At 40.3% G+C, this 116,858-nt stretch overlaps 3 protein-coding genes across 12 annotated transcripts; all 3 read right to left on the bottom strand.

Annotated features, from left to right (window-relative positions):
* Positions 1–13,831: 13,831 nt before the first annotated feature.
* On the bottom strand, positions 13,832–16,927 carry FGFBP1 (fibroblast growth factor binding protein 1). 2 transcript variants are annotated; one of them, XM_054203189.1, is made up of 2 exons: positions 16,849–16,897; positions 13,832–15,531 (listed from the first exon to the last, which is right to left on the bottom strand). In XM_054203189.1, the coding sequence occupies exon 2, from the start codon at positions 15,508–15,510 to the stop codon at positions 14,794–14,796; it is 717 nt and encodes a 238-aa protein (XP_054059164.1). In that variant the 5' UTR covers positions 15,511–15,531; positions 16,849–16,897; the 3' UTR covers positions 13,832–14,793. The 2 variants fall into 2 exon arrangements, with proteins under 2 accessions (XP_054059164.1, XP_054059165.1); XM_054203190.1 differs by having other exon boundaries at positions 13,834–15,535; positions 16,849–16,927.
* A 21,582-nt stretch (positions 16,928–38,509) lies between these two features.
* Positions 38,510–43,099, bottom strand: FGFBP2 (fibroblast growth factor binding protein 2). Its single transcript, XM_054203116.1, has one exon. It carries the CDS (start codon positions 39,805–39,807, stop codon positions 39,181–39,183), a length of 627 nt encoding a protein of 208 aa, XP_054059091.1. The 5' UTR covers positions 39,808–43,099; the 3' UTR covers positions 38,510–39,180.
* A 79-nt stretch (positions 43,100–43,178) lies between these two features.
* Positions 43,179–109,914, bottom strand: PROM1 (prominin 1). Of its 9 annotated transcripts, none has more exons than XM_054203527.1 (28): positions 109,644–109,914; positions 101,145–101,558; positions 83,959–84,017; positions 80,800–80,826; positions 79,080–79,285; positions 72,649–72,769; positions 70,165–70,228; positions 67,813–67,902; positions 66,260–66,477; positions 65,771–65,845; positions 64,478–64,541; positions 62,514–62,673; positions 60,349–60,501; positions 59,386–59,509; positions 57,726–57,829; positions 57,216–57,300; positions 55,724–55,870; positions 55,376–55,447; positions 52,580–52,672; positions 51,388–51,441; positions 49,816–49,896; positions 49,669–49,737; positions 49,012–49,104; positions 47,363–47,478; positions 46,636–46,659; positions 46,195–46,263; positions 44,029–44,068; positions 43,713–43,846 (listed from the first exon to the last, which is right to left on the bottom strand). In XM_054203527.1, exons 2-27 carry the CDS (start codon positions 101,362–101,364, stop codon positions 44,050–44,052), a joined length of 2,607 nt encoding a protein of 868 aa, XP_054059502.1. In that variant the 5' UTR covers positions 101,365–101,558; positions 109,644–109,914; the 3' UTR covers positions 43,713–43,846; positions 44,029–44,049. The 9 variants fall into 9 exon arrangements, with proteins under 9 accessions (XP_054059507.1, XP_054059502.1, XP_054059503.1 ...); XM_054203528.1 differs by lacking the exon at positions 109,644–109,914 and adding an exon at positions 108,809–108,870; XM_054203529.1 differs by lacking the exon at positions 109,644–109,914 and adding an exon at positions 108,398–108,504.
* Positions 109,915–116,858: the final 6,944 nt, after the last annotated feature.

Genomic DNA, 116,858 nt, shown 5'->3' with positions numbered 1-116,858 from the left:
CCCGGTACTATTTTCAGGAGCGGGTGAGTTGTACTAAGTACTAATGGCGGCAAAAGTAGAAAGTACCTGGGCTGTCCCACGAGCTGATAGGCACCTACTGGTCAGTAAACCCACAGCAGAGTCTGTTGCAAAACATCCCTAGCCAGAGGTAAGAATGCCTTTATTGTTACCTGAATTCAGTTAAAAGTCTGCTTGGTATCGACAGGGATATTCCAGTTAATCATTACTGAGACAGAACCCAGCCTATTGTGCCGCTTTGTCCCCAGTTCTGGGTCCAACCAGGACGGAGACCAGCTCCCACATGTGTTCATGGAGCAGCATCCCAATGTAGTGACTGTGCCACAGCAGCCTGACCTGTGGCGTACCTGAATTCGTGATGGACACCATTCCTAAGAGTGATGCTGGCAGTGGAAGACTACCCAGAGAAGGAGAGTGTTAGCCATTCCCTGGGCCTGCTCGAGCACCTCAGACCTGAGGAAGCAAAAATAGGAATCACTGCAGGAAAAAAAAAACAGGGGCTGGGCAGGAGCTCTGCCATCAGGGATACAACATTTCCCAGAAGCAAAAAGCTGGAGAAGGAGTGAAGAAATACGATGCATCATTGGTAGCGGTGAATTTTTCTTCCTGGTATGATTGTCAGGATTTTCAGTTACCCTTAGGAATACGGAAGCCTTAGAAAAGGTTAATGCTTGGAAAAAAGCGTGTGATCTCTGTAAGGTTTCACCGGCCACACCGCAGCCGTAACTGCAGTCAGAAGAGAGTGGGATTAGCCACCTTCTCTGACTGCTTTCCTGTTTAACACCCAGCAATGCCCGCCAAACACCCACAGTTTTGTGATGCTCAGCCTACTGGCAGATGCAGGGAATTTAAACCCAAATTCAGTCCTTGAATGAAATCTTACAGATTTATTGGTAATATGCAGTTATTAGTAATTATGTTGACAGAATAGCTTAATCAAGATATAAAGAACTTGTGTTATTGTAATTATAGCTTTCCCTGTCACGGATATATTATCTCAACACGGGTCTCAACAAAACTACCAACTGAAACAGAACAAACTGTTCTCTGACAGAAAACATTGTTTCTTGGGATATTTCTGTCTGTAAAATTCACAAAATAGCCTGAGGTATGGGCTCTTCTCCTGCAAATACTAACAGCAATTTTCTGGCAGTAGTACTAAGCAAGCAAAGGGTGAGTAATGTTGGATTTTGACTTGTCAGCTTCAGCTTTAACTTTTTAATTTTCTGCAGACAGTATCAACATCAGCAGGTTCTATGGACAATATGCTACTTTTAAGCCACAGAGTTATTTCATGTGTTTTGTGTAAGTCTTTCATGGAAATAGCACAGGAATAACAGAAACTCGATCTGTGTCCTATAGGACCTTGTACAATAGCACAGGTGAAAGGTACCTGCCTAAATTGCAGGTAGCACAGGTAAGATTAGCATTGGTGTCAGATTCATGAAGCCACTGCAGGCTTGTCAATGCTCTCTAATAAATAAGTTTCCTCTAATAAAACTACCGTACTTGGCTCTGGCTGCAGATGGCACGTGAAATGACACTAGGACATCCAGAATTTATCAATATACTATGCATGTGCCGTTTTCCTGAGGCTCTGTTTAAACTACTAGATGTCCAAAATCCTAGGTAAATGCCTGAAGCCCTCCAAGAAACCCAGGACAACACTTGATGAGAAAAGAGATGAAGTTCAGGCAAGACCACGCACATTGCTTTTTAGTTTATTTCCCCAAAAGAAAATCAAGCTGCAACAAATTTCTCTTTTCCTCTAACTCTGCATTACTTATCATAACAGATTTCTGCCCTATTACTAGCAAACAAGGTGTTCCCAACTGCTGCAAAGATTTGGTGAGTACGTTACATGCAGTCAAACACGTCCCTCATGTATCCCGAGGCACTTCATCTTTCTTCATTACAGGATGATATATAATGAATGAATAATGAATAATTGTAGGCTTTTGACTAAACTGAAGTCTTAGACATGACTGTCTGAATCTTTCATTCCACATTTGATCCACCTCTCCATATGAGTGGCCATTAAACAAAACGTCTAGCAGCAGGTACCATCACATGATCTTGTTGTTATATTATTACTGCTTTCTGATTTTTACAAAATTTTGGGCAAAGGCTGAATTTTTTATGTGTACACCTTTGTGATAACTGCGGGATATTCCGACAGCACTTAACCTGAATTCATGTCTTCCCTACAGTGGCAAGCACAAGTAAATTTCAGGTACAAGGCATATGAAAGGGGCTCTCCCCCATCTGTGGGAGCTTCCTTGGAGCATGGTGTTTTGTCTCTGAGGCAGGATGGACACTGCAGACCTGCTCAGCTGTCGGCGTAGTCCAGAAGTCTAAAGCAACAGTGGGGCCAAGGAATTTATTTCTTTGGTGCAACATACAGATTTGAGTAATTTAAATGTGGATGTAGAAGACACAAAACTTTTTGAATTGTACAGAAAATTAAAGTCACTGCATGTGAATTTTAAAAGCCTGCACACAATGGTGGCCGGGATTGCCAGCTTGTTTCATTTGCTCCATCCATTTCTCATAGATTTTGAGATGCTGAGCACAAAAGAGGTACATGAATTTTCTTGTGGGTGAAAAAGGATATATTTTGAACTCTTTTCCAAGCTGAATCTTACCTGGCAGCTCACCAGTAATGACGCCTTCATCAGACAGACTTCACTGCATACTGGCATCTCAGTGGGAGGTCTCCTCAAATCTTAGTGGAGCAAGCTGGTTTCTGGAAAAAGCAAGGAAAGCATTGTTTATATGTGCTGCTTGTTGCCAGACAGATGCATATCGAATGTGCAATAAAACAACTTGGTACAAGGGGAGCAGTGGTAATTGCTTTTCTATGATGATTTTCGAAGGAGATTTCTTTTATACCTCCAGTCTGGAGGCCCTGAGGCCCCTGAATGGTCTGCACTGCAATGCACCGCTCAGATTGTGCCCATCATTTGCTGTTTCCTGTGCATTTGTTGTTTCAATACCAGCAGTATGTGTGTTTGGTGATTTAGTACTGTACCATGAAATGGCAGACAGTATAAAGAAAGAGCACTACACATCCTCCATCAGAGCTATGAAGCATGATTCAGCTACCTCTAACTCATCTGATGGATCAAATCCAAAGACTCCCTGATCCCATGAATATATCCTTTCTTATGAGATTCAGAGTTCAGAGGTCAAGTTTTAGACCCTATTGATTGACTTCTAAGGACCAGAGGCATTTGGAAACACTAATCACCCACAAAAAAGGAGAGAAAACAAGACCATGAGATTGTCTAGGCTCAAAGACGTCTCTAACAAACAGCAGATATGTTGTGGTCTCTTGCAGGCCTGCAATTGGTAGATGAAATCTGAGGTGACTATGACGAGCAGTAACTTATCATAGTTGGTTGCAGTAACGAGAACATTTCAACTAGTAGGAACACGCCTAAAGAAAACAAACATTTCAAGTGTTACTACAAACAGTGGTCTGTTTCTTTCTGTACTTAAATTAGGAAGGATATTGTGATACAATAGCAGCCACTGGGTGAGACTATTGCTCACTACCAACGATCAGCATGAGCTCTGCCCTACAAGGGAACGGCACCCTTAAGAACTTCCTATCATCAACAAGAAGCAGGAGCAACCAGCCCAAGAGTGGGAATAATACTCCATGATAACTGGATATCCCAGTCACAGTACCAGCCAGAACGAATACACTAGGCACGCAACCATTTTACATAATGTATATGGTTTAGGTGAGCATATAATTTTTAGTTGCCTTTTTCCATACGTTTCTGTTCACATGTCTGGTTGTATAATCTAATAAAAGCATTTTTAAGATGCCCAAAATTTTAAGTTGATTTCTTTTGCTTACAAATTAAATTCATTCAGTTGATTTGGTGAATAGAGTAGATTGTCCACTAGACTGAGAATTTTAACAGGGAAGTTGGATTAAGTTTATAGACTGGCTTTGCATTACATATCAGTTCTTCCAGAATCTAGAAACTGGTTGGATTCCCACTTCATGATTGTTCATATTCCTTATGTTCAGCCACACACTCACCTAAACACTTCCATTTTCTGGAGGAACTGAGAAGCCGATGCAAGTGTTGACATTTTGAGCTCTTGGAGAATGTAGGTGCAGGTGGACGCCATCAAGGATTTACAAGGAGAGCACTGTTACATTCAGACAGACTAATCAGAAGTTACAGTGAAATTTCTGGCTCCTGGTCACTTGGCATCATGGTGTTCCCAAGTGCCATTCTGTGGTGAGCCAAAGCAGTAGACACTCAATCAGTAAATTGTGAAGTCAAATTAATACTTATTATAAATCTATACATTTGAACATATTTGACCTAGGAACAGATTTAGCTTACAGATTCTAACAGTACATTGACATACAGTCTTAATTATTTCAGTCTTCTCTCTCCATTCTACATATTTGTAAACATGGAGAATGTCTCCTCTGTCTCCATATTTGTAAAAAAGAAACAATCTCAGTAATATGCAAGTAACCATTCATTAATCAGCCCTGCCCTTTGTTCTCCAAAAATGTAAATTCTACCTTCTGAACCATGCAACTACGAAAGCAAGAAAAATCTGTCCCCTGAATAAAAGACTTCTGGCATATAATTTTAACACAATGTGTGACACTGTAAATCTTTAAATTGTGTGATTTTTTTTTTTCCCCTCAACTCTAGCTCCAAGTACATGCAGTCCTGCATGAACACATAAACGCATCTAAACTGCTGCACTTGTAAGAGTCAAAGAAATAGGTGAACTTGTTATTTTTTCTGCCTGTGTAACACAGTACATTAATTTCTACGTTGATTACTGGATTTTGTTAATAATGGGTTTTCATGTCTACACAGAGAATGAGTTCTCATATACCTGACTTAGCGTTCGTGGTGAGTATTTCAATACTTCAGACTTAAAGAAAACTACCCAGAGCAGCTTTTCAATGTCCTCCCAAACAGAAAGCTGCAGAATACAAAAGCAAAAGGCTTTATAACCATAGAATCTTCATTTGGGTTGGAAGGGTCCTTTAAAGGTCACCTAGTCCAACCCCCCTGCAATGAGCAGGGACATCTTCAACTAGACCAGGTTGCTTATTCTGAAGGTCTTAAGGTGGACTCATTGAGCTGGGCCTTTTCTTGTTTCCTTGCACAGAGGTGGATTTATCTCCATATGAATGAAAATCTTTGGTATTTTGTTGTTTCTTTTGCATCCTGATGACCTTGACTAATGGCAGTAATGCAGAAAAAAGATTTAATTACAGCACCTGGCTAGCATTCTGCAGATGTATGAAACATGTCTAGTTTTTGTTTAGCATGTTCTAAGAAAGCAAATCTTCTTGTGACATGTAGCAGAACCTATTTCAGCTCTACAGGAATCATGAAAGGCAATTATCTTCAGAATAGCCAAGGACACTTACTTACAGATACATGATGGCTTCATCTGCTTTCCAGGTTTTTGATCTCATCTGTTGCTTATATCACACCCTGAAGAGCTTTCAACTTTCTTAAAAGTTGTAGGTCCATAATCAGCAGACATAAAAAAGAGGATATTTGTCAGTTCTCGAGTCTGTATGCCCTTCTCCCCTGAAGTCCCCAAACTGTTCCCATTGTCCAAACTTGAACAATAAAGTTATTATTATTCCTGCAGCAATGTCCATTTTCTCTTTCTCCTCTCATCTTGCTATTTGAACTCTTGCTATTTTGAACCTCTACCTTTCTCTAAAATTTCCTGACACATTTATTTCCAGGAAAAGTAACAGTGTGCTATTTATCTGAGCAGATCAAAGCTAGCAACTATACAAATACTATTCTCAATTAATTCCACAAGCTGTCTGGATGAAAAGCTGAGAGTAACTCCTTATGTCACACAACTATCCAACAAGACAATATTAGGAAATCAATATTATGCACTGCATGGACTAGCAATCCTCTCAAACCAGGTATTTTGTGCAAAGATAAGGGAGAAAGGTATGCTCCAAGCCAATCATCATTTGATACCCCATTATGAAAGTAGAAGATGTATTGCCTAGTAGAAGCACTTCTCAATATGCTGGCAGTCACCATGAAGAGACTTGAGCTGCATATTCTTGGAAACTGAAGAACTTTCATATCCATCGTGTCAGATACCTTCCCTCTAGGTATCAGTGGGGTCATATTGACTGGAGTGTTTGCTGAACTCACGTAACAGTTGTGTCTTGTATTCATGAAGAAGCCTAAAAGATATGAACTAAAAGAGTGTGGAAAGAGAGAGCCGCTGATAGACATTGTTTGTGCCTTTGCTACTTTCTCCTTTGGTCCTGTTTTTAGTTGTTCAATTAATTCTCTTTGCAAGCAGTTAATTATTTGGCCACCTCTGACATACTGGTCAATAGTAAATTACAGTAGCTATTTCAAAGAATAAAATTAATCCTAATGATTGATAGGCTATTAGCCAAATTTACTTCTGAGTAGTACTTACGTAAGTCCAGAAGAGCTCCATTATTATCAGACATATGTCCCTGAAAACAGTGCTCTTGCGTAAATGGGTGGATCTCAGGAGGAAAACGCAGGGCCTCTCAAGCAATGCAAATAAAAAGATTTCAAATGCAAAGGAGAAGCCAAATTCAACATTCATTTGGCAAGAGATAGGAAGGGTGATAGGAGGACTGGTGCTCTGTAGGAAGGTGAGTTAGTTTTCATCTCTAAGTAAACCTTGCCCTGCTTCCAAAGACTGAAGCCAATATACTAACAGAAATGTCAGCTCTGCTCTTGCCAGAACTGTCTACAGGTGCAAGCACGGGGCAAATTCAGGTGAACCATGCAGGCATGATCCGGTATCATCAGCTCTTAATAAAAGCTTAAATTCAAGCATTTAGGTGACCTCAGTGCTGCTAAGTGCAAAACCAACCAACCAACCAACCAAAAAATTAGGAAAAAGAAATGCCTACAGTTTTTAAGGGGAAGGGCTCAAAAAGCCAAAAACCACATGTGAGTTCAGGAGTTTATAATGACTCACCGAGCCTCACTAAACCTGCTCTAATACAATTCTGGCTTGGGGTTGGGGCTTTTATTTAATTTTTTTTCATATGCCTCTGACTCATACTTCATCTGTTCTTCTTATAGAGGAAGGAGACATAAATTTGTGTGATGCGCTTCTGGAGTGATCCTGGTTTGTGTACGTCTTCTTCAGTTCTTTCATTGTCACAAAGGGCTATAAAACAAGTTGGTACCTGAATATCCACCCAAAGATAAGGGGTAGGCTTATAATGTCAAGCAAGAAATATTATATATGATAGCAGTGACATCCAGTTAAGCATTGCCAGCTTTTGAAAAGAGAAACTCCACTGGAACTTTGCTTGGAAACGTACTCCAGCTCATTGAGGAAAAACTATATACTCATGTTCTGAGAAGTCTTTTTAATACCACAACAGCTCTTTGTTTTACTTTTGGTAGTAAAATAATTGTATGTTAAAATAGGTCTTTCCTTTTTTTTTTTTTTCTTTTCTCTGCATAATGTAGCAACATACGCTATTCTTCAAAGCCTTTTAATTATGGGGATGGAACTTTTTTTAATATATTTTTATGACTCTCCCCTATACTCTGAATAAAATACATTGAAATCAAAGTAGACGTAAATTACCAGTCTATGTTTTCTGCGAATTATATTTTTATTCATCACTAAACATCACACCTACAGAATTGCATGTGATCATTTCTTAGCATTTCTTTAATGTAGATTTTTATCTCCTTTCAGTTTGAGAAAACAAGTCAACTTTACAAATGTATTCTCTGCTCCCATGTCATTGCCTGGAACCTCTCCCTCCATTTTACCAATTTGAAGCACTCAAAGGTCATGGGTCACCCTTATGAGATTAGGTTAGAATGCAATTTTTAAGGAAGTAAGAAATAGGGGGCTCTTTGTATTTGGCTTTTGAACTGATGATGTGGACTTGTCTATGTTTTTAAGCCTTACTCATACTGTGAGGGCTAAGATACTCATATTTTCAGAGGATTCTGTGGGTTATAGTATAAAAGAAACATCAAGCAGAAGGATGTTCAAGATAAAAACACTGGGTATGAAGGCTTAGATTCTAACTGTTAATAGCAGTTTTCCTGCTTTTGTTTTTACACCCTCACTTTTAATTTTTTTTTTGCCTTCTTTCTAAATTACAGTTGGAAATTGCCTTAACAACTGACCTTCTGTCAGACTTGGGGGACTTCAGTAAATATTCCCCCAGCCCCCTGCCTAAGTAAAATTAGCCACACCGAAATGTTAGCGGTCAGAGCACAATGCAGTTTAAGATGGTGAAGGATGCTGCATCTGATTGACATTCTGAGAAGAGCCTGGGCAGCAGATTGTAATTACCTAGCTGGACATTGGCCAGGACATCATCACCCAACATCCACACTCTTACAACAGTAGTGACCTGGGAGCTCTAATGACCCTGTACAACCAGCAACCTGATCATTAGCCCAAGCAGAGTGTTGTTAGCCCAAACACCCCATCTGCAGCAGCACATGCAACCCCTAATGCTTTGCGTGAGGATTTTTTTGGAGATGAGATTTCATCTGATATCACAACAGCATCCCTGCATCCCTAATGTACCAGCTTTTCTCTGTCCACAAACTGACCTCTTTAGCTCACTTCTGTGTCATTTGCACATATACGTGAGGAAGTCTCAGAGATCAACACTTAACTGGAGTCCTTCCTATAGAACATGAGGGACTATAGACTGCCACACATATAAAGCAAAGACCATGTTCTTGCCTGCAGGCATAAGAGACAAGACACAAAAATTCCCTGGAAGCTTGCACTGGAGGGAAAAACTGCAACCATCCTTTGGAGAGCCCTTTGGAACAAGGAGCAGGAAGAAAGCTGCCATGGCACGTACATCTGTAGGGATTCAGCTGCTGTGGAGCAGCCCAAAAGCAGTCCGAGATTTTCCAGGGAATCACACCACTTCTACAGTGTCTCTAGAAACCATATTACCTTCAGGCAACAGATGAAAAGGTAACTCATATTATTTAAATAATATTCTATTATCTAAGCACACTCATTATATATAATTAGGGCACATAGTATGGATGTATAGAATACATTCCTGTTACATATAATATTGTAGTTCCTGGATTTTAAGATTTATCTTAACATCAAACTTGCCGGCTGACTGGAACAACTCTCCTCTTCCTTGGCATACACAAAGCCCCGCAGAGCCCTTATATGCGCACACTCGCAGACAGTTTTGAACACGTTGCAGGCTCTCATTATATATCAAAGTCCCTTTGACGTGTCTGATTGCTGCCTGGAAATCAGTGTGAGACTTCTATGGTCCACTGGAAGCTTCAGGTTCACTAAGTCTGTCGTTTCACCATGGGGCCTGGTATGATCAGTGACTGAGGCAGCCAGGGAGCAACAACTTGATGGGAAGTCTTCACAGTTCTTCCACCTACTCATTATGGCTTCTTAGTCTTAAAACAGCTGTTTCTAGTGGGATCAGTAAGCAACTTTGGAAAAAGTTCTAGTAGCTGAGAAAAACACATATTTTTACATGGATAGGAGCATGTTTCTAGAGAAACCTGTTACGTGAATCCTTGGTTAAAGAGATAAGCTGGGCCTCAATGCATCGTTTTGTGCTAGTAGTAGCTTTACAAACAAGTAAAAAGCTTTGTGACATGGCCAGTCCCTTCTCTATAAGTGTGATCCTGTATTGTCTCACTACAGTACTGGCAGTGGAAGGAGCAAGCAAGGCACCTGGGTACCATTGTGAAACTTCAAGGTGTTCGGTGTCTAATAACTCTAACCCTGCTAGGATTGTTGCGCTCTGTCTTCTCCTCTCTGGCTCTTTGAAGAGAGGTGAGGCCTGCAGACAGAGTTCAAAATTCCCCTGCTCTCTCAAGGGAGGGAGAGGAAAGCAGCTCAAAGATGTTAGAATACAGGAATACCTACAGTGGCCTTGAGCTCCATGGGATTTGTTACACCATTTATGATGCAGGAGCCATGAATGGCCCAGCCAGGGATGGGATGGTACCACCACCCTAGTGACAAGGTTGCAAAGAACCTCTACAGGCTGGAACCTGTTGAATTTCCCATCCTTGAAGCTGGATTTTTCCATTTGATCAATTCCCAGTGCGGTATCACTCTTGGAAATAACCTAGAGGCACAAACAATACAATATATTGAAATGTAATGAAAACCAGGCAAAGGCACCGGTGAGGTGCAGCAGCTACCAACAGGTATTGAGCTGCCTTGCTCAGGGCACCAACAGAAAAAAAAAATAAGGTAAAGGTGGAAAAAGGAGTGGAATTTATTATCTAGGTTCAGCTATGTCTACATGGATTGAGCAGGGCAGTGTAAAATGTGTCTTGTCTGAGCACTCAGTCTCCCCTTTGGTTGGTCAAATCCAGATGAGGTGATATCAGGCGGTAGGTGCTCATTGGCCCCCTTGGGGGAAGAGGAAGGTAGGGCACTCCTGGAAGCAGGAAGGTTGAGTCACTCGGCTTGATTCTCCTACAAGTAGTCATGTAACATACGAGATTAGATATGTAATCTGTACTGTTGCCAAAATGGTAAATGAATAAAGGAGTTTGCAAAAGGAACGGAAGCTCATTCAGATGAAATTGTGTGTGAAAGCGGGTAGAAAATACACTGCAGAAAACAATAAAAGAATAAAAACTTTAAAATTAAAGGAGCTGAAATTTTACAGATTCTTGAGTAGTTTGCCAGAGCTATTTGCCAGAGCAGTGCCAGCATCGCCAGAGCTATTTCCTGGGCATTAACGATGTCTCCCCATTTCCTAGTGAATGCAAAGATACATCTAAAATTTGCTAGATAAGACTGTCATATATTAGGAGATAACTTTAGAAAAATTCTTAACTTCCAGATTTTTCTCTCCCCCTTTTTAAAAAATCCATCTTTTGTCTCTCCAAAATTTGGTGAGAGTTTGAGAATTTATGGGAGTATATGGGGGTTGGGTCCACCTAAAAAGATCATCCACAGTCTAAACCAGTTACCAAAGGTGTAAGTATTTCATATTGCAAGAGCAGGGAAACTCCCTGAAACTTCCTTGCCTCTGAAGGTAGAACAAATTTCCTATCTTCAAAAGTCCTATCCTTCTTTCCAAATAAATATTCCAGTTACAGTACACAGGGTTGTCTGGAGAAACAAACTATATTGCCTAGAAAGTAAGCTACTTTTTCCCCAAGATATTCCTAATACTTTAAAAATACCTAGAAGTTAGCTGGATATTTTAAAGAACAAATACATTTAGTTCTTGTGCAGGATGATCTAGTCATGAAGCATGAGAAGGGGACCACTGGAACTCTGAAGCCTCTGATTTTCTCCCCATTTCTGTCAAGGCCATCCAGTCTTCCTATACCTCATTTCCCCAGACATAGAATGGGGATGATTTTTCCACAACTCAGGTTAATGCTAAGAAAGCAGAGATCCTTATGTTTTCAATATGGTAGGACAGAGGACTTGGGCTGCACAGGCATAATTTAAATACATTTATTATTTTCCTTCACTGTGTTCCTGCTTGCCCTGCTACAGAAGGTGTTAGAAAAGTCACTGCCACCATTATTCCACGTTATTCAAACATGAAGTTCTGACACAATGACAACCGGTGCACTTGGGGAAAAGAGGCACAGAATAGACCTCAGCTGCCAACTTTTTCATAATGACCACAGATTCTAAGATGAAGAATGCCAGGAAACCTTTTATTTATCTTAACCAGCCTGACTTCAGAAACACCAAAGTTAAACTGACCTAACTGGCTCTGTAAACCCCCAGAAGAAAGCGACTCACATGTAACTGCTGTCGAGTGATTGCTTTGTAGAGGTAGGACTGAAGCACAAGGCTTGGTGAGTGCAATGAGAACTTAGATGCACTTACCCGTAGCTTGTGGTCTGTGCAATCATGGAAAAGGCAGTTCATGAAGTTAGACTGCAGATACATTTGCCTCAGACCCTGCTATTCTGAAATGTGCCCTTCTGAATAGCCAAAACTATGTACCCATGGAAGTTTAAAATCCCATCCTTCGGTTGAGACAGTTTTGAGATCTGCAGTCTCACATTGGCCCACCTTCCAAAGAAAAGCGCTGCACAGGGATCCCCTTTTTTTCCTGATGCTCCGCACTGTCCTTGTAGACAGTCCTTGAAATGCACCCGGGAACTGTTGAGGTCGAGCATGTTTTCCTCCTGTAAAGAGCCACGCATGAAGATAAAAGTCAGTCCTGAAGAAAAGAAGAAGACGAGGCAGCAGAAACACAATGCATCCCTGGCGAGGAGCCATGCAGCTCCAAAACATGGGCCCGGGTGCTGACAGTCCTGCACGCGGAGATGTAACTCACAGCTCTGGAATCCCGGGCTGGAATTTGCTCTGGGATATGTCACTGGCTCGGTGTGCCTGGCTGGCCGGCAGCCACCGGGCGAGCAGTGCCTCCTGGCAACTCAGAGCAGGGCGGATCGCGCCTTGGGCAACAATGTTCTTACAGCAGTAGTCATGGGGGTAACAGCAGCTGCTACGGGCAGTTAGGGTTGGACATTTTCCAAAACATCTGGAGCAACTGAGCCTCTTAAGCCAGCCCTGCCCAGTGCTCTGTGATCTGGGACTGTGCCTGTATACCAGATTAGCTATTCATAATTAATTACTACAGTGCCTGACTGCTTGAGCCAAATGTGCGCTCCTAATCCTTCCTCTGCAGCTTTTGACTTTCATATCTTAATGATCTCCTGATGCCAACACACAGAGCGTCTAGCAGCTGGAACGCACCTGCACGTTTAACACTTATGTATCTGCCTTAATAATAAGGAACTAGTAGCTGGTTTCCCACCCTGCTTGGCACCAGAATGGCTGTGTCTCCCAGCCTCCACAGGAGTTAGTGCTGATGCCCTTTTTTTACAGGAATTTTGCTTTGCTGTGGGCATCAATCCAACAGAATTTATCCTGCACAGCCTGCACAGGGCGTGCAGAGGCTGGAACTTCAGGAAGAAGAACCCGCTTCTTTTTTTGCCGCTCACACTTGGTAAACAATAGCTGAATCCTTCTCAAATACAGTTTGCCTGACTAATAGCAGCATCCCATATTCAAGGTATTAATCAAATAGACATCACAATATTGTAAGTAGCAAAAAAATGTAAATGAATATTACATGAAGTACTTATGAGAGCCTTCAGAATACTGTCCTCTTTAAAATACTGCAGCTAATGCCCGAGCTGATGCTGTGCCTTCTTCCCGACTCTGACAAAATCATTTCAACCCTGTGTAAGAAGGCTTGACCCCTAATAAGAAGCAAAAAAAACCCAAACTATGTGTTTAGTAGCACTTTCCTCTCTTATTGAGGACTTCCCTCTAAAACTAAGTATTTTTGCTAAGTAAATTCTTCATTGCATAGAAAATACTAACTGATACTGAATAATGGCATGGACCTTTATCGCTGTAGCAACAAGACAGAGTAACATTAAAATGCCCTCCCCAGACATGCTCATTGGAGTATATGTGACAACGAATGAAAAGAAGGAAGGAGGTGAGTTACTCATAACTACACATCTTAAAAATGTTCTCTCAAATTTTCTAGCAAGGAGACAATTACTGAAGGAAACAGGCCGTATTTTCTCAAGAAGCAGAAATATTAGTTTAATTTGCTACAAATGCTCAGGGAAATTATATTTCATGAAAGTTCAAGTTTCTATACATGGACCACTGCAGTAGAAGACCATCCTTCTGAGCCTACGGCCACTGTAAAATGTATTACATTTCTTCCAGATGGAGTTTCAAAAATTAGCAAAGGTCAGGTGTCATTAGTTAGCTTTAAATTTCCTAAAAATCTCTATTCTTGTGGAGTTTGGATTTCTCTTTTTTTAAAAAAAAAATACAGGTGAAGATTAATGAACAGAAAAGTATTTATTAGAGTTGTCCATACATAAAGATAACAGAAAATGGAGCTTCAAAAGAACATACAGGCAGTGTTGAGCTGCTTTAGCTGCTTGAGTAAAGGGTCCAGTCCTGGGCCCATGTATGAACTTGTATAAGTCATTTTATCTCTTTGTCTCTGTTTACCTGCCAGAAAATAAGTACAATGGGCTTCATACTATAGGACAAAAGAGAGAACTGAAGTTTGCAAAGTTTTTTCATCCTTTGATGAGATTGGAAAGCTGAAGCTTTGCAAAACTATGGACAAATCTGAAAATCTTGTTGCTCTTCATTATCAAGACGATGAAAAACTAATGATAATGTAGTTCCTTATCAAAATGTTGCTCGCATTGGCTGGGAAAGCTGAAGTCTGCAAAGCTGCAGAAGTATTTTTAAAACTGCTTTATAAGCAACACTTTGCCTAGATCCTGTGAAAGATCAAACTTTGACAAAGGCTTAGCACTTATGGGGAAATTTAGTTAAACACGGAAAGAGAGAATATTTTTAATATATTTTGAAGTTTATTTTTCTTAATAGTTTTTAGGTCAAAAGTATTGTACATAACCAAGAAGTGCATAGCACTGAATTCATCACTTTGGCTAGCACAGCTCAAAGAGGGGCAAGGAGACTGCTTATATACTTCTGTGTAGAGTGTAACATCCATTGGTAACACCTATGTAGCAATCGACGTGTGAATAAATCCTATAACAGCTTCAACTATGTCAAGTGTAGTCTGTTGTGTATATACAAAATCAGAAAAATATATTCCTTTTTTTTCTTATATACACTATATAACACAAGAATAAAATGTGGAATAGTTTGCAGTAACTTAGATGAGATCAGACTTTCATGATACAGGGCTTTAGAAACACTTCCTCAGCATTTTTTGTCTTGGACCATTGTGATAAAAAAGTTGCAGAAAGAAAGCAAGCTTTCTGGACAGTATTCCTCAGCCACCTTTTTCTGATCAATATAATCTATGTCCTCAACACAGTCTTGAGGATGGTGTTCTTGCTTTTTTTCAGTCACAGAGGCAGCTGCTGGAGCCTGAGCAACTTCTTTTGTATGATGAACTGTGTTCCCTTTTGCAGGACCTACGGATGTTAGTAGGCTTGAGCGGGTCAACCTGAAATGGGCGCTTTGCGGGCCTTTCCTACATACTTTAGATTTTAGGACACTTTTGGGGTCTTGACAGATCTCCTTCTGCTTCTTTAGGGATCGGGAGACTTGTTTCCAGTAGGATTTCTGGTTTGCTGCATACTGTGGACAGGTGGAAGGGTGTCCAGAGAATTCACACCAGAACTCGCTGTCACCATGCTTGCACTCTACGTGCAGAGTAGCAGTATTCATGTCGGTCACTGCCCAGGTGCACTCAGCATTTTCTTTGGTTTTAAACTTGCCTTTAGGAGACGCTTTTCCCCCTTTTGACTTCCGCCCTTTTTCATTTTCTCGGTTAGAGTCAGTTTGTTTTTTCCCACCGTCCTCTATGCCTTGCCTCCCCTTTTTTCTTTCCTTCTGTCTCTCACAGTTGGCTAGCAGCATCTGGGAGATCAGAATCAACACACAAAGAAGTCCAAAGCTTTTGATCCTCATGGTCTCTGTTTTGCTTATTATCTGCCTTCAAAACAAACGAAAAAAAACAAACAAAAATATAAAAACATTTTAACTCAATACTGGGGTCCATTTGACAGTTGCAGTATTTCAGACATAGTATTGCACTGCTCTTTGATATCTATTAAAATGATGTTACCAGCAAAATCCTCTGTCCCTGAATAATACCTGGTCTCTAGAACCATTACATATGATCCTTGAGAACTGTAGATGGCTATGGAGAAACTCCTTCTGATCCCATTACTTAATTAGCTATGCAACGTGGAAGAGAAGAAAGTCACTCCCAGGACGTGCTACCGCCCAGTGATTAAGGTACCTTAATTAAAATCTCTTCTGCAGTCACAGAAGGAATTGGAACCTGGGATTTGTCAATCTCAGATGGATATCTTAAGTTATAACATATAAAACAGTTGTCCCCATGATCTCCCATTTTGAAAATGGCACATAAGCAATTTTGACTCCAGCCTCTTCAAAAATATGCCAGATAGAAAGGAAACCATTTGGTTTAAATTGAGCAAAATTATTTCTTAGGCACCTTAAAAATTGTTTTAATTCACTGGTTATGCCAGTATTTCTGTTTTCTGTTGAAAAAAAAAAGACAGTAGTCTTTCCAGACACCAAAAAGTAACTATTGATGCATTCTCTGCCGCCTCGACGGCTAAACAAATAGAACTACTGCTTTGCTTTTGAAGACACCTGCAGTGTGCTGGGTTGTGTCTAAAGCTACCGAATTCAAGGGATAACTATGCAACTTCGGTTTTGAAATGTAGCTAGTTAGCAAATCATTATCAAGCCGATCCCTGAGTCTGCACAGAGCACATTTATTTCTGGAGGTGTTTCTCTTTATGAAGCAGCTTTCAGGATCAGAGCATACCATAATAGCAGAGGGTTTAAATCTGGCATTCAGTTGATTAAATCCCTTAATGTATTTTTCAGATGTTTCCATCATAGCCATTTCTGTAGCCAAGTTTCCATGTTAGAAAGCAGAAATTCCTGTGTAGGCATGCTAATAAGGAACCTGTTTCAACATTTAACCCTCTGCAAATATCTTTAGTTGCATAAATTTAGAATCTAGAATACAGAAGTAGCAGCAGATGTGAGCAGGTCCTACTTTTGCATACTTTTTACTTGGCTTGATTCATGCCTTATACTCTAGACAGGGATTTTTCACTCCATAAAACCCTCTTTAGAGAACATCAAGTAGTATTTACAGTTCTGCTGCAAATGCAGCAACTAATAACATTAAAGTGAATAATGATGTGACAGTAACCTTCTGTTGCAAGTGGAACAGCGCAAAAGTAAGATAACTAAAAGACATACCTTGCACAGGGCTTGGAGACACCCAAACGCAACTCCAGATCTCGCAACTCGTCTCTTTCAAAAGAATCAGAGCTAGTTGTAAAAGCAGCGTGGTATTTATAAAGGCAGAGACACACCTTCAGGTCTCCAGCGAGGCTATTTCAACACAATAGGATACTTCAGTGCCATGTTCATTTACCTCTGACACACCTCCTTGGAAAAGCGCCAGTTCTCATTCCTAGCGCACACCAAAAAAATAAAAACCCAACCACCCAGCTATGGTGGGGTGACAAGGTGTGTTTGCGTAAATTAGGTGTTACTTCAGCCAAGTCCTTCCCTCTTCATGAACAAAGATAAGAAGTTTATTAGATCATGAGCTTCTCTAAAAGAGCTTTTCCCAGCCATTCAATGGCTGTATCCCGCAGCGCCCTCAACAAGTTGCACTACCATTGTGTTTAGCATAATTTGGGTAGCGTTCAGTGATTCTTTGGGAAATGAAAACCATTGCACAAAGCATTTCAAAGTTACCTTTCAGACATTTTGTTACCTCCTGTGACAAAAATAAATCGGAGAACATTTTAAAATCAAAATAAGTAATTATTCTGCATTAAGGACAGCATTCATTATGGTGAGATGGTCATAAGCACAAAGTTCAGGAACAAATACAAGCTCCCTCAGAATTAGTGACTGTATGGGATCTAAGAACGGGGATCAATCGCACAGCACTGAGCTATGCTCCTCCCTCTCTGCCAGCTTTTGTGTATATAAAGAAGGGGGTTACATCAGGAGATTTCCTTATGGGACCACGTCTAATGTACAGTAACCTGAAAAAGATGATGACAGTGAAAGAACAAGCATTAGACATATACAAAAATGCATTCAGAGTTGGGAATAGGCATCCCTTAAGGAATGGATAGAGCAGCTAGTGCCTTTGTAGCTCGGCTGCTTCAGGTGGTTTTACTAGAGAAAAGCAAGTGGCACATTTGTAATATTTGCTTGGGAAATACCAGGATGAAAGGTGAGATGCAAGGAGAGATAAAAGTAGAAATTTTTATAAGATATAGGCAGGTTGTCCTCTTTGAGTCTTTCCCATTAGATATAAATGGAATGTGACAAAGAGACAAAGCTATCAGCAAGGCATTATCTCGACTGGTTTGGCAATGAGGAGACTTTTAACTTTCTTTAAAAAAATCAGAAGCCAAAAAAGGAAGGAAAAGTGTAATTTTGCAATGAGGGCAGGACAGAAATTCGGGGAATGGGATTCATTTATTTGAAATACTAAGGTTCTGATCTGTGTGCTGGGGCTATCCCTAATCTGGGTGTATATGTTCAGCTACCTTTGATGCTTTCTGATCGAATCCAGCCATTAGTTCTGCCTTGTGCACCTTTGATTGGCATGAGTTAGTATGAAACTATTTGCAACACTCAATTAAATGTGAAAGATTTGTGGTTAGCACTGGCAACGGCTAATGAATAGGGGTAAAGATAACTCATGGATCAGAAAAGGTTTTACTGTGTCAGGTTGGATGGGAATCAGAGAATGAGGATAATGTAAGAGATAAGTAAGGGAGAGACTTTCTTGCTCAGGAATCCTAAACCAACACCACACAGTATCCACAGTATCATCTGGAGTATTAGTATTTAGGTTTACAGTATTAGGCAGTAGTATCGGGTTAACGGTTGGACTCGATGATCTTAAAGGTCTTTTCCAGCCTAAGTGATTCTATGATTAATTCCATTTAGCGTGGATCCTCAAAACTGTGCAGCTGCATTAGTGTGGCTATATGCCCTTGATAATGAGCCTCTCATTATTGGCTAGTTACTTTGGGGACAGCATCAAGCCAAAGTGGCTATACTACCTCAGGTTCTGGCACTCATTCAGGTGTGTCTTTATCATGCAGGCCCCATTGCCCTGTGTAAGTATACCATAAATTGGTTTTTGTGTGACAGATTAGGGGTTGGTTCAAGCATATCACCAAAAAACCCCGCCACCAAACCACCAACACACCCCCTACTGTGGCTGAACAGCTACAAAGAGGGAAGAGAGGATGGTTATGAAGAAATACGTAAGGAACCACAAGCAACAGGACCAAGCACAAGGTTTACAGTAATGAACTACACACTCCTGTCCCAGCTCTGCCACAGATTTTCTCAGAGCTATTCACTAGGAGGTGCCAGATACATTCTTTACGTGGGAAGGGAATATAATACTTATTCTTGTAGATAATGTTGCAATGATTTTTTGTTAGTCTTTACAAAATGCCATTTACTGGTGAAACTAATTACTTTGTGCTGAAGATATTTAAGCCCTCCACGATTCATCACTTCCAAAGTTGCCTATTTTGACAGCTTTGACTTGCAAATTAGGTTTCAATGTGAGTCACAGTTCAACTGCCCCTTTGTCGGTGGGACATATCAGTGCAGTCTTCCTACTTGATAAATAACGGGGGACACAGGGAGAGAAAAGGCTGCGCAAGAGAAGATTTACCTTTTTGCTGCTTTGGTATTCCCTGCCTGAGGTCGTGGCAGGCTGGGCACACGTTAGCTCTTCCTGTCTGTGGGGAATTCGGCAGTCGAGTGATTGTTTGCATGGGCAATTTCATCTTTGAGATGATCCGTCTTGACCCAGCTGGACCTCTTTCCTAACCTGTTTAGATGATTTTGAAATCCCAGTAAATCCAGATTTACTTATTTAGGTACATACAATATAGTTTCAATCTACAGAGGCTGGCCTGGATACCCTGCAGTTTTATTGCTGTACTGCCAGAATATCCCTTTGTTTTGTTTTAATTAGACATGAACTGATGTTTTACGGATGCCTTTTACCTAGCTGGGCATATAGTGCATATTCATACTGTACCCCAATAATCCTGCTCGGATCTGCCTCATTACTATCTCCAGGTGATCAGAATATTTGCTTTCTTCAACTTTCACCTTGAAAAGAAAGTACACAAAATTAAAGTAGGACCTCAATTTCTTAGGTGTTTAATTAGCATCTAATTTTCAATGAAAAAACTGTGGCAAAAACTTGTTTATAATATGGTTTCCAAGAAAGTTTGTTTTTTCTTTCTGTCATGCACGTTTTAAAATATACCTTAATCTTGCCTTTTGCTGAGATGAAATGCTGTCTCCTTGTAAACTGCAGGCACAGTTTTGCCACAGAACAAACAGTGCAGATTCGAAAAATAATTTGATCCATGCAACATATGGCAAACCTAAACAGCTAATTTGGCAAGATCAGATTTATGGGGAGCTGTTTAGTTATTAAAATAAAAGGCACAGAAAACATCTGGCAACACTAACAAATAAAAGTAATCATTGGGAATTATTAACAAGGATTACCAAATCCCAGTGTGAGTTTTCTATAGAAAATCTTAATCCAGACGTAGTCCTGCTGCCTTTTGACTGACACCTGGGACAGTTAATCAGCATTTTTAAGTTTTCATTAGAAGTGTTATAATTACACCTATCTGGTGTCTTTCTGCTCTTTAAGTAAAGAGAAAAAGAGGTTTTATCCTTATTCCTAACTATGATTCATTGATGTGGAAGAAGTGCAGTGTTTTCTAAGTCAGTCCTTATTGCTGCTTATGTATTATCCACAAATATATGCATTTTTGTATAGGAAAATACTATAATTTGAACTATTAGTTGCTTTGGTGTGTTATTTGCAAACTGCAACTTGCTTGTGCTGTCACCTATGTGCCATTGTGAGGCTTCTGTTTATTTATAGTTTTTTCCCCCACGGAATAGAAAGTCAATTTTTATGTACAAACAATAAAAAGTTGATTTAATTTACAAATAGTAAATGATCAATGAATTTCCTTGACCATCTACAAATATGGCTCCGTATAAGAATATCAGCTATTTGTCAGTCGTACGTGTAGACATCAGGATGTTGTTCTCTGTGCAAATGCTCAGGCAGAGTGAATTAAAATAGATCCAGCATCAGTGAACAGCTGCTTGCATTTCAAATTAATGTCCGTGAGTATCATTCTGCAACATTCAAGCAATCCTGAAGATGGAGAGTGACTCACTGCATCAGGTAATGTTCCACGGATATAAAAGGAGGACTTGATTTTAATGGGATTCCAGGGACATGCATAGAATCAGTCCTTCTGTCCCAATTTTCCTTTTAGCTTAAACAGTTTGCACACAGGCTTCCTTGAAAAACTGTGCCACCTGGCACAACGTACCTCTGCCACTCTCTAGAGTAAGTTTGCAAACTTTGTTAAAAGAGCAGGGTCAGGCATGTGTATTATAAACCTCAATTTCTACTTTTACATATACACTAGAAGTGAATATATATTTTCTGCAAGACCTGAAAAAAGAATGACATTGTGCACTCTACAGCTAGAGTTCCTTTAAAAACTACCCGCCTGGCTAAAGGGATGATGTTAAGTTGCAGTTACTTTCAGGAGCGGGGAGGTGTGGGGGGTTGTGGGGTTTTTTGTTGTTTTTTATTTGTTTTTAATGTGACTAGCATTCCAGGTGTTCCCTGCAAGTAAATGTATACCATCAATGTATGTAAATCAGACATTTTCAGTGTATAGGTACACGCATTATTCATTACAACAGACTAGCCTGTTCATGTACTGCTTACTAACGAAATATAATCATGTACAGGCTGTAGGTGTACACCATTTTACTGAAAATACCGGCTGAAAGACTAAGTATGTTCACACCCCTTCTTCCCGCCAAGTGCAATACCCTTTCTACGGTGGCGGTGGGTTGCTCTCTGACTCCTCGCTTCCACCCCTGGGTAAAAAGGCTTCAGGCAAGGAACTCATACCTTTATCTCCTTTTTAATTCTGTGAATCTGGTATCTACAAAAGACAGCAAGCTGACAGCCCTAAATTCTGAAGCCCTCTTACATAGCCACAACAAAGGTGTCACACGGGCAGTGGCCACCGATGGCAGCCTTTCTGCATCTCACCGCCTGTGCCCAACACTTCAGAAGAATATTCCATAGCCTACTGCCATTTCTCTGGAATTTAATTCAAAATGTGGCGATGGTTTCAGTGCACTGAGATCTGCTTACTAGCTATTTTACATGGAGGCATAGTCACTGCAAAGGAGGTGAAGGAAACTCATCAGTTAAAAATAATTTTCAGTTACTTCTGTCCTGAGTTAAATAAGTATGAAAAAAGGGCACCGGATTCTCTCTCCGTTGAGTCTTTGACAGCGTCCAATTGTTTCACAAACTAGCCAAAACTGACAAGTGAATTTGGCAGAACAGCATCCACGTGAAAAACAATACCATGAAACCCAAATGAGAAACAAACAAAAACTCACTAATTCAAACAAGTGTTAAGTTTAAGTTGATCACAGAATAACAGAAAATTATGACTGCTGTATATTAATTATAACCTAATAAAAAGAAGGGCACCTTACAAGACTAAATGGTAAAGTTATTTTATAGCAAATTCCAGTTCATGCTGAGGTTCCCAGTTGCAGATGCTCAGGCATTTCCATTAAGAACTAAATTCCTTAAGCACTAGTAAATTAAGTGAACACAGTTCCTTCATACAGTGGTTATCTGTGAGTGAAACTAACAGCTTAATCATTTTATCCGTCATTTGTAGCCCTAGTATTACTGATTACCTTCCTCATCTATGAATTCAGTAGTTCTTACTTGCAGTGTTATTCTTCATTTACTTGCTGCATTACGTTGGCAACATTTTGATTAAAATATCTTGAAATTCATTACTGCCAAGGTGTAGTTTCTCTTCAGCAGAGCTCTAACCCTCTCAGCTCCCAGCTCATACCTGGCAGTCAGCAGTTGTTCATCTATTACTAGCTGCTTATTGAACACACAGTCAGAAAAGGGAGAGTTTGTTTCCAGACCTGCAGAGCGTTACTTTAGCTTGGTAGGCAAGGACAGTCGTGTTTTCAGAAAAACGTAAGTGGTTTTAATTAACCCAAGGAGCTCCAAGCCAGTGATGGAGCACGACCGTTAGGAATGTGTTTCTGAAATGATGAGGAAATCCCTCTTATTTCATTAGGTAATACAGGGCAAAATTCTGTGGACCACATGTATGCAGGAGGCAGAAACATTTGATGCCAAATGGGGTTGACAGTGCTTTGCCTTGGCAGGAGGAGGCTTTCCAAATTCAAACAAGGCTAAGAAAATTTTAGATGCCTCTTCTCCCTCAGTTTTATTGTGAAAGTAAGCTGAACCAACCTTAAAGAAAGTTTGCCTTGATTTTGAGACAAGTCAAGACAAAGAAGTATACATAATTGCCATTGCTAACTAAACATGATTACCCTCTTCTATGCATGATGTTAAATGCTGATACCATGATAAAGATGACTGTTACTATACAAGAGTTAGTGGAAAACATATCCCAATCCAAGCAGATCCGAAGATTTTAATCCCTGCATATTTGCATGTGATAATGTTACAGAATCACCTGAGAAGAGATGGTATTAGACAGACAAAAAAAAAAAAAAAAAAAAAAAATCTGTTTTTTCCTCTTGTTTAGAATTTAGCTTTCACAGAAGACAGAGGCTATATTTTATAAAGAAAAAAATACTTGGAAGAAAAATAATGTGAAATAGATGGATACTACACTGAAATGTGTGTTTCGTACTGATTTTTCGAATATCAGGAAAAACTTAACCTCAAAATCTGAATTTTACATATTTTCATTTTATTTTGGCTCCAATGGAAGTTATCACTTCTCTATCTCAAATCACAGCTAAAGACTCTCCAAGCACAATCATTTCATTGTCCTGTGATTTTATTTGAGCAGGCTGGCTGCTTCATTTATTAGTATAGATTCATTGATTTATTAGCACAGATTCACTATATTCAGGGCATGGTCAAGTTGTTTTGGCAGCCAGGGGCAACAACTATTGACTAATTGCCATCTGAACTATTTAGCCTGCTAAGATTTTTATAGCTTAAAGCAATGCAAGAGCCTGTCTGTCTGGACCAGAACAGCTTCAGAAATACAATCAGACAAAGGATTGCTCTCTTACAGGAAGATAAAATGAGTAAAATAATAAAAAGATGCCATTGTAAATTGCTGCCTGCCATTAGACTTGGAGTTTACTCAGGGTAATGGCAAGTCATGCATATCTATGAGAAGGAAGAACTCAGCACGTTACATGAAATCATCAGACACGTATCACCAGAACACAAGGGACTGTCTTGTGAGCAGCACTGTTTACCGTAAACGCTGAGCTCCAACCAAAACATTCTTTCAGCTGTCACAAATGCCTTATCTCTTGTTAAACATTGCAGTAAAAAATGCCCCATATGCTTATTCAGGTGAAAAAAGCCTTTGCATTAAGGCAATGGTGTCAAAGATAATAAATGAGATTCAGCCCTCTTCTAGTTCTAATCCACCTTCTCATAAGGGTAAGATTATTTTTTTCTTAGCGGGAATTTGAAATGACTTAGGCACTTGTTTCAAGTTCTTTCTGGTGTATACACAGCAGTCTCCACTAAATTAGTTCCTTTACAGGCAGTAAAAATACTACTTGGTCCTGTGTAGGTAAAGGGGACCAAGGTCAGTTGAGGGTTACAGTGTGGTTTGGAACACTTCAAATACTGACCAGATCAGCGGTGAAACTCTTCCACACATTTGTGCGACTGCAGAGTGATACAGGATGAATATGAATAGAGTTGAAGACAGAGTATGTACAGGCCAAGATATAGGATGTTAAAAAGACATTCTTTCCTAGATGCTGACCACATTTTTTGAGGTTGCGTCTGGGCTTCTGTAAACCACATCTGATCTGAAATGATGTAATCAACAGTATTGTTTTCAAGGAAGATGCAGCAGTTATCTTTTCTACCTTTTACTGTAAGAAATTAAAACAAGTTAGATTTCCTTTCTAGTTTTTCTCTAATGCAGTCTTAGTTGGAATAGATGGACTTTCAAAAGTCTGTTTCTTATTATCAGTGATAGCTCTGGTCTTTGTCTGTTCTCAGGATCTCTTCTGTAAATAAATTAAGCTGTACCAATAAGTACACATGTGCTTATATACATAGATGTATATATAATGTAATATAACATAATACAATAAGCATTGAATAGTTTTCTCCCTTCCGTTATATTTCATTAATATGAGTGGTTTTATTTGCATATTTGTTGAAATAAGGGTTGCATATCTGTGTGTGGAGAGAGAAGAATAGGTTGATCTAACCTTAGAAAGTATATTGAGTAAACTCATCAGTTTTTAAGTGCCTGGTAATTTTGTTGTTTTTCACACTGGTTCCAAGCACAGCAAGAGGCTTCTAGCACTTGCTATGAAATAAACATTCATTTCAAGTATACTTTTTAAATATAGTGGAAAAATGGAAACAAGAACCAAGAAATTGTTCCAGGAATAGGAAACCAGGAACTAGGAATGGAAAACCAGGCACTTTATGGTGTAGGAGGCTGTGCTGGGTCTGGCTGGGATGGAATTAATTTTTTATAGCAGCCCATATGGTGGTGTGTTTTAAATTTGTGACTAGAGTAGTGCTCATAACATACTGATATTTTAGCTATTGCTAAACAGCGTCAAGGTCTTCTCCATTTCTCACTCTGTTCCCTCTCCAACAAGTACACTGCGGGTGGTCAAGAGACTGGGAGGTGACACAGCCAGGACAGCTGGCCCCAGCTGACCAAAGAAACCTGCGGGATGTTCCATACCATAAGACGTTGCGTGCAGCAATGAAACTGGGGGCAGTCTTTCTAGGGTAGCTGTTGCTTGGAGACTGGCTGGGCATCAGCATGCTTCTGAGGGGTGTAGAGTGAATGTCTTTGAGTCACTTCATGGTTTTTTTCCCCTCTTCCCTTCACTTACTAAGCTGTCTTTATCCCAACCCACATTTTTTTCTCTCTTTTGCTCTTCCAGTTCTCTCCTCCATCCCACTGGAGTGTGAGAGAGTGGCTGGTGGGTGCTTTGTTGCTGTCTGGAGTCAACCCACCACAGAGATTTCAATTCCGCAAATAGCTAACTAAGAATTTTTTATTTCAGTGGATTCCAGTTGAAAAGAAACCAACAGAGAGTTCAGTCCATGTGCAGAACTTCCCCTTCACTAAAAATACCGATGGCCAAGACACACTGATACTGCCTTGGGTCCATGACTCTAAACCATGACAGTTATTGCAGGAAAGACAACAAGAAGGTACAGTCACAGCTGTGACAACTCCTTTGCTGATTTAGATTATGACATTTGAAGAAACTATTTCAGCTACGTGAGAAGAGTGCTCTTGGCCTAACACAAGCAATGTCTCCACAAGTCATGTCAGCCACCATAGCCTGACTTACTCACTGACAGGATTAGCCATAAAGTTTATCCTCGATAATTTTTGGGTTATCCTTGACACATAGTTGACACATTTAAATGCACTCGGGCTGTGAGGCTCAAGAGCTCGTATATGGAAGCAGCTCTGAAAAGCCCTACCGAAAGGTCAGCAAGTCCGAAGAATGACTATAAAGGTCTGCGTTTCACAGCTACTGAGTGGGCTGGTAGCTCTCAGCATTTTCACATCTGACATAAGCCTCTGAAGGCACAGAGAAAGGACAAAGGGAATGAACAAATCTTATTTGCCATTTTCCTTTCACTGAGGTCAGCACATTTGGGTATACAGCGAATAGAAGCCGTTAACAGAGAAAAAGGTTTCTTGACCCATCCTTCCAAGTTCTAGTGCAACTTGTTATCACGGAATCACGGAATCACGGAATCTTCAGAGTTGGAAGGGACCTCTAGAGATCATCTAGTCCAACTCCCCTGCTAGAGCAGGGTTGCCTAAAGCACATCCCTCAGGGCTGCATCCAGGCGGGTCTTGAAAATCTCCAGAGAAGGGGACTCCACAACCTCCCTGGGCAGCCTGTTCCAGTGCTCTGTCACCCTCACTGTAAAGAAGTTTTTCCGTGTATTTGAACGGAACTTCCTATGTTCTAGCTTGTGCCCATTGCCCCTTGTCCTGTCGCTGGGAACCATTGAAAAGAGCCTGGCTCCGTCCTCCTTAAACCCACCCTTTAGGTACTTGTAAACATTAATCAGGTCCCCCCTCAACCTTCTCTTCTCCAGGCTAAAGAGTCCCAGCTCTTTCAGCCTTTCCTCATAAGGGAGGTGCTCCAGTCCCATAATCATCTTGGTTGCCCTTCGCTGGACTCGCTCCAGTAGTTCCCTGTCCCTCTTGAACTGGGGAGCCCAGAACTGGACACAGTACTCCAGTTGTGGCCTCACCAGTGCAGAGTAGAGGGGGAGAATGACCTCCCTCGACCTACTGGCCACAGTCTTCCCTATGCAGCCCAGGATGCCATTGGCCTTCTTGGCGACAAGGGCACACTGCTGGCTCATGGATAATTTGCTGTCTACCAGGACCCCCAGGTCCTTCTCCTCAGAGCTGCTTCCCAGCATGTCCGCCCCTAACCTATACTGGTGTTTGGCATTCTTCCTTCCCAGGTGCAGGACCCTACACTTGCTTTTGTTGAACCTCATTAGGTTCTTCTCTGCCCAGCTCTCCAGCCTGTCCAGGTCACGCTGGATGGCAGCACGGCCCTCTGGAGTGTCGGCCACCCCTCCCAGCTTGGTATCATCAGCAAACTTGCTGAGGATACACTCTGTCCCCTCATCTAGGTCATTAATGAATATATTGAACAAAATTGGTCCAAGTATTGACCCCTGAGGGACACCACTCGTTACAGGCCTCCAACTGGACTCTGTGCCGCTGATCACAACCCTCTGGGTTCTGTCACTCAGCCAGCTCTCGATCCACCTCACTGTCACCTCGTCTAGCCCATACTTCCTCAGCTTCCTAATGAGGATGTTATGGGAGACAGTGTCAAAAGCCTTGCTAAGGTCAAGGTAGATGACATCTACGGCTCTCCCCTCATCCAGCCAACCCGTTATAACATCATAGAAAGCTATCAGATTGGTCAGGCATGATTTGCCCTTGGTAAATCCATGCTGACCACTTCCAATAACTTCCTGTTCCTCTATGTGTTTGGAGACGACATCCAGAATGAGTCGCTCCATTACCTTCCCAGGGACAGAGGTGAGACTAACCGGCCTGTAGTTCCCTGGGTCCTCCTTCTTGCCTTTTTTGAAGATTGGAGTGACGTTAGCCTTCCTCCAGTCCTCAGGCACCTCTCCTGTTCCCCATGACCTTGCAAAGACAATGGAGAGTGGTCTAGCGATAACATCTGCCAGCTCTCTCAGCACTCGCGGGTGCATCCCGTCAGGGCCCATGGACTTATGAATGTCCAGCTTGGCCAAGTGGTCTCTGACCCTGTCCTCCTCAACTAAGGGAAAATCTTCCTCTCTCCGGACCTTCCCCCTTGCCTCCAGGGTATGGGATGTGTGAGGGACGGCTTTATCAGTGAAGACCGAAGAAAAGAAGGCATTCAGTAACTCTGCCTTCTCTGTGTCTTCCACCACTAGGGCACCCGTCTCATTCATCAGTGGACCTATATTTTCCCTAGTTTTCCTTTTTCTGTTGATATACTGGAAAAATCTCTTCTTGTTGTCTTTAACTGCAGTGGCCAAGCTGAGTTCTGATTGAGCTTTGGCCCTTCTAATCTTCCCCCTGCATAGCTTTGTTATATCTTGATAATCCTCATAAGTTGCTAAGCCCCTTTTCCAGAGAATGTAAGCCTTCCTTTTTTTCCTGAGGTCCAGCCAAAGCTCTCTATTTAGCCAGGCTGGCCTTCTTCCCCGTCGGCTCGTCTTTTGGGACATGGGGATGGCCTTCACCTGTGCTTCTAAGAGCACCTGCTTGAAGTATGACCAGCTTTCCTGGGCACCTTTGCTCTTCAAAACTGCCTCCCAAGGGACACTCTCAACCATGCTCCTAAACAGGCTAAAGTCTGCCCTTCGGAAATCCAAGGTGGCAGTTTTGCTGGCTCCCCGCCTCCCTTCACCAAGAATTGAAAACTCTATCATTTCATGGTCACTCTGCCCAAGATGACCTCCAACCTTTACATCCCCCACAAGACCTTCTCTGTTAACAAACAGTAGGTCCAGTAGGGCACTTCCCCTAGTAGGTTCCTTCACCAGCTGTGTTAGGAAGTTGTCTTCCACACACTCCAGGAACCTCCGGGACTGTTCCCTCTCTGCTGTGTGGTATTCCCAGCGGACATCCGGGAAGTTGAAATCCCCCAAAAGAACAAGGGCAGATGATCGCGAAACCTCTGCCAGCCGCTTATAGAATACTTCATCAGTTTCTACATCCTGATTAGGGGGTCTATAACAAACTCCCATCACGATATCTGCCTTGTTGGCCTTCCCCTTGATTTTTATCCATACACACTCAACACTGTCATTTACAGTGTTGAGTTCCAGACATTCAAAACCGCCCCTAACATAGGGGTTATGGTTAGCAACAAGTGAAAGGACGCACATCCCTCAGCATTTATGATAGACTTGGGGTTTGCTCAGTTGACCAAGAGAAGATATGATGTCTCTGACTATATCGTTCTTTCAAAACTTAGTGTTTAGTGTTTTTTCTTGGATCATTTTTAACTCTACAGCTCCTCCATGTGGACATCATTAACAAATGAGAAATTAATACCCTAAACACTAGGTATTAATACCTTTTTAATAGATTTGCAGAGGACTAGCAGTATTCTAAATATATAGGACATTTTTAAAGGTATTCAACCCTGTTCATCCAGAAACCCATTTTCTGAAAACAGATGAAAAGCAGAGCAGTAACTCCGTACATCAGAATGCCACTGCTACTGCTGCGGCGTTACAATTCCAATTCTAGTTTAAATTACCTTCTTTCCTCTGTTATCACATGAATTACACAAACTAACTTTTTACTCGTATTTAATTCTGTTTGTTCCTGTGTGCCTCTATAGGAATCTCACAGCTATGTCCTCTTTTATCTACCAGGGAATTTGTGGGATTTTCTCCAGTCTGTTGGTAAAGAGGACTTAACTCCTGGTTAACTAACCTGCTGGTTGGGAAGAGGGTGGAAGGCTGTATCTAGTAAAGAACAGCCTTCCCATAACCATCTTCCAAGCTGCCTATCCATAGCCTTCAGAAACTGAGTCCTAGATTATGCAATGCAATATTTAAAAAAATTATTTAATAGACAGTGAATATTATCTGCATGTTGATGATGACACGGTCCAACTGACTTCAATAAACACTAATAAGCATTAGGCTTGGGGCAAATTGAAAAGATAAGAAAAGAGAACCACCTGACGCACCCCAGGAATTTTGGAGACTAGGTGGTGGCACTCACCGTCCCCTCGCACCCCTCCAGGAAGAGCAAAGGTGGCATGAAGAGAGACTGTATCTTCCCTGCCCAGTCTCGCAGCTGAACTGGAAACGGCCAGTGTTCTGAAAGGTTGCTCAGATAGCTTTCAGTCACCACAAGGGTATCCGATGTATGCCTGGAACTTACAAAAAGTTATCTTTTAACACTTTTGATTGGAGGTTTGAGGTTGAATAGGAAACGGAAGAAAATATGGAAAGAAGAGAGACGTCAGGTGCTGCTAGATTTGTCCTGCAAATCACACTTTTAATGAAAGTCCCATGGTCTGAATTCACATTCACTATTAATTAGTACGAGAGCGCATCTCACACATGGTAAAGCAGTCTTTCCTGATGCTTTTATGAAGTGTTTGCTTAAGCCAGGTCTCAGAATAGGTAGGGATGGTTGTGAGATTCTTTTGTTAGCTCCGGTCAGGTTTTGATCTCAGATCTTAAAATAAACGGAGCTAGCCAATTCCTTTTGAGAACAGGACTTTGTAGCTTTTTGAAGTATAGTTGAGCTCGGCAAAGAAACCTCAGTCCTCCCTAAGCACCACTAAAAGCCCAAAGCTGCCCTGAACTAGGACAAGCTGCTGACTGAAGCATTCTGCTTAATTATGGTCTACAGCACAAAAAGGCTCGATGGCTGCCCCACAACTATTGGCAGGGAATGTGGGGGGGTGCACCAGACAGGCATCTTTCTCTCCAGCATTAGGTTGAAATCAAGAAGAAAAAGAATAACGTTTGGACATTTTCTGCTCTGAAAGAACAAAAAGAGATTTTTGCAGGTGAACAAAATTTGTAAAGTGATCTCACAAAATCGTTTAGAAACCTTAATTTAAGGATGGCATAAAATAAAACGACTACAAAGGGCAAAGGTAACATTTTTTCATTGCTGTCTTCTCACCATGTAGACACTTGTAAATTTTGGTTTTGGAATAATCAATGAAACCTTGGCACTCTCAAGGACCCTTTCCTGTTAACCAACGTGTACTGTATTCCTCCCGCTACCCCAGACCAGCTGCTTAGCACTTATACAAAGTTGTTGGGTTTTTTTAAATAAAAAACACAGACTGTGTTTTAAATATTATTTTTGTTCTTCTCCTTATCAGCTCTTCCTCCCTTCTCTGAATCATTATAATTAAGGTAATGAACAGAAAGAACCACAGACTAATGGTTTTAATTAAGTATAAACATAACTAGACCAGAGAAACACTGTTGCATTCAGATGGAAGATTTACATTAAACTACATGCTGGCACACATAGGCAGGTCTGTATTCACGGGGCACACTATATATATTAACCTGCACTTTGCAGCATGACACATTTATGGTTGGAAGAACTAATGCAACGCGGACAAACAGATATGCAAGCAGATAAAATTGTAAGCAGCAAGACCTGAGAAAGAGATGGAATTTGCAGTGCAGAATTTCGTTACTGTACCAATATGCATAACCTCCTGACTACAGCCAAATAAAGCTGTGTAACGGGCTGGCTCTGTTTGAGAGCCCTCGCTGCATGTTCAAGGTTCAAAGCTGGGGCATGTAAGGGATAGACTTTGTTCCCATGTGTGTACCCATCTAGTAGAATTACAAAAGTGTGTGCTAAATTTTTGTTTCTGCTTAAATACACACCTAGCACTGTGCAACACACTAGCTTCTTTTGAAACATCTGCTGTCAGAGGCCCCCTTACGCGTCTCTGTTTCCTAAGCTTTTAAAGGTGGATAATGATTGTATAGGTCAGAGAGATGCCAGAAAGTTACCTTTATATTTCTTTTTTTAGTAAATATCCCAGCATGTACAAATAGAAGGCAATGTGGAAATAAAATTTAGTTTTCTTTTCCAGGTCTACAGGCTGAAAAGTGATGCACTTGCACAAAGGTGTTGTAGAAAGCACACTAGCAATTAAATTGTTATGTGTTTCTTCAAATAGCAACAATTATTTTTGTTTTGAACAACTTTTAGGTAACACAGGAGAAAACATAGACACAATGATGACGTGGAAAATTCATTACCCGAGGATTTCCTTTTTGGATGGATTTCTTCCTCTCTTGGGTATTTACAACATGCCTTTCTTCTCACAGATGCTGAAGGCAATCAGTTTTCTATACTGCTTTCTAGTCCTTGACAGTATATTTTCGTTGCATATGTAAATTATGCCGAAGCTGCAAAGTAGTCATATAGTGCTTTTTGCTATTCAAGTTCAACTAATAGGTAGATGTTTAAAAAGGGCCACGATATACCCAGAAGAATAATTTGCCTGGTGGTAAGGATTTAAGGTAATCTTTCATTTTGGATCCTGGGTTCCTTCCAAGTCAGAAACACTTATGACACAATCCTCCACAAAAAAAATGATTAACAGTAAGGAAGAAAAAAAAGAGTTTGCCCATTCCATCAAATCACTGTGATTGATCTATTGTACTTCAAATGAAGTATGTTCCTGCCAAAGGACACTGCTGCTGCTGAGGTGAAATATGTAGTGTTTATAAAAAGTTTTATAGTTCCTTAAGCTGAAGGAAAGCAGTGTTTCTGATTTCTTTCGGTTGTTGACTCACCCTGAGCTGAGATGATGTCCAGACACTGTGCGATCAGTATGAAGCAAAACCAAAGACTACTGAATTGATTACAACTATGTAAAAGATTTCAGGCCCAAGAAAACAGAGGAAGCAGATGGCTACTGATAATGTTCCTTGTATTCAACATACTCAATGGCTCTTACCTCCTCTTGTTTGCTATATCGTGAAAAACGTCTCCCGTCACCCTGGTGCAGCTTACCTTCCTGGCAGACACAACGTCGATTTCTATGGACAGGTTTTAACAACAGGTCTTGGAACATCTTTCTGATGAGAGAAAGAGGCACAGGATTGGTCACGGGGGACAGCAGTGTTTGATGCAGGTCTTGGGGAAAGATGGAGATCTTGTCCTGATGAACCACGTCTCCACAGGCTGTTCCGGCATCTGCTCTTGGGGAAAACCCATGATCCCATGTCCCAAGCTCACCAACATGACTTGAAAGACTTTGGTGCCTCTCCAGGTCTGGCTTCCAGCCTTTTGGCAGGTTGCTGCCAGCCACAGCTCCCCTGAGCATGGCTGCTCCCTGACAGACCCTGCAGAGCAGCTGAAACACCTGTATCTGCCAGCAAATCACGCTCCTCAGCACCGCTCAGGGCCCCAGAGCCACAACCCAACCCCAACACTGCAACATGGCCCCAACAACCCCACAGCACGCCATGCCCCTGCGCAGCCTGCTCGCAGCTGGGCCACCGGCAGCTCACTCAGGAGACAACCCTCATGGAGGCCACGCAACTTTTCCCCCCACCACGCAAAAAACGGTGCTGCTCAAACACTTGAGCTGCATTGAGCCATCTGAGGCACCAAAGAACCACAACAGTCTCAGGTAATGTTTTCTGCAGGCAGGTATGGAAACCCTACTCCATTTTTCCCTCCTGTCACCTTCCCACACTGACCAGGTCTCCCATGTTATCGCGAGGGCATCAGATAACCTTCCACAGCTGCAAACACGAATCTGTGGATTCTCATGTTGAAGTTCTGGAGTGTAGAAGACGGGGAAGCGTCTCAGTACCTTGGTGACAGCACCCATGTGGCCTGTGCCTCCTTGAAGGGGGAACGAGAGGGGAGAAGGGCGGGCAGCGCTCCCACTCTGTTTGGGCAGAGGAAGCGCCGAGGTCTCTCTGTCAGAACTCGGAGGCTGAGTTTTACTCACCATTTCCTTCGGCGGGAAGTTTCTAGCCCTCTTCAGTTCCTAGGCAAATTCTTAACTTTATTACAGCCGCCTTTGCAGGGAGGGCCCTCTCGCACACCACGTTACCCTGGCAAGGCAAACATAAGGGGCAACCAATTTCACCATTTGCACATTAATTTTTATGGGTGGCAGCGACAGAGTAACGCAGTTTTTTATGTCTGCAGCCAGCAGACCTAAAAGGCCACCTCTGTTCCCCCTCCTGACTGCAGCCATTGTAGGCCCGGAGCGGGTGGGAGCGCACCGTGGGCTGGATGCTTATGGCGAGCAGCCGGTTACGCAAACAGTTTTTTGTTTGCTGGGGAGAGGGAGACGGGGGGGAACATGAGCTTCCACTCCGAGTCAGACGCCGGTTTCATTTTTTTTTTCTTGCTCTGTACATACTGTAATATAGCTACCCTGGAAATTCAGCACCTGGCCTCCTGCACAATGTTTACGCAGTTAACTTTGTACACAAGATGCGAAAGGGAAATAAACAGGTTCTCAGCACGGCTGAGTTGACAAGTCCATGAGGTAACATCAATGTCTTGTCACTGTACTGACCGCATCTCTTCTGCTCTTGTTTTCTTATTCCTGTTTTTGTATACGTGTCACATACTTTTTGTCACTGTAAAATGATCTGTGAAGTCTGATGAGAGCAATGCTCTTGGTTTGCAAGGGGGAAAGCAGAGAGAGACAAAAGAAATCTCCTGTGCTGTATCTGGCTGCTCTTCAGAGGAGAAAGCAGAGACTGGGAAAACTTCCAGCAAGAGAGACAGAAAAAAGAAATCGACAACCATAAAGTTCCTAAAGAACCAGGAACAGCAATGGACAAGTTTGGGAAATTTTCGTTTTTCCTTTTGGCTTATTTTTGCGGAAGATCTCTGTCCCTAAAATGCACTCCATATCAGCTATGGCACCAATGGAAAAATCAAGAATGCAAACTGAAAGACTGCAAGCCATGCAAGAATGACCAGTCAACACACCTAAACTATTCTCTCAGAAAACAGCAGAGTGCACTACTGCATAGTTGAGATGATTTACAGGCAGACTAAGCGACATTATTATTGAGACGTGGATTTGGTCTACTTTAATGCAAATAACCTACATACTGCATACAGCAATTTTCTTAGATTTGGATACTTGAATTTAAGGCAAACAGACCCTACGTTCAGCGCTCCTTAACACCTGAATTTCTTGTTGATTTTTCTCTGCTGTCAAAACCAGGCTAAATAAAAATATGTACCATAAGACAGAGGCACTGAACATGAAATTATCCAAGATGATGCATTCAACTTCACGATGGGATCTGCCATCAGACCATACTTAAGCAAATTGTCTCTCTCATTTGATTTGATGTAGTTAGAATGGCTGATCCAAGAGCATTTTTTGACTTTAAGGAGACACTGATGCTAACAGAGGTGTTCATTATCAAACAACCAGAACCTTTAAGCTTTCTTCTGTGTTTCCATTGCAAATCATAGAATCATTCCGGCCAGAAGGCACCTTGGGAAGTTTGTAGTCCAACCTCCTTCTCAAAGCAGGGTCACAGTGAATTCAGACCACGTTGCTCAAACTTTGTCCAGTCAGTCTTGAGAAGCTCCAGATGAAGATTCCAGAGCCACTCTGGGGAACCTGCTCCTGTGTTTATCCTCCTTACAGTGAATGTTTTTCCTTACACCAAGTCAGAACCTCACCTGTATCAATTTGTGACCATGATTGCTTTTTCTCCTATTACACAAGTCAGTGAAGAGCCTAGCTCCCTATTCTCTATAGTCTCCTCACATATACTGGGGGGGGGGGGCTATTAGGTCCCCCTAAAGCCTTCTCCAGGTTGAACAAGACGTGTTCTCCTGGCCTTTCCTCAAAGGAGTGTGCTCCAGTCCCAACCATTTTGGTGGCTCTCCATTACGCTCACTCCAGTCTTTCTTGTGTCTTAATTTTGTGTGTTAAATACACATCCTTTTATACACGGGTTCTCCAAACCCATCATTTTGCTTTTCTTCATCATTTTCTACCTTGTCAAAGTAGAAAATACTCATGGTGCTTCTGTGGGAACCTAAAGGTGAGGATCTTGAGGCAGGTGGACTACCTCACATTGCACTGAACTAGCAGCAGAAGCAGCGGCCCTGGATATCAGGGGTCTCCCTGCCTGCAGGAATCCAGACAAACATTTTTGCCTGCTGTTCCTCTATCAAGAAAATAAAGACAAATTCCATCTCCACTTGAGCGGATTTCCTGAGGTACTTACATATGTGGGGACTAACAGGTTAACCTAAAATGAATGAAACAGCGGGTTTCATTCATTCATGAGGTACTTGAAGACTGCATTAAACTCACCACAAACACTTCTCAATTCATCCTTTCATTAATGAATAGCACTTTCATACCAAGAAGGTAGCTGAAATGTCATGACTCTACGTTTCTAGTGGTAAACACAATTAACTGGTAATGTAGCTGCTACAATCACACCACTGTTACACTAAGGTGAGGTATTTCAGTTAACATCGGATTTTTAAACATTTTGAAGGCAAGATCATTACAGCTAACTGACTTGCTGAGGGTGCATGCGTTGCCTACTGAAACACAATCCAAGCCATGCATCACCTTGGTACCAAAATCTTCACTTTCTTGGCAAAACTTAGTGCTTAACTGTTTTTTGGATCCTGGGTATTTTATAAAAAGCATTTCATAGAAGAGGGGCCTTTGGTGCAAGACTAATAGTTTTCTAGTTTCTGCTTCAACAGTGAAGCTTCAGGTGGTCATCCCAGACAACACAGTGCCAAGCATGGAGCCCTGTGCAGCAGGGCTCTACTCTACTGAAATGAGATACGAATTCCCTAGGAACTAGTGCACTAGCAAGTATATGTCACATTTGTCCTCTACTAGGCAGAATCAACGATGGCCACGTATTTTAGATCGTATCATCAAGAGTTCTACAGATTGTCAGGCTGCTTTGCTGCCTTCTGCGCTCAGTGCGCATACATGCAAGAGGGCATAAAAGGGGAAATTTTTCTTTTGGTGAACTGATGAAACCTTCTCTTTTCTCCTGCTATCAGTATGGTGCGTGACTGATTCTCCCAGACTTCTCTCAATGCAAGACATTGTCTCAGTTTTGAGGTCATTTGGATTCTACTGCAAAATACCCATTCTGCAGTGCGGATTTTTCATCATACAAAAGAGGAGTTTTAAAATATTTAAAAAAGCACACCTCAAGAAAACGCTCCAAATAGTTTCCAAATACCACTTTGATGCATTTTATGTTTGCAAATCAAACAAATTAGTAATTTCTGTGACAGAAATAAGTGAACAGGTGTACTGCTACATTCTTCACTCACAGCACAAGAGCCTGGCAAGGGCAATTGAAGTTACAAATGAAGATTAACCACACTGGATTTATGGTTGACAAAAATACACACTTGCTTGAGTTTGCATTTTATCAGCAATCAAGCTATATTTCTGCCTTGTACATGCAACCTTCTGCACCGATCCCGTGTTTATTACTGCCTGTTCTTTCCCATTTCAAGAGGTTTGGGGACAGAAAATTATGTCAAGGGCTTTTTTGGTACAAGGCACAAAGTTCAGTGATTGGACAGTCACGATCTGGAATTATGAAGTGAGAATTACAAATCTGTGAGTAAAGCTGGAGAAGTATTTAAGCGTAACAACACCTTGCAGAAACTGTTTAACAGCAAATATAGACCTCCGCTAACTTCTGTGCTACAAAGTTTTCCGAGTTATATCCCTGCTCCAAAGCTCACTTGAGAGCAAAAGGATTCATTGTTAAAAAACAAGCTGAATACAAATGTGTTGTAATCTCTGTCAACAGGCTGTTAGGTCTTGCTTTGTGTTTTGATGAGATTTATGCAAGTGCCCAAGTGCATAGATACGAGTTACCTTTCAGAATATTTACCGAACCCAAACATTAATATTACCACTGACAGATCCTAATAACACTGAACTCCGCAGATGCACCACAGATGAACACTTCTGATCTGCTACTCTCTTATTTCTCCAATCATCTTTTTCCCTGCTGGCTGAAACTTATCTTTGTAATATAAATGCAATAACATTGAAAATATTAATGTTAATGAAAACACGTTCACAGTGGGAAAGCAATGACTCAGATCTGTAACTTCTCTTACACATTCTACCAACAGTCTCTTAAGAAACAAGTATTAAATATAATGACTTTATGCAAAGTAGCACATTTAAAATTTTACAGAAGGACACCAAGTATGTTTTCAAAAAATCTTACTTTTATTGTTTGCACTAACTGTAGCATCATTTACAGCTTTAATCTCTAACAAATTGAAGCGAATCAGCAGACACAGTCCTGAAGAGGACCCTTGGTTACATAAGTGCAGTGCGCCTTGGTGTGTCACACACCGACGAACAGTTCGTTCATCCTAATGCTCCAGTTTCATGCATTTTTCAGGGCTGTTAAAAAGTTTCATTTTAGGGGTGCAAAGAGAAAACAACTGCAAGATTTACAAAGATGACTCATTTTTTAAACCAAAATTCTTACATCTAAATTATTAAACTACAGCAAAGACCCTTCTTCCGCTGTAAAAATTTTGCTCTGCAAAACAAAAGAGAAAAAAAATTAGTCACTTTGCTGCCTTAAGCACAAGATCATTAGCAGCCTAAACACTTGCTGGCTTATGCTATATATATATTCCCATTTCTGTCACAAGTTTGCCAGGTTTAGTCACCAGCTCCTGGTGTTCTAAGCCAAAATGGAAGTGGGTATAAACCCAATCACTTCGGTGAGGGTTTTGCCTTTTTTAAGGCTGGCTGAAAAGTACCTGCATGCGAACCCCTATCGCCTCTACAGAAACAGACCCGCAACCCAAGACAGTCCACTTGGTTTTACTCATTTCTGCACGTTGGTTATGAACGAATTTTTAAAATCAAAATGGTTAATAATTAACTAGCAGTTTTGATGTACAAACTTTATCCTCTCAATTCTGAATGTAGTTTTAAGTTGTTCTAGCTGATGCATTTGTTAACAATCTTAATTCAGTGGCTTAAATCCAAAAGTCAGCAGAGGAGGGAAGGAATGACAGATGGCAGAAAACAAGTCCAATTCAAACACTTAGAACTGAAATACCGTGAGATTAATAACAGATAGGACAAACATCTTGGCACATACTAAAGACCTCACAGCAGGCTGTCAGGGCATCCTGAACTAGTAGCCATCACTGGGAGTTTAAGCTGTCCAGTGCCTCAGAAGCCACAGTACAGGCTTTACCACATTAGATTTTAGTAAGCAAGCCTAGAACCTCCCTGTCCACACCCCTGAGAGACCCCCAAGATAAAAATAAAACAAAACTACAACAGGATTACTCTTAGGTATGTTTTGCTGTGCTTTAAGATGAGAGTTTTACCTGAAGCAAATCCTTAACCTCTAAAGATGCCGATAATGTAGGAGCAGAAACCATGCAGGGATTCCCAGCAATGTTCCCGTGCCAGTTTCATTGCTTCCGTTTCATTTTCAGACCCTTGACCATGTTGGGTTGGTCTTATAAGAGGTAGTATTGGAAGTTTCCCTATTTTCTTAACAGAGCTTTTCCCTGCTCCCCTCATAGAAGTGGAAGTTTTCTGGACTGATTTGTCTTGGTTTGCTAGATCTTCCGGCTCCATACCAGCAGCTATTTGCTTCATGAGAGCCTCTGTGGGAGCCTTTTGGCACATGGTGGTCTTCAACACTTGTGTGGATTCACAAGCATGTGGGAGCTTTCTAAGTTCCACAGCAATCTGATTCCAGTAAATCTTTGGATTGTTTCTGAAAGCACGACAGACTGATGGCTTGCCAGTGAATTCACACCAGTAGGACATGCCTTGGCTTTTGCATTCAATTCTAAGTTTCATCTCCTCGTCCCCACTCATGCTCATTGTGCAAACATCTTTGGTTTTAGTCCGAAAATTGATTTCTTCACCATTGCTTCTTTTCTTTGGCTTCAGCTTCTGTCCCAATCCTCCCATGCCACAGATGACTACTAGGAAAAGAAGAGCAAAACTCTTCATGGTGAGAGGAGTTGACTGAGATCCTTTAGCAACACGATCCGAAAAAGTGAAAGCAATAAGTGGCTGGTCACAATTTAAAGGCTTGGTGCACAAAGGAGCCTCTTTCCAGTGAAATGTGGGATATAACGGGGTTGTTTTTTTTTTAATAAAAATAATAAATCACTCGTCAGTAGGCATGTGCACATAATTTATAGCCCAAGGGAGTGTCGAATAACCTGTGAACTATTAAGAAGGTAACAAGACAGATCTTGTAAATGCAGTTAAATACAGAACGATAGTTGTATAACCAAGAAGTACATTCCTATCCAGGATGAACATGTCATATTTGATTTTTAACAGATATTTTCCATTCTCAGCTGCTTTATAGCTATCCTCATGCCAGAGCTTGTAAGACCATACTGAAGTAAAAAAAGATAAAAGTGCCAAAGCAATCTATGCAGCTACATCTGGATGATTATAAATGTGTCCTACTAATAAAGTCTGATTTGTGGAATGGGTCTTCTGTGGATTTACACAGTAAGAATGCAACTTCAGTATTTCATTTTGTCAGCAAATGACACGCAGTGGGGACACATGGAAGAATCAACTGCACATTCTTTGAGCCATGAAAAATTTTTTAGACTCGCAATATCTAAGCAAGATAAGGAATAAAGCTTTAGCAAAATAAGGTATTACAGGCCTAAACATGAGCCAAACATTTGGAAGTCTTATCATTGTCACACCGTGGGCTTTTTTTCAGCCAACAGAGCAAGACAACAGTAGTTTATCATGGGTCTCAGCAGCAGGGAATAGACCCCATAGCACATCAGACAGATATTTGTGCTTTATCACCTTTCACTTTTTAATAAACATTTCCCGTTCTTAATAAATGAGCTGTAAAAATGCCATAAAACAAAGGCAAGAGAATAGAAATATTTTAGCACAGAATCCCATACTAGTAGTTTCTGCTGCAGTAACTAAAAGTAGAGCTAAGGAAAATCATAGCAACTCCCTTGGCATTCAGGAGGTCATGAGGAAAAATCCCTCCCAGGCTGCTGCAAGCCACAGTACTTTTCTGGCTAATAAGAACCCACTAGGCACTTCTTTCAAAGACCTGTGTGCTACGCTCAGTCTGACCTGAACACTTTCTGGAAAGAATATTGTATAATTTAGGCTATGCTCTAACAACTGTGGAGTGCTAGAAACCCTGGGTTTAAGAATGGCCATACATAATGGAATAGAAGACCATTTAGTGTATCTAGCCACTCAATAGATATCGCTGAAGAAAATACCAAGGCAAAAACATTAATTTAACACAGACAGTGAAGCAGAACAAAAAAATAAAATTGCAAAAATGCTTCTCTCCTACTTGACAGAGTGCCTAGCTGCTGTGGCACCCTAGCTAGTCTGAGAGCTACCTGGAACTGCCATTCTGGGTAGCCTGAACCTTGCTCTTCCAGTGAACGTGTCATGAATTTAGTTCCCCATGACTAAATACCATTTTCTTTTCACCCCCTCTCTAATGCTATTTTAATAACATTCTTAGTAGAGGTCTCATTTCTAGCTTCTTGCCATTTGTTCCTCCCGACTGTCTCTTTCAAAGCACAGTAGTGTGGCTCTCCAGTCAAGTCTTAGGAGAAACTGCATTGGTGGAAGCCTACTTAAGATTTACAATTCACTCCTCTGTTGTTTTCTGGGGAGTCTTCTCATCCATCATCCATCCAGACAGAAGAATCTTGTTGCCCACCTCACACTTCATTTCAAGGATGTCAAATCCCTACTGCAAGCACTCAAAGACCTCCTACTATTTGACAAACAAATGTATTATTTACACTTGATTATGCACAACAGTACTGACAGTTCCTAGATTGGAAACTAAAGGCATTTGTCTCTCTTGTTCTAACTATTGTTAAGGAGTTCAAAACTACTTAAAAGTTACTTTATACCCGTTTCAGATCTCTTGTTCCGAAAGTTTTTAAAGTGTAATCATGAAAACAAATCAGACTACAAGGATAAGGACAAATACCAAGGCTTGGACTAAAGGGCTCTGGTATATTTATGTATCACAGTTAATATGTTGCGGCCAAGTGTTTGTCTCACTCCCATTTGACATTTGTGTCCTCTGTGCTTCAGATCAAACAGCTTATGGTCTGTTATATCAGCAGAAAACAACTGTCCTTTTGCAAGTTAAGCCAGGATGCCAGCAGTGAACCACAGGACCCAAAGAACTGGCAAACGTTTAATTCTGCTGTCAGTGCTACAGAAACAACAGAGGCAAGCGGTAATACCTTGAGCACCTGCAGGATATGTGGATAAACCTCTACAACTCATTAGCTTGAATCCTACCATCTTTGCATAAATCACATCCTTTGTGGAAGTCGGAAGCTCCCTCACCCAGAGACAATGTTCTTTCAGTTCTTCCTGCTCCAATTCTTGATCTCTTATCTTGCTTAAGTTAAAACCATCAATAAAAGTCAAATACAGCACAAATTTTTAGTCAGGTTAAAAAAAATTAATTTTCATAAGATTTTGAACTCAGTGCAACTCTTCTGAGACAGGTCTACACAACAAAACAATTAAGAATCAAACATCAGGTAGTTAAGCAAGTTCTTTTTTATTTAAATGAACTGGGAACATTTTCTCAAATTAAAAATAGAAACTTTTAAAAATATGCAGTTCTGAACATTACATATACACATATGCTACATACTGTCAATTAGAAATGTTTCCATTTATGACCTAAAAGTGAAAAATTTAAGGTTATTCCAGATCAAGGAGTGGTACCACTTTTCAGCATTTCTTTAAAATTATACGAATGATTTGCAGGATTATCCCTACTTCAAGCCAACGAATCTTGTTGGAAGCAAAGTTAACAATACTGATATAATGAAGAGACACTATTTTAGATCAACATAACCAATTACTTCACCTGTTGAAGTGTTTTACATGAGTAGCATTGATACTTTTGTCCTTGTTGATGAATTCTGCTGTTAACTAATTCAGCAATGCGACTGTATGCCTAAATTCAAGGCAATAAATCTAATCGTACAAACGTTAACTCCAATTGCTAACCACAATTGAATTTCAATATTGGAAATCATATTTTGAGATTATTTAGCAAAAATAATATCACTGCCTCCTGAAAGGGCCATAGGCTAACAGTGATACTATTAAGGACACTACAGAAGTGAGTGTGAATAACGAAAAGGGAGACAGAGAATGTAAAGCATTCTAAAAATCACCAACATATGACACCTCTCATGCTCTTTTTAAGTACTACTGAACTCTAGAAAGCTTAGCTTTTTTGCTATATTATGCATCACACACACTCCCAACCCTCCCACCCAAAGAGTTTCAAAACAAACTTCTCCAAAAAGTCCCTTTTAGGCCTATACTGAAAAAAAAAAATCACTAAATATTAAATAATTAAAAAAAAAGAGGGAGAAAGCAAAATTGCAAGGGAACTTTTCAGAGACATAAGGAGACACTGTGGATCCCATTACACTTCAAATTTAGTCCAAAGTGGTCATTCAAGAGCACCAAATAGCAACACTGATCATGCTGGTAAATTCAATTGTGAAGAGTATTATACAATATTAAAATCTTAACTAAACACTTATAAGTTTTAAGAAAAACGTATATACAAAAGTCTCTGTATACAAAATGTATTTTTATGTAAACGTGTATGTACTGTATTTAACACAAATCAACAATTTAAGAGAAGTTGTTGACCAATTGTCAGAGGATTGCTAGGCAAAGGCTATTAATCTAATGAATTTATATACTGTGATGTAAGGTAGAAAGCCCAGTGTAAAAAAGTAAAAAACAAAAAACTATTTAATTCAAGCCTTGAACAGTGGTATTTGAGAGGCAGTGCCCTGATTGCAAAATATTCTGTACAGTAGTTTATGGCATAACATTCAATAGTACATTTGGGATTTACAGTACGGGTGACATAAAACAAGTGGCTCAGGATTTGGAAGATGAATGCAAATGCCAATACACTCGGAAGAATAATGATATATTCCTGTAGAAGAATCTTGAGCCTCATTTTTATAGCCTGGAAATAATCACAAAAACAATTCAGGAAAATTTCATGAAGATAGAATTATATTATAATTTAAGCAGAATGAAGCTATAGATTTTTACATGAACTTCAATATGGTTCAACTATATTTTTATTTTTAAACCTTACAACGCTCACGTTACAGAAAGAATTGACTTAAAAAGCTTATTACTTACCCCTTAGTGTTTCCAGTATTGTTACCACTGTTCCACAGAGCTATACAAGAAAAAAAAACAAAACAAAATCATCATTTTCTTTTGCCCACAAATGCAGCAGAAATACCGTGTCTAAGGTGAGACAAGCTCAGTTGCCACAAACTGTTCTCAAACTTTTACCCATTTAATTAAGAATTTTTCAAACAAGAGGAAACAGATGAATGGTTTTCTCCACCAACCTCTCTGGTTTTATTCATTTCATGATAGGAAGAAATGCTTGGATTACCTATTTAACACCACTCCTTTGAGAACTTAATCCAGCCTCCAATTTTGCTCTCACAAAAATGGTGGCTGCATTTGAGGTTATCTGCATCTTTGACATGTATATAAAAACACTTGTGTGATCTATCTATACAAACACAAATATACCTCATGTAGATCTCATACTTGTATTTACATATCTTATATTTATAAAGAAAGATATTTGCATCTCTTTCCAGCAAAATAATCCATCTGATTTCAAAGGACAAAAAAAACCCCAAAACCTATGGGATTCTTTACACCAGCAAAAGTACAGGTGTACAGAGCTCTATTCAAAGTCATATCTCTCGAAGCATTTCCCAAAATAATTTGTAGTAAATGAGAAAAAAGCAAGGAGAGTGTAAAAGCAAAGAGTTTGCTGAGAAGAAAATGAAAAACAAGACTCTATTGCTATGGGAATCCCAGACTGAGAAATTCAAAGCATGTATCTCATATAATTAGCAGTTTTTCAAATTACCTCAGTTAGCACATCAGAAGACAGCACTGCTTCAAACTGAACCCTTACATTTTATTATGGAAGCCCATTTTGAGTAACTTAAAATTTAGGAAAAAGAAGTCAGGACTGAACTAGTGGGTCTTTGTTTAAAAGATTATTTTATGTTAGTAACTTCTAGCTTATTCAGGAACACTGTATTAAACTATTCATCAATCACTGAAATATCACAGAAAACATGCTATGAACCTCAACGGTATTAATATTCATATTAAAGATTCAAAGATCAGAAAGGGACTTCTAAGGCCTGAGCAATTATTAGTTTCCTCTTATGTAAAATATTGAAAGTCCTTAAAGCTGAGAGTCCTTAGGTATGTCAGCAGAGAGTACTTTTGAATTAAACGCCTTGCAGGTTAATTTAGGGAGTGCCCTTAAATTGCAGAACAGACCATGACAATTGTGATAAATATCACTGAAAACATTCCTTCCTTCAGAAGGAAGTGTAGAATCAAGACTTGTTCTGTAAATAGTTATTGTAAAATACTGTTCTAATGAATAACAACATATAACTGATGCAGCCATAAAATCTGTCAAGACTTCCAAACTTTGAACTCTCTTGGTATTTACCCATTACTGAAAGAATGGTGATATCTTACTTCTCTGCTGATATTCAATCTATACTTTCAGCCACGAAGTTGCAAGTTAAGGCACGGTGAGCTACAGATTTCAATCATAAATACGATCCTGCCTTAAACAACTTGGATATTTTGGAAACCTAAATATTGAGGTTGTGGGACACCCTAATGTTACCCCTATAGAAACTGAAAGTCTCACAACTAGCTAAGGTTTTACAGCACAGAAGTTGTAGAGCCAGAAAAGAACCCAAATCTCCTCCTTTTTGAACATAAATTGAATTTCTTGTTTTGTGATGTTACACTACTACCCATGCAGAAACACCCATTTTCTCTGTTCGTGTTTTCTGCGTACACTGGATCACCTGCCTTGTGCGCAGGAAGAGCTTTTCCCCTCACCATCTAAAAAATAAAACAGCTTAGGAGTAAGAATGCATCCCATCCTATCTATCTGCTATCAGAGTATTTTAACGCTCTTCTATCAACTGCTGTCAGAGTATTTTAACATGCTCATCAACTTACGACCTCCCACTGCGCTAAATAAATACCTAATTACCTGGATTTTAAGATCACTTTAGACAATCGCTTTGTTTAGTTGCTAGAAATTATTAAAAAAACTGCTGTTACGTAAAGAATTTCTGAGAAATACAAATCATACAGCATTTGCTATAGTGAGTCATGCAAAAAACACAAATAGAGAATTAAGTGATTCACTTTAAAACGTGCAGAAATGGGACAGGTGATTAATATAGTAGGTTAAGTAAGGACACACGAAGGCATGCAGTTTCCGACTTGGTTTACCTTGTAAAAACAGGATTGTGTATACCATATAAATGCTCTTTATGATAACCATTATTACCATTTTCTGTACTGTAATAAAATAAATACACCAAGAAAGACCATGTTAACTATAAGATGCACTATGTACAGTATGGCTTCTAAGACATGTACATGGATGATGGTATTATATGCAAAGATAAACTGTGTCTGTACAATAGAAGATAACTTTTCCTTTGTAACATTCAAGAGTTATGCCATAATTATATTTTTACATTTTTAATATTTTTATATTCTCCAAAAATTAATTAATTGTTTTGCTATTCTTCTTGAGTTGTATACTCTAATATAAAGTCTATTGAAACAGAACATGTTACCTCTTTTGAGGTAACAAGTTACATTAAAAATCTAAACCCTCCCACCTCAATAAAATAATTTTAAAAAATACCAGCAAAAATGTCTTACGTTTTCATGGGTATAGTTTCAACGCTAAAAAACACAGAAAAGGAGGAGTAATTAACTAGACACTAATAAGCGAGTAATTTCAGCTGCACATGCCTGTTTCTGCTCTCCTGATTTGTGAATGTGTAATGAAAAATGACCAGTGTGAAATTTGAGAAATGCAGTGCACAGGCGAACTGAACAATAAGCAAAACAAAGAGCAGAAAAGAAAACAGCAAAAACAAAATTGATGGGAAAATATGTAAGAACAGTTATCATAAAGTAAAATGCCAAGTCCCTGAGACAGAGGAACTGCAATTGAAAAAGGAAAGACTGGTTAGGAACAACTAAGACAGTAAGAAAGCAAATAATTAATTCAAGGAGATTACAAAGCAGGCATAATTCACCTTAATTAGCTAAGTTACTTAGCTAAGCTAATCACTTGCACATTTGGAAGATATTTATATAAAAGCTGTACACGGAGCTCTGAAGACCTCATTCTGAAATAAGTTTCCCAAAGTCAGAGCTGGCGCTATCTGCACAGAGTCACGGCAAGTCGGGGCAACCAGAGCCCACCTGCACGAAGCACTTTGCAGGCACCAACCCAAACCCGCGGTATTTCACAAGAACATGCAGTTCTAATCTGACAGCACAGAAGGTTTAGGGATTACAGTGCCTTCATGTCAGACACTAGAAAAAAAAATCATTTCAATCCATTTGCCATTTAGCTTACTTAGGAGTATATACTTACTCATCATATACATCCTCTGTATCCATTCTACGATAGTATTTGGAGAGTTTTACAGCAAAAATTATGGCAGGAATTAAAAATATTGAAGAGCCTCCCAAACCAAACCAGAAGGCATTCTGAAACAAAGCAAAGTCCGGGGAAAAAAAAAAAAGATTACAGAGAAAATTTATCAGAAAAGTACTGAATCCTCGCTTGATATTCTAAGCATTGTTACTAGAAGAACACAGTAGAAGTTAGTGGCGCTGGCCTTGTGGACTATCTGAGGTTCCTTATACTAGGATGGAACAGGGCACATTAGTGCACATTGACAGAGGAGAATACTTAAAGTAAGACCACCCCGTCTTACAAATGTAACCAAACAGAAATACGTCCAAAGTTGCTCAAAGCTACACAGCCTTAGTGCCCTAAGAAGTTATTTCAACATACTCAGCCTTAGGCTAGAAAGTAATTTTGCATCTCAGCATTAATTTCCAGGCCACGTTATTTCTTTTCCCTTTCTTAATATCTTAAAGTAGTTGTTTTGCAGTTCTTGTCAAAATCTGAGTTTCCAGCACTTTCTCAAGGTAATTTTTAACTTGCTAACTGCAGCCTGTTTGGGTAACTAATTTCATTATCATACAGTTGAACTGAGTTACCACCAGATGTTAAAAAGATGATTTTTCAAATTTGATTTGTATTGGCTGGAGGCATTTTGACTTATAAGTGACTCAGCTAAGCTCTATCATCAGGAAAAACGTGGTCCATCTACCACCAGATGGTTAGTGGCTACACAAAGGAGAAGAGAAGCTCTGTTACTTATGAGATAATCAAGGAGTACAACATGATTCTGGCAGGTTAGGAGATTTCATGGTTAAGCATTATCAAGGCTAGAGTGCTTTGGCTTTGATTAATCACGTGCATTTACCGTTGGTATGAGCAGGACCTGGCTAAAAGTGCCATAAAGCTAAATAATAGCTAGATGTTTTAGGTGGTTTCCAGGCATATGGTTTCTTATTCTACTTTTAATACATGCTGTCCTCTTTCCAAGCTCTTTTGCAAGACGAAAAAGCCAATATTACCCTTATATACTGCTATAAGTCACACTCAAATTCTCCACCGTACAGAAATAAATCAAGATCTGTCCGCTACAAGTCAAGTGATAAAAAGTCCCTTCACCCCATTGAGGTTTTCTAGATTCCAGGAGAGATACTTGAGAAAGTCTTTCCTTGGTATTTCTCACTCACTTCCTGCCCCTGCCCCATCGCCTTAAGTTAGAAATGGTTGCAGCTGAATCTTCAGATCTTTAAGCTTTTCCATTTCAAGGTGGGTCAGAATCAAGCAATCAAAATTAAATCCACCCTTTCCAGAATTTTCATTCCAAACCAGTATTGCTTTGCAATTCAAGTTGGGAGAGATTTAGTAAGAACAGTTAATTTTACAGAATTCTTGTGAACAGAAGCTCAAGTTTAATGGGAACCTAAAACAAGTCCAGCACTGGTTTGGCTTTGGACTTGATCCAGATCGGAACATTTTTTCCTTGCATAACTTTAGATGTGATACTTTATTATCATAATTCAGAATAGCCTAGCCAGAATAATTAAATGTAGATTTATGTTCAAAGAATTTCCCACTTGATGCCCCAATTTTGAGTAACAGAAAATATTTCTTACCACAGAATCGGTTATATAGCTGCATAAAAAAATATCTACTGCTGTATCTATCACATTGGCAATAGGCTTGCATGCTGCTACCTCCATGGCAATCTGAAAGACATGTTAAAGAAAAATACAGTTTGAAGTATCTAACAGAATAAAATAAGAATCTCAAAACTTGCTTACAGATACTGTTTACTAAATTCTTATATTTCTCACCCTATCAAAATTCAAAATAAATTCCAGTGGGATATGCCATCAACTGAACATACACATCTTTAAAACATCAGCTAACTTTCTCAAAGGCTGCAGCTGAAGAAAGAAAAATAAAACAAGATGCTAATGACATTAATTTGAACTAAGCAAGGTCAGGCTCAGTGCAGTATTAGCACAAATGGTAGATTTCAGACTCGGAAAAATGATACTATGTTAAATTTGCATTTTATTCCAATCAACACAACTCATCATTTCTATTCTACTTCAGACACAACAAAACTATTTATAGAAGACAAGTTTTCCCCTTCATAATAAGTACAAATATCTTACAAACTGAAACTATAAAACATACTAATAACGTAACATTTTTATTATTATTATTTAGCTTTTTAATGTTTTTTGGTTTCCTTTTTTTTTTTTTTAAATGCAGCTTCTCTCAATAAAGCAAATGCACCTTACCGACTCCTTGACCCACTCAATGTATTGCTCAAAGTAGCCAACTATGGTATCCATGTACTTCTTCGTCTCCTAGGAACAGACAAAAGTAAATGAACCTCTATCTCCATGACATCATAAATTAATGAACTTTAATCAGATAAAGCTTACCTGGACAATAACTAGAGAAGCGTTGTTATTTATGAGAAGCTGGGCAGCATTAACAGAGCTAATGACATTTTTCACCTTGACCTGGAGAGGAAGAGACGGCGTTTAATATAAATCCCTTTCAGTCACAGGCTCAGGCAGTTACAATGGCTCTGCAGCCATCGTCAGCAACCTATTGTCTTGATAAACCAGCATCACTGTCCTGTCAAAACTTGACGAAACATGCAATTCCAGACACAATACAAGCCTGCCTAAAGATTCATGATCATCTGACAAAATTCTCTCACTACTAAAAAAGGAAGATATCTGTGGTTACAAACAGTATCTTTTCCTGGAACCGGTGTAACTAACTTCTATATTATATCACCTTTCTTTTCCATTGTCTTTCCTTTCCTTAAGCGTAGAGATACTTTCATCAATGTACGTGTTTATACTACAGACGCACACGGTGCACAGGAAGGAAACAGTGGGCCATATACCATCACAACTCTCGATTACCAGCTGGAATATGCTGCTAATCAATACCCAAAAGGATTGAGACACTTCTTCAATGTATGTCCAACCCCATAAAGTCTCTCAAAGAACACACCCAGCTTGAAACTATAGAGATGTTTCTTAAATATATTTAAGGGTCAAACATAATCTTTTTTTTTTTTATCAACACCTTATTTCATGTCTTCTTAAGAGAAGCCATAAACATTCAGGTTCAAACCACAGACCCTAAAAGAAATCTAGCTGGTCTGCTGCTGTGGGTGGCTGAAAACCATAATGGGAAGAATTGAGGTAGGTATGGCCCATCAAGCTGTTGTGACTATGACTCTTAAGTACTAACTACCGTGGCTGAATTCTTGCTACCAGAGCGCCAAGGCAGGCTGGTGGTGACAGAAAGCTTTGCTGCCAGAAAAAATAACCATCCCATTTCTTATTCTCCTGAGTTTGGCAGAGCGTGAAGGCAGCTGGTCTCATGGCGGTGCAGGCACTTAGAGGGGAAACGTGAGCTGTCCTGGGGAAGCCTCTCTCCAGCTTCCCACAGCAGGGCTGGTGCTGCAGAAGCAGGAAGGTAACGAGTACAATGCTAAAGAAACAGGCCCCGGTGGGAGCTGGACATCGAACAAGAAGCAGTTAAGGATATGAATCACAAAGCTCTCTCTTCTCAGTTGTATTTTTGCATTTTATTTCTTGGTTGTCCCCCCCAAGTTTTGCGTTCAGTGATTCCAGAAAAAACAACTTCATTTTTAGGAACATGAATAACAAAATATATGGAATTGTACTGAAGTCTATTTTATCACATGACAATTAAGTTTACAATTCATACTTCAAAAAATATCCCAAACATGCTTTTTTTTCCCCCTCCTCCTTTTTTTTTTTTCTCTATAAGGAAGGGAAAGCCAGGATAGAAAAAGCTGTGCAGAGAACAGTCTAAATCCCTGCTACTACCTCCGTGCATTACAATCTCTTCCAATATCAGAACAGCTAGAAATCAAAAAAGCTGTACTGAAAATATATGCCCTGCATATGCAGTGGATGGATTTAAAACACATACAAATGTTCCTTTTGCCAGAAAGAAAAGCTTACCATGAGTTCAGATGATGTCCTCTTCAGTAACCTAATGCTCTGATTTAAAGTGCTCTATCAGAAAGGAGGGGGGGGAAGAAAAGATTCAGGTCATTACTACAGGCAAGAGCCCACTTCTTTTAACATTATATGCATGCTTTGATCTTATATAGACTATTTTGTTTCTAGTACAACATATCACACTATATATAGTAACAACAGTTGAATTAAAACTCATATATCGTGTTTTTAATTGTTGAATCAGTATTTTGCTGACAGCATTAAGTAGCTATGAATTGTGTACTGAAAGACTTCAGTTTTACCTAAAGTTAGTAGCAATTAACTGAGTAAGATTTATTTGAAGGGAAGAGAGAATAGTTTAAATCAGAACTAAGTGTTCAGAGAATTCCGTAATTGTGCAGTTTCAGAAGGGAAAAAGCACTTACCCTAGCTTTAACATATTTCTTGACAGTCAGTTTTGTAAAAGGAAAAAGAGATGAGAACAATTAGGAGTCAATTAGGAAAGAACAGCATAGCACCAGGCTGGAACAGAAGACCTAATGCTTTTCTACAAGAGGGCTTTGACAGGGGCAGAAATACTGTATCTGATGCTAGGATAAACTAAAAGTCTTTGCGTTATGTAGAGGAAAAACCAACACCTAACGTGTATGAGATTCACAGCTTGATACTATACAAATCAGTGCCTGGCAAAATCAGGCAAAAGAAGCCCTTTCATGTCTTTTACAGCATCAATAAAAAAAGATTTTTCTTTGGCTCTAAATACAACTGTCAGGAGTTTCCAATTCCAATACTGTGATGAGATTGCCAACTCCAAGAAACAAAGTGTGAAAGCAAGAATTGCTTTTATTACTGAAGACAAATGGTAAGCAAAAAGAAAATGAGTGGTGTAGGGTTAGAATTTTGAAAAGTTCTCCCCTGCTTCCTCTTTTATTCACATATAATCACAAATAGAAACAGTAAAAATGGAGAAGAAAAAGGTCATGATTTTAGACAGTACTAAGTAGCAGTAGTACTATAAGCAGGAAAACTATTTATTAAACACATACTTTCACCAGATTACTTTTCAGTGACACAATGCAAATGCAATCTTTGTTTATATAATAGCAAAAGTCCAGGTTTCTAGACCGCATTTAAGAGATTTAGAGATCCATATTTTCTACAAATATGTTTTAATATTGCTTTAATATTTTACCATAGCTTGCTCTAGTGGAACGACTTGCTGGTTATGAATCATTCGAATGTTGTTTGCGTGTCCTTTTAAGGCATTTTCCAGTGCTCCTTTTGGCTGCAAAAAATGCAATTGTGCAGTATTGTTCAGTAGTCTCAAAGCTTCCCAGCAAAGCAAAACCCCATGAAAGTTGCACAGTATACTCATCCGCTGCAGAACAGCCGATGCTAACAACGGGATATGGCAAATTGAATTCCTCAACACAAGGAACGGAAAAATCACCATATTAATAATTCAACCCTCAGCAACCAAAACAGAGATATTATACTGCTTTTCTGGCTACAACATTATCAGCATAGATTTAACCAAAGAGAATTTTCACATGGTGCACTAAGTCATTTTAAATACAGAAGAGCGAGCACTTCCCCCTCTCCCTTGCCACAAGCCAGACCTCATCACAAGAACCCCGCGGCACGGTGCCCCAGCTGGGACGAGCATTTCCCAGTCACGGGAACTTGCTCTTGTTTTGGGCACTGGGGACATCACCCCAAGGCACACTCTGCTTTCTGAGGGGCACAGAAGTTTAAATATTTTCAGCCAGTAACTTGGAAAAGGATCTGTGAAGTGTGTTTTTCATTTTTGCAGCTCCCTACTTTCAGTCAGAAGATACGAGTTTGTGCCCTGATTCTCAAGTCTGAGTGCCTGCCTACAGCTCACAACTGTGAATTATTGTAAAATTTGATTTTACTCTCAGAAATACATTTCCTTTCCATTTCCTTTCACTGGCAAAATCACTTGGCTCCCTGCACACACACTGAATACTCCGTTTTGGAAGTGCAATAGTGGCAGACCTCAATGGTCAGAGATGTGTTTGCGTCCTGTGAAGTGTTCACGTAGGCGGTCAGCTGTGGTCACTGAGCAGCTTCAGGATGCTGCTTCTGCTGCATTGACAAGCTGAATCCACTTACCTAACAACACCTGGGGGTGGTATTGCTCCCTCCTCCACACCCCGATCCCTAGGTGTGATGCAAGTTTTATTCCATTTGCTCCTTCCAGTGTAAAAACATATGTTCGATTTTGTGTAACGTGCCAGAGAATGCAGACTAGACACCCAAAGTTAATTAATTCCAAAAGTTTTTAGTTTATTTTTAACTGACTGTTCTTGTACACTTTAAGAACTATTACTAATAACAAAGTGGGATTATAAAATATCCTTGGAAACCAGTATCAATTTTGAAAAAAATCAGATTTTTGTAATACATCATACTTTTGTGGGGTTTTTTTTGTTTGCATTTTTTTGGGTTTTTGTTTTTTTTTTTTTCTTTTTAGACATTTCATAGATCACACTAAATAGCATCACCAGGAAGAAATAAAAATGTACACTGGGAGAGTGAACACATTTAATATTGTATTTTTGTCTTTTATATGAAGAAATTAGTCTGCCTGATCTGTTCTCAGTTCTAAAGCTTCCTTTAGACTCCGTTACAAAAAATAATAAAAAAAACCCCAACAATCTACCAGCACAATATATCTTCCTTTATGGAGCTAGGAAAAATATACCGTTAAAGAGATATCTCAGAGGCAATTCTGTGTAAGATATTACATGTTCGAACAACTTCAACTTTCACTTAGAAAATAGCTCAAAAGTAACGGCAAAAACTCCCCACCTATATAACCTTCAAAATAGCACAGTAATAACTGAAAATAGAAGTGTGGCCAAAGCTACTGGTATCTGTCCAAGTTAGCAGACAACCTACATGAGTAGACAGGCAATGTACAGCTCGTTGACGATGCCCAGAGAGAATGCGAACTACAAAACAAAAAAACGATGAGCAGCCTAACCGTGACATGAGTGCACGTGTGGCAGAATGAAAAAAAAAAATTGATGTAACGCGTGTGATCAAATTATGCAAAAAGCTGAAGTAAACACACCAGGAGCCTCTACTGGTGCCCTCCTCTCCCTGGAGGAGGTATGGATATTTGATAAATTCCAAACAGCACGGTCTCACACTGCTGTCTGTGTCCCTTAGTGATCCAAGCGACTGTAGCATGTGCACAGCACAACTTCTCCTCCCACATTGCAATGCAGGAATCTGTCTTGGGCCAGTGTCCAATCTAGTCTCCAAACTATGAGTCTCATTTTGAAAAGTAAATAGAAAGTGACCTTGACACGCATACAAACATATCAACTGGATATTCACTATCTGTTAACACAGCCGTGTCATTCTGCAGATTCATTTGCGGGCAATATTGTAGCTACACCCTCTGACCGCTGTCTGTGTGTCTGCATTCAAAAAGCCCTTCAGAGCAGACAGCATCTCTCTTGTGCGTTCTCCCTCCACAATGGAGCCCCAGTTCTAGGTAGAGCCCTTATAGCTGTCGCAGTGTTGATTTTATTGCTAATTGCAAAATCTTCTGCTAACTGAAAGAAAATTAATTCCTATCATCTTTTCCATCATGATCTAACCAATTTTTCTTCCAATAGGGTCGCTAAAATGTAGACAGCATCACAGGAAATACTCGAACAGAGTACTCCCTTCGTTTCTTAATCAAACAGTGGAATTTAAGTAATTACACTTCCAAAGCAGAAATCGTACAAGTTAGCGTACAAAAATCAATGATTAGCAACATTTAAAATACAGCTCGTATGCAACATTGCTGTTGAAAGTTTTTCCTTACGTGACAATGCATCATGTATATAAGTGTCTGAAGAACAAGAATTCTCCCGTAGGAAGTCTAAATACTTTGCTATGTATTTATACTCATACAGCATATAAACAATACATTTTATGTATTATTGTATTAGTGAATTAAACTTACCAGCTGGTCTGCTCTTGCTTCTAAGTCATTAGCAAATGACAGAAGATCAACCTTGGTAACACTTTTATTGATCTGAAACAAGATGTGAACAGTAGGGAATGAAAAGTAGTATTTTGTTATTGCATATAGACTGCTTGCACTTAACCACACCACCTTCTTTGTCTACCCTTTATTTCTTTAAATGTTTATTGACCTTAAATTCTGAAGTACTTTTGCTCCGAGTTTTGTGATTCTTCAAAACACGCCCTTTCACACAAAAGCAGATTTTTCTCCGTTTTGTCCATTTTAAAAGAAATATTTAATTTTATGCTTTGTCCCAGTTGTGTCTCCAGTTTACTACTGTCTCACCTCTGTCAAATATGCTGCAAAGTTTATTCCTTCTATTCCTGAAGAGCTGAAATTCAGAAGATTCTCCTTCCCAATTTCATCCAGCAGAATGATTTTGCTAAGGTTTATCTGAATATGTTCAATTTTAAGTGCTACATCTTCTGTATACTGAGAGGGAAACAAAATAAAGCACAAAAGTAGTTTGCACCCAGTGCATATTCCTCTATAGCCACTCCCCATTCAAAAAGCATCGTGCTTTTGCTGACTCGTCACTTCCATGAAGAAGCACACATTGGTTTTTGCTTATATCAGTTTAATTCAATTAGCTTTGATAGAATCCACCAGGTAATGTTCATCGCTTATCTGCAGTATCCACAGTCTAGCCATGCCACGTTCTAACCTACCTACGCATCTTTCATACCAACAAATACTTGCCTTCCATTACATTTTAAGCAGGCTTCTACAGATGTTAGATCCTTTTAAGAGGAGATGGAGATAAAACAGAATTCTCTTTCCTCTCCAGGAAATTTTACCCTTAAAAAAATTTAACTTATACCCCTGGCCCTAATCAAGGAACCCCAGAGAATTCATTATCTCACCTGTGGCCAGGACAGACACTGTCTGCTGTATTAGCCACAGGACTGGATGAGACTCCTCTAAATATGTTTAATGGTGACTAAAGATGACTTGCTTATTGTTACGTGAATTCTTGCATTACACTCAAGTCTAAAGTGTTACCTGTCCTGTACAGGCAGCAGAGCAACAGATGAGGATTCTGGAAACCTGACTTCCTTCCCAGGCTCCACCATTAGTCTGTTGTGGAAACTCAAAATAACTTTCCCTCTCAGTGAATCTTCCCTGTTCATTTTAATTATGCATTATTTGGGGCAAGGACTGTTATCTATCAAGTGTGGGTACGGTGCCTGGCAGAATGGAACATGGATCCCCTAGGGGTTGCTGCAGTGAAGATCAGTATTACAGGCAACTCCAAAATCAGTAGAATCACGTAATGAGAGTGCACTCATGTATTATTACAATTTAACTGAAAAGATGATTTTATCCAAACTCCTTCCCACCAAAATTGCAACCATTCTTAGGAGGACAGTGTATCATATCCTGAACCAACATAAATCTGACTGGAATCAGAAGAGAAAAAAACAAGAAAGGCATTTATATAAGGAACAAGATTCTCCTTAAACACTGTAAGCAGCCTTTGAAAGATGCTAGACTTGAACCTTCTATGAAGTTTCAAAATAAAAAACAACAGTATTATCAACAGACAAAGTACATCAGAAAACCTTCCCATAGCACACTGAGACTGGTAAAAAATACCTTATTTGTAAATCCATTTATTTTTTTCAAATTAGTTGGACAGTTCTTGCCTCCTCACAGGATGTATTGTATATGAAACCAAAATCCCATAAAACCCAGATGTGCTATACCGTGTTTAAGAGCAAATACCTCTCCATCCTTCAAAAATAATCATGAACTCACTCATATTTTCTTTACTTACCATACTAACATTTAGAAATTCATTGATATTGAACAAGTGTTCTAGGTGAAGGGAAGTATAAATTCCTTTGTTTTCCTTGCAATCACTATAAAAATAAAAACACATACATCAGCCTAAAAACCACCCTGAGGACCAATTGTTAAGAGAATGATTAACAATGTTTTCATATTCTAAGAAAATCAGCCCTTTAAAAAAAAAAAAACACAACAACATTCTGGCTATATTTTTTGAAGCTCAGTCCGTAAGAAAGCAAGTCATTAATAATTTCTGCTGGTTGCAAAATATTCTTTCCAAACAGCTCAATAACAATCGTTATACAGCATTATGCAAAGACTACCTCTAATAACTCACACATAGGAGAAAATTGCTTTTGCTAGTGATTCACTAGAAAAATCAGGATGTCTTCTGGAATATTTGCGATTTCTGCATGTGCTTGAAATATGAAGCATGGCAGATACCACAGAAACAATATGTATAAATTGAAATAAATCTTAACCATAACTTTAATACCTGTACACTTTCTCAAAAGTCAAGTTAATACTTGGGTTTTTAAACAGGAGGCCAGAAAGATAGTTTTTCCAGTGTTGATTTAGTAAGTAGGGAGTATCCAAAACCTAGAAGAAAAAATTCAGTAATGTTACTATAATTCTGGAGTTTTTAATTCATAAATTTCTTCATATGCGATTTTTTGACATATACCCATTCTGAGCTTATCACCCTGTGGAATAATTACTAAATTGGCCAAGAATACAAAAGTACAGCATTGTTCACACATTAAGGAAAGTCATAAAATCAAGAGGCTTCTGAGGTAGAATACATCCACAGCTGGCACACGAAGAATGCAACATCTGCGATTCCCTGTACAAGGTTGTTTGTGAAACTACATGAGGGATGGAACGGAACGCGATTGTTCCGTGGCCTTCCCTTGTGACGAATAGCAGATATGGGAATAAGATGCTACTACAGAACAGATAAGCAGCCTACACACCACCCAAGTGTGTAGGGGTTTTCTTTTTTGTCATCTTTTCGTCAAATGTTGATGAAATGCTGTTCTTTGTGCGAACTTTGCTCATTACAATGTACCAAAACACACCTCCATCCCGGAGGCTACCCGCCCCCGAGGTGCTATGACACCTCCTTGAGTACACCAATCATAATAAAAGTATTAATGACTAAAGTCACTCAAACTCCACTTTGAAGATAAAAAAACAGTATAAAAATAGCCCGAGAGAGAGGGGATATCAGGGAAGACACCACCGTGAACAAGTCAGGAGAACTCCATCACTGACTTCTGGGATCAGTCGACGGGCTGAGCCTTTCTTCCCCCCCCATAGGGACACCTTTGGGTAAGACTTAGATTATACTGAGTGTTTCCTCTGGGAACTTTGAAATTTCTCTAGAGAATCTCTATCCTACATTTATAGCCTGGCTGTATTGTTTATACCTTTGTCACACGTTTTGTGTACTTAACAATATCTTTATTTGCATGTGCTTTGCAGACAATGTATTTATCACCGGCAATCCTAAGAACCTGTATATCTGTTGTTTAAATAAACTGCACTGTTTAAGTAGCTAGTCATTTCGGTTTCTCACTGAACGCAACCAAAGACTCGAGAGTGGCCATGCTAGTTCAGTAGCATGACTAGACTGAAGGTGCAGTCCACTATTAGTGTATCCAAATCGTAATAGTTTAATACATATTAAACGCGATTGGATTGATAGTGCTGAATTGGGCATCACTCAGAATTTAAACCTAGCTGCACCTGGCCTCCCACCTCGGTGAGGAGTATTAGAACGCAAGGGGATTTATCTTCTGCCAGAACCACTTTGCCCCTTTTCATGCAACACACCCAATAATGGAAATCAAAGCAAAACAGCGAATTCAACCTCTCTGGTGCAGAAAGTGAATATTAAACCTCCATGTTACCAAGAAATGCTAAATCAGAGAAAAAGTTACCTTCAGAGGAAGACAGGCATGCAGTATTTACACTGCAAAGCAAATTAAACCAAGAAAGGATGAACATCTCTAGTCGGTGTGTAAGAGGAAAGTAAGACCAGATCCAAACTCACTTGAAGTGTCCCATAAAAAATAATATGCTACACATAACTGACAAGACCATCAGGACTCATGGGGATTCTATTCATTGTTTAATAACTTGAATAACTTCACCTTGAATAAAGTTCTGTCTTCAAAGGGCTCACAGACCAGTTTTTCTACATTTCCACCTGTGACAAAAGTGAGCACCACTACAATCATCAGCACCCAGGAGAAAAGAAAACTGAATCCAACACCACTGAAAAAGAAATAAGTTGAGTAAGTTTTTGCTTTTTAAGAACAAAATACATATACTTCGGGCAACAGTGAAGCCAACAGTTAGCAGCTATAACAGAGACACAAAAACTGGCAGATGACTGAAATACTTGCTTTCCAAATATGTTCTTGCCCTCTGAAGCATCTTATACATTTCAGCCCTGTAAAGTCTTCAGCTAAAGTGCACCTAAAATGCTCACATTTACATTGGGTGTGCAAATTCTTTTAAGAGTTAAGTTTAAGAGCCACAAAAGCACACAATTTTCTTTTTTTAAATTCAACTCTCTAGCCTTGTGCTATCAAGAGAGTTTTACACAGACTTCAGACACAATCTTCTCTTACACCCAACAGAAATTACATTAAACCACTACTGGGAACTTCCAAGAGCAACCCCACACCTCATAGTGCTCTGAGAAATTCAAATGTTTCTTACTTCCTTGCATGGCTTTTTTTTGCTTTTGAGCAAGTGCTCAAGTGTACTAAAAACCTAAAAATTCCCTTTATGTTTTCAATTACCTGTTCCCAGTTTTTGCAATTTCCAAATAGGCTTACTCAAATTCATTTGCTATAGCACTTGCCTTAAAACAGTAGATTCAGAGGTTTTATCCTTCATCTATGATTCTCATTGAAAGAGCAACCCAAAAATCCCCAAGTCCCTCAGTGGAAATACGTGAGATTAATATTTGTTTTTGTTCTATTTTTTTCTGCACATAAACACAGGTATGGAAACAAATTCTTTTCACACATATGTCCTTCAAAATCATTAAAACCAACCTTCTACAGGCACCTTTATTTTGTTTTTCACCAATAAGCGAAACTTACGCCATAAGAAAATTTCCTCCAGTGTTGGAGATGCAGCCTCTGGTTGTGGGAGAAGCGTGTTTATCGTAACCACAGGTGCCACATAGTAGTCCAAGATAGAAGAAGACCAGAATCAGGACCAGCACGCAGCACAGAATGAGACAACCAAGCCACCTAAGGAATAAAAGCCAAAGTGCTTGGTTATTAGCATGCAAAGAACACACTGGAGACCTGCAGCATACATCAGGCGGTGCGGTATTCCCAACTGGCCCACTCTTGCTTCTGTTTCAGCAACAGAAGTTAGCAATGAAAAAATGCTTTTCCTCCATTAGCATGCATTTTGGCCCATAAGTTAATCACTGCTGGATTACAGACAGCTGCTACTGAAGGGTTGTGGACCAAACATCACAGGAACAAGGTGTTCCCAACTCCAGTTACTGCAGGTGGACTGTACCGAAGTGTGCCAAGTGGAACAAACAATGACTCAGAGGAGGGAGGGTAATTTATTCAAGAAGCAAAGGAGAAGTTTATGAATGTGGACTGGCCATTGGTCATGAAGTAGGTAATTGCTCTTACTATAAGGCTTACTACTTATTGCACACAGTGTGTTAGGCTTGTAATTGTAAATAACTGTGTTTAAAGCTATTAAAACCTAGGCTTTGTGTGTCTGTGCTGGAATGCTTTCAATGTATGGAACAGTTAATGGAACTAGATCAGGAGAAAGATCTTTTGTAGGAACTGAACTTTCATTTTATTAATTAAATCACAACAGTTCTATCTGTCCACGTATTTGGAGCACATCCATTTGTTCACATGTTTTATATCTCATTCTAGCCTTTCACCTTCTCCCAATTCCCTCTGCTCTTCCTTTTCCCTTTGTCACTTCTCCCAGCTTATATTTCTTAAGTTCCCTTTTCTCCTCCCTGTAGCTTTGTGGAGAGAAAGCAGGAACCAGAAAAATCGGAGGAAGGAATATAATAATGAATAGGCACAGCCAAGAAAGAGAAAGAAAAACATTAATGCTGACAGGCACATTCATAAAAGAATACTTATGAAGAACTACAAATAATGCACCTGTTATTAAGAAAGGGATGGATAGAAAATAATTTGGACAACTACAGGCTTCTTGGTTTTACTTGTACTTCAAGTACTCCTATGTTAAGCTTGACAAGAATGGGTATTTAAGTGCCACGTGGATAAGATATATTTCTCCACTTTTTTGAATCTAAATACAAGATTAACAGAGGCATACTGTATCAGAATGAAGCAATATACTTATTTGGTTAAATACAATCTGAGCTTCAAAGAAAATATTGATAAATTTGTCAAATTAAGGCTCCCCACAACAACTGCCAGGTAAGGAATGGGCTAAAGGCAAGGTTATAAGTAAGGTTCTCACAGTTCGGTCTTCTGCACACTTCTATTTAACATTGAATTAAAGCCACTAGCACAGTTATTCTGTAGCAGTGAAACTGATTATGACACAAAGATAGAAGCAATTATCGATATAGGATCAACTGAAGTGTCAGAATGTAGGGAGAACTTGATGAGGCTGAAATGACTAAAACTGGACAATGTTACATGGCATGAAATCAAAAGCTTTATGCTTCAAAATATGAGATTATTACTCAAATATAGGAGTCGCACAAGTCTCAAATAGGAAGAATATGCTTTTCTCAAGGTACAATCAACCCATGTGTTCACAAGGACAAGTACTACACCAGTAGGAATAAGCATGGGTGTGCGAAGATTTACAAGGTGTGAAGCAGAATCCGTACTACTCCTCCTCTGTGGTAGAAAGCGTGCAATAAAAAGGGATTGGCTTCAAGGCCTCTCTGGTCCTATGCTCTCACAACTTACCTACAACTCAACAAAAACAAGCCCTAAATGAGACGTCGCCCTGACATTGTGAAACAATCCATTCCTCTTCAACACCTACCTCCCTGAAAAAGTCTTGAAGGCAGAGAGAGCAGAAACTACCTCTTGCTCCATAGTGGAACAGCACCTCATCATTGATTAGCTGCAGCTTTGGTTTTCACCAAAATGCCAGTAACAAACAGTTGCCCTATAGCATCTTTGTTTCACTGTGTTTATCATTAATAGTTTAAATAGACTTTAAAGAACATCAAAATATGACAAAGTATTAACAGGTAGCACTTCACTCCTGCCTTATTTCCCATATATACCTGTAGAAATCGTACTGCTCCACTACCGGAAAATAATCTTGAACGTATGCTTCACTCTGTGTGAGATATATTGTCAAGTCCGCTAAAATCTTCTGAACAGGGAGCGCTTTTGTGAAGGTAGTGATATTTGAACCAACAGATTCCAGCACGTTTTTGATATCTAAAAGAATAAACATATTGCACTGTTACAGATTCAGAGAAGAAACTAACATTCCACATATGCATTATAAAATGCTACTTAAGCCATTTGCCACATGTAACAAGCAAGCCATGAAGACAAGCGTGAAGAAGAGACAAGCAGGCAACAAAAACATTGAGCTTGAAAGTAACACAATGGTGTTTTAAAATGCACGCTTTATTTTTAGCATTCAGTTTAATGATGAAAGATGTAGATGTCGAGCCAGAATTCTTTCTTTCCTTTTGTTATAATGAATGTGTCACTTTTTACCTAGCCAGTTTAAATCTTGCTTTTCATGCAATATTGCAAATGAGTCTTGCACCGACTTTGCTCAGTGCAAATTGTCTTGCACTGGGCAAGACAATTAGCCACTAAGTTTACGAAGGAGAAGATCAAAATCTATTTAAACTTCATCCATTGGGAATACAACACTGTGAAAGAAATTAGACTGCCTATATTGAGAATCTATACTAGTTATTAAAAAAAGACTACTTAAATAAATTCATTCTGATTAGTTAGCAGCACTCTTGAGATAATGATCAATTAAGCTTTTTTCCCCTCAAATTATGAATGAACACACTACCCTATACGTACAATTTAGATACACACTATTTAGACACACAAAAACATGATTACTTCACTTATTACACATATTGTCTACTTGTAAATAGCAGTTTCTGTTTACTCTTCCCCTTCTTCCAACTTGGAACATACTTGAAATAGCAGAATATAAAACTAGAGGTTTCAATTTGGTAGTATTTCCTCTCTTTCTCAAAAAACAACTGGACAAGTTTTTGGCTGTTTGTTTTGGTGTTTATTCTCCTAAATTCAACCAGGTACCACACTAGTAAATTATTTTTTTTTAAATTTCATTTGTAACTCAAACTCAGTTTTTATAAAAAACCAAAACCCTAACAATTTATAAGTAGATAAATTAAGATGGCCTGTCAGTGTTTATGCATATCAGCAGGTACTGAAAAATGAGTAAATCTGCACTAGATTTACTAATAAAAAGTATAACATCAGTTTTAGAAAACTGGCTCATTTTAGGCAAATTCACACAGTATACTGTGTTTGTGTACATACTGTGTTTCACTTTGCCCAGGAAAAAAAAAAAAAAAAAAAAAAAAGAAAAACTTACAAGGAACAGCTGTTTATATATGCAGAACAGGTCCACAGTGCAAGAACAAAAATTAAAACAGATTAGTACACATAAAGTATTATTACATCTTATTCAAACGTCAAGTGTCCAGGTACTGTCAAAGAGTAACAGTTTAAAGCCCAAGTAACAAAACAATTAAGACAGACATTTAAATTATCCCTAAGGCATATTTTTACCTCCCCTTCACCATCCACTACATTTTAATACAGCAACAGGCAGGTTTAGCTTTTTTTAAACATTACACTCCTAAATACGTCACAGACATATCAGTCAAAGAAAATTAGCTTTTCAACCAAATAAAGATAAGGCATCAATGTGCAGCTGGGATCCTAAGATTTCTTATTACTTAAGCGGTAAAAAGCCTAGCAAATAAAACTCCTCCATAAAGTACCATATGGTCTATTTTTAGATTTAATTTTGGGTCCTCATTAAGACACAGTTGCTTTCTATGGCTTTTTTGTGTCACCAAATGTAAAAAAAAAATAAATTAAACCTTACATTTTCATTTTGAATTACTTTTAGCACAGAAAATATATTATCAATAAAAGAAAACAAAAACATCGGTCAGTGATGTAAAAACATCAACATTAAAAAAATCAAAGTTCAAAGATAGATTGTCCTCACCTGATAAAATGTTCCTGGTTTGATTCACCACTAGGTCTGGAGTGTCATTAAATGCTGCATAACCCTAAGAATAAAAGTTGGAAAAACTATAATAAGTTTCTCACCACAAAATTTATTTATTGCAATTTTATTTCCGTTTATTACTTATTGCAATTTTATTTCCGTTTATACAAGGAGTAAAAGTATACACACGCTAAAATGTACGTGGTAATACTATGAAAAATACATTTTTATCACTGCACATTAGAAAAGGTCAAAGCAAAATAGGAACTGAAGTATATTTGAGATTCAGTTTGCTCTCCAGGATACTCCTTGAAAAAAAAAAAAAAAAAATCTACATTTAAATACACATGCACCCGTCACAACCATCTCCAACTTTATATTACTGTTGCCTGTCAGATCTATCTCATAGAAAACCGAGAACACACCTATGAAGACTCAGTAAGTGAAAGGAGTAACTGCGTACCAAATACCTCCTCTTTGCCATTCTATGCTGTCTTTAATACGAAACGCATGTTACCAACACTGAAATCCAACTGCCTCTGAAGACATTGCAATCCTTTCTTTAGTGAGAAGGGGAAAGACAGGGTCTAAAGAGTGGTGAGCAAGCTCAGTAGCTCATCTGGACAGAAAGCAGAAGCCACTGCAGTGGATGCTGAAGTCTCTTACTTCCTGCAGCCTGATCACTTCAGGCAGGGCTCTGAGCCTTTGGTTTCAGAAAACGTCTTCTATTCCAAACAAACATTTTCAGGTTGCTAGATTTTTTTAAGCTGCTAAAACTAAGCCATTTTTTTCATAGGTGAAAATCATGGCATTTCATGTATAGTCTTGCAAAAATACTAACAAATAATTACATTAGGTCCATTGCACCAGACTTAACATCAATTATGCATATAAAGAATTTGAAAGACATATGTCAAAACAGCTGGAATAAAATACAACTAACTAGGACAGCATGGATTTTTTTTTTCCCTTTAGTTTGAATCAAAAAATACAGAGCATGCGAGTAAATCCATGTTTCTGCCTTTTTGTCTTTTTAAGGATTATTCTTTCAAGCAGACAATTAGCAACACATTTTTGATCTGTAGTATCCTGGGCATATAAAGCACTACATTCATACTTTCAAATATTAAATCTTGGCCAAAAAATGAAATAATAAGGAGAGAGATCCACCATGAGGCAGGATAAGGCAGGAACAAGAGAACTCTGCTTGAGAAAGCCAAGGGAAAACAAGTGATGTGCAAGTATCCCAGTTTATTACTTAACAGTTTACAAGCCTGTCAAGAAACATACCTTTTGAACCAGACTAGAAAGGTCTATTTTAAGGACATCGTTGACCTTGGCAAGCTGTGAGCTCACTCCTGGCAACTAGGAAGCAAAAAGCATTCTTGAGTCACACCAAAGGAGTAGTCTTGCTAATTTACTAAACGTTTCAAAGATATGAGAGGGGGCAAAGAAAATAGAAAGACAAATTGTAGTAGAATCTTTTTAGCACACTCCTGAAACCTTTGCTGTACAAAAGTAAAGCTTAACATAGTATTTTTTGGGAGGGCAGATTATTTCACTGCCCAGAGCAGCACTTTAACGTAGCCGCTTGACACACACTTTATCCTCTTCTACACAGAAGATGAAAACAGTGATGGGAATTACCGAGAAACACAGAATAAGGGAAGGTCACGTATCTCACAAGTGACAGCACGTACCAAGCCAGTAAGCTGCAGAGACACTACTGAGCTTATTCAAGGCAATCACACTGAAAGAGTCTGAAAAATATTCTCTTACCCCACTAAAATTGGCATTGATGCTCAGTTGATTTAATGAATTCCTGATGATATTGCAAGTTGAGGCAGCCTGAGTCACAGAGCACGCCGAATCATTGAGGGTATTGCTTAGATGCATTTTAACATCTGTCAAGTTTGCATGAAGCCTCTCTGTTCCCTCCTGCAAAACCTCTACAGAGACACTCACATTTTCCAGTGCTTCCTTTGTTTCTCTGATGGCTGCAAGGATGTAAAGTTTTTTAAAAGAAAAAAAGTTAGAAACCAGTCTATAGAAACAGATATGAAGAGAAAGTGCACAGGCGCAAAAGCTACAATATTCTTAACAATACTGATTTAAACAACCCTGCCTCCCTCCCACAAAAGCCCTCTAACACAGAATACTTATTTATTGCACATAAAAATACCTCACTTACGTCTTCCTACAAACAAATGAATGTGCTCAGGTTACTCTTATTGAGATTCTATCCACTTCCCAGATTAGTCCTTTCTACCCTTTCCCTATCTCTTCTTACCCAGTGATTTCAGTAAAGAACTTTAATACTTGGCCATTAGAAATTAAAAGAAAGCCCATATTCACTAAACAGTATTGTCAGGTTTTTTGGTTATAATTCAATTCACAAGTTATGTAGCTGCAAGATGAAAGGGAAAGAGATCACGTTGCATCAGCAATCATTAATGAGTGTTCAACACTGGCTTTAGATTTCATCCCAACCACACCAAACCAAAAAACAACCATTGAACGGGTGTTTAATGGACAAAAAAACCACACAGATACAACTAAAGATACACAAGTTACAAAAATAAAGTGCACTTCACACAACACAAGGTTTTATTGTATGTTTTACCTTTGATAGCCCTTTCCACTTTGACTTCAAGACAAATAAGAGAAATAAAGCAAAACAAAAAGAGAACGATGACGAGTGAATGAGAAAGAATTCATGGGTAAAAAATACCAAAGTGACTCAAATTCACTGATGCCTTTCCCTTTGCTCTATGAGCTGTATCTGATTCCTGAAAAAAAAACCTTAAATGGAAAAAATAATAAAAGACTGCTTTCTTTAAACTTAGACAGAACTAAGTATGAGCAATGCTAAACTCAAAGACACAATGAAGAAATGATTAGCATGGTTAGCACTCTCATAACTGGCTTGTCAGTGTACAGAATGGGGCCACTTGTATGTTCACTCCCTGACCTGTTGAAGACTAACCTGCAAAGACCTACGGACAACCCTTAAGGCACAGTTTTCCTAGTCTTCCTATATTCAATGGAAAGGGACAACCACCTGGAGCAGGGAATTTGGATTTCAGCTCTCTTCAATGACTGCTGAAACTAGGTATCAACAATGGCACATAAATCTTGGTTTAGTTTTTAAATATATTTATAAACCTCAAAATACCTGAAATCCTCAGTTCAAAATAAACATCCAGGCATTTAGAGAAGTGGCAAGTCGAATCACGGTACTGCATAAAGCCATCCCATGCTGTGCACTAGAAAGATGATGCCTGTCTTACCATGGCAGCAGAACATTAATACAACAGGATGTACATCTTTACCTCCTGCCATTGTCAGAGCTGCATCAAGTGCGGGACGCACTTCCTTTCCCAGCTGTTCTTGAACTCTACTTCCAAGCAATGGTCCAACATCTGTAGGACAAAGAGACAAAAAAACCCAAACGTTACACACTAGTTCAATTTAAACTTCCTTTTAGCATAGGTGCTGTCAGACTCTTATTTAAAGTATACGTATATTATTAAAATTTCTAGGGCCTGACAGAAAATGAAGCAGGAACACGGTTCTCCTTTAGCTAGCTGCAGGCCAATAAATGAAAGCAGTAAATCAAAATATGGTGGAAAACATTCACCAGCACTTGACCATATAGGTAAAGACACACAACATTTCAACAAACTCCAAAATTCGTATTTAATTGCATTTACTACTTTTTTGGAAACATATTTTTTTTGTCCCCACAATCCATCTTAAGAGATCCAACACCTGGATGGGAATTTTGTGGCATACTCTTTCACTACACGCTATGTTTTCATAGTGCAAGAGAAACAAGAAAATTAATTATTTCCCTTTTTCCTGTTCCTCACGTATCCAGCAATGTCAAGGTCACCCACAAGCCAGACCTGCCAGCCATCCCGGCTGCAATCTCTTAAGCGTGTTAAGCACACATCTGCCGGCCCCTGACCCCCTGGCTCTCAGCGCTGGCTTCATGCTTACCCACTGCTGTCCCCTCCTCCAAACCCTCTTGCCCCACTGCCCACAAACAGAAACAAAGCTTTAATTCAGCAAGACGACACACAAATGCCAAGCAGAGTTTGGTGAAGCATCTTCATGTAACATATCCTTTAGGTAGTTGCTGGGTCCCTTCTGTTTTCAGATCATGGTGAACAGCTTTTCAAATTTTTTTTGCTCTTGGTGAGACAGAAGCATCCATTACTGTCAGCACTGTCGTGTCTGGCTTAGGATGAAAATTTTTATCAAGCAGAAAACACTTCTCAGCATCTCCTTAGGGTGGGCAAACTGAACTCACCTACATTTCTCTCAAGGTTTATGCTACTGTTGATTCCCTTAGAATGAAATCCTTTTGTCCCCAGGTGTCACACACTTAATTCTGGTATTTCAAGAAAATAAAAGCTATCTTTATTTATTGATAGGCATTCTCATCACAGATCCAACTAGGTTCCCGTTAACTAACATATTAAACTGGTATTCAGAACAAATAAATATTTAATTTGAAATTTCATTCAGAGTGCCTGGGAAGCCACAAGCTAGTACTTGAAATGCAGATGTCAATTTGTTGTTATTATTATAGGCTTAAAGATGACACACTTTCTTTACACCAGAGTGTTCCTGCCTAGAATTAAGTACGAAGACTACTACTACTTTTGCAACCACATTCAATGTGCTTTAGTAGCCTCATATAGACAAGACACACAGACCTCAGGGTATGTCAAGCTGGCTGCATTGAAAACTACCTTTAAAATACGTTTTAAACCTCGACAGAAGCATAGATTCTATGCATGGTAAGTCAATTCATGGTAAGTGCTGCCACAGTTGCATAGTTTGATCCCAGCAGAGTGCTGTTTAAAACAGGTTTTGGTATTTCTGTATTTCACTTTAGTCCCAAATGAAGACCTGTACACATTTATTAACACCTACTAACAGTGCATCTTGAATTCTAATCTGCACTGAATACAGTCAGCCCTTTCTATTATTATGATTTTTGTAAAGTGATGCTTTAAATTAAAAATAAAAAATAAAAAAAATCAGTGGTTCGGTTGTTTCTGTTTCCTGAGAGCTTTAAAAGGTGACGCCTCATATTATAACTGCGCTGAAGGGGAAAGTGCAGCAGTTGTATTTCGAGTTTTATCTCCTGCTCTTCAACTGCTCATTCTGAAATGGCAAATACGTTAAGCAGCTTTAGAAAGAAGATAAGCTTATACCTCAACTTCTAGCTGAGTAGAGGACAAAGGTATAACAACAAAAATAAACAAATACGGAGATTTCTCGCTCAATGGAACCATCACAACAGCTAGTAGCTCTGTTCCTTGACATTTGACTCCACTGTTAAAAACTGAGGAATAATACTCTAAAAAAACATTAACTATTAGTGGTTACTGAACTATAAAAAGGAAAATAAAATATTAGCCTGACTTACTGTATAAGCAATTTAATAAAAGCTTTTTATTTCAGGAAATAATACGCATTACATGTGCTCCAAGACATTTTATGTGAAGTGAATCTCAGGTTTTAGTCTCATTTACCACTAAGAACAGCACTTTTGCTTGAAAAACATATTCTCATAAATAAAATTTCACTTTGCATTATGAGCTATTTATATCACCTTATTGAAATCTTTAAATACACATCACTAACTCCCTTTAAATCAAAGTACTTACTATTTAGGTCAGAGAGTGCTTTATCCTTAGTTGTGTTGTACTGGCTCACCAAGTAGTCAATTTGCTGAAAAGACGATGATAAAAAAAAAATATTGAAATGACTGGTAAAAAGTAATGTTTTTAAATAATAAGTCAACCTGCCACTTTGAAACAATCAAAATATTTGTGCGAACCCCCGAAATCCTGGCATTCTACTGTTTTCAGTCAGTATAAGACATGTCTAACTGGGAAATCTACTTAATTGGAACATGTCTGGGGTAAATGATTCAGCTTAAAAGTGTTAAGTAGCAGGAACTGTGGCCTTATGAAGGCTTCCAGTTGGTGAGGCCAATAAGGTTTTGCATGTCTTCATCTCTGTTATTTGATTTTCTAGTGGCACTAGTTCCTCCTTTATGGAGAGACACGCAGCAAGTTGATGGGGTGGTAATTTGGAAGGAATTCACCCATCAGACTGGCTCATATCTGGGCAGCCTCTCAGACCTTCTCTTGTGGAAAGGAGCTGGCTGGCTTAATGCAAATGGTTTTCTTTACCCCCAGGTGGATTTGGCCCAGTCACAACTTGGGCTCTACCAAGACATCGTAAGAATAAGAAGCAGCAACTTAGTTACAACCAGATCCTGGGTGAACACCATCAAAGCATCATCCCAAGTGGAAATCTCACTATACTAATTTTGAAAAGACATTAAATAACCTTCATTCATTTCTGCGTGTTTAAAAATAATGCATTACAAATCCTACCCCAACTCAGTTAAAGTAATGTAAAGGCTCACATACTTGACAAATGGGGTTCCAACTTTAAACATGACTTATATGTGTACCAAAGCATATCTGACTTGCAGTCTCAAACTTTCCGTGGAGTAAATAAAAAATAACAGACAAAAAACCACCCTCAAACCAACCTATCGATCATACGGCAGTGGATATAATTAAATGACAAAGTATGAGGCAAACCTCCTTTTCCTAAAAGAGGAAAAAAATTTGAGAGTTTCTTAGTAAGAAGGCTGTAGGTATATTTTTGTTTCTTTGTTTGTTTTGTCTTCCTAGGCTAACCTGAGGACTAAAATTTTGCAGGGCTACAAGTTTTTGCATTGTCTCCAGCAATGTCACATACTAAAGACGATTCTGTATGTGTTATCACTCAATACTCATAGTCTGCAAATCTTCTACGACATGAACTCTTAACATGTGACTTCTTTTAGAAATCCTATTATGTACCATACACCTCATACTGATGAGTCAAGGACATCAGTTAGGATTTCAGAGCTTTATAGCCAATTAATTGGATTCTACAACTTCTTGAAGAAGCTGAAGTCCTTCTCCTATCCTCAAAAAAATTCTTACACATGTGCATGTATACATGATACCCATGTATCTTCTCTGACAAAACGACTTAGAAGATGTATCTGATGACTACATCATTAAGTATCATGAAGTCTAGAAAATAAAAATTAATAGTCTTGCACAGAAACTGAAAACCTACTATCTGAGACTTCGAGGAATCCCTGGCATGAGTGTTCAAATCTTGACACTTTTAAATTCAGTAATTCATGTGGTTTTATTAACTTTTTAGCTAGTGTCTATTTTTTTTCCCCTCTATTAATATAGTTACTTCTACGAAAACCAGCTCATTGGTCATGGGAGCCCAGAGTTACTGTGACTGGGAGGCTACCGCACTCGTGGATCCCACATAATGGTGTGAACTCCATTTATCTAATTTATCAGTCACATGCAAGTAAAACAGATTAATTAAACTAAATTTAATTAATTAAAATTAATGAAAGCCAAGATAATAGGACTGTTGGACTTCTCCTAATCCATGAAGAACTGAAATTTGTACATAGGAAAGTTTACAAGTCTTCCTTACTAGCATTTCTATTTTTTTCAATGCAAAAAAGACATGAAGAGGACTGCTTTGGGTACTTGAAGGAGAAGGAGAAAGGGGAGAATCTTTCCTGTTCAGTATGGCACAATATGACACTAGTTTAAAGAAAAAAAACAGTCAAAAATAATTCTGGAAAATAAGTTATTGTCGCTCACTCCCAGAACACGTACAAGTTAAGTTCAAAATACAAGGAAACAGGAAAGAGCAAAAACGAATCCAAGTTTTCATGTAATATCCTTTTTTTTTTTTATATGTATTCCTTTTAAAGCCATATTTTTTTCAAATGATTCACCTTCTGCTAGCGATCTGCACTAGTTCAGTGGGAGGAAAAGGGCCTACAAGCATCATTGCAGCATAGCACAGCTCAAAAGTTGCTCAAAGAATGCCGATCCATCAGGATAACTCCCAAACATTTCCTGCTATGTGAAAATGTCTTACCTTGCATCATTTATTCTACTTCATGAGACTGACACACAAAGAATAAACAAAATACTGCAAGTATGATTTATACCAAATAGAAAGAAACAATTATTTTCTGCAATACTTCTTACTTCCACCTCTTCCCCCCCACCCCCATTCCCCATAAGCAAAAAATTCTTTACCGCTGGAGTATCATTAAGGAAAATTTTCAGATCCTTAAAATTACTGTTAACCAGTTTCTTTGCTCCTCGGACTTGGTTAGTTAAATGCTGGTTGGCAGCATATGCACAGAGCACTCCAACACTATAAAAAATACAGATAACAGATATTTCTTTATTAGTGTAAATGCCCATTCTGACATAAAACAGAACCAAAAAATTACAGGAAAAAAAAAAGTCAACATCATCAAAACAGTGGTTTCCATAGATTTACACATTCTTTTTCTTACTACAAGTTCTCACATGCACCACGAGGCGGAGCAGAGGAATTAGCCATAAGGGCCGATATTGTACTACTAATGCAAAAAAAAAATAAGTTCAGAACTTCAGAAGTTATTAACATACAGGTACCTATCCATTTGCATTGATACTGTCAGAAAACGTATATAGTATAGTAGTAAATTGTATGAGACTTAGAAATGTTAGTCTCTTTTACAAGTATCATTAACCTTTACACAGCAAATGCTCAGAAAACATCTGTAAAAAGAAATATTTTACATTTGAAAATGTCAGCAGCATGTACTCATAATGGCCCAATTTATTTACATAATTGCACAGATCTTTTAAAAGCACAAGAATAGTCCCTATTAATGCTAAAATAATATATAAGCATTTCCTGGTAGTAAAGTGAAAAGTGAGCAAGATTTCTATTCAGCACTGATGCTGATTATTTTCTATTTGATCATTCCCCACTGTAAAACTCTAATTACAGCATGGCAGATCTGCACAAACAGTAAGTAAAAAAGGCAATTAAAAAAATCCCATGAGAGGCTTCAAAAACTCTCTCATGATCCTTAGATTTTTGTTTAGTTTAGGTGTAAAATAGACTTAAAAAGAAGGATGACTTTTTGGTTTTAAACGTCTCACATTCACAACAGCTAACCCTTCCGACAAGCACCAGAAAAACCAAGAGTAAGCACCAAAGTGGTAATAGCCTCAAAAGCACGCCAACTACAAACCTGCTTGATGGGTTAAGCGCTAACTTTCTGCAGATTTAACCACTAGGCTCAACCCAGGCATGACACATCCCCAAAGGGCAAACGCTGCCTAGAGGCTGCAGTCAGGTGCATTACAGGGAATTTCTCTGGATGGCACACGGATGGCAAGTATAATTCTTGCTCCAAAGAATGTATTTTCAAAGGAAGCCATAATACAGCCACGTAAATGAGAAATGAGACAGTGGAGAGCAAACGGTACCTAGAATAACATGATTTGCATATCCTGCCAAGACAGGAGCAAACACACTGATGATGCTTGCCTCCTCTTCTCAGTGATCCAAAACCTTCATCTTTATTTTACTTTTCCTGTTTTAACTTTCCCGAAGAAGGCAAAGGCTTGTTCTCCCGGTAAAACTGGTCTCAAGTACAAAAATTTTTGCTGCTCTGACAAAGACTCTCAGTAGGAAAATTCTGATTTCAGAGCGTGATACAGGGAGAGATGGCAAGACTATTCCCCACAGGTGCTAGTCTACTAGGATTGCTTCACTAACATTTTTCTCAATATCCAAAAAAAATTCAGAACAGGATGACAGAATTTGACATAAATAGGTTGCTTCTCTACCCAAAGTTTAACAGCTATGTCTTCAAAACTGGCCATTTACTACCTTCCTAGTCACCACTAATGAACAAAGGGACACCAATGTTTATCTTACTATTTATTAAACTAACAGCAAACGCCATAGTCTTATTTCCACTATGACCAACACTCTAGTAGCCATTATCATCAGCTACCACCCATGGAATGAGAACTCAGAATGCATAAAATGCCAAGAAACAGCAATTTTCAATATAAGGAGACATAAGCAGTTTCATTTTGGACACATGCAATATATTATTTCTTTTCACTCTACAGTGATGGTAACAGTTGTTTGTTTGGGGGTTTTTTGGTGTTTTTTTTTTTGTTTGGTTGGTTTTTGGTTTTTTGTTTTTTTGTTTTGTTTTTTTAAAATCAGAAGACAAACTATCTCACACTACCAGGAAAAGTAAACATTTGTACGTCACTCTGAGGTTTGGAGTTTATAACAACATCCTTGTTCTTTGGACAGCCATCATCTTTATGTCCTTTCAATGTTACACTCACAGAGCGGAAGGGTCAATTGAAGCTAACAAAACAGTACTTTGTAAGACTTGAGCACAATCATTTTTTCTCTTCAGTCTCCTAAATGGAAGTAGTGGGAGGAAACAAGATACTGGAGATGCTTTAAGCAGACAAGGCACTCTGAACAATTGCGACTACATTCTGAATGTAACTAAACAAATACACAACATAAGCATGGAAAAATCTATTTATTACATAGCTGAGCCTTGAGTCAACATTCAATAAGCAGCTACAAGGAGAGAAGCATAAAGCAGGAATAAAAAGGACAAGCCTTTTCTGTAACAGATTAGAGAACTGTTTAAACAGTCTCTCTGGGAGTCAGATATTCCACACTCAATTTCTTGTCAGGTTTCACAGACCAACATAAATGTTACTAATCGAGTTGCAGGGGCAGATCCAAGCTTCTCCTTCAGCTGTGCTTGCAACAGAATTTCAAGTCCCAGAACAGAAGCTCTGAACAGATTTACGCACTGGTGAAACACCACCTTCCTCGCTACCAGCTAATGAATTTAAGAAATATGGGCTAGAGATTTCTGTCCAATTCTTTCAGATAATGTTGGTTCCCAGGCTCTGAACAACAGGCATTACCAACCTCACAAAGCCAAGAGGCTGCCTATGAAGGCTGCATGAGGTACTTGCTAAGATACCACGTATTGTTCCTGTCCTTCAGACTTATCTTTCCCTACCTTCCTATATAACAACTTAAGTTCTTTCTTGAAGTTGTGGATAACACAAGCTCTCTTGGAAGGACAGAAAACTATGCATTTTTCTATCTAATAGCCAGGACACTTTCTATTACCAGTATTACATTTGGAATTGCAATGTACACTTTCTTAAAAATCCAGTGTCCCTTCCTTTTCTTTATGACGTAGAGGAATTAATGAAATCCCATTTCTTTCACAGAGAAAATGTGTGTTTGCCTAAGCCTGAAGATGACTAGGGTATAAAATGAAATAGCAGTTCTCTGTCCCTAAACTCTCATTTAACCTTTGAGGAAAAGCACGTTGTTGTTTTAATGATAAGTTTGGAATATAAAACCCACTCAGCTACCTATTTGATAGATTATTTCTACACCCTGTGGTTTTTAGCAATAGAATCCTACTTTGTATGACAAAATTCTTGTCTAAAACCTGCAAATTATCAAAATACTACATGTATTTCTGACTCAATCTACCAAAAGGAATATATCAAACATAAAATTTATCTACTGGAAATGACACATTTAAGGCCTATTCATTTTAAGATAAACAATTGTGTACATAGTCACAAGATTTCTGACTTGCTTCTTATACCTCTCCTTGAGGAAAGCAGACTTCCCACCTACAGCTCACCTTCAAAGAGCACATCTAGGTAGAACTTTTTTTTTTTTTAATAAATAAAATCTGTCATCTTCGTGTTTTCTTTACATACTATTCCAGTAAACTTAGTACTAAAACTTTACCCTAATTACCAGAGCACTGTATCAGTGGACAAGTGAGAAGAAATAATGTTTCTCGTGAGTAAAATCTACTAGCTGAAATCTTTTAAAACCTACATTACCAGCATAAACACGTCGGTGTGAACTCGCATGCTCACACACAGAAAAGCCATCCCCTTGTTATTTTCAAGTTCTCAAGAGTTGTTGCCTATATACACATAATCTACTGTAAGCTCTCTGTTCCGCGTCTTCCCCCTACTAATATGCTATGATTCATGTGACCCGTCTTTCCCAGCAAAGGAAAGATAGTTTAGACCTGTTTAAGCCCAAATCCATGCCAAGGACTGGGGGGGAAAAAAAAAAAAAAAAGGAGAAAAAAAAAAGAGGCTCTTGTTTCCTGCTCGTCGAAGTTCTGATCCATTGACCGAGAGAATCCCAGAACAGCTGGCACTGCAAGAGAGATGGAAAGAAGATGCAGAACATACACTTAGATGATACCTCCTGAAGAAGTCCATCTGCTAGAAATCCTTCACGTTACCTCCAGCAGCTGTCTGCACATACGTTCTGCTAGACAGCCTTTAAAACTAAGCTCCACTGGCAGAGCTGTGGGTTCAGGGTACTCTGATGGATGAATGCCTTGCTAAATGCACCTTCTGAAGCAGCGCGGCACTTGGTGAAGGAGTCTATGTCTCCCAACGCCCTGCCAGGTGACTGGAACGCCATATACTCCCAAAGGAGGCCCCCAATGCTGCATGAACTTTAAACTATACCCAAACAGTAAGAGGACCCACCTTAGTTATTTCATGGCACATCTTGATGTAACCCTGTGCTAGCAGAGGTCGTTCAAGTTTTTGTTCTTTTGGCTCTGTCTGCAAATAGCCATAAGCATTTTACTTGCACAGGACCAAACACTTTTGATTATTGTCACAGTTTACATGTGCAGCTCTGGCACAGTCCTTGAGATGTGTAGTTTTGGGAAGAACCACTACAGATAAATCTTCCACCTAAGCTGAAATTGCATGGTAACTTAGGCGGAAAGTAGAGAATAAATCCAGAAGGAAACCTAGCATAAGAACAGAAACAGCATAAGAAACAATTGTAAGTAAATCTCAGGCTTTCTCCAGATTTTTGTCAGGGCAATGGCTGCCAACAAGACTGTCCTTTTGTGTTTCAGCACAGCAGTAAACAAGCTGGCGTGGGCTTAAATAGATCCAGGCATGGCATCTTGTCTTCTCTTGTGAAAGACGACCCAGGAAGGGCAGCAGAATCTTGCTTTGTACGGAGGCGTACTGGAGACCTGAGCGCCGAGTCAGGCAGAGGTCAGTAATATTAGCCCTGTAAAGTCCTATCTTGCCTTGCACAGCACTCACGGCATTAGAGACTTAGCCGGGGAGTCATATGAGATTATCTCCACCTGTGGAAACCTGCAGACAGAGCTCAGGCCAACTCCTTCCTTAGGGTAAGCATCCAATACTCCTGATGTCTTATACAAAAGGGAAAAAAATGGTAAGTTAAAGAGGCAGTTTCCTCAGTCCTGGAAAGCATGTTACCAGGGATCACTCATCTCCCAGTCATGACCTGGGAAGAAGCATTTTGCCAATGCTGCATATGTTTAATACCACAAGAATAGCTGGCAGCAAAAGCACAAGTTAAAGAGACCAACAAGGGGGACAATTTCTTAATTTCTCAGCTAACAGACAACATTCCCCAGCCATTATAACCAGAACATAGTGTCCTGCAACATGGCGTAAAGATAGCTGGCATGCTCGGTGAGCTACCTTCAGTTTCGGCATGCTGAGAGGTAATTTAGTAACTTACTTTCTTTGAGGCATCATTGTACTATGAAGAACTTTTGTCCTGTCATCATGGCAGGGATGCACCTATCACCTACAATACCATTCAGATTTCTGGTCTTCAGAATCCTTAAGTGTCATGTTTGTCAGTGATGCCTGGGAGAAAAGAGCATCTTCCTATACCTGATATCAGCATGGTGTACATTTGAGCATAGACAAGGCCACAATTTGTCATGACAAACAGTAGTAAAAAGAAAAAAAAAATATCTAGAATTCAGTGAAGTGACCAAAGTAAGTCCCCCCTGATTGAACAGTCACACAGTACAGGTAATTATTTTTTTTAAATATAATCACAAAATAAGGATAGTGGGCAGGTGAAAATATGAAGACGTTGAAGGAAAGTAAAAAACCTGAAAGCAAACAATGTATTTTGAAAGCATCTACGGGGAAAAGAAAAGTCTGGATTGTAGTCCCTCATCACCTATTGCACACCCAGCACAGAACAGGAATATGCTCCTAATACTAATACTACAAAAAGGTCTCCAAACTCCAGGATTGTATAGTGAGTGCATGCATGGTTTAAACAACTCAGTGCCCAAAAGAAAACCCACTATTCTGAACTAATAAGAAAATGTGGAGGAGAGTAAATACTGAAGGAGGTCATAAAATTGCTTCTCTCACCACTACTACACGATCAAGAGCAAAGCAATATGTTGTACCTCAAGTCCTCTATAGCATAGGAATTGAACATAGGACACAGTATCTTATGTTCATAAGTTTAACGTAACATTCTGCAGTTGCCATTTTGAGACTGGCAAAAACTTCATTTGCCAAATTCAAGCTTGATTTTTATTTTTTTTTTGTTTCACTCCTACATTCTTCTTAAGTGAGTACATAATGACCTGTGGATAGCAATGGTAGCAGCATTTTTATAATGCAGTCACATTTTCTTTAATAAGCAATAATATTACTTAGTCTAATAAAATCATTTCTGCACCTGTAGGCTAATACAGTAACATTAATCGTCTTATGACACTGCAAAATTAGTGCTATACCAAGCTTCATATTGTTCTCTTTATTACACTTGCCTTATTATTAAAGAAGCAACAAAAAGAAATGTTGCAAAACAGCTCCTCTGACAGTCAGCATTTTTCTTCTGTCTTTGATGCATTTCCCCACCACAGTTGTCACAGCAACGACACATACAGAAGCAAAGTCCCACAAGAGGCAGTAACAAAATAAATAGCAATCCCAAGGCTGCGGAGACTATAAAACCGATTTCATAGTAGATGGCCTGTAATTCAGACAAAAATAGTGGTAATAGCAGATATCACACAGTAACTGCAATCAATATAGAGCAAGTAATTAGAAATCAAACTACAGACTAAACCATCTACTAAGTTATGAGGTTATGGACTTGGTGTATTTTGTCAATAATTGGCAACTTTTCTAACAAAAAGATGCATAACATCGTAGATACTGATAGCTAATAATTATTTAGCTAGAGTATTAACTAGGTAAACTACAAGCGTGAGTGCTAAGAGAGAAATATGCTCACAAGAAACGAATGTGAATTGAGGCAACGGAAATAGGTTAAAAATTAACACATTTGATTTCCTGGACCACATATTTACTATTTCTGACATCTGTTTCCAAAAAGGCTCCACAAATGTCAGAAAGGCTGACTGGATCAACACTTCATCTAGGAGCGGGGAGAGAAGCTTAGCTTGTTCTCCTTTTTAATCAGTTGTGAGCATAAAGATTCGTATGAACCGCAAAGGGAAGTACTTCACTGGATGATCGATTGCAATGGCAGAGGTTTCTCCAAAAACTGCTGAAGTAAAAACTGCTTAGGGACTGGAAAACATGAAGGAGCCGATTTTAAGCTCTCTCAGGTAGAGACATTTATTCTGCTGCCAAACAGCAAAGCAGCCGCAGCAACTAAAAGGAGGCTTTCAAAAGCTGGAAGGAGTGAAAGGGGACAACGCAATGCTATACCCTGACTAGCTTTTACGCTGGAAGCAGCGCAAGTGCCCCAGGACGGAGAAGCTGGGCCAGGCAGCCCTGGCACAGCCCCACAAACGGCCACCTGGCTGCCAGGGGACAAGCCGCGAGCTGGCCATGCCGTTCCCAACGCCTCCCCAACGGGATCGGGCAGCTGTCAGCACGCAGAGGTGGACAGCACGGCACGAGCGTGTCCCAGCGGTCTTTCTTCCCTGATAAATCACTTTTCTACTTTCCCTTCCCAATTTTAGGAGAACTAATTCTCACGCTAGTGCTTTGAGTCCTCTGCTGTTTTACCAATCTGCCAGCACAAGGGCGACTTGGCAGCAAAAGGATGAAACTGAGGCTGTGTATTGTCCTGCAAAATAAGTTACAATTTCTCACAAGCTATCAATCATGCTCCAGTTCCAGCTTTGCTGATGCCCTTCCCTCACAATCCCTAATTACCAACTGATCCAAATACAGCAACCATCACCACTAGCAGAGTTGCAAATTTCTGACCTAATTACCAATTCTAGGATGAAATCTATTTTATTAACTGCTGGTTAAAAGCCGTTATCCCTTCTGAAGAATACAAACTAGACGCTTGGAAGAAGAACTTGGCTAGAATTTGCAAAAGAATTACCGTTTTCTGGTGAGCTGAACACTTCAGAAATTATTTGATAACATAAGTTTTAAAACAGGTTAGATGGAAAAACACATTTTAAATAACATTAAAAATGGTTACAGATGTTCTAATAGGAGTAGCACATACAGACATGGTTAGTTGCTTTTCAAAGCTGTACATCTACCATAAGACATTACCTGAAGAGTCAGGACAACATTTTCTGGCTGTGGAAGTCAAAACAAATGGAGAATGTGTATAATGCACAGGCAGCATGCACAAAAACAAATCACGTGAATAATGAATAATTAACCATGACCAAAACAATTAACAACACAGAAACAATAATAAAAAGACATGAAAGTAAAATAATGCATAGAAGCAACATTAAATAATTATGGAAAATTATTTACGCTAAAATATATAGCAGATAATTTTTGGTTTCCTTGGTAAGTGAGAGCAATTTAGGGTTTGTCCAAGAAATATTTCCATCTTTAAACAGCAACAGATCAGTTATTTCTACACTGAGCATCTGTTTCATGTAATTCCCAAAACATCTCACAGAATAGAACGCCAGGAATTACATTACTTTGTGGTTTAGCGATTTATTCACAATTTCCACCTGTCATAACTGACCTATGATATTCCTGATTAACTTTTTGTTTTTCAACACTAATTTTATTTTGGCATAAAACCAGCAGTTTTAGTAGCAGTTTGTGGACCTTCACACATTACACACAAAATTCACCCTCACTTTTAACTAATTATGTAGAGGTTTATTTTAAATTATTCAAAAGTAAAAAAAAAAAAGGCATTCAAGAAAGACCGAAGATGTCTATTTATCAGGTTCTTAACTGATTTCTTATCTGTAATTTCAGAAAAACACTAAATATTCAATTAAAGGAATTTCAGAAGAACTCAGTTCCTTCTTTGTATCCATAATGGAAATAGAATTTCTTGCATTTTTTCCCCTTCATCTCTGTATGACAAGTTCACCGCTGATAATGCTTTTCCCTTTCTCATAAGTAGAAGAGAAAAGGGAAGCGGACAAGCTGAACACAGCAAGACCCCTCAACCCAAAGTCTGATGTGGAAGAATCAGAAATGTTCTCAAGTTTGGGGAAATTTTTCTCAGCATCACACACATCTTTATGAAACTTCTACTGTACAATATGCTTAAAATGTGCAAAAATCATATTTGGAACTATGCTTTTAATGGGAAGAAAATAAGTGCTTAGCCTCCCTTAAAAATCTGGTACCAAGTATGATTTTGAATTTTTTAAGCAAGGCTGTCTCCCAGCAGAAGTAAAGCAGTGGCAGCAGCAGCAAGCAGGAATCCCCCTGAGCTCAGCTACTGGGCTGGGCTGGCAGATTGCTGGCCCTGACAGGGGACGGAGAGACGTCCATGGTAAGACTCCAACTGGGAACACAGAGACACACAGCACAGAAGTGGGAAGGGGCCTCCTGGGTCACTAACACACTCTACAAATAGGTTTTTAAAAAAAAAAAGATACAGATGAACAACAGCAGAAATTTAACAGGATAAATATCAGAACCAGATTTCCTGTTCTCGCTACTGAAGGACTGTTCCCAACGCTCGGTGAACTAGTAAGTCTTACATGGATGTACCCGTGGTCCATTTCTGCCCCTTTGCTTCTGTGATAGCACCATCTTTTGCCCGAAAAGCATTTTTTTCTTCCTGGTGTTTCCTCTCCATATGTATTTGTAAGGAGTAATCACCCCCCTTATCAATTATTTTGCTAAGCTAAATAAACTCTTCCAGTCTCTTCTGAAGACCTGCGTGTTTCCCAGATCATCCTAATACACACCTTCTGAACCCATCCTACTCCGAGTTCATTCTCCCTGAATTTGAGTGATGAAAACCACAGGCAACATTTCTACCTACCTACCCGCAACCCTTCAGTGACATTCACACTTCCCTGTCCCCACTGGAAACTCCTCCAGGGGCACACCTACAGCCATGCTGGCCTCTTCACAGCTACCTCTCACTGATGCTTCTGTCTTCCGAGGGACTCTCTACTTGTCTTGATAGATTTTGCTTTTCCAAATTTGCTTTAAAGTTTTGCATTGCATTCAGGTCAAAATTAGGACCTATAAATAGTCAATATTTGTTTTACTTCCTAAGCACACCTAATTCTGTATTTGCCACGCTATAACCACACAGTATTTTAACAAGTGTCTCCACTGTGCAGGATTACAGCTGTCATATAGACTCAAATTTCTCATGACTTACATAGTAGTTACTAAATACTATATTCGCACTCAGACCTTGTATGGTCTAATGGTTTTGTTCCAAAGACTCTGACAACCGAGTCCACCCTGCATTCCTCCCTGGGTGCGCAGGCACAATCTGTGATGCACGGCTCTTACAGAGCCGCACCGAACAAGCATGTGGGATTGGCAAGTGTCCCTTGATGCACCATAACAGCAATCCTCACACACTGGGATGTCATGCAGAGGTTATCAAGCTACTGGAGCCATAGCTTCATTGTCAGGAACACATGGAAACACAAGGCCTTCCCCCTTCAAATCCCAAGATCATTCAGGTCATCCTGATTCAAGGCAGCAGCTCAGTGCCCGTATGCCACGTTCCATACTCATCTTCCTGACATGTACGCCATAAGGCGGGGACTACAAGCAAGTAGCTCACGCAAAGTAACGTCCGTTTTGTGGGCCTGGTTAAGGTACCTATTGCAGGAACCTGTGACATTGCTTCAAAGACGATGGGGTACTGTCCATGAGAACAGCCTAAAATCAGGCTCACGCTACATTCTATCTCCTCTTGCTTCCAAGTACCCTGTGAACTTCAACTGTTATGGGATAATCACCAACCTAAAGAAAGAATGGAAAATAACCTTGATGTGATTAGCACACTACCTAAACTAAAATACACTTTATAAGTAGGCTGTGGAAATTTTGTTTCACAAAGGCACCAGACCAAGCATATAAATTCAGCTTTTTGAGGACAATAGCTGAAGCTAACATGAGAGCTGAGCAGTAATGGTTCTAAGTGTTTTTAAATAAAAGCAGTATTTTTAAATAAAAAGAGCCTTCAACCTTTGTGCAACAGACACCCCAATCACATTACAGCTGGAACTTGTAAGTGAGCCTTAACTATATGTAGCTTCTTTACAGTGGCTTATGAAATTTTCTTTGTAATATTTTTTGAAAGGTTTTGGTCCCTAATTTTGTATGAAACCATCATACACATCATTCACAAATTTCATTCTTGTATCCTGTTGTTATAGCTTTAAAATACTATTTCCTATTTTAGAAACAAAACTGAATTCCAAAGTCATTGTTTTCAATATTTTATACAGATTCACATAGACAATTTACCTTTTGATAATCGCCCTGTGTATTTCCAAACTTCTGCTGTGCTAATTTTCTGACGAGATCTGAAAATAAGCAAGAATATTCCTGAGTTTTAAACAACATAATAATAAAAAATGGCGGGGGGGGGGGGGGGGGGGGAAGGACGGTATGAATTCTACTGTTAGGTAGGCAAGATGAAATTAAGAACAGATATCAATCAATAGGATAAGCAAGAACATAAGTGTTTCCATAAACTTGTCTAGTAACAACATTTTTAACCAACTGCGTATTTTATGAGCTCACAGGAAGATACGCAGGTTATCTATCAATTAATCAATATCCACTGAAATACAGTGAAGGTTTTTCCAAGGAAATGCTCTGTACCATAGCATCATTATTAAAAGTGAATCCCAAACTTATCAATTACTTGAACAAAGTTCAGGTATCAGCTTTGCTTCATGTTTATGACAACTACATACATGCATACATATATATATACCACATATCTACAGAATTAGACAGATAATGTGCAAAACAAGCATGCTAACAATGACTTCTTGACTGCATAATACAAGGAAACAGGGCCTTATTCTTGCCAACGTTACCCCAATCTTTTTCTCTTTTTTTTTTTTTTGTCTCTGGACCAACAGACTTTGCATGAGAGTATGCAACACCGCTAAAACAAATCAGAAAGCCTAACACGTGCCAACTTACTGTGCATGCAGCTCCACCTAAAAACACGCATTTCTAACTTACTCACAATATAGACAAAATACAGCAACTACCCAAAAAAGAAAGTAGGAATTTAATGCAAATAGTGCCACTTAACATTATAAATATCATTTCACCACACCAGTTTCTTTCAGTAAACACCAGCAGCTGCTGGTGGATGGATCCCCTTTTTGGGACATCACCAGCCTACCACCCTCATTGAGGTTTTGCCAACCCTATGGGAACTCTGCTGGAACTGCAGCTCCCAGCCACTTCCTTGACACCCTGCACTTGGAGAGGGGCACCCTCAGCTCTGCAGACCCTCTGCCTCAGAGGGGCATCAGCAGCTCTGGGTGTGCTCCATGCTAGGTTGTATAAAAGCAGCAGCCTTTGGATGCTTGGGAGGAATGACTGAACTTTTCGTCTCCTCTGATGAAGGGGAAGCACATTAGGAAGGAGCACACTACACCTCAAGGAGGAGCACTCTGCCCCACACCTTCATACAGAGCTGCACTTCATGGTACTATTGCCCCATCGTTAGTCTCCCCATATGCAACCGAACATACTTGAGAAAAACCTCCAGCAAGTTACCTATCCTGCGGATCAGTAAAAGATCTGTAGGTTCAAAAGTGACCATTCACCCCCCAAAAGATCCAGACCCTCCCAGAATTTATTGTAGCACTTGTGAAATATGTTCAGTGAGTTCACAGCGATCTTGCTCCTCTCTAATCCTGCATGTGGCTCAGGAAAACAAACCCCTAAGCTGACAGCACCCATAGTCCTCCCTCCCCAACACCCTACAGAGGGAACATGGGCCCGCTGGTCTGTAAGCTGAAGAGAACCTGAAGAGTTCCTCACAGAAAACTGTGCCCCAGAGAAGAAAATTCACAACAGCGAAGCAATTAACTGCTATTTCAAGGAAGGTACTCCCTGCCAGGAAGCTGCAGCCAGTAAGACTGCCAATTAAAAAATAAAAAGAATAATCTGTTAACACATCACAGGAGTGTCACGCTGCAAATCATCCACCAACGGGAAGTATATGCTAAAATGCAGAAAGAGGGCTAGCAGCAGATGATCAAGGACTCTCTACAGTGAGGCAACCTCATTTTGGAAAGACCATACATATTCTAGAAGATAAGGCTGAATCCCACAGTAACAGAAGTAAACCCAAAACATACGTAGAGTAAGAACCCAGGAAGAACAAAAGAATTACAATCCTTGCAAATCCTTCCAAGCTCTGCACCTTGAGAGTCAGGAGGCTGCTGAAGGGAAGGGCAAGCACCCCTGCATGGGCAACATGCAACTGATCCACCGCCGCAGCCCTGAGACATCTTGTACACCGGGACCAGCAGAGTCCTCCCTGTATTGAGCCCATCCCCAGGCAGCATCCGTGTTTCTCGCAGAGTTTCAGAGGCAAGGAGGTGTACAGCCAAGTGATGCAGAACTGCAGAAACCCCAAAGATGTAATTCACACTGGCTGTTAGACTTTTTTTTTTTTTTCCTTCTTCAGAGGCAACATTTCATTCTTCTTGTTTATATCTAAATACCTACCGAGTAAGTAAATTTAAGAAATGTTGGTGCATAAAATACATAATGCAATGAATTTTCTCTACAGCTAGATGCCTTTTAGCAATCAGGAGAAGAAAAGGGCTAAAATAACGCTCTTGTTTACATATTTATTCAACCATTTAGCATTGTGTGACAACACACCACAGAACAGCTGCTGAAGAGAAATTTCTACCAACTTTAATCAGATTGCGATTGGAAGGAAGAAAAAGGAATAGCTTCTGTGGTCATCAGTGGCATGAAGCGGTACAGAACCTCTGTGGGCGGGTGGTTAAACGTGGGAACCCGCTGCCCAGGACCCCGTGGCATCGCCATCCTCACTAGTACTCCAAAGCCAAGCAGAAGAGCCTCCAGCAACCTGCCCTCACCTCCAGGCTGCTCCTAACTCCAAGGTTCATCTTGCTTTGTAAAAGGGTTGGACCTGATGACCACCAGAGCTTCCTTCTGATCTAAATTATTCCAAAGTTATCCTAAAATCATGCTGATTTCTTATAAATTATTTAATGGAGGAGTGAAAGCACTGCCAGGAAGCATGTAAGAAAGCTAAATTTTATTATTGACAAAAGCTTCCTTTGATACATTTCCTACTGTTAGGAATCAGTACAGAATAAAATTTTTAAAGCATTAGTCTTTCCTGTTAAATAAAAATTGAAAGTTTTTATTCTTCTAGTCAAGTGCCTGTCCCCATCATAAATTAAAATGAAAATTAAACAAGAAAAACACATCTATACACACATATATATTTATGGACATCAGTAGGCGTATGTATATGCATATATACAGCTACTCAAGAGACAAGAGAGGATAGTTGAGGCTGAAAGGAACCCCCCAAGATCACCCAGTCCAATCCGCCAGCTCAGCGCAGAGTCACCCACCACAAGCTACTCAGGTGGTGCGTGTCATCTCCAGTCAGGTTTTGAGTATCTCCAAGGACAACATCCAATACTTCAAGAAAACAAAACAAACCCTGAAGTGCTCTGATTACTTGCTCACAATGTTCGTGATTCACAGTTTTTATTTATACTGTTTCCATAATTTATAGCTTGCCAGTCAAAAAAAAAAAAACTTGACAGAAATCAACCTGAATACACTATGACAAACTCATGCAGAAAACAGCATTTTCAATGTGGTTTTGAAATTTAGAGGCTCTAAAGCCTGTTCATCAGAAACTAAAACACCTTTAGGTTTATAATAAACAAGAAAGCCTGAAAATAGATACACTAAGTTCCCACATGGATTGAATAAGTTAAATAGTGAGAATAATAGAGGTTTCATACATAGCACAACAGCCCATTTTTTAACTTGGTTTTCCAGAATGTGAGATTTCCCTGCTGAATAAAGATCTACTACTTATATTACTTTCTAAAGATTTTTTAGAAGTAATGTGAAGCTTCAGGGTGTTTTTCTCACCAGGTAGCACACAGTGATTGACCAGTCTTTGCCATGAATTGACTAATTCAATAGCCTTCAGTATCAACTGGATGAGAAGTCGTATATATTCCTATATAAAATATAATTTTGGCTATAACTGAATGCGAGATTACCTGCAGTTACTCACCCACACAACTGTAAGCACAAACTAGCCTTAGTGGTGTTGCAGAATCAAGAATCTCCCTATTAGGTTTTATACATATTGAGAGCAATCACGGTTACTGCTACAGCACTTAAGGGTAAAGCAGGGGAATGTCCTGTGCCAGGTACTGTGTAAAACACAAGCATCATCTTTTCAGGTATGGCTACACTGCTCACCATAGCACAGCGAAGAGACACCTCAGCTCACATTTAATTGAGTCTGCGATTTTGGTTTGTTTTTCTGAAGTACCTTTCCTCCCTAGCTAGAACATCTCATCTCCAGCATTCAAATAAGTTTTTATTTAAAATTGAACTAAGGCAACTCCACACGACTCTCTCCTGCATTATCGGTAGAGTACCACCTTGAGGCTGATTTCTGTTGCAAATATAAACGTGCTAGGAAGGTGTGATAAAAAGCGGTGTCCTCTATTTTCAAATTAATGGGATTACTTCTGAAATCTCGGCTTGACCAGCTGCACACATTGTTTCACAGGACCAGTAATCCAAGGCTTTAGCACAGAACACATTTTATCACTGGGGTTAAAGAGATTTACCTTGTGAGGCTCATATACACAGCTAATTACATTAGTACTCTGTTCTGTCTCCTTCCTGCTCTCATCACCCATGCGAAATGCCATCTGCCCTAGTAAATCTAACTAGCCAGATGAACTCTTAATTTACCATTGCAATTTGTGATAAAATATTAAGCACCTCTGAGGAGTCCCCGTTAAGAAAAACATAATCCCCAACTCCTGCATTGCACACATATTGTGTACGTACACTCAATATCTCATTACCCAGACAAGAAAATGAGGTTAGCAATAGACTTGCTTCTCAAAACTGCTCTACAGAGAGGGAGAGCAAAAATAATAGAGATTTAAAAATAAGCTGTCTGGCTATTAAGCACCAACATAAATTAGTTACAAATTCTTCTGCCAAGAAAGCTTTTCAAATCTAGGTGACAGGAAAACAGTTGGAGTAAAACCTTTGGGAATGCTATGCTTCATCTTCACTCAAACAATTCCATTGAGTTCATTCAGTTATAGTGCAACTCCAGCATTAATCAAATTATGCCAGAAATTAATTTATCTTTTTATGCATAATATAAGCTATTAGGCTTCTATTCTGGAAAGGACCTCAAGGAAACCAATAAGAACCATGACTGAAGCACTCATATTGTACTGAATGGAGATTTTTCAGAACAACAGGGGGGAACTACATAGATAATATACATGATGAATTAATAACTGCTTTAATGCTATCTTGTTCTAATGCATATCATAGTATTTCATCCCATTCCCCTTCATCTATAGTAGAGGCAATGGATTACACACATACTGAACTTGTATTCTCTCTGAATACAAGTCAGTTTGACCACATTTAGTGTCATAAATAAGCAGCAATAATTAATCTCAAATTAATGAATTAAAATTACTTCAAGCTTTTTTTTTCCCCACTCTAATTATGGCTCAAACTAATGAATAACTCTTGCAAGCCCATGAAATGCAGGAAAGCTATATTATCCTTTCAGACCTAATATCAGAGAAAAAAAAATCTTTCCGGTATCTTATAGCAAGTTTTACTGCAAGTTTACTGTATTGATATTTTAAAATACTTGCTTTGACTTGAGTGGGGCTTTGGTTGCTTCCCCAAGGTTAGAAAGCCTCTAGCCATTAGCCTTTACTATGGTCAGATTCAGTTCCCACTGAAGACATCTCCTTCAGCAGTCCTCCCCTCCCAGCTAAAGGGTGGTCCCCTTTAGTGCCACATAATTACCTATCGAACAGCTCTGCTCACTCTTACTGCCCTTAATTGCACTACAGTCACTTGGCTCTGGTTCCACTGCAGAGCAAGGTGGGAGCTCAGTAACGTTGATGGCCGAAGAATCCACCACATATGTTGGTGCAGAGACTGCAGAGAGGGTCCTGCCCCATCGCTCACCATGTGCAGTCTGTCCTCTTTCCGCAGAGCAAGGAGAAAACTCACTCTGTAGGCCAAGTGGGAAGTCTCAGAGGTGAGATCTTCCCGCTTCCCACACAGTAAGAGACCACTTTAGTCCACAGATGAGGAGTCTAATCCATGCATTCACTCAGATAGTCTAGAACATCCCTTTCCAACTCCAGATTCAGCAGGTTCATTCCCCTCCCTCTTCACAACATCTCCCTCAGACAGACTTGAGCCAAAACCCTTGTCCCCAAATTAAGAAAAAAAACAGCCTTGTCAGATAAATTCTCCCCACAACTTTCAGGCAAGCTATCTCTCTATACAATTCCCTGGTTTCGTACCTTGAGTTACTGAGAACATCAGGCTTCCACCCTCCTGCTCCTCACAAGAGACCATTGGGGCTTTCTTCCGTTTGAGCACAACTCCAGAGTGACACCTACCTCCCCTTGCTTCTGAAGCACAAGACCACCTACTTGCACTACAGAGATGGTGAAATGAAATTGTCTGTTCAATCCCATGTTTATTCACCTGCATTATAGGCATAATGTGCAAAAAAAGGCAAGTAAGAAAGGGACCTTGCTGCTGTACCTCACCCCTGACATGCACAATGAAGCCCTAGAACCTGTTATTCTACAGTGGCTGGAAGAACTTGTTTCAATGGAGGTAAAAAACGACAAATACATACTAAATTGCTTAAGTATTTTAACTTCTTATCTCATCTGCTATGGCAGTCTGCTTTCTCACCCTATTCTGCCTTCAGTATGCTGTTTCCTCTCATCAATATGATCGCCGTCCATTCTCGTTCTCTGACTCCACATTCTTTAGTTACGCGTTGATCAAAAGCAAGAGAAATACACTTATCCTGCAGTACTCTGCCTCAGTTTCAAAACCCAGCAACACACAATATGACACAGGCAAAAACATAGTAAATGCATTTTTAAGGTCTCAGCAGACTTGTAAAGCACAAACTGCTTTATTCATAGTTGAAAGGACAAGCTACTTGACCACTTAGAAATGAGTCTTAGCTTATATTGGATGCAACGAGGGACAATGTGAGAGGGGGTAGAGCTGCAATACAAAGTAGGTAATGAAGAGATGAACAGCTATGAGCAGGATTGAAACTCCAGGAGTGGTCTAAACAGGGTGAGCTTTAACCAGAGCGCAGGCAGTACTAAGCACCGTGCAATCACTGAAGATGAGGAATTGCAGAGCAGCAACAGCTGCTGAACGAGCAGGCTGCAGTAACCAGAACATGAAATTAGGGACACCCCTTTGCAACCTTCCTGACAGAAAATACCATTGATCCACTGAAGAAATTATACAGCAGGGGATCAGATAACAGTAACAGTCAATTAACTTCATTCGTGCATACAAAATTTTCCCCAATTTCCAAGAAATATGGATGAAACAATGGAATTTTTATAAATTTAGCTTCCTCAAGATTGTTATTAGTCAGGAAGACCAAACAGGTAATTTAAGTCTTCCACAGAAAATCCTCACACCTTATAGCTTATTCCTTTAGTGCAGTCACATTTTCTGTTCAGGCACATTCTGCTTTCTATCAACACAAAGAGAAAATGTTAAAGAGCCTGGTCAGGAAAAGGTTTAAAGAAAAAAAAAAAGAAATTGCCACAATATTGACTGTTACAGGACACCTAGAATGAAAGATTTCTCCTTTGAAAGTAACCTTTGCGGGGACTTTCTAGTTGTCCTTTGCTACAAAGAAAGTTCTGTTCTTGCTGAAGTTTTGGAAAAAGAATAAATGAGAGTAGCCTTTAGAAAAATCTTTGCCTAGGAGGCTGCAATAAATTTGCATATATCATGCAGACACAAAGTCAAGTAGAAAGCTTTGAAGAAGTATTTAACACAAACTGCATTCTCTCACTTTCTGAAGGCAACAAAACTTCAGCAGCACATTGTTTGTGCCACGGCAGCTATTTTTTGCCACTTACTTTGTTTGCGGTAGCTACCTAAAGTTCCCTCTAGGCCACCATCTGGCAAGGATTTACAACAGATTACAGGCAAAGATTTAACTTGGTGCACTGTATATGCTTGTCTGTTTTAGCACACTGCAGAGACTGAGCAACTTCTTGATAGTGTGGGTTGTGTAGACATATTGGACTTGTTAACTTAGATCAAAATAGTAAATATTTAGACTATATGAACAACAGTCTAAATTTTTCCTACTCCTTTCTCTCCTCAGAAATTGCTGTAAATGAGGAAAGCACAGAAAATCCTCGCTTATATTGCATAACTTGAATTATTGGAAATATGAACACAGATAATTTGGAAGTACATGCTGGAGCCCTGCTGGTACTAGCTGTTAATTACCTCAGTGACTGGTGTTCTGGCAGCCTCACTCAGATTCCTCAGAATTCCTTCTGTTTTCCCATTTCTGCAAGGGACACAGTTTTCCACGTATGTTCAATACCTGTGGCACACGCGTTGGTTCAAAGTACTACAGAGATCACTACTTCACTCAAAAATCAAAGCAAAAGTAAAGGTTGCTACTCTGAAGGAAGTTAATTAGGCCTCGAGTTTGTATTTGTTCTGTACAATTACACCCAGGCATCTTTCAGCTAAGTGAAATAGCCAAGGAAATACTTAGAATACTAAGAATATTCACATTCACAACTGCAATCACTGTTTAAAGTTTACAAAAATAAAATGATTTGTATATTTTCAGAGATAATAAGGATCTTGCCTATGTTACAATGCAATACAGGTCATAATTTAGTCACAGAACTGTTTTTAGATGAGAAGAAATATATCTGCATGTTGCAAAAAAGTGTCAAAAGCAGGTTCATGAGGGGTTTTTTTGTAACTGGTAGGCTTACACTAAGGTGCATATATTGATAGATTAGTCAGCTTAAACTACAATAGCTGACATTCATGGCAGCTGGTTTCCCTTCTAATAAGAAGGTAACTCGATCATGGAACAGGAACAAGTATACTCAAAACCCTTAATACCAATCTGGAAAGATTTAGTACTGTTAAAAGGATGACAAACCCTACTAAAACTAATACTTACACATTTACTTATTTACTTTGCTCCAGCAATTTTTGAATAGCGCATATTCACTTCGAAAAAAGCATCAACTTTATTAAGATCAAAAAGTTATACAGAGCATCTTGAAAACCAAAAAAAAAAATAGTGAGAAAAAAGGAGAGGAAAAAATTCCTATTTTCATAATTTTCGATGTAATTAAACTTTGAATATGAGGACTGTGGAAAGATTTGTTGCAAAATATCTATCAAATTCTTATTACTTTGGCTGACACCATTCTAGAAAAAGTCATCACTGAACAAGACCTAGGAGTTTGTTGCTCTCTGAACAGCAACCTAAGCAAATTGTCAGAAAAAAAATGAGAGGGCTAAGCTAATGTTATCTAATTATGATGGTCTATAACAAAGAAAAGAGAAAGTCAAATGAACGCTTTTCCAATAACAGGCAGTATCCATACAGTACCTCACATGATTAACTCAAAATGCTTCATAACAGCCAAGATGATGAAGGAATTGAGAGGTCCCTTAGAGGCTTGTGAAAACATTATCCCAGTAAATTCAGTGACATCCCCCCGCCTCTCTCCCCATCAGTTCCATGAACTACAAATTAGAAAACAGAATTCAACACTATGTGGATAGATAAGCTTGTAAAATTAAACGGAGGGGGAGGATGGACAGCAGAGTAGTTGCCATTGTTAAGCTAGAAAAATCACAGAGCCTCAGCAGAGTGGTGTGAAAACCCATAAGTCACAGATAATTTTCAAAGAGTTCACACATGATACACATTACCAGAGGATGTGGTTGACCCAAAATCTACCCTGTCCCACTTCTCACCACACAAGATGCTGCAGGTACACTCTGGAAGTCTCAAATAAGCTTTCATGCTCTTAGTGGTTTAGATTTCCTGTTAACAGAGGAAGGGACACAAAGAACTGCCGTCTTCACATGGTGTACTCTGACTGCGATTGTGCACTGGCATCTGAAAGGCAAAACTTAGGCTTGGACCAAGTTGATGCCCAAGTTGCTTATCTCTTTGCTATGAGATACTAAATCTTTTAGAGAAGTTAAGAAAAATGAATGCACACAGAGCTTAATTCAGTGTTTTACTGTAATTGGTGGTATACAGACACCATACTCCATTCAATGTATCTAATGTTACCACCCCCACCACCAATACACACACCACACAGTAGCACTAATTATCCAGACACGTGCAATTTTAGGACATGGTACCTCTGCTTTTTTCTTTAAAAACATACAAACCCTATCAATAAAGCTTGTTTACCTAGAATGACAAAAAAATGACAAGGCCACCTTCTGTCTCAATACCATCTTGTACCTCCCACCCTTCCGTTCCCTGTAGTCGGCACCCCTGGATTTAGCTGCGCCCAGAACTCACCCCCTGCACAGTAGGCAGGAATGCTGCTGATCAGCTCTTTGGTTATACCTCATGTCTCCCAGTAATGTCCACAGATTAACAGAACAGGGTCTGGACAGGATCAAGCACTCACCTGGCATTGCCCATGCTGTAACTATTAGCAGGTTCCCTGAGCAAACTCAGCACCTCACCCAGAAAATACCCAACCCATTCACCAGGAAAAGTTCCCAACAGACAGAAAAGTCATAGCAGTCTAATTCGGAAGGGGCAGAGAGCAGTTTAGGTCTGGGAAATATGAGCTGAGTCTCAATACCACACAGCTGTGGGGCCATTTTAATTATTATTGTTATAATCTAGCCTCCAAGAGGTACTACTGCTTGAGGTGCCCTCCAGCCTGCCACCACAGCCATCTGTGGTAATGCCACTTCTGCACCCTCCCCACAGAAAGTAACCAGCTCCCTCAAACTCTGCTTGAGGTTCATTTTCATTTGTTTCTCCCTTCTGTCCTAATAGTGTTGTAATTTGTGAAGCTGGATTGTCATTTTCCAATTGCTGTCAAGGCATGTTTTTTCTTCTAGGCACAGCTGGCAGGCAGTATTAAACCAGATCAAGGGCAAGCAATTGAGGATGCTGTAGGAAAAGGATTCCAGATGTGTGTACAGTGTAAGATTTTTCAGATGATCAGCTATACTACACTGATTAAAAAATGACTTGCATATTTTCCACATAATACCTGTCTGCAGAATAGATTCCTTGTTTATGTAATCCAAGAGAAGCAGGCAGGAAGACATCAGAGAAGTGCTAATGTCTGCAACTGTAGTTTTCTGTGGTAGCCTCTAGTAGATAATCTGTATAAGCCTCCCCTCCCTAAAACCTCTGTCTCCTCCCCATCCACAAAAAAATCCTTTTGACAAGCAATCTGTTAGATCGTCTGCAGTTTGGAATAGTTCAGGGAAAAAGGAATTACTCTTCTGACACCTAAGAAAATAAAAAAGCAGGCCATAAATCTGCTTCAGAAACATTCTCAGTGTTCCTTGTTTACATGGGTATATCATCAAGTAGAGCATCTCTTAACTTCCCAGCATGAAATGAGCAATTATTTATATATATTTTTTTTTAAGAACTATTTCCTTAAATGTATATGAGTGGGCAGAGAAGAGAAGAGGCTAATTTATCTGGCTGCTGCTCCATCTTCCCCAGTATTTCCAACATTAGACACAGGACGCTTCTTTCAATGTACACACCATATTACCAAGTAAAGGAGCACTGTAAGACCCCCTTCTTATCCCAGTTCTACCCAAAAGACATCACCACTACTTGCTATCACTGTCACTGAAACCTGCATTTTTGATACATGCACTTCAGCTACTACTCTAAGTTCACATCACAGCTGTAGCCACAGTGCTGGAAAAAGAGTTACAGGGATGCGGTGAAGGCACTGACTCTACAGCTTAACGAACTTGTCATTTCACAATACAGCTTAGCCAATCTAACAGCTAACTAAAGAGCAGGTCTTGCTCTTCTTCCCTTCTGCTCAGTTCCTGCACCAGGCATTGCATCTGTGCTGACAACTCAGCTCCAGGACATAAGCTTTAAGAAAACCAACCCATATGCATAGTGTCAAACATTAGCTCAAAAAAGCAGTCTATCACATCAGGGCAGTTTCACGCCCAAACTAAAACTGAGGCTTCACACAATTAGGAAAAAGGATATTGTAATTTCAGTTTTTATAAAAGGTTGTAATTGCTTGGGGTACCCAAGCAGTATCGCCTGTTGCTGAAATGTAGTATCTGCACTTAAGTCAGAGCCAGTGTGTAGGCTTTTCACTGCACGCTGGTGCGGACATGGCCAGCATTCCCAGCATATGGGAATGGCCAGCATACATCTCAAGTATAAGAACAAAGAGGCACTACCAGCTACACATAGCCTAGTTTAGTTCCAATGCTGCAACATCCAGACACATGCATTTTTTTTGGTAGGGGAGCTGTGGAAGATTTATTACTAATAGGAAGCAAAAATAAAGTAGAAGTAGACAGCCAAGAACTAAATAGTTACAAAAGGCAAAGAAGTTAGTTTTACACAAAAAAAACCCAACAATTCTGACTTACCGAGTTTTTAACCGAGAGAGTGATAAAGCGTTTTGATTATTTTCTTTAGAACCTCACATCCAACACAGCTAATCTATTAAAAAAATCAATATCCTAGGAGCTCAAACCTACCTACAATAACAGGGTTTTGAATATGCAATTTCTATTACAGCAATACTAGCTAGAGATACACTGTTTATTTTCACATCAATGAACGTTAAAATGTTAAAATGTTTTAATTGCTGAATACACTCATGCGGGAGACTAATTGGAGAGATAGGGAACACAAGAAGAACTTGATGAACTCCAGAATTTGCAGCTGCTTTAAAGGCTGACTGAGAAGGGAAAAAGAAAGACCAAAAGGGGTCAGAAACAGGATTTTGCATTAAAATAGTCAAGTTCTGATCCTCAGTCTTATGCTCAAACTGTTCAACAAGTGAGACTCCACAAACAGAAAGAATTGAGAGGTGTAGTCCAGGTCTAAAAACCAGTTTGCTCTTGTTCCCACCAGGCAAATAGTACATTTAACTCTTAATACTATGTTTTGCCCAGGAAGTACCTGCATTCAACAGTTGATTTTGATGTTAAAGTTTTATTCCTGCTTCAGCAGAAACAGAATTATCCAGAATAAAAAGCAGAAGCTGGAACAAAGCAGTTGTAACTTAACATAAGTGGCACAGTTGTCCTGCAGTATGTTCAGGTGGAGCAGAATAAGGTAAAAAGGCCTGTAAATTTTTGTCTTATTTCACCTGAAAATAGCAGACACATTCCCAGCTTGGTTCCATTGTGAACTCTTCACATTTTTGTTACAAGACACAAGCTGTGAAGCCAAAGATTTGTTGTGCACATCCTGTTGGCAAGTGGAATCTCAGATTAACATCGTCTTACTGCAACTAACAACTGGTTTCCATGGGAACAAAGACAAAGCCATGATAAGATATTCATAGCAGCCAGAGGATCACACTGACCATGCCCTGGCTATGTCAAGTTCACACCTGAAGGTCTCCAACACAACAGGTGACACGCACCATGTCACAACCATGAACTAACTTAACTTTATTAATAAATTAACACCTCAGTTTATGGCAAATTCGAAGAGAAAACATGACAATTTCTTTTGTTAGATGACGTTTTTGCCAAGTGATAGAAACAACTTGTAATTTTCCTGTTATCATCTAGTTATTGTAAATGGTGCTATTAACAGCAAAGAATAATGATGCTCTATCCTACGTAGTCCTCAACAAACGGAGTAGTACCACCATCATCTCCATTTTACAGATGGAGAAACCAAGGCACAGCAGGATTAAAGAGACCTATTGAGCCCCAGGTAGCAAACCAGTGACCAAACACGGTCTCTTCCACTCCAGTGTATCATTAACTCAAAGTGGAGGCTGCTTCCCTGCATAACAGTTTATGCTTGGGAGTAAATTCACTCCCATTTACCCCAGTACATCATCTAGTGAGAACAAAAGTATTTGACTGGTGGAGTTCAAAGCAGAATCTATTTCCATGCACTGAAGCATTGCAATCAGATATCCTAGTTGACTTTTTTAAACTCATTTACTGCCATATCCAAAGAGCACAGTCCTGGTGGTAAAGATCCAGCAATTTAAAAAAAACTTCAGGAGTTTCAGTTCCTTGTTCTGGTTCTGCCACTGCACTTTACGTGAGCACTATATTTAATCCCATTAATAACTTACCTATTAAATCTAAACTTAGATGAAGCTGTATGACCACAAACCGGATGCCATGAATAAATCTAGATGCCAGTAAATAATTACTCACTTCGATTTAACAAACAAAAAAAAACCACCTTAGAAAATATTTTGTGACTGATTTTTTTTTCCTTTAAATGAAGCGATCCCTTTCAACTTTTAAGTAACATATAAAAACATTTAAATAAATGTTAACGCTTAGCAGAATGCAAATACTTTAAGGACAACGTTTCCCAAAGACTCTGACGTACTTCACATTTTGTTTTACCATACTAGCTTTCTTCCTGGCCTAGTTTCAGCTGGGATAGAGTTAATTCTCTTTCTAGCAGCTGCTGTGGTTTGCATTTAGTATGAAAATAATGTCAATAACACATTTTGGTTTAGTTATTGCTAAGTAATGCTTACGTTAAGTCAAGGATTTTTTCAGCTTCCCATAGAAGCTGAGAGGGAGCACAGACAGGACAAGCTGGCCACAGAAATATTCCATACCAGAGGCATCATGCTCAATATATAAATGAGAGTTGGCCGGGGCAGGGGGGAACCTGCCATCGCTGCTCAGGACAGGCTGGGCAATCAGTCATTGGGTAGTGAGATAAATTCCATTGCATCACTTATTTTGTATATTCTTTTACCATTGTTATTATTTTCTCTTCTATTAAAATGTCTTTATTTCAACACACAAGGTTTCCTCCCCCGTGCCCCCCCCGCCCCGATTCTCCTCCCCTATCCCACTGGGAGGGGAATGGCTGCATGGTCCAGGTTGCTGGTTAGAGTTAAACCACAACGCTTCCTAAAAGGCACACTTGGGACTGAAGGAGTACGAAAGCTATCCTGTAACATTCAGCTCCATCAGAATACTACTGCAAGCACAAAAATTATTTGCAATGGCAGGAATATCCACATGCGATTAGACAATCCTGCCACTTTTTTTCCTCACAGCTTAAAGTACTAACAGTAGACTGGAAAAACAAACATCAAGTATTTCCAAGTATAAGGCGGGGAGGGAAAAAAAAAAAAGACTACTAAAATCAAAGGTCGAAGCAACTGATGCCAAATCCTGCACAGGAATCATGCTTCTCCTCTATGTTATGGTTACATGCAATACACCAGGGTATCAACCTGGAGCTAACTCTTGTGAAGCACCAGCCCAATCAGAATGATGAAGTTTTGAGCTAGAAACATCAAAAGGCTTGCTTTCTGTGCCCATCTGTGATAATGTTTATTTTCATTTCTGAATCAGAATTAACTCAATTTCAAGTTTGCAGTTTAAAATAATAAAGGCATTTCAAATATGTAACTATGTAACTACACCATTAATACACTGAATGTGAAAATAGAACAGCATATGGCAAAAGAGATTATGGGGATTAACCAATTAAATGGTATGACTCAAACTGACATGATCCGTCAAATCTGTATTTTGCAGTGAGGTATGTGGGGGCATCGGAAAAGGGTTTCGCCTAAACTTCTAAAAACGACTGACTTGGCAAAAAGTATCTGCAAGGAAGGAAGGAGAGGTACGAGATGTTCAAAGCTTACAAGCTAAGAACAACTGATTTACTCCTGAATGTTTCCTTTCTCTTTAACACTGGATTTCATAACACCTACTTAATGCAAAACTTACTACAAGCAGTCCCACAGAAGTAGAATCTTGATCGTAAATTCTCTACTCGATAATTATTTATATGCTTAGGATACATAATATTAAATTTGACATACAAGGTTACAGACCAAATTCCTGTTAATATAAAGAAACGGTAAACATCTCACTGAAATCAAGTTTCCTCAATTGCAAGACAATAAAATATTCAAGCAGAGCTTTAGGCAAAACTAAGGCCTGTTTCTAAGAGTTGAATGCAGATGACAATCCTAACTTACCACATCTCACAGTCACCTCTCTCATAGCTCATCTACTTATTTAATGGAAGGAAAGAGGCCACAAAAGCAGAGGTATCTGGAAACAGTTCCTCCAAAAGGTGACATTCCTGTCACCTTCATGCACTTGCTCTCATTACACCTTGTGTAAGACCTGCTCAGAAGACAGATCCTGCAGGGAACACACCAGGGTTTTGCTCTCCAGGTTAACACCCGGGACTCCAAGCACTTGCCTAAATAGAATTCTTTCATTCAAGTTCATTTGAGCTCATTCTTTTACAGCTATTAAAGAGACATCAAAGGTACAAGCAAATAACAGTTTGCAGATATCATACAGGTACGCGACCACAGAATTTAAGACTTGAAATTACTAAAGGTTTTAATACGTAAATTGAAAGATGTACTACAAAATAATATAAACGTCTTTTATACACACTTACAACTAAACCACCAAAAGGAATCAATAACAAACCAAAGCCGTCCTTCGGTTTTATTAAAGCTTCACCTCAATATAATTTTAAACGCAAATCTTATACAAACACATTAGCATTTTCTTTTAAGAACTAAATGAAACAAAAAGCATGCTGGAAAGTCGATACAGCCACTGTATCCACAAACACAATTTCCAAAAACCATCTTGTAATCAATGCGCCCTCAATAAGCACACACTTCTCTTGATACCTTAACTTTTCCTTTAGAAGAAAGGACAACTGAGTAGGAAAGGAGTGGGAAAAAAATGCCTGAATAAAATAAATGCAGTCTCAAGTGTTAACTTCAGCTTACAAAGGAACAAGAAATTACACGTGGCTGTGTCATGGAACTGCCCTTACATAAAACCTGGCTGTGAATGCACAAATGTGGAAATGAATGAAATTTATTTCACGTTGCTACATTTCCATTTCCTAAGCTAAATCTCATATTATAATCACCTGACTGTTTATCATAATATGCAAGCCTCACAGCTGTCTCTTACAGATTTAATATTAAACACAAAGCAGTTTATGCTTTACTCCTATATCCCGTGCTTCTGGGCATACATAAGAAAAAGTTTCAGTTAAGAAAAAAAAAAAAGCCTCAAATGCATCAGTGACAGCTTTGAGATATGTAAGCAGAGTCCTGTGAAATTTCATCAACATTTCATTTTCATTAACATCACACACACACACATTATGCTTAGCAGAAAAACATTACTTCATATGAAACTGTACACATTTCCAGGCCATAACACGTGCGGCTAACAAAGCCCTTCATAGTAGTTCCAGATGATGGTCTTGGTATCTACAATAAGATGAATGCATCAATAACAAATCTTTATCAAAAAAAAAAAAAAAAAGAGATAGATGTGTATCTACTTACCTTGAGGAAAAGAATTTGGCTGCACTAAGTACAGGAATGCGTGTACTATTTTAAACAAAATTCCTATTGGCCCGGGTTCATGGTATGCACCTGTATCATACGTCTTGGCTGGTACAAATCCAAAATCCAAAGTCCCAGGAGGCGGTTTGTATATAGGCTGTACCTCTGAAATAGTACTTCCACAGAACAGCAGCAGCAGCAAACAGAGTTCCACAGCCATAGCTAGCAGTATTCATAAAATTGGAGGTAGAGATATTTGTCCCACCAAGTCTAGAAATCTTCAATACATTCACTTGAGGGTTAGCTTTCTAGCCAGGAAAGCACTGGCGCACCCTCACACCTTTTATTCTTTAATGTATTCTTGCTTCACAGTGGTGTAGATGCCTCTTGTGAAAATGATTCAGCGCACCATCTCTGGCAAAAACAAGAAAGAGCTCGTTAAGATGTGTGCAAGCAAATAGGAAAGTGCAAGATAACCTGCAATCTTCTGTGGATATTGTAAAAGCAAGCCAGATCGGACAGAAAAGAAAAAAAATAAAGATTGAAGTTAGTGAATAATATGGTCTACTACATACAATGTACTTGAAAGAGGGAAGAAAAAACAATTATGAATAGTTCCAGGTCAGCGAGTTTTCAAAAACAAACAGAGCAGAGCACTGGGACAGCTCCAAGGGAAACAGAACTAAAGGAACAATGTATGAATTGCACTTCTGACCAAGTACAATATGTCACGTCACAACAGTTACACAATGCATTTAATCAGCCACCTGATGTTACCATAGTTGATGGCAATTATTACAAGTCATATCCTGTAGCTTCTTTAATCTCAACTTTTCAGTAAAACCTTCTGGATGCCAGATACTTCTAATTGTCCTCCAAGACTGAGGAAAAAAATTATTCGTTACTGAAAAGTTAACAAAACCAAAAAAAAACCAACAAAACTTCACACAGGTGACAACGGGTGTCAGTAATTACTTTCTATTAACTCAAACTATCTCAAAGCTCTCCTTAGGAACCAGAGAAGTCAACTCAACGATTTTTATTCACAGCTTGCTAAAGGTGAGTGACATTAAGATGACTTTGGATGTTTACAGTTATTTAAGAACTTTCTGAATCTACAAAATCACAGCAGTTTAATCGAGCACCACTTAAGAAGTCTAAACTGAACACCCCCTGGGTTTCCAACATTTCCTTCACCTACCTGGGGCTAGGTAAGACTCCTTCGCTTCAGCATGGGCCATGGTGGCCTCCAGGGAGACCAAAAATAACAGATAAAAGGCAACAGAAAAACTTCTGCCCCTTTCTGACTTTGGAAGTTGCATGTACAGCATGCCAGAGACCATCACACTGACTTTACCACCCACCAGACTGGCTTATCTTTGAAATGTCTTTGGTGATCTACCAGAATGACACTGGTGGGGATGGCTGGGAACACACTGCTCATGACAAGCCACCCACTTCAAACTGGAGAGCACCCAGCACAAACTGCCTTTGCTCAGCATAGTTGTGCCTCTGTTGCCTTTTTCAGCAGCACTACCTATACAGAAATGTCGTTAATCACTTTGGTGTTCAGACCATTCACTTGCAAGAACAGCAGTAAAGTAACACAAACACATCACAGCCTCAGTCAGCCCAATCCTACACCAATACCTTGACTTCCAAGGTCCTTCCAGGTCAAAGAGATACTGAAGGCAAAAGACTTAAAAAATCGATACTAAGGTGAGACTTAACTATCTCCCGTGCTTTACAGTGTCTGGTAAAATACAGGCTACCCTTCTGAAAACCATTATTGACTTGCAAGAAACCATGCTGCAGTCTTGCTTAGCAGTCTGTGGTGCGTTCAAAGCATAGATTAACATCAAGAAAAATAAGGAACAAGGAAATACAAGACCAGATCAAAGAACTAGAGACAGTTTTGTTTCCCTAAAGTCCAATCAAGTTAAGAAGAAAAACTCAACTCTATCTTCCCCCCTCATGGCTAGTGAAAACCAAGAAGAATGAACAGTAACAATGCTATGAATAGCAGAATTATCCAAGCCTTGTTCAGAAAGGTGTTATTAGCAGTAACTCTGAAATAGGACACTCAACACAAGAACATAAGAACTTAGAACACATCAAACCATGAGTATTCTCCTACCTGGAAAATAATGTTTTGTTAAAGAATAATGAAAACAAAAAAAAAAGTCCACCTCCAAAAATATTATTTTTCCTTCTATAATATTTTCTCAAAACTAGTTTTCTTCATCCTAAAAGATATTTTTCAGTGGAATTTTCTTTTATGCACTTATTACTCTAGGGCTGAACATAGAAATGGTCAGAAACTGAAAACTGCTTAGGCTGTAGTTTATTAACAAATCTGCAGGAAACTCTACAGGACAAAATATCACACGACCAGAACTAAGTGCGGAAAAAAAAGAAGTGTGTTTTGCCTTAATGACACAACAGCGAAGATTGTGCAAGTTTGATACAATACAGTTCAACTTGGCTTTTCTTAAAAAAAAAAAAGTTTGAACACTTTTTCTAAGTAAAGTTTAGGGTTTTTGGAGTTTTCTAAAGTACAGTTGCAACACTTCAATGAGTCAGGAGAAAAGGCTCACACATGGTGACTGAGCCTTGATTCCAAGAGTTCAGAAAACAGATAAAAAAAGCATACAATATAGGTAAACATTAGGTGCGTATGTGAAAGATGAAATTGAGAGGAAGACTGCCTCCCTAACTGGTGTCTTAAGGCAAAGCTTGAATGCAGGGCATGTTCTCCATAGTGCTTTCTTTCATACTAGAGAGAGGGCAGAATAAGAGAAAGTACCCACACAACTTTTTTTTTTTTTTTAGTCAGATTTTAGGTTAAGGACAATTTAAAGTGTATCTAATTGTACAAATAGACAAATAAAGCACTATCAAAATGTCCACCCATTCACTATGCCTGCTAGAAATGTGAAGTCATGTATTAACCAAGACAGGGAGTTGGCAGTTTTAAGACAAGGACGCTACCTGTACTGCAGATACAAACAACATCCTGCTAAGTGGAGACCCATAACCACCTTTCCATTCCAAAGACACTACTGATGTCTCCAACTCTGCATAACTTTCAGTTAAGCTTTTATAAAGTTGAGAATTTTTCAGCAAGCAGGTGGGTTTGTTGTAAATCAAAGCATCTGCAGAATTCTGACCATATCCTCTTCCTCTCCCTTCGTTGGCAAATATACTACAATAAGCATGGTATACATAATCTTACTGGGCAATTCCTCCAGGCTGACACCAAATCTTCTCTGTACTGCATAAAACACTAGTGTATTTTCAAGGTTACACCAATAAGGATTGGGAACTTGCAGAAACACTATTAAACCCATAACTCAGGATACCTCTGATCATTCAATATGTATTCAACCTACCTAAAAATAACTCAGATGTAAAAAGGTCCCAGCAGTTATCCTTATCTTGATATCTAAAAGAAACTTAGCTGGGAGCATATTAGTAGTTAAATATGCTAGACAAACAGCATTAAAAAGAAAAAAGTCTATCCATGAAATTTGTAATTGTGAGAACTGCAAGAATGACATACGCACAAGTGACACGTATAAAAAGAATTACATAGCAGTTCATGCTACTCTTCATTGCAGCATGTGGCCATCTCATTTCCTCAGAAACAGCATGGCATCACTGCAGTCAGTGAGCTACATACAGTAACTGCCAGTACAACTCTCCCCAAGTTCACGTAAATAGTGAATGAAAAGAAGCTGCATGAACCTTTGACACGCTTACGTTAATTACCAAATAAGATATCCATTTCATTACTATGTTTCAATTAAAAAACAAAACAAAACACAAACCCTGTTAAGTACTTAATAAGATATCATAGAATCATAGCATAGTTTGGGTTGGAAGGGACATTTAAGGTCATCTAGTCCAACCTCCTCTGCAATGAGCAGATGTATCTTCAACTAGATGAAGTTTCTCAGAGCCCAATCCAACCTGACCTTGAATGTTTCCAGGGATAGGGCATCTACCACCTCTCTGGGCAACCTGTGCCAGTGTTTCATCACTGTCATTGTAAAAAATGTCTTCCTTTATCTAGTCTAAATCTCCCCTCTTTTAGTTTAAAGCCACTACCCCTTGTCCTATCGCAACAAGGCCCTGCTGAAAAGTTTGTGCTCATCTTTCCTGTAGGCCCCCTTTAAGTACTGAAAGGTCACAATAAGGTCTCCCCAGAGCCTTCTCTACTCCAAGCTGAAGAGCCCCACCTCTCTCAGCCTGTCTTCACAGCAGAGGTGCTCCAGCCCTCTGACCATTTTTGTGGCCCTCTAGACCCTCTCCAAAAGATCCATGTCTCTCCTGTACTGAGGGCTCCAGAGCTGGACACAATACTCCAGGTGGGGTCTCACCAGGGCAGAGTAGAGGGGCAGAATCACCTCCCTCGACCTGCTGGCCACACTTATTTTGATGCAGCCCAGGATACAGTTGGCTTTCTGGGCTGCATGCAACCATTGTCGGCTCATGGCCAGCTTTTCATCCAACAGTACCCAGAAGTCCTTCTCGGCAGGACTGCTCTCAATCCCTTCATCCTCCAGCCTCCATTGATAACAGGGGTTGCCCCAAGCCATGTGCAGGACCCTACACTTGGCCTTGTTGAACCTCATGAGCTTCACACAGGCCCACTTCTCAAGTCTTTCCAGGTCCCTCTCAATGGCATCCCGTCCCTCAGCCGTGTCAACCATGCCGCTCATCTTGGTGTCACATCTGCAAACCTGCTGAGGGTGCACTCGATCCCACTGTCTGTGTCATTGATTAAGATATTGAACTGTACTGGTCTCGATACGGACCCCTGAGGGACACCACTTGTCACCAACCTCCATCTGGACATTGGGCCATTGACCACTACCCTCTGGATGCAACCATCCAACCAATTCCTTATCTACCAAACAGCCCCCCCATCAAATCTATATCTCTCCAATTTAGAGAGAAGGACGTTGTGGGGGACAGTGTCAAAGGCCTTACATAAGTCCAGACAGACAACATCCATAGCTCTTCCCTTGTCCGCTGATGTAGTCACTCCATCATAGAGGGCCACTAGGTTGGTCTGGCAGGACTTGAAGCCATGCTGGCTGCCTCAAATCACCTGCCTGTCCTCCATGTGCCTCAGCCCAGCTTCTAGGAGGATCTATTCCATGATCTTCCCAGGCACAGAGGCAAGACTGACAGGTCGGTAGTTCCCAGGGTCCTCCTTTCTGCCCTTTTTAAAAATGGGTGCAATGTTTCCCTTTTTCTAGTCACCAGGGACTTCACCTGACTGCCATGACTTTTCAAATATCATGGAGAGTGGCTTGGCAACTACATCAGCCAACTCCCTCAGGACTCTTGGATGCATCTCATCAGGTCCCATTGACTTATGTACGTTCAGATTCCTCACATGGTCATGAACCTGCTCTTCTCTTACAGAGGGAAGGACTTTGCTTCCCCAGTCCCTGCCTTGCGGTCCATCTACTTGAGAGACGTGGGGAGAGAGGTTGCCAGCAAAGACTGAAGCAAAAAAGTTGTTGAGTACCTCAGCCTTCTCCTCTGCCGTAGTTACCAGTTTGCCAGTCTTGCTCACTTGTTGGGTGGTATGCTTTCTTTGGCCTTCCTTTTCCAGATGACATATATAATTTATTTTCTGTGTGGTTTGCAAGTATCTGTCTTTAAAAGACCAGCACTCTTGCTTTTTATTCTGCAGTTGTCACTAATATTCTACACATACAAGTCACTAAATATAAGTTCTGTGGAGAACACCACCACGCTTTTACCAAGTATGCTTCAGTATTATCATATCTCCAATATATGTTACTTATTATTAAAAATATGGTAATGTTTTCCAAACACAATAAAGCTTCAGCAACTCCGCTGTAAGTTTAAGAGGGGTAGAGGAGACTGAGTGAGAGATGCAGAAATCCAGCAACGGCTTTCATGATACATCAACTCTAAATAGCAGAGCTCAGAAACAGCATGATGTCCAGCTCTTTGTTTCAACAGGACTGGCCGCCTCCTGTTTAGCACTGCCATCCATGCAAATACAACGCTGCAGTGCAGTGATGCAACGATGATTAACCCTGTGAACTGAAATTCAATCAACCAGAGGCTAGACTGCTAAAGCTGTGGGAGCCTGCTGGCAGTGAACCAGTATGGGACAGTGGAAGATGCAGTTGTCCATAGGAAGCCCACACAAAGGATCTGGCTACATTTGCTACAATGTTTAATTAGTCATTTGAAAATCCAAGTCCGTAATCCTCTTCAGTGAGGTTGCTCCAATATGAGCAACCACCAGAAGAGTGAAATGCATTAAGCCAGTCACAAACCAGACAGGTACAGGTAGACTACAACTCCCAAGTATTTATTAAAAAAAAAAAAAAAAAAAAAAAGAGAAAACCAACCCACAAACAACAACTTCCCATTCAAGAGACATAATACAGCAAGCCAAGCTAGATGCTGGCAGCTTAAAAAGGTACAGTTTTCTGTTACATCTGTCCTAAGCCTACCAACAATTACAACCTGTTGCCATAGGACGAGTAGGAAGCAAATGAACCTAGCAAGCACTAGGGACTGCAGAAGAGAGGCTGGCAGCATCGACAGAAACCAAACAAATAGAATCTTCCACACAAGGTAGCCTCAGTATCCATCTGACATGCTTGCTATGTGCTCAAAATGAGTAAGTGGTCAAGTCAGGAAAAAATGGATATTCAGAACCCAGTTCGCTTTGAGCAGCTACTTAATAATTTGAAAATAAAAAAACAAAAAAGAAGCAACGCCAAAAAAAATCCTGCTGTCTTGCAAGTTACAGCCATTTGCAAACAACAACAGAAAGAGACCGGTAAAAATTCCAAGTGAGAGAACCTCCTCAGAACATCAGTGGGTCTGATTTTTAGCTGACTGCCTAAATGTTTAAAGTATAGTCTCACTAACTGAAACAAAAAAAAAGGGGGGAAAAAAAAAAGAAAAATAAAAAAAAAGAGAATATGTTTAACTTAAGTGGTGTGTTTACCCTAGTATTCATAGCGCATTCCTTATGAGAGCACTTTTCAGCATCACATAGAAAAATCTTAAAACACAGTAACGCCAGCCCATAAACAGCTAGTTTTTTGGGTGATGAGGGCTGAGGACGTGACCCATTACCAAAGTACCGAGGCGACAGATCCCCCCCGTACTCCCACTGTCAGCTGGCGACAGATCCCCCCCGTACTCCCACTGTCAGCTGAGACCAAGTCTACTAAACCTGTAGAGACCTCTTCCTCCTCCAGGCTGCTTCGTCCTTGATCTGCAAACTGCACACGGTATCACAGCCACCGCAGCCCTGCCTCTGCTGGAATTACCGACCGACTCGGTAGCTCCTGCAGTTTCTCCCCTGCATGCGTGTGCAGGGGAAGGCACAGCCCGTGTTTTCACCACCACAACCGCCCCTTTCCCCCCATCCGCTCTCGGGAGAGGTCCCCAGCTCGCAGCAGAGCTCGCCCCTACCGAGAATAAAGGTCTGTCCCCCCGGGGCGGGATCTGCCCAGGTACACACTGGGCATCAACCCACCGGCAACACCACTCTCAACTACTGCGGGGCGGCGCCCTCCGCAGCGCGCTGCCGAGCCCCGCGGGGACCCCCGCCGGCAGCGGGCAGGCTCCCCCCACCCCCCGCTCGCACCCACCGCTGCGCCGCAGACCCAAGGCAGGGGTTCGGCTCCCTGCCGCCGCCTCCGCCCAGACGAGCCGATTTCGAGGCCGCCACGGTGTCCCCGTCCCTTCCTCCGCCTCCCCGGCGCCGCTCAGGCCCCACCACCCGCTCCGCCCCCCCCGACTCGCCCCGGGCAGGTGCCCTCAGCGGGCACCTTGCTGCCCGCGGAGCGGCTCCCCGAAGATCCCCGAGGGTCTCCCCGCCACTCCTCTCTCTCCAGCGGCCAGGCACCCGCGGCCGGCCCTCGACCCCTCCTCGGCCAGCCCCGCGGGGTGGAAACCCGCTCCGCCTGCAGCGGCCGCGCCCGCCGCCCCGCTCTCCTCAGCGGGCGGATACGCCCCGGCTCCCCGCGGACCGGCACACACCGCCCCGCAGCCCCTTCCTTCCCTCCCGCGGAGCCCCTGCGCGCTCCCCCGGCTCCCCTCACCACAGACCTGCCCGCCGGCCGGCCCCTCTGCCCGCGCTGAGGCGGGGCCGCCTCCCTCCCTCCCTCTCTCCCTCAGCGCCTCCATCCCGCCTCTCTCGCGGGTCGCTCTCCCAGCCCCGGGGATCCCCACCGACCCCCTCCCCGCAGACAGCCCCGCTGCCCCAGACACCCGCCTCCCTCGACGGCCAGACACCCCCCTCCCTCACTGGGCTTCCCACAGCGGCCCCCCAGCACCTCTCCTCCCGCGAGGGAAGGGGCCCCGCTCTCCCGGCCAGGACCTTCTGCCGCCCGCTGCGGGGGAAGGCGGAGGAGCCCCGGCCCCGGCCCCGCCGCGGGCAGTGTGGCTGCCCCGGTACACCCCCCTCCGTCCCGCAGCACTCACCGGCCAAGCGGGGAAAGCGGAGTCGGAGGCGCCGGGGCACGGCACGGCCCGCTTCGCCTGCCGCCTCCGAGCGCCGCGGCAGTGGTGGTGGTGCCGCCCGCGCATGGATTATGGAGGGCGGGCTCTGCCCCGGGCCGGGGCTGCGGGACCACCCCGGCAGGCTGGGGCTGAGGAAGAGGAGGAGCGTGAGGGGTTTAGCCCCGCAGGGACCCGCGGGGGAGGGGGGGAAAGGCTCCGTGCTGCGGTTATTTAAGGGCGGCCGAGCCGGGTCGGGCTGGCCCCGCAGCCATCGGCGACCTGTTGCTCCCTGGGCCAGGCTGGCCCTGAGGCGGGACCCGGCCCCCGCCGGGAAGGTGTTCCCCGAACGCCGGGACCAAGGGCCGGCCTCCGCTGAGGGACATCCGTCTTGGGCCGTTTCTCCCAGGGCTCGATTTGGGTTCAGACGGGTTCACTTCTTATCAAGGTGACTTCCCCCATTAGCTTTTGGAAAAACATCTTGTTTTACCTTTCCTGAGGGGTGTCTTATTTCCTGATGAGGTGATCGTTTCTTTTAGGGCTGCTATCTGTGTTCCTAAGTGGGTTTTGTTTCTGAGAGGCAGTGATTTATTGGTAAGACAAGAAGCACTTTCCCTACAGGTCGCAATACGGTAACAGACACTTTCAAAGGCTCCTGCACTTTTCTCCTTCTGCCCTTTGTGATTCTTATTTGCATCTTTGATATTTTAATATGGTTCCCCCATTGCAATATTAAAACATAAACATGATTCTCATGTCTCTTACCACACCTTCTGTTATTCACCATCATGGATCAAGGCAAAGCAAGAATTTGCACTGGAGATCCGAGGCCATGCCAGTTCCTTGGAATTTCTTAAAATGCTGATGGAGAAGGAGGTTAGTCTGCCTTTTGGCATTGTACATTGACAGGCAGAAAGAAATCCAGGCTATGGCTATTGCAGCAGTCTGCATTGCTAATGCAAGCTTGGCCAAACATCGAACAGTTTTCCCACAAGCGGCATTTGGTGTTGCTGAACTTTACCTGTATTTCAGCTGAGGGCATTTCACAGCAATGCACATCAAAGATCAGGTTGCCACATTGGCTGCACACAGAAAGGACAACTATTCTGCCCAGGGCTAATCCTGGACTTGTTCAGCAGGAGGATATGTAGTGATACAACCCAAAATGGAGTGGCACAGAGCTCAAAGAAAAGCTGTTGACCTAGTTCTTGTTATAGTTCTCATATGCACCCTAAGTCAAACAGAGGTGATGTCTTGGGGAAAACACAGAACGTTTTGACAAAAGGATGAGTGTATTACATTAGCCAGATTGTCCTCAAATTCAGAAACACAGCTCCTGTCTTAAGCTTTGGATGAAAATTGTTCTGTATACAAGCGAATATTCCTTCCAAATAATGTGCTGTGAATGCCCATCACTATTAATCGGATGATCTCATGGATTTGATTCCCTTGCTTCTATACGGGGTTAAAACAGAAAGGCCAAATCTCACTGGCCTCATTGACTCATTGACTGATTTTAAACTGCAGAGTGAAGGCATATGGCTACAGTGATAAATAACCACAAGGGTGGAATAGTCTGTAGGAACTTGAAGAGAATGTGTAAATGTGGAGGAGAACAGCATGGAATGAAGTGTCAGGAAATCTAGCCTTGCTCTAGCCAAAGACACTAAGATTTTCTTTTGGATTATTAAATAATACAAGTTATAGGTTTACTACCATTTATGGCAGGCTACCACAGGACTTCTAGGTGAGAAATGTCTGTAGTTTCATAAACAAGGACATGCAACTGGAGTTACAGGAAAAAGAAATTAGCTTTCAGAGAAGGACCGAAACTAAATGAAGCCCAACACTATTAATGGAGGCATTTCTTCAGTAGACTAAGCCAACGCCCATTTTCTGATTAGTATTATCCATGTGTAGCAGCTTTCCTCCTTTTTTATGGATGATGCCATCAATATAAGAAAGCTTTCCAGTCACATATGTGTTTCTTTGTACCACTGGTATCCAGCCTGGGACGAGGAGTTTGCCCGAGGTCTCTGGAAGTGACTGAGTTACGATAATTTATATCGTATTAGGTACTGAAAGTGTGTTCTCTGAGTAGCACCTAGTTAAACTGTCAGAGCTTGTCACTGTGAGATGGTAAATGGAAGCGTGACCTCTTCAGCTGCCTCCCATTCCATTGCTGGCAATTCCAAGTATACGTCTGACCTGAAAGCGCTTTGAGCAGCTGTTGACCTTTCCTTGATGTTTCCTCTCCGCTAACTGCATGTCAGGTAGAGGCGGACAACTGCAAAGTGGGAAATACCGCACCAGTTTGCCGCCCTTTCCTTCACTCCCTGTCTCCCTGCCATTCAGATCACAGCTGGGTCCAGGCTTGTTTCACCGCTTGATGTTTGGCTGTGGGAGCTGGGAACGATGTGCTGGTGTGTGGTTTGCATGCCCAGTGTAACGCAGTCGTGTTAGAGCAGTGGAACATGTGAAAACGGCATGGAGTCTTAGCAGGCTCAGAGAGCATCAAGACGACTCATCCCCCAGGGACTGCACCACCTTTTATCTGTGGTCCTTTGTGCCTTAGGGTGATGGGGCTAAAATTAATCCAGATGTCTTCTAGCTTTTTTCTTTGTGGCCAAAACTTTTAAATGATCTCAGCACTCAGCTGCGGTCAGGTTCCCAAGACAGTGAAACCCCTAATTGCTCACATAAATGAGGAAGCAGACTTTCGATCCACACCGCAGTAGGTGCTAAGACCTTTGAAAACCTGCTTTATAAGCATCTAACACATGAACAGCTGGATAAAAAAAAGCTGGCCTATACTCGATGCTGAGCATTTGAAAATCTGGCTGTGTATCAATCATCTCTGTTATCTCAGAGGAAAATCCTCAGATAACAGGAAGATACATGAGATTTAGAGCTTAACTATAATGGTTGTATCACGTAATTGATTTTTAAGTAGAGCTCGTGATTAAAGGTCTATTAGATAAATAGCCTTTTTCATTAGTTGGAGTTAAACTAGGCATAGTATTGCCTGAAGAGATCTAAAATCCTAACTCCAACCTTTACACCTCCCAAAAAGAAGAAGGTGGAGGTACAAAACCCCCTTACACTGTGCTTAGTCTTCATCTGGCTGTTCCCTGAGCACGTGGTCGGGGAGAGATGGGTGCATGGAAGTGGGGGAGAGGAGCAGCGTGCCTTCCCTGTACCAGGGCTGTAGAGAAAAGTGATTTACACCCTTTTCCAAGACTACGCCGAAGAGTGAATTCTTCCAACACCCCAAAATCCAACCAGTCTACCTATCCCTCTTGTCAGCTCCACCCCTTAGCCCGATGCCTGCCCACTTTGCCCAGCTTTCTGTGGGTTATAATCTCCAAGTCCTTCCCTGCCCTCTGCCACCATGCACTCTGCTCAGCTCTGCCCTTCCTCCTGCTGCCTGATGCCACCCTTCCCTCTGGGTCTGGTTTAGCCCTTCAGATTCTGCCAGGCCTCCCAATTAGCTAACGCTGCCCAGCAGCACCCACCAGCTCCCCGCATACCCCATGCCCTCCTCCTGCTCAGCTCCCCATCGGCACAGTTTCTCCCCTCTCTGACATCCACAGCTGCATCCCTCCCCATCCTTAATTCTCCCGTGGGATGCAAGGCTTAAGGGATTATGGGCTGTATGAGTTTGCAGCCCGAACTCCAAGCCATGAACTCTTCCAGGCTGGAGCCGGGCTTGCCAGGCTTTGCAGGCTCTGGGAGAGCAGGGAACTGGGGTTATAGCAGGCAGGAGGAACATGTTGCTGCATTGGACGCAAAACACATAAATTTTGAAAGAATGACTAGGATATGTAAAAATGGTGGGAAACAGCTACAGCCTGCTATGTATTTGCTTAATTTCTTGCTCCTGAGGGAAAATAAAAAGAGGAAATGGACAATCTTACTCCCATTCATTCTCAAACTTAGAAAACAAAATGACTTTTCATTGTAGACCTTTGATTCATGCCAGTTTAGGATGTGATTTAAGTGTGGATTGCCTTCATTTGTATGGAAGATTTATCATGCTGTATATCACTTTAGGATGCCTTCAGAGTTGATGTTTCGTCAGCTACACGTCTTGCCATTACACTCTGCTGTGCACCCTCCTCGCAACTGTGATAGATCTGCATGACAACTAGTCAAGGAACTTAAAAATTATATTCATCGCTTTTCATCTGAGGAAACCACTAGTAGTTGCTGTAACAGATTTCACAGCTAAACAAAGATACAAAATGACAGGGCTTACATGATGCATGTACTCAGAGCTTGTAACTTCTTTTATGAGCTCCCCCCGCTTTGTTTTTCCATCATCTCTGTATTTTATTTCCACTTGCAAGCTTTGACGATTGACATCCTGATAAATTACCACGTCAGGAATGCTTGAAATTAAACTGGAAAAGGCACATCTCTTTTTGACATGGGAGAAAAAGGAGCACGACTTAGTTCTGATGCTGTTTGATGGCAGACCGGGGAGCAGTGGGCAACTATCACCCCAGATTTTGGTTCCAGCTCCAGCACCTTATGCTTCTCTGGTGGCATAAAGGGACTGGACAACAGCTCCCAGGTTGTCTCTCTGTGGGAACTGAACGTAAAGAGCCATCTGATAGAGGACGTGGCTACATCAGCAAGGGCATTTCAGTTTGTTAGAAAGCAACTTGTGGCCTTAAATGGCTTTCAAATGAAGTCCTGAAAACCTCTTGCGTAAGTGTAATTTCATCTTATAGAAAAAAAGATTTTAAATAAGGCTGCTCCTGTTTACCAAATTTCCCTACTCACAGTTTGGTACCTTTCCCTTTGGAACCAAAGGTACGGCCACAGGGCACATCTGTTCTCAACTACTGGTAATTCCTTGCTTGTGACCAGTTAATTGCTGACTACCACTGCGGCTGCTTCTTGTGGTATACTCGTATCTTGTGGAGGCACACACGGGCTTCAACCTGTCTGGGTCCCACAGGCGCAGTCACAAAGTTGAGTCCTGGCTAACGAAGTCACCTGTGTGTGTGATGCAAATGGCCAGCAGCTGTATGTGGTACAGCACGGAGCCTAGCCTGCTGCCTCACTGAGGGCTATGGTCACGGACACCTGGAGATTAGGACTGATAGATTCTTCATTCTGCCCTGTGGCTTATTTAATTGGTTTGATTTGTTTTAATCAGTGCATTTATTCACCTCTTCTGAGAGCTGGCACCTGAGCTGGACTGTTTGGACAGAGACAGGAGAGGCTGTAATCTGTCCTTCTCTGGAGACATGCAAAACTCGCCTGGATGCGTTCCTGTCCAACCTGCTCTAGGTGAGCCTGCTCTGGCAGGGGGGTTGGACTAGATGATCTCTGAAGGTCTCTTCCAACCCCTACCATTCTGTGATAGGGTTTAAACAAACTATTCATCTAATTACAGTATCTGTAAGTCAGTAAGAAAAAAACACTACAGAAATAATCAGCCAAACCAAGTACACTCATGAAAGCCAGTACAAAACCAAAGTCATTAATCTTGGTAGGCTGTTGTCAGGAAAAAAAAAAAGGACCAATTTTCATCTCTGTTTGTGACCCTGTGATAAGCAGAATTCCCCTCAGCACAGGGTAACTATCCCATGCTTCCCACAGAATGTAATCCTACCTTAGGAGCTTAGCTGCTGCAGTGACCTTCTTTTGTCTGCTTGCTGTGGAGTAAATTCTGCCTGATGTGAGTAAAGAAGATTGGAAGAAGGTTATTTTTAATATCAGTATAGAATAATCTGTAGCACAACAAAATAGAAGAAAGGCAGGCATCCATTCATTATGTTTCCAGGCAGAATGACACCACCACCTACAACATCTTGCAGGAAGCACATAAACAACACACATCGCAGGATTAACCTGACAGGGCCCCTTCGCTCTGGTTTCTATTATTAACTTTACACCTAGTGCAAGTCTCCTCAAATGAACTATATGAGGTATAACAATTTATCTTACACAGACCGTACCTCGGCTGAAAATTTATTACCAGGATAGGAAGAGGCCTGGGTTTTATACACCCTTCACAGAGATGTTGCTGAGTATCCGATCCCTAAGTTTCCTATAGAGTGGATAGAGAACAATTTTTATTGTTACCTTGTCCGGGCTTCTGATCAAGGTGGTGAACTTTTCCTTCCCTCTCCTCATGTTAAGCTGCACACTTTAAAAAAATTACCATTTCTGTCCCTCCCCATCCCAAGCTTCCACTTTCCACTGAATGGTTGGGGTGGCAGCCTACTACCCACAAGCAGTTATCATGCGAAACAGAAGTGCTGCTCCTCCCCTTTGCCACCTCACAGCTCCACCTCCCTCCTTGGTCTTCTCAGGTTTGGCACAAAAAATGTTCATTACAGCTGAGCAAAAGACTGCAGCCCTGATGATAACATGCTCAAGCACAATGCCATTTTCACCTTTGTAATATAATCTCTTCTTTTTTTTTTTCTTTTTTGTCAAAGGAGGTGTTTTCAGAATTTTATGGAGGAGGTTGGCTTTTTTCCCCCTACTGTTCTCATCAATTTATTATTCCCTGCATTCTACCTCCCAGCTGACTAAAGTATGAGAGACAAAGAATGGGAAAAGTATTTCCTCTGTGGAAGCATGCAAGACATAAAACCAAGAAGCTGACCTTTAGCTCTGCTCTGTTGCATTTTTGCATGTCAGAATGTCAAATGATTTTACATATTCTAAGTATTCTAAGTAAGGCATCACTAAGCATTTGAGAACAAGGAAACATTTACACTGTCGGAGGACACCTGAGGTTTGTTGCTTGAAAGTTAAACTGTGGTCTTAAAATCTAGCCTGAGTGAGAGGTAGCACATAGCTATATTTGTGCAGGCAGCAGAGCAAGAGTCAGCCTCATGCTCCAAGAGCAGAAATGCGCCTCTTGGTCCTGCCCTGCTGCAGGCTACAGCTTCCCCTCCTCTCTGCTCGGGTTCTCAGTCATGCTGATAAGTGTAGCAGGGGCCCATCCATATTGTCATGCTGGCTCGCTCTTTGTTCAGGTTTTCAGTCTCTGGCTGCGTAAGTATTAATTCACCTGTAATCTCCAGACTGGCACGGTTCAAGAGATAGCGAAGCCTGGAGTGCAGGTCCTTCACTTCAGCATGTCCCACAGTCTGCAGCCTTTAACCTGGGGATGGAGGCCCACATAGGCCCGGAAAACAGAGGCATTGCACACCTAATCTGGGCAAAACAAAG

This window comes from Rissa tridactyla, chromosome 5 (genome assembly GCF_028500815.1).
Source record: "Rissa tridactyla isolate bRisTri1 chromosome 5, bRisTri1.patW.cur.20221130, whole genome shotgun sequence".
Lineage (NCBI taxonomy): Eukaryota > Metazoa > Chordata > Aves > Charadriiformes > Laridae > Rissa > Rissa tridactyla.
The sequence above is the reverse complement of the archived record's forward strand: the minus strand, read 5'-3'. Positions and strand labels throughout refer to the sequence as shown.

Bases quoted from the DNA above. Each gene is read 5' to 3' on its own strand.
- FGFBP1 (XM_054203190.1), bottom strand. From the start codon at position 15,510: ATGAGGATCAAAAGCTTTGGACTTCTTTGTGTGTTGATTCTGATCTCC.
- FGFBP2 (XM_054203116.1), bottom strand. From the start codon at position 39,807: ATGAAGAGTTTTGCTCTTCTTTTCCTAGTAGTCATCTGTGGCATGGGA.
- PROM1 (XM_054203527.1), bottom strand. From the start codon at position 101,364: ATGGCTGTGGAACTCTGTTTGCTGCTGCTGCTGTTCTGTGGAAGTACT. The intron at 79,286-80,799 runs GTAATGTCTTAT...TCTGAATTACAG, and splicing joins ATGTTGTCCTGACTCTTCAG to GCCATCTACTATGAAATCGG. The intron at 49,897-51,387 runs GTAAGCTTTTCT...CTTCCTCTCCAG, and splicing joins GGACATCATCTGAACTCATG to GTCAAGGTGAAAAATGTCAT.